Source organism: Diceros bicornis, chromosome 31, assembly GCF_020826845.1.
Source record: "Diceros bicornis minor isolate mBicDic1 chromosome 31, mDicBic1.mat.cur, whole genome shotgun sequence".
In the NCBI taxonomy this organism is placed as follows: Eukaryota; Metazoa; Chordata; class Mammalia; order Perissodactyla; family Rhinocerotidae; genus Diceros; species Diceros bicornis.
The window spans coordinates 32024601-32168779 of NC_080770.1; the positions used below are offsets into that span (position 1 = coordinate 32024601).

The 144179-nt window shown below is 39.9% G+C and overlaps 4 protein-coding genes and 1 long non-coding RNA gene across 6 annotated transcripts; 2 read left to right on the plus strand and 3 right to left on the minus strand.

Moving 5' to 3' along the window:
* Positions 1-2154: 2154 nt before the first annotated feature.
* Positions 2155-63022, minus strand: IFTAP (intraflagellar transport associated protein). Its single transcript, XM_058527133.1, is given in 7 exon segments — positions 2155-2393; positions 10323-10462; positions 20961-21027; positions 22374-22445; positions 23894-24051; positions 49783-49938; positions 62881-63022. Coding segments are annotated over 6 exon segments (735 nt in total). The 5' UTR covers positions 49916-49938; positions 62881-63022; the 3' UTR covers positions 2155-2228.
* Positions 27164-31971, minus strand: LOC131395223 (uncharacterized). The gene is made up of 2 exons (XR_009216305.1): positions 31750-31971; positions 27164-27390 (listed from the first exon to the last, which is right to left on the minus strand). It is a non-coding gene; the product is annotated as an uncharacterized LOC131395223 (long non-coding RNA).
* Positions 63023-69191: 6169 nt separating the features above from the next.
* On the plus strand, positions 69192-70775 carry RAG2 (recombination activating 2). The gene has a single exon (XM_058527656.1). The coding sequence runs from the start codon at positions 69192-69194 to the stop codon at positions 70773-70775; it is 1584 nt and encodes a 527-aa protein (XP_058383639.1).
* Positions 70776-86685: 15910 nt separating this feature from the next.
* RAG1 (recombination activating 1) lies at positions 86686-89816 on the minus strand. The gene has a single exon (XM_058527657.1). The coding sequence runs from the start codon at positions 89806-89808 to the stop codon at positions 86686-86688; it is 3123 nt and encodes a 1040-aa protein (XP_058383640.1). The 5' UTR covers positions 89809-89816.
* Positions 89817-124002: 34186 nt separating this feature from the next.
* On the plus strand, positions 124003-143122 carry TRAF6 (TNF receptor associated factor 6). Of its 2 annotated transcripts, none has more exons than XM_058527134.1 (7): positions 124003-124132; positions 129036-129353; positions 133093-133243; positions 134781-134939; positions 136340-136411; positions 138378-138455; positions 139795-143122. In XM_058527134.1, the coding sequence occupies exons 2-7, from the start codon at positions 129058-129060 to the stop codon at positions 140662-140664; spliced, it is 1626 nt and encodes a 541-aa protein (XP_058383117.1). In that variant the 5' UTR covers positions 124003-124132; positions 129036-129057; the 3' UTR covers positions 140665-143122. The 2 variants fall into 2 exon arrangements, with proteins under 2 accessions (XP_058383117.1, XP_058383118.1); XM_058527135.1 differs by lacking the exon at positions 124003-124132 and adding an exon at positions 124151-124182.
* Positions 143123-144179: the final 1057 nt, after the last annotated feature.

Here is a 144179-nt window from a genome sequence, read left to right on the forward strand (position 1 = left end):
GAGCACACAACTCTACAGATAGAATGCTCTGTGGTAACACTCATCTGCCACCTACCCTGCCTAGTTAATGAAATACTCCACTAAAATGTAATTATTTTTAAATACTTAGAAAGACGGTTTTGTTTCTTCTATTATCAAACTATTTAAGTCCATAAAATGGAGATGTCTTAAAAATGGTGAGGTTTTTTTTTAAAATACCAAAATGCTGTATATATATTGAGTCAAAGGAGTCTCTGGTCTTGTAAACAATTAATTATACCACTGTGTGGTTGTCTCCTCAATAGATTGCATGCTCAAATCTTGTCTTCACCTCACGATTGCTCTCTCATTCCCACATTGCATCCATCAACAGCCTTTGCTAGTTCTACCTCCAAATCTCAAATCAAATCCATGCCCTCCACTTCCACCTACACTGCCTTAAGTCAGGCTCTTGGCATCTCCCAAACAAACTACCCTAACAGCCTCTAGTCCAAACCCCCTACTGATTCTTCCTGACCAACCTCAAACACCATCTCCTCCATGAAGACCCCTCAGCTCGCCAAGACATGATTAGGTAACTCCAACTTGCTTTGCCTCAGTAGCTCTTAGTACACACCCCTCTTACAACACAGATTACCCTCTACTGCAGTGTTGTCAAAGAGAAGTATGCAAGCCATATGTGTAATTTTAAATGTTCTAGTAGCCCCATTTTTAGGTAAAAAGAAATGGGTGCATTTTTTAATAATACATTTTATGTAACCAAATATATCCAAAATATTATCATTTCAACATATATCAATACAAAAACTATAACAAGGTATTCTATAATTTTTTCATATTCTTTGAAATCCAATGTGTATAATGGCACATTATACACATGTGTATAGCATGTGTATAATGTGCATATTTATAGCACATTTTTTATAGCATATTTTTATAGCATATTTTATAGCATATTTTTAATTTAGACACTAAGTTGTCATCAAAAATAATTGATCTGTATTTAGATGTCATAAAATTTACAGTTGAAAAAGTAGACTCATATACCCAAGTTGTTCCAAATGTACTTGAAAGTTTTATAACTGCATCAAATATCAACTTTTTGCTTTAAGTTAAAATAAAATTAAGTAACATTTAAAAATAAGTTCCTCAGTCACATTAGCTACATTGCATGTGCTCAATGGCCACATAAGCTTGTGGCTATTATGTGGGATGGTGCAGCTCTACTGTAATTATCTGTGTATACATCTGTCTTCCCCTCTGAATCAGGCCTAATTCACTTGTGTCCTCCCCATTGCCTAGCATAAGGCTTGGCACGTAAATGGGGTTTTATGAAAGTCTGTTGACTAGGTAAAGAAAAATAGATGTGATAATCACTTGACTCTATCGCAATATTAAATTAAGAGAGTTCTTTTGTCAGGAATATAAATGGCAGTTTTTATGAATACATACACATGCACACACACACTCACACACGCACACAAGCACAGGCCTGTATGAAAACTAATTAAGACTAAGTAATTTGATTTCTTACTGGTTCCTTCAATAATAAAATGACTTCTTCATAATGTGTTCTTACACTCTTAAGTCGTTCTCTCTATTTCTTGCCTTCTCAAATTATATTTTAAGCTTCTGGAGATAGAGAGCATTCCTTGTACCTTGTAACTATCATCACATGTGGCTTAATGGCAATAAGAAAGTACAAGAATTTAATATATCACATACAATCAGCTCTCAGATGCCTTCTTTTTCAGTGAAGCCTTTCCCAATCCACCCCAGAAGCCCGACCTCTCAGCCCTCACATTCATCCACTGTCTCTGGGTAGCTGGGACCAGTGATCTACCCACATCATCTCTTCTTTATGTGCTACAGTGTGTTTTGCATGGGCAATGGTCCTTCCCTCCCCCAAGGAGGCAGGACGATGTTTCCAATCTCAGTTACAATACCCCACATCACCTCGTTGCAGTACTCTCATCAAAACAGACCCTGCTGCAGGTGTTGCTTCCTGCCCCATTTCCCACCTCATCTCTCCCTACCAGCCAGGAGATGCAGCACGACGGGACAGAAGAGAACTCCGTAAGGGTAGAGATTTCTGGTCCTGTTAGTCATACCTCCCTACTTCCAAATAACTCTGATAAATCAATGCACACATAAATTTCCACAAAGGGGATAACGGTAGGTTTATCTTTTATTTTAATGTTGCTTGAATAAGGACAAAATAAAAATAAACACGAAGATGTCTTGGTGATTCAGTCACAGGGCTCCTCTAAGTCCGTGCTGGAGTTCTCTCTCTTTTGCTTGGACAGCTCCTTGATGGCATCTATCTCTGCAGGAGTGAACTTGGGGGTGAGCATCACAGCATCATAATCAAATTCCTCATCAAGAGAGAAGGGCTGGACTTCGTCCCCAAGTATCTATAAAAGGTATCAAAGGAGGAAAATCATATACAATCCTTGTAAATGAAGATAAAATTGAGAACATAAACTCCCTATTAATATTTAATTAAACTTTTTTTAGACTTCAGCACTCTCAGCTGATTAAGCTGTTTTTAAGTAAAGGAATAAATTCAATTATTCAGTTTGACCTAATTTAAGCCTCTTAATATGCCCCATTTGTACCATCCTGCATCTGAATGAATATCATTAACTAATTCTGCCCACGGCAAGAATCAGGAAGTCTCTTTTGCACACATTCATTACATTTTTACCACTTGTAGTGTTAGGGCTAGAGGCATATGAAAAAACCTGGAGTTATATTAAAATGTGAGAAAGTATACCTTAAGATTTTGATCAACCTTAAATACATTTTCACCATTTACTAAAAAAGACTTGTATCAATAAGACATAAGTTTCAAAGATAAAAATACCCTACACTTAATATACTTACTTCTCTAGATAATACCTATAATTCCCGGACCAAGAGCAGTAGGAATTACAGCACACAGGATCACCCTGAAATAAAAAGTCCAGGATTCCTTTCTTCCTACCAAGAATTTTTAAAATATCACAGAATGCATCACAAGTCTGAGTAGCTGTAAAGAGATGTAATAATTTTGTATCTATTTATACTCATCATCTATGAGTTTTAAAGTCCCCCTCAAAAAAGCCTATTTTCCAATAAACAAGAAGAGAATGCCTGAAATCTCATTGTATCACCCGCTACAAAGCCTCCCCAAGAGCAATGCTGTGTGATGGATGAGATCCCAGCCCCTCTCTGTGGCTCTGTCATATGTATGGTGATGCTGAAATAACTGAAAACTGTGGTCTATGCAAGAATGGAAACAATGCCCCGAAGCAATCACCAGCTTTCAATATTCTGGCCTGGAAAACGATCTCATTGAGGGGCCTCTGTCCCTCCGTTCTTGAAAACGGAGCTTATAGCTCAGAAACTATGTGCTGTGCTGTTATTAAAGGTGAAAAAAAAAAAACCATGAAAAGTAAATATCTCTTATCTGCTAAGCAAGTTGCACCTTGCAGTTAGATATGTAGTGTTAATAGCAGACACCCAGCCATTCATCATCCTTTCTTAGTAAAACCAGCAAGAGAACAACTTTCAGAGACCTGTTCATTTCCTCTTTATTAGAAAGCGTGTGCTTTCCTGACAAAGACAGTGATGGGAGCTGCCACTGAGTGAGTTCCCACCGCGCCAGCCCCGGTGCTAGGAACCACGTGGGGAGTAGCAATAATCTTCAAACAACACTGCCAGTGGGCACTGTTACCCCGTCTTATGAAGCTCTGAAAGGTTAAGTACTTGCCCAAAGCTACACAATTAGTAAGAGAGAGAAGCAAGATTTGAATCCAGGGCAATCGGCTTCAGATAAAGCTTCACTTTCTCAACAAAGACAGCAGCAAAAATCAACCTTGAAGTTTTCACAGATGACTCATAACTCTTTGGGAGAAAAGACCTTTCCTGAACAAGCTAAACAGTTCCCATAGCCTATCATAAGAAACGTACTCAAGGCTCCACGTAATACATGACTGTCTTGAAAAGAGCAGCTGTACATGAGGCGAGTTGGTCTGCAGAGTGATTGATCTGTCCATTTTGGTCACTTTCTGAGATTAAATTTATCATTGCCACAGCCAAAGTGACAGTGGGTAATATTGCTTAGACCAGCTCAAATGAAGAAACACATACACAGTGACACAATATGTTTATTTCCTGAAGATTAGCATCCTTGCCATCTCCAACTCTCCTCAGCAGTAAGCAGTGAGGCCGGCAGCCTTGGCCACAACCCTGTCCTGAGCCGATTTTAAGGATCCTGGCCAAGGACGAGGAGGAGCCCCATCTCCCGGTGCATTCAGTCTGATGGGATTCTTGCTGCCCTTCTATGCCCGCTTAGAGGCCTGGCATCCAGGTGTCTATCAAGTTCCAGGCTGCCCGTCCCCATGTGTACCCACTGCACTAGGACTTTAACCCCCGCCCTGAGGCCTCTAAAAACTGCCGGGACCTTACTATAGCCACTCTCACTCGATGCAGCCACTGTACCTTCACCCACCTTCCTCTGAGGCTGGAATGCGGTTTGAAATGAGACGAATTCCTTTGCTGAGCTACAATCCCCGCGATGCCGGGCCTCCTCCTCACATCCCTCTGCACAACACGAACAACCCTCCATTCCCACCCCTCCCCTTGACTTGTTCACTCCATAAACACTTACTGAGCATTTAATATGCTTTAGATACTGGAACGCAGGATGAAAACAGCAAAATCTGTGTCCGTGAGGTTGCACAACTTTAGGGAGCAGACAGGGGTAAACGAATCATTTCAATACGGTGCGCCATGCTCGCCAACAGGGGAATGCAAAAAGGCTACAGGAGCACGGAGGGGAAAGCGGAGAAGCTGCTCTTACTCTCAGTCGAGTATTGCCACCTGCCAGAACATCCTACTCACCTCCCACTCAGCACCCCACCCAAGACCACCCGTGTCAGCAACCCAGCTAAAGCAAGGCCTGTCTGCTGGACTTCTAGACTCTCTGCTGAGGGCTCATGCCCCTGGCCAAGTCAGTCCTCCGAGATATGGCCGAAGCCATCATCCTCACTCCTCTCCCTTCCCCAAGGTCCCAATATCCTTGTGGCCATAATATCCAAGATTCTCGTACTAGAGATGTAGATATTTATCCCTAAATGGAAAAGTCTTACTTTCCTTTAAGGTTTTTTTTCATATACTGAATTTTTCTCTGTTATGGAGCATGATGTCCTTCCTCAGTCATTTGGTATTAACCAAAATAGCAAGGAATAAAGTTTTTAGCTAGTCAATAAATATGATGCCAATACAAGAATTTTTTATTTGTAATATATTATATCAAAATACATTTAAAAATATAAATTTCCTTTAGCCCAGGGCCGTCTTCCTCATCAAAAAAAAAAAAAAAAGAGGAGGATTGGCGGATGTTAGCACAGGGCTGATCTCCTCACAAAAAAAAAAAAAAAAATATATATATATATAAATTTCTTCACTTAGGAACTGAGTTATTAACAGCGGCTATTGTTAGATTAATTCCCCAGGCAATCAGTTAAATGCTGAAATATAAAAGCAAGAAACCAAGAATAGTAATAATTTCATATTTGCAATGCCAAAATATGAAACTCAAGACATTTTAAACCATGTGGGGGTATCACTGTCACCCTCTCCTGCAATGGGGCCAGTACATCCCTGAGTCAAAATGTCAGAGGAATAGCTTCCTGCAGTCATTCAGACATTTTCCATTCTTTCCACAAACACGATGTTGCTATTAAATTCTAGGCTTGTGCTAGATGTTGAGGACACAAAGATGAAGACTTGTGTGAAATCACAGAGAAATGAGATAGACACATAACAAATCGTTATAGTAAAATGTAGTAAGTACAAACGGTATAGTTAGGGGGTGATGGGAACAGAGAAGAGACACCTAACCCAGGCCAGGTTGGAAGGCATTGAGAAGGAATCAGTGAAGGCTTCCTGGAAGAGGAGATATCTAAGTAGAATCTTAAAGGTAATATTAGTTAACAAGGTTGAGGGAAGAGGAGCTTTGCAGACTAGGGGAGTTCTCATAAGCAGGCCATGGAAATAAGACACATAATTTCACACACACGGACCTGCAAGTAGTTCAGTGCTGTCAGAGCACAAAGTGTAAGGCAGAGGGTGGCAAGGGGCAAAGATGGTGCCACATCACGACAGGTCTTATATGCTGTTTACCCTAGAGATGAAGATCAGTCACTGAAGGATTCTTTGAAAACTGGGTTGATACTTGGTCGTCTATGCATTTGAGATAAATTCCTTCATTCATTCAAATTTTCACTGAGCACCTACAATGAGACAGGTGCTAGAGACACAGGTGTGTACAGAAGAGAAGCTGCCCCGCTGTCGTGGATAGTGCATCTAGATGGGCCAGTGTGGAGATTAAACAGAGGGTAGATTTGGAGTCAGCAGACCAGTCAGGAGCTGCTGAAGCTCCTAGTGAGACCAGGGCACTGAGAGCACAGATTTGAAAATATTAGAAAGTAAAATTGGCAGCACTTGATGACAGGTTTGGATGTGGGAAGAGAGGAAGAGCAAGAATGCAGGGGGAGCATGCACGGAGAGGCTCAGTTTTCAACATGTTGATGTGAAAGTGCCTAAACGAACTCAGGTAGAGATGTCAACAGGCAACTGAGTACACAAAGCTGAAGCCCAGACAAACGTCCGAAGCTAGAGACACAGACATGGAGACAGAAGCATAAAACCCTACAGATGAAAATGGATCCAAGTATGTAAGTGGGGAGAGCCAGAGGGTCGGCGTGAGCCCTGAGGAACACAACTCATAAGGGGTGGATGAAGAGAAAACCCCCAGAGAAGGCAGGGAAAGAGCAACCAGAGAAATACACACAGAATCTGAGGACAGCAGTGAAGTGACAACTAGTGGACTACACGTGTCAGGGAGGATCAACGGTGACAAACACAGTAGAGACATCCATTAAAATGAAGACTGAAAAGTGTCCTTTGAGATCAGGCAATTATAAGGCAATGGGTGCCTTTATTCCGAATATGTCCAGACTGAAGCCAAGGACATTTTGCAGTATATTGAATGAGGAATGAGGGGAAAGGAAGCAGAGTCAACTAGCAGAGTCGAGTCTAATGGTTTCTGAAGTCTAGATGAAAGGAGAGGAAAAAGAACAGACAGTAGCCAAAGACGGTCCAAGGTCAAGGAGGGTTGTTTTCTCTTTTGTCTCATTTTGTTCAGGATGGGAGAGACATGAACATGCGCACATGTTGAGGGGGATGAACCAACAGAGAAGAAAAGAGCCGATGACCTAACCATGCTATGATCCCAGGAAGTCACTCCCAGTAGGTAGTGCGGTTTGTGTTTGTTTGCTCATTCACAAGTAACCGCACGTCTACTTACGCACAGCACCGGACTCGGCACCAGTTCTGACTTTTGTGCATTTTAGTTAAGTAAGCTTATGAAGACACACATGAGTGAGTTTAGAGTCTTCTAAGACAAGGGGCACGTGTAATTCACAGTGAAACGAGATGCGCACTGCAGTTCAGAGGACATCACTGTCATCTTCGAAATGACAGCTTTTAAAATAGAGTGAAGTTGCAGTTCTGTTTACATATTTCAGCTGTTGACTCCGGCGGCACACTTGGGGAATTCTCTTCTCTCAAGTTAGGTTCATTTTACGGTTATAAGCTATAAGTCTCCAAGGTTTTTAGATTACAAACTGAAATTCTGTTTATTTCAAAAAGAAGACTTTGTGCAATGGAACACCAAATCCCCTGCTGCGAAACAGAAAACAACTGTGAATTAAGTTATTAACTTGTTATTTTTGCCTAAGGAGCTGAGAGAAATATGTGGATTTCAGGTGTCTAATTTCAAATCTGATTGAAATCTTCTTGTAGCCTCTCAGGGAATAGAATCTGTACACTATTAGAAAACTACTAGTTTCCTTCAAATTGCTCATGTGACTTATTCTAAGAGAGACACTGTTATAGGAGGAATCATTTTCATTCATAGTACCACATAGGCAAATTAAAGAAAACAGAACTAATGCTCAAATCAATAATAGCAGCATTTAGCTCTAGGCTATTTCACAAAGTAATATGGTTAATAAACTGTCTTTATAAGTGAAAAATTTTAGAGTCCCATTATGAATTGGAAAAACAGAAGATCTCCCATTAAAATACTATAAAAGTTTCTTCTGTGATCTCTTTCATGGTTTGCAGGGGGAGAGGAACTCACAATTTTTCATCTTCCTAACATCAATTCTTTTTGCTCTACAAAGCTGTTCAAAACTTTCAAAATTCATCAAAATACAGTAACTAAAGCAAGAAGTTATTCACAAATGGAAAGTGGAAGGTTCTTGGAAAATGTTTGACACTAAGCAGGAAATGCACATGTATAAAACCATGATAAAATTAGGAAAATAATTAAATTGGTCCAATCCATATCAGGAAGTTATCGATTCTTATTAGGCAATTAAGAAGTCAGGACATCTAGGACACATTTTCATCTTTTGAGATTGAAGTCACAGAAAGCAACCATCCTCTCTAGCCCAAAACAGCCCCTTGGCAGGCCCTTACAGAACATATTTGCTGGACACTGATGATTATGTTCTTTTACTGACATTGGGTGCTTTAAAACAAGATTAATACTATTAAACCAAGGCAGAATGGGTGCAGTATTGTGATTCTAGACAGTTCTGAAAAGTTTCTCTAATGAATAGTGGTTAGAAATAAAAATCCCAACCAAGATACTACTCTGGATAGTCAAAAAACTGCAAAAGTTACTCATCTATGTCTCAGGACTTTGCCAACACAAAAACTTCTTCATAACATTTTGATCCCAACACCAAAAAATGTTTGCATTTTTCTGGGAAGAAATTTATATTTCTTTTAAAGATACAATCATATACAGGGTTTTAACTTGCATTTCACTGGCTATATGATAGATTTCAGAAGTCATTCAGTTTTTTTTTAACCCATCAACTAAAACCATTTTATAACAATTTCTATAAGGGCACCATTATAGGTGCCATGATCACTGGCTGTTCTAGTAATTTGTATGGTCACAACTGAAGTCAAGAACATGAATAAGTGTTTAAAAGAAACTGATTCCTGCTAGAAATAACCTTGCAATGTTAGTTTCTTACTACTCAGAGAAAGCAATCTATAATTCAAAAAGCACATTGAAAAGTGGCTGTCTCACCCAGTTTATCTGGTAACCATTTAGAGTTTAATACAAGCCTGCAAGCATCCTAGATATACTTTTGTGATGTCAATGAACAAAATTTCTACAAGAAAGGGGCAATTAAAAATTGAAATATATGGATTATTTCTGATTGAGCGATTGCTTCCATAACAGAATATCTTCAAGTGAGAAGACTAGTATCTGAATGATTAAATAATCAAGAAACACCTTAGGGGTTTTATCAGGATGCAATAATAAAGAGCCCTTAACAACTTCTTGTGCCTGATCCCCTTTTAGAGTGAAAAGGGTGATAAAGGTCACTATCCAGCACCCTCAGCAGCCTCGGTTGGAGCACGTTTGTTAAGTATATGTAGAAGAATGCAGATGACGGCAAAAGATGACCTTCAAGATGTGCATTTGGGAGGGTAAACGTGGCAGAGATTCCATTCTGCCCTGCTTGGGAAGCACACAGCCAGATGACAATGCCCAGCCTCCCTGCTGGCTAGCGAGGAACATGTGACTAAGTGGTTACCGATGGGATGTGAGCAGAAATGAAGAGTCCTGAGTTCTAAGCCTTGGGGGCACACGCAGTCCCCATGCTCTCAGTCCCTGCCCCTCCAGGGAGGACAGTGACCTGACATGGCAATGTCCTAAGGCATAGTGGAGATCCAGAGAGAAGGAGCCTGGGCCCCTGATGACCCCAGGGAACAGAGCCACCTGCTCACTTTAAAGGCTCCACAAACTGTTCCATGAAGAAATACACTTCTATCTCCTTTCAGCCACTGAATCACTCTCAGGATTCTCTACTATAGCAGCCTGGCCTTACCTTAACTAATGCAAGATGTTTAAGACCTTGGAAACAATAATAAAGAGAAAAATGGCCAGTTCAGACTAAAAGCAATAAGAAACTCTCCGTCCTTTCTATTGTGTAGTCCCCAGGTAGCACTGTCCTGTAGCATGGCGTACATCATGAAACAAAAATAGTTTCCACATAAAAACATAATTGGTCTCTGTGTTTAAAAAGAAATATACACATTGGAGGTAGATGGCAATGAGAGGGACCCAATTAAGCAACTTGAATTCTAAATTTTCCCAAATCTGAGAAAAATACAAAGGCACACAGGTATAGTAGCATTTCTCTGCAAGGACAGGTTATAAAATCAAGGCAATTTCGAGAGTGACTGAATTCCCTGTAGAGTACCTCTTCCCTTTGTTTGTCTGCTCCTCTCACGGTGGGCCTCGACTTTACTCCAGGGGTAAGAGGCTGGGCCGCGGAAGGGATGTGAGAGGGAACCCTGGTGCTTACGTCCTGCTCCACTTCTCCCGGAAGCAGCAGCAGATCTGTTGGACACAAAATAGTTCAGTTGATCCTTTCACCAAGTTCACAACTGACCTCAATCATCTAAAGCGTCTAATAGTCAAAAGAAGTAAGCAAATACACTCAAGTCAAGTAGGTCCATGTCACAATGCCTGTCCTCATTTGGGAACTTGACTCAAGAGATTCCCCTTTCTATAAAAGAGAAGCCATTGGTGCACTTATTTTTATTTTATTGTTGCAAAGTTACATTCCATGCAAAGGGTCTGGGAGAAATATTGTTTTGGAAGTAGCTGGATCATGCCTCTCACCCCCAACCCAATTCCTACTTCCACAGGAAAATAAGGCAAGAAGGTGCTACTTTTGCCTCATTTGCCCATCTTTTCCTGAGGGGTGGAGAGAAAGGAAACGGAGTGCTGATTTCATCCTGTGACGATACGGCAATATTTCAAAAAAATATATTAAAAAACAATGATGCCAGGAGGAAAGAATTTTAACTTTCAGACGAAAAATGTTCAGAAATATTCAGAATGCACAGTCTAGTTTTCAACACTTGCAAACAACAACAACGCATTTCCAGTTTGTTTAGCACAATCACAAGAATTCAATAACCAATCTTGGTTTTCTGATTGATCCATTATAAGTGGATATGTCCCCTTATTTTTGCATGGATGACAGAACATGGATGCATCACAGACAACTGATGATCTTCTACAGACTTCTTTAAGGAGGACAAAAAACCAAACAGAAGAACAGCAGGTTTCCTCCTCAGTCCGAGCTTTCAGAGGACCAGAAGAACTGCGGGAGCTAGCCAACAACTTGCAGCTGGCTTGGGATGACGCTGCCTGCTGCTCACTGATGATCCTAATGAAGACACTAATTAAGTTCTCAGTGGAAGTGATTAATTAACAGGCATGCCTTGGCGGTTGCCAATGGCAGCATATATAGGGAGATAATTGAGCAGGTATTGATACTCAAAAACTGAAATTTATTTGAAATACATCTCTCACCACTGCAGATAATCACCATCATAAAAAACATAATTATGAAAGTCTTAAAACTCCAGCAACAGAGACCACAGTCAGACAGCCTAGAAACTGAGAATGTGGGTAGGGGGATGGCGAAGGTAGTTCTACTGAGATTAATTATTGAAATCTTAGAATATGATCTAATTAATTAGCAGAAATAAAAACCACCGTAATAGTCAACACTTACAAGCTGACATTTTATATACATTAACCCAGCTAATCCTCCCAACAGCTCACTTATTTCCTGTTTTACAGGCAATAAGCTCTAAGCAAGGAGGGTAACCTCGCTCAAGGCGCCATAGCTAGAAAGCGGCAGAGCCGGGCAGCCCGTCTGCAGAGCCCACGCTCTTAGCCCATGATGTCACATGTGACCTTCTTTTAAATAAGCATTTTCATTACATAGATTATTTAAATCTATCAGATGATACATCCAAACTCAGGACCAAGAAATGTCACTACTGTGGCACATTAGCCTGGTTAGTAGTGTTAAGTATATTTAAACATTTTATCCCCAGAGAAGTAATATTTTAAAATCAATAAGGTTGAGGGAAAGACTGGCTTTCTAGTGTATCTGTTTATGAGTTCAAAGTCAAACTCCCTCATTGAGCTCCCTGGTGTAACCGCCTAGGACTGTACAAGCCTGGTTAGGGGCCTGCCAACAACAAAGGCAAGAAGGGAAAGGTTCAGGCCTCTTAATGGGAAAACCAATATCTACCAGACCCATTGGCTGCCAGTGCAAACACCAGTTCAAATGTGAAATCAAAATCAATTCTGCTTTCAGGGCTATTTAAAATCTGACACAATATTGTGCATGGAGGAGAACAACTCTGTAATTCCTTTGCTGAAACTCTTCCCCTCCCTAATATATTTGCAAAGAATGTAGGATTTTCAACAAAAATGGTTTCTTTCATAAAAATTCTACTGCCATGGGAACACTTCCTTCAAAACAATAAGACTCTGTATCTTCCACACTTTAAATTCTTGTCGTTTGTTTCTTCAGTGTAAAAGCAAGATGCACAAATGCATATCTATTGGTGCATACCTAACGCAGCACCTTACATATAGTAAATTCTCAAGAAATCCTTGCAGATAGAAGACGAATTTCCTACATCTCAACTTTTAAACTGAACAGCAAATATCAAGATCTACCTACGAACAGGACATTGTGGATGATGTAAAATATGTATAGTCCTTACCCTCAAAAACTAAATTTTGTTTCAGGGATAAGATTTTCCCACATAAAATCAATCAGAGAATAATTAAGAACAAAACTGGGGGCTGGCCCAGTGGCATACCAGTTAAGTGCGCACACTCCACTGCGGTGGCCCGGGGTTCGCAGGTTCGGATCTCGGGCGTGTACCCATGTATCCCTTGTCAAGCCATGCTGTGATGGTATCCCATATAAAGTGGAGGAAGATGGGCACGGATATTAGCCCAGGGCCAGTCTTCTGCAGCAAAAAGGGGAGGATTGGCAACAGATGTTAGCTCAGGGCTAATCTTCCCCACAAAAAAAAAAAAAGAAAGAAAAAAAAGAACCAAACTGAACAGCTTTAACTCTAAAGAGGGCAGATTTATAAAAGAGTAAAACCAATATGGATAGGAATAGTCTGGTAAGACATACGTTATGAAGAAAGCTACCTTATCTTTTAGCCATTTTACAATCATGGGTGGGTTATTTATAAACTCATATTCTGTCAGGGGAGAAAATTACTGTATTCATTGATGGTGGGGAACAGAATTTCTGAAATTCTCTGTAAAACTTTCTAAAACTGAAATGCTTTAAGAGACTTAATCTGTTCTTATTAATTGCTGTTTCTGAGACAACCAAATGATGGTTTTCATCTTAACTAAATACCACCATCATGGCTAATGGGCATTGTAGAGCCAAGGCAATTCTCAAAAATGAATCTTGATGTTGGATGGCAAGACTGGTTGAAAACAGTTCAATCTCTTCTTTCTCAACTACATGATAAGAATTTGCAATATTTATAAACTATGTGTTCATGCCATTTGTCTTTCTGTATTTAGTCAATGATTAGCAAGTCAAAAGCTATAATCACCTAATCTAATTCAACAATAAAAAGTAAACAATCCATTTGACATCTGATAATTTAGATAACAATAATATTTAATCTGCCTGGCATATTTATGAAATTAACTAATCTATTTCTTTGTTGCCATGTAGAAATGGACAAAATTTTCTGAAATTTTGAGCATTCCCTAAGACCAAAAGGATATAGATAAGAAATGCTTTAGTAATCCAGGCCTCTTCTGCACATAGCTTCCACTATGAGAGTCTATCTCAGTGGTTCTCATTCTTAAAATTTTTGAAGACCCTAAAGAGCTTCTGTTTATGTGGGCTATATCAATATTTACCATATTAGAAATTCAAACTGACAAATTTTCAAATATTTATTTATTGAATCCTTACAAATAATGCCATTATATATTAAAATAAATATTTTCTTTTATACTTGGAAGATAGAAAAATCTATCTTTCAAAAACAAAGTAAATAGTGAGAAGAGAAGCATCGTTTTACATTTTTTGAATTTTTTAAATATCTGCCTTAAGAAAAGAAAACTGAATTCTATATTTGCTTCTGCATTCAATTTTTGAAATACGCTATTTCAGTTGAAGTAAATAAAGAAAATCTAGTCTTGCATAGATACGTAGTTGGAAAAAGGAGAAGTCTTTTTATATAATTATGGATATTATTCTTTAATACTATACCAGATCTTAATAAATGACAAAGTTTTAAAAAATAGTTTAAATGTGCAACCCGAAAACATTTCAGTGAATTTTTCATACTGTTACATTAAAATTCATTGGTCTATCTTACCCATTGAATGGATCTTTCTCCTATGCATGATTTTGTAACGTCATAAATTGGTCATTTGGAAAATATTGGTTCACTGTTTTATATAGATCTTCCAAATGTTGACATATTTCATTATACAGTATAAAAATCACATTAGTTAACATCACCAATTTTATCGGAAAAGAATTTAAATATTGGAAAGCTGTCAAGCTCACAGTACTAGATACAAGTTTTCTAAATATCCAATTTTCACTTGATCCGTTGCCAATCTTATCATTGGCAATGAATACCATCAGCTGTTTGTCTTGAAGAGGCAGGCTCACTTTACTCATTTTTGAGAACTATAATTTGTCTGTCAGTCATTCTTGCAGGTAAAAATATTGGCCCATGAAAGAAAGAAAGAAAAAGGTAGTTCAGCATACCACTCAATCACACAAGTGTTTTTCCACGAGATAACTATTATATTGCAGGATGTGGCAAAAGTGCTTTCTGCATACAGTCGTCCCTTGATGTCTGAGGGGATTGGTTCCAGGAGCCCCCACAAGTACCAAAATCTAGGATGCTCAAATCCCTTATATAAAATGGCATGGTATTTGCATACAACCCACCCTGTACACTTTAAATCATCTCTAGATTACTTATAATATCTAATAAATGTAAATGCTATGTAAATAGTCATTGTACTGTACTGTTTAGGGAATAATGACAAGAAAAAAAGACTGTACATGTTCAGTACAGATGCAACCATCATAGGCCTTTTGATCTGCAGTTGGTTGAATCCGTGAATGCAGAACCCGCGGATACAGAGGGCAGACTGTACTTTCTATTTCAGCACACAAAACATTAAAAAAGGTGTACTCAAGTATTAAGATTTAATAAAATTAATAATTTTTACCACTTTATCAAGGGCATTTTCAACAGAAACTGGCATTTGTTTTACCTACAAATTCTTAACAGTGAAGATTACAATGATTACTAGTATAGTTTGGTGCCACTACCTTGATTCACACTAAGTTACAGCATCTTACTCATCATTGCTTTTGCTACATCAGTGCAAACATCAATACATTTGACCTTCAGACCTTGGGACTTCCCAAGGAGTTCCCAGACCATATCCCCAGGGGTCTGCTGGTCTAGCTAATGTCAGTCCAATCCTCCCACCAACACTAGAAAAGCTGGAAAAATTACAAAATCAACTATTTAAAGGCGTTGAAGAGCTACCAGAGCAGCCTAGAACTCGAGGGGCTAAGATCCCAGGCAGAAGGAAAGCACTGAGACCTGAGTCCAAGAGTCTAAGCTGCTGTTCAACTCATGGCATTTCCTGATTTGCAAGCAGAGGTTGAGAAGCTGAGAAGCAAAGAAGAAAGAGGCTGAGAGGCTGAGAAGCTTAGCAGAACTACCAACAGATTTACAGAGCTGTGAAGATAAAAGTTAGAGTTCAGGACCTCCAAGAGGGAGGGGCAGTGATCACCTTGAAAGGCTACACCCTAGAAGTAAGCAAGAACTAGAAGTGGGGCAGCCCTCACAAAACCTGAAACCCAAGCCTAAATCAGCTCCATCCCAGACTGGAGTAAGGTGATCTATTGCTGCTCTAACTGCTAGCAAAATGTTGAAGAAAAGCTTCTCTAGGAGAAGATAACATCATCCAGAGCCTATGTAATATTTTATATACAATGTTCAGCATTCAAACAAAAATTACCAGGTATACAAAGACATCAGATCAAAAGGGAAAATTACTAATATAAGTGGACCCACAGGAGATCTCAGGTATAATCATGAGACATGAACTTTAAAATGTTCCAAAAAATACATTACAAAAATGGAAAATTTCAGCAGAGAACTGAAATCTATAAAAATAGATAATCCATATCTCTTTTAAAAACTAAAATAACTGAAATATTGATGGCTTTAACAGAAGATTAGATACAATTCAAGAAAAGATTAATGAACTAGAATATAGATAGCAGAAAATATTCCAACTGAAGCAAGAAAAGAAATAAAAAAGAGATGGAAAATGCATAAAAGGTATAAGAGATATAGAGGACACAGTGGAAAGGGTCCAGGCACAGGTAATATTTGAAAAGATAACAGCTGAGAATTTCCCAACACTTAGAAGAATGTCTACAAACCCCAAGCAAAATAAATACAAATAAAACAATATCGAGGCATAGTGAATTACTGAAAAACAAAGACAAGGTCAAAAAAGCAGCCAAATGAGGGAAAAATCACATTATCTTCAAAGGAATAACAATCAGATTGATATCTGGTTTTCAACAATTAACACCAGAAAAGAATAGAATAACATCTTTAAAATACTAAAAGAAAATAATTACAAACCTAGAATTCTCAATCCAGCAAAAATAAGGGGCAATGAAATAACACAATAATACTTGATTAGTCCAAAATAGACAAAAAATTAGAGAAAAAAATATATAACTGGCAGGACAAGTAGCAAACAAAATAGTAAGATAATAGATTTAAAGCCAATAAATCACCAACTACGTTAAATGTAAATAGACTAAATCCTCCAATTAAAAGCCAAAATTTTAGGATATATATGTATATGTATGTGTAAACCATATGCTGCTTTCAAGAGACACATTAACTAAAACCTACTTTGAGAAAAAAAATTGCAGAATAAACAGTGGAGTGTAAAAGAGAAAGATTACTGCCCATCCCAGGGGAAGGTAGGGAAGCTCAAGGATGACTTACATCGTGGGTGGGACTGGCATTTGACAGTGATAATAAATCATATCCCTCTACCTCTAAGTACAGAAATAAAGAGAAATATATACAGGAGTCAGAAAGATGAGGATCAAAATATAAGCTTTATAACTAATAAAACTGAATTTGAAAATGGAGCTTGTCCTGCAGGCACATTTGGGCTTCTTATTTATCAAGCTTTCCCACCTTGGGCTATCCCACCTGAGAGCAAGTCCTCACAGCTGACACATAGCCAGCCTGGTACAGGAGAACCGCTTCACACCCCCGAGCCCTTAGAGTAGGGCCGTAGAGAGCAATAGCTCCAGACGTCTGTCCAGAGACGGTTCTCAGCCCCAACTGCACATTCGAATCACCTGGGGAGCTTTAAAAACAGCCGATGCCCAGGACACACACCAGACCACTGAAAAACAACCTCCAAAGGCAGGATCCAGGTATTGGTATTTCTTTTTAAAGCTCCTCAAGTGATTTCAATGTGTCTCTAAGGTTGAAAACCACTGCATAAGGCAGGCCTGGCTCCCGTCTAAAGTGTGTCTATTATAAGAAACGTGGCACAGGCACAGAGAAGAGGACAGATACCTTCCAAACAGCATGAGCCCAAAAGAAGAAACAAAAGGGATGACCTATATGCACAGTTTCTTTTCCCAGTCTCTCCAATTAGATAAAGCCTTCCTTTTCCCTTGGGCAGAAATAGGGGGATTAATTGTGGAAAGGGCAGAACTGCCTTCCCGATTCTGTTCTCTTCTCAGGAATGGAGTGGAAGTTTCAAGACCTTTACACATGCTGTTCCTTATGCTGTTCCTACACTCTCCTACCCACCCCTCACCTTCACCCCACCCCCCTCATCTAGCTAAGGGTTACTCATCCTTTAGATATCAGCCCTCAGATTGCTTCCTCTCATCCCACAAATTTAAGTTCCCCTGCCAACTGGTCTCATGAGATCAGAGCAATTTGTGATCATATATTTGTGATTATCTGCTTAATGTCTGATTCTTCCCAAAAACTATGAATTCCATGAGAACAGGAACTGGATCTGTTTTATTCTTTATATTCCAGGCTCCCGTCACAGTTGTTAAACATATGTTAAATAAGAATCCCAGGCCATTCATAGGCTGCGTAACTCTGCTTAAAGTTCCGGATAAGGAAAGAATTTTTTTAAAAAAAGAAGTGACTGCTGCCTTCACTAGAATTGGGAGTACTGGAGAGCTTGAAAATGAAAGTCAAATAAGGCTGCCAATCTGAGCAGGAATCAGTTGCCCACTCTCATCCAACACAACCAACCACAACCTAAGGATACCCACTGGGCAGGAGACTTGTATGAGACAGTATAATTCTGAGAATTAGACCTCAAAAAAGCCTGGTCAGCCAATGGCACTCAGCCAGAGAACACACTGGGCCAACCGAGGAGGAAAGAAATAAAGAAACCAGAAGATTCTTCCTATGCTAATAGCCTCAGCAGAACTAATACCTATTCTAAATAATAATTTTCTGGATGATAGTCTGGGGCACGACAGTAACCAACCATCAGGTTAACTACCTTATCTCAAACTCAAAGGAGGAAAAGTGTTAACTTGATGTCAAATAAACACAGGGCACCAATCTTGGTGGCCAGCATTACCTCAGACAACGGCTCAACGCCGCTGCTCCTCTGAAAAACTGTCTCCACGGGGGCTGCCCGAGTGATGAGCAAAATCCTGGGCAAGAATCACGTTCCCGCATCTTGGAGAATATTTACGCAAGCGAACAAGGGGAACAAACATAGTGAGTGGAAGGAAAACAATACGAAACTCACTTCCTTGTTGCCCCAGGCAAATCTGCTGCTTAAACAAAAACAACAGAATCTAATCAGTAAACCTCTCAGCTGCCAAAATTACACAAGCAACTTACCTATTTAAAATGTCACATTTCCCATCTGATATAAATATTTGCCTTCTGCTCACATTCCTCAAGTGTAACACAAATTAGGCCCAAACTAAAATTCACCTTGGCACAAACTATTTAATTTTTTTTCCTTTCAAATAACCCAGATTGTGCATTATGAAAACTGTGAAGCCCTGGTGGTCCTTTCGGTAATTGGACTAGATCACTGAAGCCTGGGTTGCTTCTCAGTCTAAGCTTGTCACATTATGTGACACGCGGGAAGGTCGTGACTGGCTCATTCAAGTCCACTGAGACGTGGTTCAGCCACAGCAATCTATACACAAATGCAAGACTGCCTGTCATCTGATTTCTGGAAAAATCATACTAGTGAGATGTTTTTACGCAATTTTTTAAACTAAAGAAACAGATCTAGTAATGAAAAAAAAAATTACTTGAAAAAACATTTAAAGAAAACAATGTGAAAATAATGGAGAAGGTAAAAGGCTAATTTAAAAGATTGATATAACCAAAATCCAATTCGTTGGCTATGTCAGTTTATGTCAGTATACAGACCTACTCATTACTGGCAGAAAGCAAGAAATTTAAACCATTGCAAAAATGCCCAACCCATGGACTGTTGTGCCCACCTATAAAATTAATTTTATATTGCAAATGTCCAACATGCAGACTGGAACCATCTGTCTCCAAGTGTCATCCACAGACGAATTGTATCAGAATCCACTGGGGCAGTAATTAAAAATGCAGATCACTAGGTGCAACTGAAGACCTTCTGAATTAGACTCTATCTGAAATGGGACCCAGGAATCTGCATTTTTAAAAAGCTCCCCCTCCCCAAATCACCCAAAACACTGTGCCTGCTCTACAAACTCAGCTTCCTCATAAGTCCTTACCTATCACTTCTAACCCAATCGGAGCCCCTAAACTGCTCTCACATAGAAATTCAGAGTTGCCTAGGGTACTACATTAAGAGAACCTCTCCCTGGAGCACGTGATTCCTTTAGATCTCTGATCTCATTTGAACCAAGTAAGTAACGAAAAAATCTGCAAAGTCTACTGGTTAATAGAGTCCTGAGAAACAATCCTTTCAATGGAGTTGTGTGATGTTTGGAAGCGGAATAAAAATGTTAATTGCTTCCAATTACCAAAGCCTCTCAAATTCAGTCAACCAGAGAAGCCAGAGCAGGGGCTTACACAGCAATATACAGAAATTCGCCATCCCCAAACCACTACACCCGGTCACTTTAACTCCTGTCTGATTATAAATGAGCCTCCCCACCCCCAACAGTAATGCCCACAGTCCACGTTTACAATCACCTAAACAACACCTAAACGCCAACCACCAAACTCCCATGGAAACTGCCCCTTCCCTAACATTCAACATTGACTTTGAGATATTCTTGCATCAGGAATGAGAGTTGTCAAGACAAATCTAATTTTGAACATATTTCAAAGGGCCTTTGAGCAACAAAGGATACCTATACTTACACAGAATGTTAACCAGGAAAGAAAAAGGCCTCATCTATGTAAATATCAGTGGACTAGCACTAAGTCTCTCCCAGCCCAGCCCACTGGGAAAATGCCCAGAAGAAGCATTTACAATATCTTTAGTATTAAATGTTTGGTTTACACAGTTAATAAATATTTATTAAAGTAAAAATGTGGATCTTATTTTCTCTTTATTTTATGATCAATTCTGATATTTATATGATCAATTGATATTTTTATATCACTCAAAACTCATCTCAATTTACAACATGGTGCTTCTAAGAAATAACGGTTTTACTTAAGTGGCTCTACTTCAGACAATTATCCAAAAATCCATCATCTGGTAAATTGTGGAGAGGAGGAACACCTTTATTTCATTTAAGACCAAAAACTTTACAATCTTCAACAGGCTTTGATTTTTCAGCTGGAATCTTTGTTATTGAAAAAGAAATTACAGGACTCTAGTTTTACCTATCTCAGGGAAAGTGGAGGTAGGGATTGCCAAAAAAAAAAAAGAAAAGCTGTCTAAAGTCTTATTTGTAGTTTCTAGAAAGAGGTCAAGCAATAGAGAAAGGAAACAGAAAGCATACCCATGCTCATCTGGGGCTTAATCTCTCCATCCATGTCCAAATCTTCTAAATCTAGGAAATTGTCAACCTAGAAAAGGGTTAACATAATTTTTATGCATATTAGACCTAGAGAAAAAAATGCAGTGAAGAATCAATGAATCCACTTCCACAACACTCAAGTAAGCAACTGAATCCACTTTTCTCATTAACTTTTGAGTCCCAGCTAAAGGTCCTTGTGTTCACTGCACTTTCCTAGAGACATCTGAAAGACACAGTAAATTTGGAAGTTGGCCCGGATTTTGTAGGCACCACAGTAGGCTCTCTATACTGAAAGGGAAAGAACAGTCTGGGGAGTTTTTGAAAAGGGACTTTGTTCCAGATTCTATCCCAGAATATATACCACCACCAAGACAGTGTAGAACAGTGTCTCTTTTCCTGTTTTTGTTTTATTTTTGCTTCTCAGTCAAATGATGGTGGTGAGTCCGGCTAATATCAAAACAGTGTGCTTTTCACTCTGAAAAGTCAGAGAGAAGAAACTAAAGACAGCTAGAGAGAAAGGTTCATTCAAAACAAAATCATCCTGCCCCAGGTAAATCACAAGAGAGGTGAGCAGGGCAAAAAATCAAGTGTTCTCTCTTTCGAGAAAATAAAACTGGAAATTACTTCAAAGGTAAAAAGCAGAGCAAATGCCCTTTACAGACACAATAGCAGCATTTCAATGGAAAACTATTCCACGTGGAATACTGCTTTCCACTGAAAGCCGACAATGAGACATTTTAGATTAACAACATGGTAACATTTCAGACACGAACTAATTCATCCCCAGTGACTATCAAAGAGTGTAAATAAGAAAATGATTTCACCACTGGCACGGAGGAGACCTAGCAGTGTAAGTCAAGGTATAATGTTGAAATGCCTTTTATGCTCGTGACCTAAAACATGTGCATGAGAAATACTGTAAAATTACAAATTTAGATCTCATAATTGGAATTCAAAACACAGCCTGAGTCTTTCTTTCCCCAGCTCTACTTGCCAGACTGTGGCTCTTACATAGGAATTAACAATGGTAGCATCCATTGCTTGTAAGTACGTAACTGCCGTTATCTCTTGGCATCCACGTGACAACAAAAATTTATTTTCCATATGATGGTTTCAGTGCTAAAACTTGAGAATCTGTTATATTGTCATTTCTCTTAATGGTGAATGTCCAGGAGGACTAGAGTCACATTTCTCTATGGAAGCACCCCTCCCATTTGTTAAGCTTTGAGGAAAAAGATTCAGAACCCAGCCAACCAAGGATAGTTTAAGATACTCAAACACCAATTTAAAAAAAAGTGTAAGGACAAAATCTGCTGACTTCTCCAACTGTGTGTGAGAGACAGAAGTGAGTCCTGTGGGTTCTTTGCCACGGAAGAAAACTGCATCATGCCTTACCTTCACCTTTCCTGCCCAACTCGGATCACTTTGAATGGAACTGCCAACTTTTTGGCCTTCATCCATCACTACCTGAAAAAAACAGTGAGGACATATTGATGGGAAAATGAAGCAACTGGAAAAAAAAGAAGCTGACCTTGTAGCCCTTCAGGCGATAAAACTCCCCTTCCAGTTTTTGTTAACTAGCTCTGTATGATGGAGCAGATTCACTAGGTCATAGCAGTGGTCAAGGAATAGGTCTCAGGAGGTCTGACTTCTCCTTCTGTCCTCTAGACTCACCCACAGTATAGCCCAGAGTAAACTACTTCACCTCAGTTCCCCATGTGTACAACAGGAACACTGCCCTCTCTTCACCCACCTCCCATCCCATTCCAATGAACCTCTGAAGCACAAGTCAGAGAATGCTGATACAACATTTTCAAGTTACTAGGAAACAATACCATTGAACAATTCTTTGCCTCTCACATGCTGGTTAAAGACTCAATAGAAAATATAATTCCAGTTACCAGAGGGGAAGGGGGGAGTGGGGAGGGTGAAAAGGGTGAAAGGGCACATGTGTACAGTGACAGATGGCAATTAGACTTGGGAGGTGAACACGATGTAGTCTACACAGAAATTGAAATATAATGATGTACACCTGAAATTATGTAATGTTATAAACCAACGTTACCTCAATAAAAAGTTAATTTTAAAAAATCCACATTAAAAAAAAGAAAATATAATAAAATATAATTCCAATTGCCAATAATTACCAGTAAAGAGTGAATCCTCTAGGAAAAAAAAAGTTCTTTTCCCATAATTATCTCACTGAAAGCAAGTACTGGAATTAAAGAATTGTAGGCTTCCGCTGTACATACACACATTTTTAACACAGAGATTTTTGTTCCCTTGTATAAAACCCCAATCTCATATACAATTCTGTCCACAATGTCACAGGGAAGACATGAGGAGGTGGAAAGTAGAAACTCAAATGGCTTAAAAAGTAGAATAGCTTCCACTAGGATTCCTTGATAGTTAAAAACCATAGCCAAGGAGAATGTGAATATAGTCTATTAAGTTTTGAAGATTAGGAAGAAGGTATCTAACCTTTATTGACCAAATCTTGGAAAACCCAAGATAACAGATTCTACTTTAAGTCTAAAAGAGTCCAAAAGGACAGGTAAAAGAAACTCCCACTTTACATAGAGAATTATAAAAAAGAACTTTTTTTGTATCAAATAGAGGACAAGTTAAAATACACAAATAATTTCAAGAATTACTGGCAGATCCTTAAGAGGTTTTTTTTAAAAAATTGGGGATGACCAAGTTACCATCATAAATGTTGTCTGTTGAAATCATGAAATGTAATGATGATTCTTCCATAAAGTATCCCAATGGCACTCCTTCTAGAATTAGGAGTCTGAGTTACCGATCCAGTAACTGTCCAATGTTTATTATGTTCTTACAGTCTCTTTTGTGTTTAATTCATGAAAAATGCTTTTTTCTCTCAGACTGTTTCTATAAATGTGCTATGGTGTTACCTGATCCTCTTCTGAACATTATGATGAGGTACGAAGAAAGATAGCTTTGTTTCTAAGATGGTGACCATTTGGTTCATTTTCATGAGGAAATATTACTGAAGTAAATGTGTTTTCTGAAGAATCGGTTCCAAATGCTCCTCTTCGGGTCACATTATCCTCTAAAATGGTAAGTTACATAATATTAGAAAACATCCACCATCCAGTCTACTTTTTGTGTTTATTGAGAATCTTTCTTCCAAACAAAAAAACAAAACACTTTTCAAAGACATCTACAAACTGAACACATGAGGCATTAAACACTCTTAACTTTACAAAGTTATTTCTAAAAATGCATAGAAAGATAACACTATTTCATTCACTATTCAACAAATATTTATTTAAGTGCTTACCATGTACCAGCACTGTTCTCAGCCATTGTTAAAAGGTCAATGAGGGGCCGGCCCGGTGGCGCAAGCGGTTAAGTGCGCGCGCTCCGCTGCGGCGGCCCGGGGTTCGCTGGTTCGGATCCCGGGCGCGCACCGACGCACTGCTTGGTAAGCCATGCTGTGGCGGCGTCCCATATAAAGTGGAGGAAGATAGGCACAGATGTTAGCCCAGGGCCGTCTTCCTCAGCAAAAAAAGAGGAGGATTGGCGGATGTTAGCTCAGGGCTGATCTCCTCACAAAAAAAAAAAAAAAAAAAAAAAAAAAAAAAAAAGGTCAATGAAGTACAGTATTTGCAAGACTCTGAGACATTACCTATATCATTTTTTTCTAAATTTAAGGGTTTTTTTTCCTTTATATGCAAGCAATGTATGGATAATTTTAGAAACTTTGTAAGAGAAAAAAATTAAAATTAGAAAATCACTCATAATCCTACAAGACAGAAAAGCTGCAACAAAATTTTTTCAGTGGCTAGTTTTCTCGTCTTATATCTATGCATCCACATACTTCTAAAAATCAAATGGAACTATACTGTACTTACTGTATTATAACTCAACTTGACAGTAATATTTCTTTCCATATTATTGAATATTCTTCTATATAATTTTAATGGTTATAGAGAATTTCATTGTATATATGTAACATAGTCTATTTAACCAATCACTTACTCGCGACTATTTAAAACTATAAACAATGAATACCTTTGTACTAATTCTGTGCACATTCATGATTATCTCCTTAGGATAAGTAAAGAGTCTAAGATTAATCCTAAATTAAGAGACTGAGAAAATTATGATATCATGATGCCATTTACAGAAATGTGGGGGATAAATTTAGATGAGAGATAATGAATTACGCTTTGGCCATGCTGCATTTGAGGTGCCAGTGGAAGTTGTGAGGGAAATGTCCTAGAAATGTCCCAGAGGCAGCTGCAAATGTAGGCTAAGATGTGGGAGAGATATCACAGCTGTGGGTAAACATCTGGTAGTCAACTACACTGGGGTAATGGTTTAAGCCATAAATTTATTTTTAATATTAGTAGTATTAAAATTAATAATAAGGGTTAACATTTATTGAGTGTCAGACACTCTTTAATGAGCATCTCATAAATCTCATTTAAGCCTCACAACAACCTTAAAGGTAGGTAGTTAGTATCCACATTTTACAGATGAGGAAACCAAGGCCCACAGAGAGATTAAGTAATTTGTTCAAGGTTACACAGCTGGTAAGTAGCAGAGTGGGAATTTGAACCCAGGCCTTCTGACTAAGAACCCATGTGTCTAACCACTGTGCTATGCCACTTAGAATAATATAGCAAATGAAGGGAAAGAGTCCCTAGAGAATAGAAGAATGAAGCAGAAAAAAGAAAAAAAAAACTCCCAGAAAGCAGACAAAGAAGAAAAGTTTACAATAGCACAAGAAGAACCAAGGATGCAGGGTGCATTCTAAAACTATAACTTGCTTGCTGCAAATGACGATAGTAAATACAGGAAGCTATGTTAGTGAGCACTAGAAGAGTGATAAAGAAATTCAAGAGAGGCCAAGTTGCAGAAATCAAAGTATTGTCAGGTTGAGGAAACTTGTTCTATCCCCTTATGATACTCGATCATGAAAAGGTTCCAGAGACATGGGGATTGTTCAATCTGTGAGCTCCTTAGGCAGGTATCTAACTGAAAGGGCGACTAGACAGCTTAACCCAGCAAAGCGGCCATGTTTGTTTCCCTTGAGCTGTTAGTTGCATGGCATCAAAATTGATGAGATTCTTGTTCTAACGATCACAGGCTGGTGCAAGTCCATTTGGAATCCTTCATTTGCTTCTGAATACCCCACCATTGGTGGGATTAAGACTTGTAGGGATATCTATAGATATTAACATTAGCATAGAAACACTATTGGGGAGCAGAGGTAAGGTAACCTAGTCTATAATACATTGTTAATTTTTATTTATTTATTTATTTTTTTCCCCCAAAGCCCCAGTAGGTAGTTGTATGTCATAGCTACTGTCGGGGGAAGAGGGCTAATCTCCCTCTGCCCTTTCCCTTAAGGTTCTTCTGGCTGGCCAAATAATCAACAAGACAGGTTAGCAGGAGAAAATAATACCAAGTTTAATAACATGTATACATGGGAGAAAGCAGGGACACTGCGTTTCTCAACACAATAGCAGAAATTTTCGTCTTAAATACCATGTTTAGCTAATGACAGAGGATGTTGGGGGGGGAGTCAGTTACAGGAGATTACCACTAAAGCACAGTAAACAAGAGTAAGGTTATTATGCAGATTTAAGTCATCACCTTCCACATTGATAAGTCACTAGAAATGAGCTCATCCCCCCTCTTCCCAAGACAGAGAGGGAGATACCTTTACAAATGGAGATTTCCCTTATAAATGTAAATGTTTGTCTGGCAACTCCTCGCAGGGCCATCCAGAGAATGTGGCCAGAGAGACAGAATTTCTGATAAGATGGGCTTGTTGGTGCCTTTCCTATTGTAACATCTATTTTACATTATATTACAGCCATCAGATGGAAGATCTGTTCCAGGAAGGAGCCACCATGTCAAATTCTTTAGGCAGTTAGTGGGGGAGGTCAAACGTCTTTTAGAGAAAACAATCAAGGTAAAGAGATATATTTCAGGGTGGCCAAATTTTGATCTCCCACAGTCCCGCCTTTGAAACTAAAAGTTTCACAGTCCTTTTGAAACTTAAAGAAGTTTCATAGTCCAGAAGCTGTGTTGGTAGATTGTTTCATCTCACTGAACACATTTCTTAGTCCTGATAATAGATCAGTTCAATTAAGTTCCTTTTGGAAGGTAGGTGGTGATGCAGGTGGGCTCTCAAGGTCACGCCTATATTATGGAAGCAAGCAATCAAGTATTTAATAGAAGCATTTCTATGTAAACAAAAGAAAAACAAGGTTAATGGTTGGAGCAAGTTGTAAAGCAGTTTCTGAGTTAGAGGACAGCCAGTTAAGGTTTTATAGGTCAGCGTCAAAGCATCTTTTGCAGTTTAAAATGTCTCAGATGGTGTCGTCAGGTCATCTCAAGTTTATATCAAGTCCATCAGCTTCAGTTTGTAAGGCTTTAGGAAAAAGGGCAGGTTCAGTTTTCAGTGATTTCAAATGAAAATGATGGAAAAAAATCAAAAACGTTAGTTTGGACATCTGTAGCCAGATATTTCAGGAGACTAGAAGAAATCAGGATCCAGTCCAGTCAACAGATATAAAACAAAAACCTCAAAAGACAACAAAACTAGGATCTAATATCCACAAATGTATACTATAGTTTTTACTGAAATATAATTTTTCTCTCTAAAATCACCCTCATTTTTATTAAGATAGCCAAATTAAAACTAACTAGTTTGCAAAATAAGTCTAGATCCAATAGAGTTGGCCCAATTATTTACATAAGTACAGCAAGAATAGCAATTGATCACATAGGCTCTTTTAAATCTGCTTTGCTGGAACTTTTTATAAGGAATCTCAGATTGAACTTGAAAGGTCTCTCGAGGCCAGGAAAGCCAAGCCAAGGATTTTATCATCAGACGTTGCCTGCAATACCTACAGATTTGGGTGAATTCCTCTCTTCCGAGGTTCCCCCAAAATATTTTGAGGTTCCTTGTACCTGCCAGATAAGTGACATTCTTTACTTATCCTGGTAAGTGCTGCTTGGAACATAAAGGTACCAGGCCAATATTTCCACGTGGCTTTATTCCATAAAGTCCAATCTTCATTCCTCAAAAGCTGTATGGTTATATTGCAAATATGATGTTCCAGTCACAACCTTGGTAATAGACCCAGTGTTTCCAATTGTGTCCTGTTATAAGGAGAACAGATTCTTATTGAACTTATGCAAATAACTATATTGCCATGAAAAACAACAATATTTACTCACTAAGAGTTTCCAAATCCTGGAGGGATCAGGTAGAGAGAAAAAGATAAATATTTTAATTTTACTTACAAAAGTATCATTTACCAAATTGCTATATATCATAGCTAGCTCAGGAGAAAAGAGAAAAAGTTTTCCTTAAATCTGAAAAAACAAAACATTAAAAATTCAGCAATACTTCAAATGAAAAATCATAAAAATTATAATCATCCTTATCAGTTGGTTCAGTCCTGTGTAATCCATTCTTGATCCCAATCTTTTTGTTAGCAGCTTCATGAAGTTATCAGTCTCTCCATCAGATTTCTATAATTTTTTACCCAGTTCAGTTTTATGATCAGAAAGTTTGTCAGAAACCTGTACTCCAGTGTAAATGTCAGAGTCCTTTCCATGAATTTTTCTGAGGTCGAAACAATTTGCAAAAGCATTAGAGCAAAGAAATAAGTCTGTAAACAACAAGACCTCAAAATGGCAATTGACAAGGAAATTTGGTTAATTTTGTGACATACAACACTTTAAAATGATAATAACCAGAATTATGACTGATAACCAGGACAGATCATAATTTCAGTAATGTTATACAATTTTAAAACACCTATGTCAATAACATTTGCCCACATAATAGCACCTAAGCAGGCTTATCATCACTGGTCTGACAATGCTTTCCATGTAATTGAACATATTGAATAAGCCTAATAAGTTTAGTATCTTTCCCCTTATAGGAAGAGAGCAAATTTCTTTGAGAAGTTCCAGGGCCCTTTGAAAATTCTCAAAGAAATAAAAGTTAAAAAAAAGACTTTAAGATATGAATTTTGGGGGAGCTTGTCAAAAATATAAACAGTCAAAGCAAACATAGCATTAACAGTCCAAAAAGCCTTAATAGAGAGACTTCAGTCTTTTGAACATAGGAAATTATTTTAACGGTTTTTTTTTTTTAGGTAGACTTACTCAAAGGTAAAGAAAAATCTTTTGTAACCTCTTTATCAAGTTTAAGCAAATTATCCTTTTACGAGAAATTTCAATTTTGCACCAGCTTACTTCTGCTATTAAAACTCATTTACTTAATTAAATTCATTTCAATCTTAGCCAACTTGACCATGCAAAAACTCCTTTTCCAGAATTCCTCTTCCACAAACCTTCTATAACTTTCTTTTTACATGCAGAATTTGTCCCATGTCTTTCTTTTCCCTCCTAGTACTTGAGGACAACTTTATCTTTCTTAATCGACCAAACAAAACATTTCCATTCTTTGTACCTTTATACATCTTACTTTCCTTGCACACAGACATATTTCTGTTAATCTTTTAAGAAAAATTCTTAATTCAATCACATATATTAATTAGAAATTTTAACCTCTAGAAACCTTAATTTCTAAGTAAAAACTAAGTAAACAATTATAAACATCTTTTACATTAGTATCTTGTGGCTTGGAAAATTTATAAACACTTCATAACTTCTAGAAACATGTTACTTTATAGTATAATCTTTTAATAAAACACATGTTTACCAATAGAGCCAAAACATCTTTTAGTTTTCCTGTAATGAAAAGCCAAAAGTAGACAAACGTACATTTAGCAATCAATGTCTAATATCTTATGTTATTTGGAAATGATGATACTCAGTGAATTTTTATCATAAATTTTAGCAAAACTCTAAAGTTTTAAGTCACCAAAAAGAGTTTGGAAGCTGTAACCAACATAACACATAATTATTGCTTAAAGTTCATCTAACATTTATCTTTTTCACAACTATTTACTTGTTTCCAATAATTATTTAGATTGCCTACAAGACTTCATAAGACTTCAGATAAAATTAGCCATCATTTAAATTACTATTTTTGTTAACCAGTTCTGTAATAGAAATAACATCAGGTTTTTTTTTCTTACAAAATTTCATGCAATTTTTATCACTTCTTATACCTTTAAACATAATTATCATTAAGATTTTTATCAATAGGTCTTGGTCTTCTAACTTTGGACAAGAGAAGCATTCCCAGTCAGACATTTTAAAACATACTCAGGCAAAGTTGATGTAACCTCTTTGTATAAAATTAGCTCAAACATTCCAACCTTTATAATCTTATCAACACTTACACTTTTACATGTTTTCAATTTAATTGTAACCTGAGTCAAGGTCTTAAGACTAGTCAAATTTTTTCCCTTCCTTTTTCTGGCCTTAATTCTTAGGTACCAATTAAGCAATTATGTGAGAGCTCTCAAAACATTTTTTTTCCCCAATTTAGAAGTTTTTCCAATTCAAAGGATCCGTCGTCTGGCCATTGACGAGTAGGATCTTCATTTGTATATTTATTCCAATAGTGACTCGAACCAATAAGCCTTTTTAAGGAAAGACCCGGAGGTAACTTTCCACGCTTAGAATAAATCTACCATGGATGCAAGAGGCATCCCTGGTGAGGGCGCAGATGATGTAGCCCCCGTGATCCACAAAATTCACTCCCAAAGATATTCAGAGACAGTAAAGACCTTCATTGCACAGGCGGTAAGGATGTCTCCGGTCTCCCACAATAGTGTGGGACGCCTCCAGTCACAGACCCGCTAATCTGTGACACCGGGCGGGCGATACTGGAATGGGATTTTTCCAGCACTAACAAGCAACGAAGGTTAAGACGACAAAAGCCCTTATGGACTGGGCCCTTTTATGACAAACTCCCCTGAGAACTTGGCACAGCCGGACAAAGAGACAGTTCGGAACCCCAGTCTACTCGACTGGCCACCAAGGTGCACCCCGGTAAATGCACCTTCCGTATGGTGGAGACCAAGGAGAATATTCTCACTGGTCACAAAGCCAAGTTTTCTCAGGACACAGAACAAGACAGAAGGAAAAACCTCATCCGGTTTTTTTTTTTTTCTGTGCACAATGACAGCTTTAGTCACGCCTTAGGTCTCTTGGAGCCAGAATAATACCTGGGGGGGAGGTGCCGCGGGGTTGGGGACTGTGTGCTTTTACAGAGTACCTCGTCGTTGCACGGACATTTTCTTGCAGTTGGCGGGGGACCTGTGTCATCTACCCCGTTCCGTGACCCAACTTATCCTGACACGGGAGTCTTCTGAAAGTGGCGAGCGCCCTAATGGCTCTTAACTGCTCGACCCGCGCCCACTTAAATTTGCGGCCTTTTTGGCTTCCAAGATGCCCTTGGCAATGACATTCACTTCGTGTGCATAATAACCCACAGCAAAGTTTGTAGACGCCGGTCTGGTGAGACCCGCAAACTCACCAGTCTGTGGGGCCGGCCCGGACAGCAGGCTTGTAGGGCCTATGCCTGCGTCCTACCCTATGGTATTTCCTTCTTATGACAAAAGACACAGACAAAAGAGAAAAACAGAGACTATCTCTGGGAGGAAAAGGGATCAAGATCAAAAACCAAGAGTACTCTACCAAATTTAAACCAAGAGTCACTAAAAGCCCAAGAAACTAGTTTCCCAAATATTTTCTCCTGCCAATCTAAATTTAGAAAGAGAAAAAAATTCTCACCATTTCCTTCCGCCGGGCTCCGCAGATAGAGATTCCAGGAGGCTGACGTGGTAAGAAGTCTTACCTTTTGCCGGCTTTCGTCAGGCGTTCCCGTATCTCATCATCTGCAGTAGTCCAGGGAGAAGGCAGGTCTTCCAACCAGAGAAGGCAACTTACCAGCCAGTGCTTCTCCTGGCTGGCTCGCCAAAACTGTCGGGGGAAGAGGGCTAATCTCCCTCTGCCCTTTCCCTTAAGGTTCTTCTGGCTGGCCAAATAATCAACAAGACAGGTTAGCAGGAGAAAATAATACCAAGTTTAATAACATGTATACATGGGAGAAAGCAGGGACACTGCGTTTCTCAACACAATAGCAGAAATTTTCGTCTTAAATACCATGTTTAGCTAATGACAGAGGATGTTGGGGGGGGAGTCAGTTACAGGAGATTACCACTAAAGCACAGTAAACAAGAGTAAGGTTATTATGCAGATTTAAGTCATCACCTTCCACATTGATAAGTCACTAGAAATGAGCTCATCCCCCCTCTTCCCAAGACAGAGAGGGAGATACCTTTACAAATGGAGATTTCCCTTATAAATGTAAATGTTTGTCTGGCAACTCCTCGCAGGGCCATCCAGAGAATGTGGCCAGAGAGACAGAATTTCTGATAAGATGGGCTTGTTGGTGCCTTTCCTATTGTAACATCTATTTTACATTATATTACAGCCATCAGATGGAAGATCTGTTCCAGGAAGGAGCCACCATGTCAAATTCTTTAGGCAGTTAGTGGGGGAGGTCAAACGTCTTTTAGAGAAAACAATCAAGGTAAAGAGATATATTTCAGGGTGGCCAAATTTTGATCTCCCACACTACACATCCTTCTAGTTGCCGTATGTGGGACGCGGCCTCAGCGTGGCCAGAGAAGTGGTGTGTTGGTGCGTGCCCGGGATCCGAACCCGGGCTGCCAGCAGCGGAGCTCGCACACTTAACCACTAAGCCACGGGGCCGGCCCTATAATACATTATTAAGTCAATAAGCCAGAGAGGGAAAATGCAAATATTGAATGCTTCACTTTCTCTTTAAAAGGGTTATATTAGTAATAATACAAGCTCAGGCCAGCTCTCTCTATTGCCTCCTCCACCAGCACCCATGACTCCTAACTAGCTACTACTGGGAGAAGTGAACTGCCTTTTGCCCCAACAAATCCCTAGAAACTCTAATGTGAAGTCACTAGCCTGGCTGCTGTGGGTGTAAAGGCTGGGGGCGGAGTAAGGTGATGGAGGGTGGCCAAGAATACTGCTGGAGCAGCCAGACTATAAAAGATCAGATAAGAGAGGAAGAAATGGTCTTAGGACTTATCCTCCCCAACTTCTTCCTCCTACAGCCTAAATCAGGGTAGCAGGGCAGAGCAAGATAAGCACGGAAATGCTTGGAAACAGGAGTTAACCGAGGAACGAAAGGGTTCCTCAAACTTCATCACAGTTAGAAGCAAGAAGACTCCCTGCGGCTACCTGCCATTCTTCAGTGCCCTGTTCTAATAGGAGGTGCGCTGGAAGAGTTTCAGTTCTCCTTGCTTATCCTCTAAGTCTGCATAACCTAAATCTCATATTTACTAAGAAAATACTATGTACCCAGTGCAACACTATTGTACTAATCCACTGACTTAAATGCTTGAAAAGCACAGTGATGTCTGGGAAGAACACATGTTCTGTCAGGACAAGTTCTATTTGTTCTCATAATCACTCAAGGTACTCCTCGCCATGTCCAATAAAACATCCAGGTTACTTGACAGATAACGAGATGAAACTCCTTCAAAACAAAGAGCAAAATATAATGAAGTCTCAGCCTCCAATGCTGGTGTTGAACTATTGTTGGGGTCTCAGATCTAACAAAAAAATTTCTTTTTCACTCTTAAAACTTCTTTCTGTAAACATAAAGCTTTCATTTTTTTAAATACCAGAAGATTCAGAAAAGAACTTGTTCACTCTCTGGCTGAACTGAACCTACAATTTAAGCCTCCTTCCTAAACCTCGAAAAGTAGTTTCACAAGAATACATACTACATCACTCCAAAGACCCAGAAGTGCTTCTTATAAAGGCTTTCATCACTTTTTTGAAAACAGCAAATAATAAATCTCTTGGCATAATGAGATAGGAAAAAAGTTCTTTTCCAATACGATAATGTCAAAGTGGCAGATGTTGGCACAACCCAAATCCGAAGTGGCCTAAAACCTGATTAGAGAGCCAAACGCTGCTTCCCAGAGTTATCCTGGTGGCAACCCATGCGTGCCACCCAAGTGTTTCGTCTCATCTTCTTCTGTTTCTGTTTTCATCAGAGTCCTTTTCCATCCTTTCATCTGATCCCTAATGTTCCTTGCTTTGAAATAAGCGTGAGACATGATACACTTTAGAAATCTAACGGCAATATTTCAGAGAATAGGTAGGTTACTGAGACCTGAAAGAGCATTTCTTTGGGCATTTCTGAGTCAAAACTTCAATACAGATGAAACAAAGGTTTTTTTCTAAAGGTTTTTAAAGATTTCATTATTGTGAAGCAATGGAATTTCAATTTTCTTTTGATCCCAAACAGACGAGCTTCCAACAGATCTCCCTCACAAGGCCACCAACTATACCCACAGTGTCTAATTTCAGGCCAAAGACAAGGTTACACTCCTTGAAAATGTGGAAACTACTGATGCCTTGATCTAATCTAATACTGACTAATCACATATTGATTATATATCTTCCAGATAAAAGTGATCACTTACAGAAAACGCAATTTTGAAAGAAACTTTTAAAAAATTCAAATTCATCCATACAAAAGCCAGACTGGCGGCCACGTGCTGAGCAGCATTACCACACTTGCAGGCGAGTTTTCACAGATCAACACAACCAACATCAGAATTCACGACCAGACCCTGCCGGCACCTCAGAGCGTCTGCTCTTCTGCGCCGTGGTAAACCATGAGCGTGTTCTCAGTTGCGAAGAGATACTGAATATCTTGCTAGAAGGAAAGAAAAATTCATGAGGGAAGAATTCCGTGCAACCCTGGTAGTTGCAAAAAGCCTTCTGCGAAGAGAATCGGGGATGAGCAATCACGCTTATAACAAGGTTGGGTACTTTCAAAGTCAGGGGGTGATTTTCAATTACACCCCTAGCCTACGGCAATGTTTCTCGGGACAATAATATTTGCTCTTGATTTGTCCGGCCAAGCTGCTTCACTCCACTGCTTCTTGATCACATGCTCCTTCGTATCTGGCCTCCCCTGGAGCGATAGTCATTAGGATTAAATAAGCAATTTAAAAACCAATCAATCATAAATCAGAATAAATCCAAAGAAGCTAAACTCAGCAGACGAATGTTTTGTCTAAATTCCCTTTGCAGTGCTCTGAATTCCAACCGTTTTATGTTCTCCATTTGAGAGGGCACAGGGAGGAGAGGATTACTGCAGCCTGGCCCGTGGAGAATAATTGTGCTTTCCCCGAGGCTGGATGATAATTGACTCATTATTCACAGTCATAGCTCTCAAGCTGCCAAGACACAAATGCACAACGCTGGCCTGCAAAAAAAACGTGTGTCAAAAGCCCAAGATGAGGGACACAATAGCAGTGAGTTGAAATATTTGAAATGTCCAGTGTTAGGCACTTACAGAGAAAAAAAAATGTAAAGAGAGTGTGAAGTTGCTGAAAGTCTATTTTCAGGAAGAAAATCTGAATGGTAGCTGAGTTATGCAACTCATTCAATCCAAAAGTTATATTCTGGGCACCAACTATGTGCAAGTGACAAAGATGGGTAACACCCAGTACCTGCCCTTAAAGAGTTTACAGACTAAGAAGTTAAGCCAGGTGTGTGAACCACCAATAGAGAACACAACTGTGGCAGATGATACAAGGGAGCACAAAGTTAGAGATGGTATAATCACCATTGGTTTGGGAGAATCACAAAGGCTATACGTAGGAAGGGGCGTGTGAGCTGGGCTTTGAAAGCCAGGGACAATTTCAACAGGTGAGCATTGTGAGGAGTTATCCCACAAAGGGAAACTGGCATGAGCAAAGCCCCCAAGGTGGGAAAGCGCAGGGCCTGAGGGAGAATCACCAAGTATTCCAGGTAGAGGGGAGTACCCGTTAGGGACACGTGGAGGGGGTGATATTTGGAGAGCCTGACAAAAGCTCTGTAGTTTACCTGGGCCCTTGGGAGTCACACTCAGAGCTGTGCTCTAAGAAGATGAAATGGATAGAATGGAGCAGGTGGTTCAGATCCTGGAAGTAAAAGTACAAAGCTATGGTAGTAATCCAGGTGAGAAGGAAGCCTCAGTGATGAATTTAAGAAAAGAAAAAAGGGCTCACAAAGTGAGTTCTTTTTGCATTTCTAAAACAGAAGTGAAGACACTATCTCCAAGTGGTTATGTTTTCTCCCTCTAGATATCTCAGAATATTCACCTTATCTTTCCACTGCGATCTGTACTATTAGTTTAATTTGGCACGCCCCTAAGTAACTTTTTTGTTTAAACAATCTCTGTGATGGTGACAGTAGATAATACAGCATGCTTGCAGCCTGTCAAGGGGATTACGCTGTGGTCCAGACAGGCCACACACATCACCCATAAGATAAGCTCACCTTCCCAACCTGTCTAGTCAAGGCCACACGATGGGGGCGGCCCAGAGCGGGAGCAGATGCAGCACACTTGAGCACAGCTTCCCTTGGCTCCCAGAATCCCTAACAGGGTGACAGGTGCTGGTGACACTGTCTACACAAGGTTGAATCTGTTGCATACAAGAAGTTCCTTTCGTCTTGTATCACAGTACTTATCTACTTAAAACTTGCAAGTCTATCTATGTACAAATGATTTATTTTCTTAATAGGAAATATTTACAGACAAACAGGACTGTCCTAGCTCTTGAGTCACATCCAGAGTCACAAGGACTTGTGCTCATCAGTGAAGAGCTCCGAGTAAGGACCTAAGTACCCATGAAGGTGGCTCCGCCTCTCCACAGCCTTACTGAGGTGTAATTTACAAAAATCACTCATTTTAAGTGTACATTTCAATGATTTTTAGTAAATATACAGAGTTGTACAATCACCACCACAATTAAATTTTTAGAGCATTTCCATGCTCTGTGTGTATGTGTATGTGTGTTGGTGCCTCTCTGCATTTTCTAACTCTCCTACCATGAATAAAAAAACAAACTTTTATTTTTAGAGGCGAAAAGCATTTTCTCCAGCCAAGCCTCCTCTAATCCTCAATCTAGGAAGAATAACTATTTGCATCTCCTTCCTTTTTACAAAGTCTTTCCTTGAAATACTAAAGAAAAAAAATGCATATACATACATTTTACATTTACATTTTTCATATTGTAGACTCAAGATTCCTTTAATATTTAACTTTGGTGTCTCTTTTAAATCACAGTTACCCTTATCATAAAACTTTACTCTCTTTCAAAGTACCTTCATGTATGAAACATACAGCAGAAAAGACACCAAAAGCAACATTACTGAATGCATCTTGTTGCTTTTCTTAGAAGCACACGCACAAGATGCCTCCCTCGCCCACGTGGTCTCCCAAGTCTCCAGCACGTGCACTTGCTAACGGCAAATGCTCACAAGGGACACAGTGCTTCTGCAACAACAGAAGTAGCCAGGAGAGTGCCCTGTGATGGAGTAACTTCGGCCTAAACACACATGCACTATAATCCTTCAGACTTGGGGCAGAAGGTATGCTGAACCACAGCCCACCCTAAAGTTCTGTAAGCATTACATCCCAGCCTCTGTATCACACATCGACAAGATCACAGTAAAATTATTCCTGTAACCCATCACATTTTTTCTCTGTCAAAGTGCCTTTTAATTAGTATAAAATGGTGATATTAAACAAAAAGGTATAAAGTAAAATAACTGTTCTTACTCTTTGGGTAGGGGGTGTAGATAATTTCATGAAAGTTATGGACCTTATACCTAGAAAAATGCAATATATACGAAAGCACAGAATTTTGATGAATTCGTACATCTCCCTATACCCTGCCTTGATCTCATTTAGGGCAGACTTCTCAAAGCTGTCTGAAAGTCAAGGTTCCTGGGCTGCACAATAGAACTACTGAATCAGAATTTGGGGATTGATCCCCAAGAATCTGCATTTTAAGAAGCATCTCCCAGTGATCTTTACATATGCTTAAGAGTCCCAAGTAAAGATTCCATGAAGTAGAATCTAAAAATTGAGAATTAAAAAGAAGTATCTGCTACCTTATCTTTGTCAAAGCATATAAATACCTTTGCCTAAAGGTTATGTGTAGACATACTATTTAGTCCATCCACCAGAGGCCAGTGTAGGATTATTCCCTGAATTGTACACTCTTACACTATACAATAGACACTATACGAGACACTCTACAACATATGCTATAGTTGGTTTTAACTATTTCAAGAAATAGAGTGTGGACAACTTACTGTAGACAGTATTTTACATTTTTTATATTGTAGAGTCAAGATTTCTTTAATATTTAACTTTGATGTACCTCTTTTAAATCATAAATAGTCCCCATAATCATAAAACTTTCCACTTAGTAAATCTTTAAAACTTACCAAGTACCTTCATGTATATTTCATCTGATCCTCACCACAACCCTATGAGATGAGCCGAGCAGGCAGAATTATCTCTGATTTACAGACTCAGAGAGAGTAAGTGGTAGGCCTACAGTCTGAAGGAATTAATAAATACCTGGACCAGGTTTTTGGAACCCAAAGCTAGAATAGTGCCCTTTCCCTTACACTGGCCCTGCCCACAACAAAATGAGAAATATAAGGGCATTATACTAAACTCTCCATAAAACTAAATTCCATCAACCTAAAAAACTTCCCTTCACCCTGAGATCACGCCCTTCTACCTGCCTGCACAAAGATGCACCAACTTAAGACAAACTCTTGTACTCACAAAGGCTGGAGTCTCCTTTACAAATAAATGCTTCTTAGGAGTTTTCAAACTTCACAAGGTAGAATACCTCTTCTGCACAAATTTGTAACAATCTAGGACTCTCACCCTGGCATACAGCATCGGGACAAGGCAAGAGCAGACTTCAACTGTACATATCTTTCAGGTTCTCTCAGTTTTTCAGGGTACTCCAGGACATCCCTCATTAAAAAAAAGAAAGCTTGAAGTAGAAGAAGAAAAAACAGTCTGAAAATCCACTGTTCTAATCACTCTCATTGCTCTTTTCTTAACACATATAGAATGTTAATTCCAGGTAAAGCTGAGAGCCCCAAACCAAAGGCAATATCCTGGGCATTGTTTTATCAGCACTATGTAAAGAGTAGTTAGTATTGCCTTACGAATCAACCTCTAACAGTACAGTCTAGAAGCATATAGGTCTTATCCTTCACACATCCAGCACGTTCAGAACACACAGTGCACAGAAATAAAGAAGAACCACACATCACAGTGGGGACTCATTTTGTATTCCCAGATTCTAGCTCAATGCCTAACATACAGCAGGAACACGGTCGGTACCGAAATGACGTCAACATTAGCAAGAAGAACTGGATTAACTCTTTAATTAGGGTCTAAACCCAATACCCAGAAATTAGATGACCGGCTACAAGTCACACAAAGCATAATTTATGGAGAAGGGGAAGAAGAAAATATGGCGCTTGATTCACAATCCCTTTTTTCTAATCAGCAATATTCCTACACTATAACATCCAAAGCAGAGGCGGGCTGAGCCCGGAAAACACGAGACAACGGTGCCATGAGTCCTCCCGGTGCCGACGGGGCTCCAGGCTGCAAGGAGGGGGCCACTGGTGTCACCGGAATCCGTCTCATCTGGAACGAACCCAACTAGGAAAAAAGACACTAAAAGTCTCACGCTAGACAGATTGCGGTTTGATTTTCACGTAAGGAAGATACGACTTTGGTTAAGATACAGTTTCCTGTTTGTATCCCTTTGGGTTTAGCTGACCATTTCAAAGAAAATATTATTGTTCCACGGGTGAAAGAGCATTTTGCTAAAACCATCCAGATGTGAATACGTGCCCCTCCAATTGAATCAAAGGTGGCAGCCTCACGACCATGTCAGTTTCAGGAGGAGTAATTTACTCTTTTCCTCCAGGTATAACAACACATTTAACAACAAGGGTAAAAATAATGTCTCAAGTTAAAGAGAAATGCACACAAACCAAATGTGCACCCACTTAATATTGTTTAAATCGGCTACTTAAACGCTGACAGTGACCATCTTAAAAGTTTATTTGGCTACTAGGAGTTCTCTGGGTTTTGTAAAAGTTCAAGATTCCATTTGCCTTAGAAAGTTCACCTAATTTATATGTACACACAAGATATACTATATGTAATATACATATGTTGAAAAGATATAAAGAGACAAATAAAATTATTCTTTTACTTGAATACAAACCAAATTTAAAAACTTCTTATCTTACTTCACTGAGAAAACATACTAGAAAAGATATTTATTGTAACAAAATACTATGCATTAAAAACACTGCCAAAAATAAATTTAATGATTATAATTCAAAATGTTGTACATACTTAAATACATTTTCTTTCCTTATCCAATTACACCTAAACTACAGCAGACACAGAAAACAAATGATTATCTGTGGACCAAATATTCACGTGTAGAACAAATACGAATTGTAACAACCACAGCTGAAGATTTATGCTGATATATCTCAAACAAAATGGCTCAATCAGCTCAAAATCCATCATAATTTGAGGGGGGGATTTTCTTCTGCAACTGAACCAACAGTTTTGTATGTTTCATAATTTGTCAGCTTGTTCCCTAGGAGCAGTGATTTAGTGATGACAAAAGAGAGAAACAAATGAAAATTGCTTAATTTCAGTTTGCAGATGTCCCCCCAAAGAGAAAGACCAGGTTAATGCTTCTGATGCTGCTTCTTCCTCAGGACTCTGCTATAAATTAGTTCACTTCATTCCACGCTTTTATCCTCCTTCAGCGTTCTGTGTGCTATTTGATGCTATGTCGAGATAAAGAAGTCAGATACAGATAGCTACTGAATTTATGATCAATATCAAACCGTGAACTTTTTTCTTCTCCTTTTATTATTTCCAGCAATACCAAAAAAGATCCACACATACCAATAAAAAGCTTCAAGATAACACCACTTCCTTATTCTCTCCCTTGGGACGCCAGATTAATTAGGTGGGTTTTTAAATTGCCTAGTCGCCTTTATTAGCAAGTCTTCATACGATGCCTTTTACACATTTCTCTTGAGGTAACATCCCAGTGGCCTACGTCTGAAGTTAAAGTAAGTTTATTGCTATCTGCCGTGTTATTTTCAATTGTGCACTTTACTGTTAAGCTCACATTTGCAAAAGTGCTTCCCAAACTGCCTTTTTTTCTTCATGTGGCTAACGAAAAAAAGGAAACAGAGAGACACTGCAAATGGCCTGTGAACTAAAAACACCACTCAATATTCAGCAGGGAATTCAATGACTGATAACAACACGCAGAAAATGTGGCTGAAGGGCCACCTGGAAGCCAAAAGCTGGGCAGTCCGTTTCCAACTTCCTCCGGCAGGCAATCCGTCAGTTGCAAAGGTATCAAAACAACGTCAAGCCCGCTGGTCTCTCACACGCGACCGAAAACCACTGCAAAAGGCGACACAGCAAGGACGATTTTCTGTTGTTGTGTTTTCTTTTACGAGAGAAAGCTGTTTTTATGCTCTACTGAAATTCCTTTCCTGTTCTGAAATTGTAAGAGGGCCAGCTGCTTTCTATATTTTTCTCTGTGGTATTTTTCTACAGCAGATTTTAAATTCATTCTTCAGACTGGGAAAAGACTCTTTGTACTCCTGTGGAAGTTTAAAGACACATTTCTAATGCTCAAATTCAAAATAGCTTTGGGGACCAAAATGATATGTAAGCTTTGGAAATGTGTGGTTTTATGTGCTGTCACCAGTTTCATTTTTAATTACATTTTTTAGAAGTTGTCAAGTGTGAGCGGTGATATTCCTTTGGCTGAAAAGACAACTCAAAATTTATCAGTCCGGGACTGTAAACCAAATCCCAGCCCAAAACTCTAGGCTGCTGACAGAACATACGCTCACTAAGGAAGAAAATGCAAGACTCTTGGAATGAGAAATGGGCAACTCGGAACAAGTCACTCAGCCCCCGTGGGCCTCAGTATCTGCCAGGGAGGATACCTGTGACTCGTCTTGACTCTTTCTCTCCCTCATCCTGTCAGTCACCTGTTACCAAGGGCTGTGATTCCTTCCCTGGTAGCATCTCCTCAGCCCGTTTTGCTTCCCATGTCCTCCTCCACTGTCCTGGTCCACACCTCCCCACATATATTTCTGCTCAGCCTCCTAGCTGGTCTCCCTGACCCCAGCTGTTTCTCTCCTTCTTTGCCTCTACCTTTCAAAATCACTGGCCATGTCTGTGTGTGTGTGTGTGTGTAAATTCCACTATGGCTCTCCAGTTAGCTAGTACGTGAAATCCAAACACGGGCCACCATGACACAGTCTCCTTTGTGGGCTCTTCTTCCCGCGCCTATCCATTCAATGTGGGTGTTCTTTAGGGTTCAGTCTGAGGCCCTCCTGTCTGTCTGTCTGTCATTCTGCATTCTCTTATTTTCTTTTTATTCCATTTATTCAACAAATATTTATGAAGCACCTACTTATTCTACATTACCAGGCATTGCTTTAGGCACTAGAGTAATAATGGCAAGCACACCTGCCCTCCTGGAGCCTACACTCTAGAGAAGACAGAATAATTATATTTGGAGGTAGTGCATCCACTCCTGTGGCTCACATTCTCTGCGTGCCGGTGACTCCAGGTCTTGAGCAGAACTGCCCCATGCTGTAAGGAAGGCAGGAACGCAGAGTGCTTCAGAGCACGGGTTTTGGAGCCACACCGACTAGGCCCCTAATCCACTTCTACCGCTCACTAGTTACCTGACCTTGGGCAAGCCTAGGGCTGCCAGAACAAAATGCCCCAGACGGCTGGCTTAAACAACACAAAGTTATTCTTCTCACAATTCTGGAGGCTACAAGTCTGAGACCAAGGTGTCAGCAGGTTTGGTTTCTCTTGAGGCGTCTCTCCTTGGTTTGCAAATGGCCACATTCTCTCTGTGTCTTCCCAAGGCCTTTTCTCTGTGTGCACACATCCCTGGTGTGTCTCTCTTTTCTTATAAGGATGCCACTCATATTCGGTTAGGACCCCACCCTTATGACTTCATTTAACCTTAACCACCTCTTTAAAGGCCCCACCTCCAAAAATAGTCACACTGGTGGTTAGGGCTTCAACATATAAATTTTGAGGGAACATAATTCAGTCCACGATAGCAAGTTACTTAACCTTAAGCCTTGGTTTCCTCATCTAAGTTGGGAATAATGAAAATAATAAAAATTAAAATGTAAAAAAAATTACTAGGTTATTGTAAGGATTAATTGAGATGATCTAGGTAAACTGCTAAGCATAAGACCTACTACTTAATAAATGCTAGCTGCTTATCAATAATAACATCAGAAGAGTTTTCTTATAATCTCACAATCCCAGATATTTCTGTGGGAGAGGTATGGTGGTACAGAGAAGGGTCAGACGTCTGGAGTTCAAATCCTTGGCTGGACCTCAGGCAAGTTGCTAATCTACAAGTGACGTTCAGTTCTCTGAGCCATAAAAAGGAATAGCAGTAGCTATTTCTTTGCATCATTGTGACAGTGAAATAAGGTACTCAAGACAAATGCTTGGTGAATATATCAACAAATGAATCTAAAGAGCACTGGACTGTCTCTTCCAATTCTACGATTTAAACAGAAACAAACTTTGACCAATTATCTAATATCTTAAAGGAGTATAGATAGTTCTGTTTTAAGGGACTGCATTATCAGAATCTGCAGTCTAAATCGATGGTTCTCAAAATTAGTGGTACAGCAGAATTACCTAGAAAGCCTTATGAATATAAAAATCTTAGACCCGGGGCCAGCCTGGTGGCGTAGCAGTTAAGTTCGAGCGCACCGCTTTGGTGGCCCCGGGTTCGTGGGTTCAGATCCCGGGGGCAGACCAAGGCACCGCTTATCAAGCCATGCTCTCGCAGCGTCCCATATAAAGTAGAGGAAGATGGGCATGGATGTTAGCCCAGGGCCAATCTTCCTCAGCAAAAAAAAGGAGGATTGGCAACAGATGTTAGTTCAGGGCTAATCTTCCTCACACACACAAAAAAATTCCTAGACCCCTCCCTATGTAGCCTCTCATTTAATAAGCCCAGGATAGTGTCTGCAAATCTGTATTTTTATAAAAGTTGGCTATTATAAAATTCTTTCCAATATTCAGCCAAGTTTGAGAACTACTGGTCTATAGCAGCACTGCCCTATAGAAACATAATGTAAGCCACATATGTGATTTTAAATTTTCAAGCAACCACATTTTAAAAAGTTAAAAAAAGCAAAGTTAATTTTAATAAAATGTTTTATTTAAGCCAATTTTCCAAAATATTGTCATTTCAAATGTAGTCGATTTAAAAATATTATTGAGATATTTTACATTCAATTTTTATACCAAGTCTTCAAGATCCTGTGCATATTTTGCACTTAAAGGGTATCTCAATTCAGATGTGAAATTTTCATCAGAAATACTTGATCTGTATTTATATTTCATAAAATTTACATTTGAAAAAATTGTTTCACATTACCAAGTTGTCCCAAACATTTAAAAGTTTTCCAATAACTGAATTGAGTATCAGTATTTTTATTTAAATTTGAATTATTTAAAATTAAAGGAAATTTGGGGCCGGCCCGGTGGCACAAGCGGTTAGGTGCGTGCGCTCCACTGCGGTGGCCTGGGGTTTGCAGGTTCAGATCCCAGGTGCGCACCAACGCTCTGCCTGATGAGCCACGCTGTGGTGGCATCCCATATAAAGTGGAGGAAGATGGGCATGGATGTTAGCCCAGGGCCAGTCTTCCTCAGCAAAAAAAAAAAAAAAAAAAAGAGGAGGATTGGCAGATGTTAGCAAAGGGCTGATCTCCTCACTAAAAAAAAAAAAAAAAAAATGAAATGAAATTTGAAACTCAGTTCCTGGCTAGCACTAGCCACATTTCAAGTGCTCAACTGGCACATGTGGCTCCTGTATGGACAGTGCAGGCCTCATGATCACAAACCACATGGTAGCTGTACATTCCTGAACCATGTGATGGTGGTAGAGCATTGGCACAGCTCCTTAAAGAACTAAATGTGAATAAAGTAAAAAGTATAGGTTAAACTCTCTTATGATTACAAAAGATTATTAAAATCTAAGAAAAATTGAAACCTATTTAGAAGTTTTGAAACTAAGAGTTTGGAACAATCAAAGGCTAGACCACCACCAGTTTCTAAAGCCACAGACACGGCCATCTGTCCTGAACATTCAGACACACAATGTTCTACCTAAGGGTGAATTTAATACAAGTATTAACAGGCATGAAGGGAGAAAGGGAGGTTGAGTTGACAGGAATTTTTTTCAAAAATATGCCGAAGGAACAACAAAATGCTAAAAGCACAACGTATTGCAAGTGAAATGAGAATAGCAAAAAGAAAAGTAGAAACGAAATGACACCTCACAATCAGAAACCAAGTCTTCGATGTAGACATGAGAACACAGGCTCAAGCAGGCAGATGCGGCAGCAACTGGAAAGCTGCTATCAAGTGCTAATCCAGGGACTAGGAGGGTCGCCTGGGAAATGGATCCTAGGTATTTTAAGAATGAAATGAGAGAAGGCAAAACAAAGACATTTGAGAGTTAATAGTAAAATCGCAGTAGATTCATTTCAATTTCCAAACTATTTTAAGCTGAATAGTTGGTAAAATGGGCAACCTAAATGGAAATTCATCATTTAGCCTGAAGCACCAAGTCAGAACAATAATGGAGTGTGTGTGTGTGCGTGTGTGTGTGTGAGAGTCAGAGAGAGAGATAGAGAGAATAAGAAGGAGATATTAAAAATTGGATGTAACTACTGTAACCCCCCAAGATTACTACACGTAACAAAATGGAGCTAAAAAGATTGACCATTAATTTCTGTCACTGGCTTCCTAAATATATAATTTCTGGTGACAGCAATATGAGCAGCTAACTACCACTCTAAAAGGTGGGAGCAAATGCTTTCCAAATCAGATCATGTGGTATCCTGGTATGGAAGGACTTAAAAGAACCTGCCTTTTTCTTTCAGTAGTTGAGAAATAACTCTAAACCTTACTAAAGCAAGGCCACATCTCCATCTCCAAACTTGTTATTTAAAGAATATATATATATTCTATTATATATATATTCTGTATATTCTATCCTATATAAACACTAAAACGAATGGAACCGTAGCCCAAAAGGACCATCATCAATGGAGGCATTTCAACATCTTTCAAATTCGGCTCTTATCTGTCAAAACCTCCTGCACTCCGTTTAATGTCTTAGGACCCAAGGCAAGTTTTGGTCCAGTGGTCATCCCAGACTCCCCTCGGGCATCCTCTCCAATGGGTAGACTTTATTGCCCTCTCCCCATGTATGAGCTGGATGGCCTCCTACGACTCGCATGGAACTCTGTGCTTCTCTCCATTATGGTACTTATCATACGTCAGTGTGATTTCTAGTTTGCTTATTTATCTCTCTCACTGGACTATGAGTGCTTAAGAATACAAACTATATCTTAATTATTTTTGAATCCTCAGCATCTAAAATAATACCTAGACCATAACAAGATACTTAGAGAATTAATGAATGAATACATTAACAGAAAATCAATATAAGTATTCATATCTGTGTTTTTATAACCTAAAAAAAATGATAGAAATATGACAGACAATGAAGAAGCATTTTTTCCTTTAGACAATATTCTAGAAAGTCCTATAAATTAATCATATTCACTTAGAAACTGAAATACCAAAGAATGAAACTTAGCCTCATATCTTTATCCACAATAATGTCAGCAACAAAATAATGTCTTCACCAATAATGAGTAAAACCAAAATCTTCATGCTGATTTTCTAATACAAATATGAAAACTTGGTCTTACTTTCTTGAACCGAAGACACTATTGAGAATTATAGTATATAATTATATAATATATATATTTATTTAATTATAATATTTATATATTTAATTATATATTATATAATTATATAGCAATTATAACTGCTTGTTTAAAACTAATAATTAATGTCTCTTTAAACATTTTGATAGAGTATTGTATTTACTATCAAATATGTACCACTGTTTAAAAAAAAACAGAGCTACTTTAAAAAGAAAACCTGTAAAACATGATCAACATAAATGTGCTGTACTGAGAATTATGCCACAACATTAACAGTTTCCAACTGTTTTCCAAGAGTCTGAAGCAGTACTGTGAATTTCTTTCAATAAGGCTATAGTTTAATTTTTTCCTGGAAAATATTTTTAATAGGGTTACTGACCCTTTTAATACTCTTGGAAAGAAAACAAATCCCATTAGCATTCTGACATATAACCATCATAAAAACAAACAGAACAGTCAATCAGTGGAAACAGCAATGGACTTGAGAAACCAAACTTACTAAAGAAATGTGCGTAAGCATGCATCGTGATAACCGCTTGACCAGCGAGAGGGTCCCACCACGGACCAGCAAACAGCCGACACACAAAGACAAAGGAAGGGCTGGGAAGGGGGGCTCTGAAGAACAGCTTTCATGTCTTCCTTAAAACAGAACTGACCCTTCGCTTGGATCAGCTCTGCGGCTGCCACTCAGCCTGTCCCTGAGTCCTGTGTGGTCTTTCAGAAGGTATTTAAATGTTTCGGAGAAGAAAGGACGCTTACTGATTTAAGATGCAGTTTTGCACTCACAACTCTTTGTGCTTTCAGAGGAATTTTTTCAGGTCATTAGTTTATAATGTGAACTGGCGCCTAGGGATTTTTTTTTTTTTTTTTTTGTGAGGAGATCAGCCCTGAGCTAACATCCGCCAATCCTCCTCTTTTTTTGCTGAGGAAGACGGCCCTGGGCTAACATCTGTGCCTATCTTCCTCCACTTTATATGGGACGCTGCCACAGCATGGCTTACCAAGCAGTGCGTCGGTGCGCGCCCGGGATCCGAACCAGCGAACCCCGAGCCGCCGCAGCGGAGCGCACGCACTTAACCGCTTGCGCCACCGGGCCGGCCCCGCCTAGGGATATTTTGAAAGGAAAAAAAAGCTAGTGTGCTTGGAGATGCAGTTTATGTGACTTGTGTCATCATTTATTTCAGTTCAATTTGGGGCTCAAAACTGAACTCAAAATGTAGTCACCATATCTGCAACAGTTTCTTTCTTGGTATGCAATGATCAAACAGAAATTTGAAAACAGAACAGACCCTTTATCCCAAAAACAAAAACATCATAACCTCCTTAAAATATCAAAGTCCTTGCAAGAAGTTCTTACTCTTCCAGAGTACAAAAATAAAGTCAGCCTTACAAATAATTTCCAAAATAATTTGGATTCTCAAAATGTCACTGGCATACCAAAATGCATTAATTCTGCCTTTTTTCCCTTGTTTCCACATCCCACCCCAGCCATTCATACTGCCATGTTTGGGCCCAGAAAACAGAGACTAAATCATTAGGCTCAGAAAAAGCAAGCATCTTCCTAAACCCAAGTTCATAGACCAAAAGATGATGTGGCCATAATCAAGATTAATTTGATCACATATCATGTAAATATAGATCATTCACAGCCCTACAATTAACTAGATATTTCCTAAATTCTCCATTTCCCTTAAGTGTAAACAAAACCACAGTCCACAGTCTTTAAGTGTAAACAAAACAGATATCAATATTCTAACCATCTGCACAATAACAGAAAGGAGTTAGAATCACTTTTCCTTGTCTTCATTATTACCACCCTTCTTTTACATTTCTTAAGGATACAGGAATCATGTCTTAAATCATGTAGTCAGGGATCTTGAGAGTGTCATGACTTCAGAGATTATGAAACTCCCTGTTCTCAGTCTTGGGTACACACGAGAACCACCACGGGAACTTTTAAAAATACGATTCCTGGGCCCCAGCTAAGAGCTGGAGTGGGCCCTGGTATCAACAAGCTCTAGAGGCTCCTCAGATGAGTCCAGTGTGCAGGCAGGTGGAGAAGCAAGGGTCTCACAAATGTGGCTCAATGATGCAGGAAGGGACCAAGGTTGAGAGCAAGCCAACGGCAATCTGAAGCAGAACCTAGAACAAAGATCACAAACTCAAAAGTGGACAGGAGCCACTCAAGTGAGTGAAGCAGCAAGGTGTACACACATTTTTAGATTGTGTGGGTGCCAGAGAGTGTGACAAGCTAGGGAGCTCACAGGGCTCCTGAGCTCTAGCTGATACTGCCACGAGGGAAAGAATAGACAACAGATTTCTCACCTAATCAAAAAAATACATAAATCAAGCTTTTTATGTAAAATTTCCCAACTTTTAAATGTTGGCTCAATTAAAACAACAACAACGATACTATATGAGGCAAGCAAAACACATCATGAAACACACAACACGAGTTTGGTCTTTAGGCATCAGCTTATCACTTCCAGTCTAAAAGGTTGTCTCCATTCCACAGAAACCAGAGCATCATCATCATTATCACAATAACAACAATAATAATACCTACCTTTCATTAAGTACTTATGTGTTAGCCACTATGCTAAGAGTTTTACGTGGATTATCTCAATTAACCTTCATCAACCTTTTAGGTACTATTATTACTCCCCTTTACTCAATAACACCCACAAAGGTCACACAGCCAGAAAGTGGTGATGCCAGGATCCAAATGTATGCAGTGTAACTCCACAGCCTATACTATGCTATATTTCTTAAGAGTTTTAAAAATGCTTTTCAAAACCTCTACTCTTTGCACTTGCATTTCTTCAAAAATAAAATGAAAGAATTGTACTACATGATTTCTCAGGTCCTTTTTAGTTCTCAAATTCAATAGCTCTGATTCCATAATACAACTCTTGGTTGTATAAAAATGTTGGTTATTTACATATGTCAGTTGTGAATGTCCTGATAAGAGTTATCTGATCAAAGGAATGGAATGAATGAATGCTCATTAAATAGTCTTTCCAAAAAGGCAGCGAAGACATAAAATTGTAATAAAATTCTTTATCTCTACTGCTGTAGAAAGTTTACATCTCCATTTTACCTTTTGAAAGATAAGTAAAAGTGCTCAGAAATTCTTCATATGTTTGCTCATGAGAATTAACAAACTTATCCAAGACTTCTGCAATTAACTCATCTTCATCCATTAGCTCCAATTCTGGTATTTGGGCAGGCATTCCTACTCACGAGGCCACTTGGTCTACGAGACAAAGGAAAACATGAGCTAAAGAGGGTCGCGCAGTTCCAGCCTCCCTGAAAATACTCTAGATGGGGAGGTGGAAGAATTCCAAGGCCCCAAAAGGACAGATCAAGATAGTTACTAGAGCAATAAACTCTAGTTCAAGAGACTGGAGTTTGCTCATATCTTGGCTGCTGAATTGTTAACTATCACAATTTTATTTTTGCTTCAGTTTCCTCATTTCCATCTTGTTAATTCACAGGAATACTGTCACATAATTACACAATTAGAAATTCAAAGTCTTTCAAGGTGAGATGAACTTCAAAGAGTATTTCAACCAACCACGCATCCAATGACAACAACAACATTAACAGCTAATATTTATTAGCTACTTATTTAGCACTTACTACAATACCAGGTGCTGTTCTGAGCACTTGAATGTTAACTTCGTAACAGTCCTAGCACAGGTCACAGAGCCCCTAGGTAGAAGTACGAGTTCCAGGAGTCTGACCCTTGAATGCATGCCCTTAAACACTTCACTGTGCTTCAATCTACCCGCTGCGTGACACTCTGCTCCCCTGTACTATTGTCCTATTGCTGCCAAACAGCTGACTCGTCTGTGCTTTAACACATCCAGAGACTGGGAACTCTGAACATTCCAAAGACGCCTTTGGACAGCTCTATTAAAGACTCCTTCTGAACTTGAGCCTAAATCTGCCCCTATGTACCATACCCCAACTGGTCTCTGAGCCCCTGGGATCATACTGAATAATTTCAGTCCTTCTTGTACATAACATCCTTTCAAATATTTGAACAAGACTATACTGTTCTTTCTCAATCTTCTCATTTCATTCACTTAAATTTCTTCTTCAAAACCTAGCTCAGAATTCAGTTTCTCTCTGAAGATGTTAGCCTTCCATCTCCCATCACCACAGGAAGAGCTAATCCTAATTTCTCTGTGCTGCCTCTGTACTATGTCTACCGTTACACTCATCACATTGTGTTGGAAACAGTTGTAGGCAGTTCTGTGTCCTGTATTAGACTCGGGGCCCATGAAAGGCAGGGTCCATGTCTTTTCATCTTTGTATCCCAAATACAAAGAGTTTTGACAGCTCGGGATATGGTGCAGAGCCAGCAGTCAGATAATATCAAGCTAAAATTACTCATTTGAGCAGGTACTATAGTCAAATACTGCTAGAAGCTGGCTAAACACTCAACTAAACTTGCCCAGTTACTTCCCCTGTGCCTTACACGACATGGCTTCAAGTCCTTTCACTCTCCTGATCAATCTACCTGGAGAAGACTTCACACTGCCTGTACCCCTTTAAAATACGCCATCCAGAAATGAAGACAAGACTCCAGATATGGACTGGATGCGGTGAGAACTGACTGACTCTAAAACTCTAAATATTGCACTCCTACTATCTAGCTGGAGATGACCTTCATGTCGCTGGTGGCCCTTCACGCTGTCATTCATTTAACACACTTGCTAACTAAATGCCTGTCAGCCAAGACACGACGCCTCAATCCTTGCACAGTTTGAACTTTGTTTTTACTTGTGATATTTCATCTTGTCAAATTCCATTCATTCAATATAAAATATAATTCTTACATAGCTTTGAGAAAACTGACTATCTACAGACAGCAGAAGAGTAATTACTGCCTAAGTAGCCAGTGTAATTCATGGAGGATAATAAAGAGGGGGTCTATAATACTGTACAGCAGGAAGACAAAGCACCAAGCTTCTTCTACTTTTCTGAAACAAGAGTAAAAATCTGTTACCTGTTATTAACTTTATTTGCTATTTACCAAAAAGCTCAGAAAAAAACAAAAATGTTTTCATAGGATGGTACCCAAACTCATTTGGTGGCAAGACCTGATCTGAATTAACATGTAAGTATTTATGGCTTTTATTTATTCTACTCAGTATGACTAGTCATATGTTTGCCTGCAGAAATACTAATGGGCTTGCTCTTGAGGTGTTTTCCCAGACCCCACTGGAGATTTTGTGTAATACATGTCATTTGCCCTGATTACCTTTCTAAACTCCAAAAAATTCTGAATTCTGAAACACATCTGATCCCAAGGGTTTTAAATAAGGAGTTGTGAAGCCACCTGTACCTGACAGGATTGCTATGAGGATTAAATGGGACCTCAAGAAATGTTAGCCAGGATGATGACAATGATGATAATGGATCAGTCTTAGTATTCTGTCCTTTGCCTACACAAAGACCTGTTATGACTGTGACCCCTCTTATGTTGAAAGTACTGATGTTACCTAAAGATAAATCAAGATAATCTGTCGTGCATTACCACCCTAGATAAAACTCGGTGTTGTAGAAGAACCGAGTAAAAATAAAAAGTGTAGCTGTGCACCAACTCAAAATGAAAGAAACTGTTTCAAGATATTTGTACCCGAAAATTAGATATAGGAAAAAGCATCAGTTATGGTCTATGTAAATTTACCTGTAACACTGCCAGCCTTCAGCAATCCAAAGTTTAATAAATTATGCTTGCAGTTGCTAGGTAATAAAGAATGATAAATTCAAAGGTGGCCATTATTTCTCTATCAGTAGAACATGTACTTAATTACAAGAATGTCAGTGTCAATCTGCTTTTCCAGAATTGGACCCCAGCAAAATTCCAACACTGTATTATACCAATCTCTTCCTCAAACCATCTCAGGTAATCTACTTCAGTGAGCAAATACCAACAGAAGCAACCAGGTTGTGATTCATATTGCTGTAAATGTCTCCTCGTGGATGCTTTCAGGGTGAGAATAGAAATTCCTTTAAACTGCCTTTCCAATTCTCAAATTGGTATATTTTGAGTACGTAGCCTTAACACCTCTCAGTTTTACTAAAGGCAAATAATTAACAGGCTGTGCACAGCACAAATTCAAAATTCTTCAAGACCTTTAACTTTATTCATGTGGTTATCACAGTACAGAAGAGGTTATATTTTTATTGACTTTTTTAAGACTTTTGGAAAATCCAGTTTCACAAACTCATTATTTGAAGAGTTTAACAAATACCCACTTCAAATGCAGAACTCTCCTTATCTATAAAAACATAAATAATCTAATGTTAAAAGTCCCCAGGGACTGACAGAGCAGATAATCATTTACCAGACAGTCAAGTGGTTTATGCAAATCTTAGTGGTTTTCTAGAAGGAAGCAATGCTTTTTCAGTTACCATTCACGTACATTTGTGTTTTTATCATTAAGTACTTTTCTACAAGGAAAAAGGAGGGGGAGACACTTTCCTGGATAACAAGATTCTTTGTTTTGGTTTGGTTTTTATGTTTTAAAGCTTAGACTTCCACATGAAAGACCCAGAACATGTTGTGATGATAAATACATGTGTATGAATATCTACCAGTAAATCATAAGGAACACTTTCACAATCACAGCCTCCAGGAGTAAACACAGGGAGGATGTATTGCTCTGCTAGATTTCACATGAAGACCACAGGCTTGGTTAGGAACAGGGTTCTGTGGGAGATCAAATTGGCTACCCTGAAATATATCTTTTTACCTTGATTATTTTCTCTGAAAGAAACTTTAACCTTCCCCCAAACTTAAGCCTACAAGTGACAGACTGGGAGGGTTCTTGCTAAGCCCACTCTTTTCAAAGTTCTGTTTACCAAATATTTACATTTGTAAAGGTATCTCCCTCTGTATTGGGAAGAGGGGGTGATGACCTTACCTCTGGAAACTCTTATCAGTATGGAAGAAAAGGACTGAAATCTACATACTCTTGATTACTGTGATTTCTGTCTCTCTGGCCACATTCTCTATAGATGGCCCTGTAAAGAATTGTCTGACAAACATTTACATTTTCTTCTCCGTGTGAATTGTCTTCTTCCCCTCTGAAATCCCAAACCACTACCACCCCCAACATCCTCCTTTGTCTTTAGCTGAAGATGGTATTTAAGATGAGAATGGCCGCTATTGTGTTGAGAAACTCAGTGTCTGTGGTTTCTCCCATGTATACATGTTATTAAACTTGGTGATATTTTCTCCTGCTAACCCGTCTTGTTAAGGATTTGGCCAGCCATAAGAACATTAAGGGACAGGGCAGAGGGGATTCTCCCTCTCCCCACAGTTCTCTTCTTACTTAGTCACTGAGAGAGAGCCAGAGAATCACAGAATCTTCCTGGAGTCCTGCTTTCTACTGTCAAATAATAAAACTAACCACCACCCAAGCCAGTTAGTGTTGTGTGCTCTCTGAAAGGACGTTATTACGAAATACGATATGTGGAATGATCACCATTGATTTAGCACATCTGTGACGTTTGTCTCCAGATCCCTGCTTAACGCAGCTTATTGAAACAAAATGCAACTTTCAGACAAGAGTGGTAAGGAGTGGTAAACCTTAGGAAACAAGTCACCATGAGCTAGTCTCCTCTCAAAATGTGTAACCTGCTTTTTAACAGCGGAAAGTTGTATGTCTGCAAAAAAGGTTTCTTAAAAAACTGTGAGGTTTACCACTGATACTTAAAAATAATAAATAATAAGACATTTTTAAAGAGTTGTGCAGGGGCTAAGAAAGTCCACTTTCTCAAATTTTCATAGTTCTGCTCAACAAGAATCTCCTGCTGTGCTGAAAGGTAAAATGGGATGTTATCAAAATAATTCACCTAGCCTAAGGAAATGAAACCATCAACCTTGGAACTTCACAGGATGGGTCTTGTGGGAGATCAAAATTGGCCATCCTGAAATATATCTCTTTACCTTGATTATTTTCTCTGACAGACATTTGACCTCCCCCAAACTGCCTAAAGGAATTTAACTCTACATGTAGACAGACTGGCAGGATCCTCACTAAGCCCATTCTTTTCAAAGTTCTCTTTACCAAATATTTACATTTGTAAAGGTAGCTCCCTCTCTGTAGTGGGAAGAGGGGCGGATGACCTTATCTGTGAAAACTCTTATCGGGATGGAAGAAGAAGACTTAAATGTACACACTCTTGATTACTATAATTCCTGTCTCTCCAGCCACATTCTCTATAGGCGGCCCTGCAAATCATTGTCTGACAAACATTTACATTTCCCTCTTCATGTAAATTGTCTTCTTCCCCTCTGAAATCCCAAAACACCACCCACCCCCAACATCCTCTTTTGTCTTTAGCTGAAGATGATATTTAAGACGAGAATCTCTGCCATTGTGTTGAGAAACTCAGTGTCCATGGTTTCTCCCATGTATACATGTTATTAAACTTGGTATTATTTTCTCCTGCTAACCTATCTTGTTAATTATTTGGCCAGCCATAAGAACCTTTAGGGAAAGGGCAGAGGGGGATTCTCCCTCTTCCCCCACAGTCTCCTTTTATATTTTAAAAAATGGGCAAATCTCGAAAAGACTAAATTACATTGTAAGGGGACAGATTGATTTATATGATAGAAGGGAGACGGTATGAACTGATTTCTTCTGCCTTGACTGAACTACAACTATTTTGCATCCTATAGTATTTTTTATGTTGTTTAGATCATATTAAGAAGAAAGAAAGAAATCCAATGACAGAAATTGCCACAGATTCTCAGAGTTGAGAAAAACCTGAAGGTCATCTAGTCCAATCATAGAGAATAAATGGATGAATTTGGGAAAGAAACTTCAGGTGAGGTTTTTGTCAACTAATGACTCTATTGAGCAGTATTATGTGGTTCTCATATCATAAACAATAAAGAGATACTCATGACTAGGATTTTTAAGGCATACATGAAGTCAGCAGGAAATGAAGCAAAAAGCAGCAATCTCACTCTGGATGGGTGAATCCATGCCTCCAATTCTGACTACATTCTGAACCCAATAACAAACAAAACACCTTAAGGCAAAGCATATATATATGTAAACACACACATACATTTTATATATATATATATATATACACATTATATATATACATACATGCATGTATAAACACACCGTTGTCTTAGGCACCTGCCAATACAAACAAGAAAACAAAAGAAGAGATAAAAGGAATAAAGACAAAAGCATAAATACAAAACATATCTTACAAAATAGAAAAAAATCTAAACTTTACTGTTTTTTTATCAGAACGAGATAAAAAAATACAATTCTAGCATCAAAGAATACACTGCATTTCAAGTTATAAGCTTCTCCCAACAAGACTTTTCTAACACTTACAAGGCATAGAATTCTCCATTATCACCAAAAAAGTTGACAATACAAACATCTAGACTTCTGTATAAATTCCCCTAGGTACAACCCTCTGCAGTGAATATTAAAGGGAGCATTTGGTGGGAGGTAGGAAAGGCTTGGGATGACTGCTGACTACAAAGCTTTAGAAGAGAGAAGTTGTACTGTCATCTACGCAGAGGTCTTAGAAGTGGGCATGTCTGAGTTATACTTTTTCCTTGACAAAAATCTCCCCTTAAGGAAAAGAGAAAAAGATGACAATTATACTAAAAAAAACTGTATCTAATAAAAAATGTGGGTTCAGTACATGCTTACTATGAACATACATATCACAAATGTTGCCTTAACAGAAACAGATCTAGTCCCTTCCCTAAAGAGGATTATAATCTACATATTCTATACAGCACTCCATTTTTGTAAGCGGAATGACTGTGATGACCCATTTCATGATTATTTTAAAATTAGAAAAATATGGAATTGAGTGAAAGTATCTAACAATGAAGAATGTAATGGGAATAAGGATGATAAAAAACATCTGAAGGCAAAATAGTGGATTTTATAAAGAAAGCAGGAAAAAAATACAGACAATCTTTAGGACATAGGACTAGGCAAAGAGTTATGAGATTTTACACCAAAAGCATGAGCCATAGGAGGAAAAATTGGTAAATTAAACCTCATCACAATTAAAACTTTGCTCTGTGAAACATCCTGTTAAGAAGATGGAAAGAAAAATTATACACTGGGAGAAAATATAAATCACATATCTAACAAAAGACTAGCATACAGAATTATAAAGAACTCTCAAAACTCAACATTTAAGAAAAATTCCATTACAAAAGGAGAAAAGACATGCACAGACATTTCACCAGAGGATATATAAATGGCAAATAATCACATGAAAAGATATTCAATATCATTAGCCATTGGAGAAATGCAAATTAAAACCACAATGAGATACCACTACACACTTACCAGAATGGCTAAAATTAAAAAATTGTGATAATACCAAACACTGGCAAGGATGCAGAGAAACTGGATAACACATATATTGCTGGTGGCAATACAAAATAATTCAGTCACTCTGGAAAAGAGTTTGGCAGTTGCTTTCAAAACTAAAAGTGGACTTACCATACAAACTAACAATTGCACTATTGGGCATTTATCCCAGAGAAATAAAGACTTATTTCCACGCAAGAACTTGTACGTGAAAGTTTATAACAGCTTTACTCATAATAGCTCAAAACTGGAAAATACCCAAATGTGTTTTAACAAGTGAATGGTTAAACAAACTGTGGTACATCCATACCATGGAATACTACTCAGCAAGAAAAAGTAAGAAACTACTGATTCATGCAATAACTTGGATGAACCTCAAAGAAATTACGTTAAGTGAAAAAAGCCAATCTCAAAAGACTACATACATACTGCATGATTCCACTTATTTAACATTTGTGAAATAACATAATTATAGAGATAGAGAACAGATTAATGGTGTCTGGGGTTAGGGAAGGGGAGAATGGATGGGTGTGGATAAAGGGGTAACACGAGTCCTGTAGTGGTGGTACAGCTGAGTATCTTGATTGTGGTGGTGGTGATGCAAAACTACAGACGTGATATAGTTGAGCTACACACACACACACAGCATTGAGTGTAGGTATAACTGTGAAATCTGAATATGCTCTGTGGATGGTACCAATATCAATTTCCCGATTTTTTTGTTGTACTACAGGCATACGAGATGTTAACATTGTGGAGGGCTGGACCAATGTTGCATGGCATCTCCCTGTACATTTCCTTGCAACCTCATGTGAATCTATCCTGTGACTCTACAATTATTTCAAAATTAGAAGTTTAAAAAGCAGGGAAGGGGAGAAGGGGAAGATGGGTAAGCCAATTAAGGCAAAAGAGATTTAGGAAAAGAAAATTATTACTAAAAGTTTACCCAAGAATGTTGGAACCCAGGCGTGTTGTTTTCCCCCTGCAGAAAGCTCTGGGGGATGGGAATAATACTAATCTATAAAATTACATGTTTAAGCAGAAACTTTCCTCTTGAAAAATTTGCTTTCCTTTCCTGCACATCAATCCAAGCTACTGTAATGAGGTTTCTTGAGGCTGTCATTCATTAAACCTCGCTGTTCATCAACAGACAGTACAAAATCAATTTTATTTTCCCAAAATACACTCTTCCTCCAAGCTGTTTAAGTCAATCCAGAAATGTCTGCATTGACTCACTGAGGCAGGTCAACTGAGTATTAGACTGTTTTCAATTACACAGTTACCAATTCCAGTAAACAAAGAAAAATGCAAACGTTAAGCTTTTGAACTTCCTCTCCCTACTCACACCATCATTTTTTTAAAAAGCAGATTACAGGGCCAGCCTGGTGGTGCCGTGGTTAAGTTCGGCGTGCTCTGCTTCAGTGGCCCAGGGTTCGTGGGCTCAGATCCCAGGCGCGGACCTGCACTACTCATTAGCCATGCTGTGGCAGCAACCCACATACAAAGTGGAGGAAGACCAGTACAGATGTTAGCTCAGGGTCAATCTTCCTCACCAAAAAAAAAAGCAGATTACCTGTGGACATAGAATCTGAAGAAAATACCCATAAGGCAGATTTCAGAAAACTCATTGTTTTTGAAATCAGGAACATTACCTTTTTACTACCATTTTTGTTTACTTGCTTTTTTGAAAAATTTAAATTGTGTGTAATTACAGGTAAATACCCTACCTTCACCCCCTAACAAAACTCCTACAAGCACATTAACTGACCTCTAGACTAGTACATTTATCAAGAAAAATGCATAATACACATATTTCAACCATACTCAGAACTGATCTCCTATCCTCAGAAATGGTACCAACTACATCAGTGAGTTACAGACAATAACAGAGAGAGTTTCAGTGAACATTTTCTCGAGGCCCCTGATAAAGCTGTGACTCTGTAAGGCAGTGGAGTTTCTGAGTCAACTTTATAGCTCTATAATCATGTGATAATATTTCAATATAAAAGATTTATTAGCCCAATTGTATTCCCACCTTCACATGGAATGCAATGTCCCATTAATGCTTTTTTTTAATCTGAGTTGCATAACAGCTGTGACACAAAGCATCCACCCTTTACTCAAGTCATCCCCTTCTCTCCCGCCTCCTGAGCCCGTCAGCCACCTGCACAGTGCACACCACTCTGACAACACCAGAAAGCCTGCTTGAAAGCAAAACCTGCATAAATAGTTAGGAGCAGGTGTAGACCAATCGAACTGAATCAACTCTGCTCGCAGGAATGCATTTCGAAGTGTTTCAAAATGCCAGATCTTGCAAATAAAATCGACCTTTTTGCTTGCCATTCTCTTAAAAGAAATAAGATTTTAAAGAAATATTTCTCGGCTATTTTTGATTCTAAATTCCCATGACTGTGGAATAATAAATGGGTTTTAAGAGGTAATACAGTGCATCCCTACCTTCCAATTTCTCTCTGCATTTTATTTGCAATTTTGCCTCAGTGTACACAGCATAACATACACATACACATAAAAATTTCTTTTTGCAACATGGTTTCTATACTCAGGCAGAAATTAAGAGACAAATTCTCTCCTTTCTAAACATAAAATTTTTAAGTGAATTTTTTTTCTAGTACAACATTGTAAAACACCTCTAAAATTTTTCTCCATTTTATTTTACAGCAGAGTCCATCTTAAATCAGAGAACATGGACATAGGAAAATATCAGCCATTCTGATCAAGTGGCCATATTTAATTAATTGCTTTAAATAAAAAAATGGCAAGTCATTTGTGATGTTCTTCTCTTGACAATCCATCACACTAACTGTAGATTGCTTCCTTCTATATATTTCCTTTTGCTTCCTCTTTTCTCCTCTTTGCCAGTTTCAGTTGTGGCTCCTATTGTGGGATTCATTCAACAAGCCAAACATCTCCCTTTCCTATACTATTTACATTATTTCCTTAAAAATCAGCCACTTATTAAAAAAAGTAAAAACTGCCTATGCCTATCCAAATGCTATGAAAAGTTGCCACTGCCCTTATCTCAAACGACCTTATTAACTCATTGAGCAACAATGTAATTTAAGTTGTGTCTCCATTTATAAAATGGGAATGGAAATGCTTGAGAGTGCACTGCATTTCCTGAAAGCCACCGTCATGAGCTTACAGGGGAGTGTTTCAGCCCTGCCTCCCTCAGCCCACCATGTACACACACCCCCGCAGCTGTGTCACTCTTGTCAAGTTATTTAACTTTTCTCCCTTCGGTAGTTTGAATGTAAAAATAAAGGGACTGGACTTGAAGTTGTCTTCCATCTCTGACATTCTATTTTTCTCTAATTATGCTTCCTTTTCATTCAATTACTGTTACAAATTCATTTATCTACCCCGTGGAATAAAAATTATTTTATTCTGCAATTACACTGACTTGTATTCTTTGTCTGCTGTCCTTGCATTTAAGGTAGGAGAAATCAATACATTTCAGTAGGAGCTTGAATTTGATTCTGTCTCAAGGTTTAAGAATGGGCAGAGTAACCTCTAATTGTGATTTCTTGGTGAACTTTTAAGGGTGACTATAGGAAGACTGTGATTCTACAATCAAAAGTTGCTTCATCCTACTATCAAGTACGTTTCTTAAGGGCTGGACCTGTCTGTAATCTTTTTTTCTAATTCTCCACATGACTCTGTACACGATGGACGTTCCACAAGTATTGTTTACTATTTCACATTTGGTTTCTGTGCTGAGGACTTTGGTAGACCAGAGACCTTGACTGACATCAGGTTTAAGGCTCTCCTAATGGCGTGGCAAGGGCTCAGGGTTTTCAAATCCAGTTCCAAACATGTGGCTAATTTCTAGTTTCTTCAGGAAACAACTAACCCACTCAGCAACTAAAGGTTATGCTACAAACTGCCTGTTTTGGGCATTAGTAACATGCAAAGGCTGAAACACTTGCCAAAACCTATCGGTGGTTTCTGTGTTGTGTTCCTTATTTTATATTTACTGTGGAGATATCCAATACTTCAACTTTCTGAGAGCTATCTTTGTTGCTGGAATTTCAAGTACCATAATCATTATTACATAACACCATAAATAAGAGAATCACCCAATACTCTTCTGCAAAGAAAAAATCGTCATGGAAGTAACTAGAAGAGATAATGATGCTTTTTTAAAGGAAGGACCAACATTTCAAATGATGAGAATCAACCAAGCAACAGTTTAAAAAAAAAAAGTCTACCCTGAAAATATATCCTAATATTTTTCAAAGAAATGAAAATAGTCACTTATACAATATATTTAGAGCATCATCATCATTACACAAGATTCGTTGAGTACACTCTTTATACCAGACACTTTACATCCATTAATCCTCACAATAAAGCAGGTATCGTCCACATTTTAGAGATGAGGAAACTGAAACTCAAAAAGGTCATTCAGCCAGTTAGTGGCAGAACAGAGACTCAGATCCAGATCTATCTACCTCGGACCACTGCATTCTATCATCTAAGCCACATGGAAATTGATTAAATGACCAATAATAATGGATGGTCAGATAAACTATGTTACATTTACTTAATGGAATTTTAGGCAACTTATTAAAAATTACAAAGGTGGAAATAAAATACACATTTCATAGTGTATATGAAATAATGTTATATTTAAAAGATAAAACAATTTAAATGCATTCTCATTATAATTATGTAAAAACGTGTATCTATTTGGATAAAAATTAGAATAGAGCACAAAGAAATGAAAAATTTTATGGTTAGGTGACGGGCTTAATGGGTGGTATATATTTTCCTTGATGTAACTGTTTTATGTTTTTTTGTTTTCTTGTGTTTTTTTTTGGTGAGGAAGATTGCCGCTGAGCTAACACCTGTTGCCAATCTTCCTCGTTTTGCTTGAGGAAGATTGGCCCTGAGCTAACATCTGTGCCCATCTTCCTTTACTTTGCATGTGGGACACTGCCACAGCATGCCTTGATGAGTGGTGTGTAGGTCCGTGCCCGGGATCCAAACCAGCGAACCCTCGGCCACCAAAGCCAAGTGCACAAACTTAACCACTACGCAACCAGGCTGGCCCCTTGATGTTAATGAATTGTTTTAAAATTAAGTCAGCTAGTAATCAAGACAGTGTGGTATTGGTGAAACAATAGAAAAACAGATCAATGGAACAGAATAGAGAGCCCAGAAATAGACCCACATAAATACAGTTAACTGATCTTCGACAAAGAAGAAAAGACAATAAAATGAAGCATAGATAGTCTTTTCAACAAATGGTGCTGGAACAACTGGACATCCACATGCAAAAAAATGAATGTATCCACAGACTTTACACCCTTCACAAGAATTAACTCAAAATGGGTGGCAGACCCAAACATAAAATGCAAAACTATAAAGCTCCTAGAAGATAATATCAGAAGAAAACTCAGGTGACCTTGGGTATGGCAACAACTTTTTAGATGCAACACCGAAGGCACAATCCATGAAAGAAATAATTGCTAGGCTAGACTTCATTAAAATTGAAAACTTCTGCTCTATGAAAGACACTGACAAAAGAAAGAAAAGAAAAACCACAGACTTAGAGAAAATATTTGTAAGAGACGCATCTGATAAAGGACTGTTATCCAAAATACACAAAGAACTCTTAAAATTCAGCAATAAGAAAACAAACTGAATTAAAAAACGGGCCAAAGACCTTAACAGACACTTGACTGAAGAAGATATACAGATACCAAAGAAGCACATGAAAAGATGCTCCACATCATATGTCATAAGGCAAATGCACATTAAAACAACAAGATACCACTACATACCTATTACAATGGCCAAAATTTAGAACACTGACAACACCAAATGCTGACGAGGATGTACGGCAACAGGAACTCTCATTCATTGCTGGTGGGAATACAAAATCATACAGCCACTTTAGAAGACGGTTTGACAGTTTCTTACAAAACAGAACATACACTTACCATTTGACCCATCAATCATGCTCCTTGGTATTTACCCAAAGGGGTTGAAAACTTATGTCCACACAAAAACCTGCACGTGGATGTTTATATAAGCTTTGTTCATAATTGCCAAAACCCGGAAGCAGCCAAGATGTCCTTCAATATGAGAATGGATAAATAAACTGTGGTACATCCAGACAAGGGAGTATTATGCAGTGCTAAAGAGAAACGAGTCATGAAGCCTTGAAAATACATGGAAGAAACTTAAATGCATATTACTAAGTGAAAGAAGCCAATCTGAAAAGGCTACATGATATATGATTCCAACTATAGGACATTCTAGAAAAGGCAAAACTATGGACAGTAAAAAGATCAGTGGTTGCCAGGGGTTGGGAGTAGGGAGGGATGAATAGGAGGAGCACAGAATATTTTTAGGGCAGTGAAACTATTCTGTGGGATACATGTCATTATAGACTTGTCCAAACCCACAGACTATATAACACAAAGAGTGAACCCTAATGTGAACTGTGACTTTGCGTAATAATGATGTGTCTATGTAGGTTCATCAATTGTAACAAATGTACCTTTGGTGGGGGATGCTGATAATGGGGGACGCTGTGCACACCTGGGGGCAGGAGGTATATATGGGAAATCTCTGTACGGGAAATCTTCCACTCAATTTTGTAGTGAACCTAAATCTGCTTTAAAAATAAAGTCTATTAAAAAATTAAGTCAACTCCTGCCACCTTTTGTTTATTCTTCCTTTGACTGTGAAACTTTGGGGTGGGAGCAGGGGAGCCTACCAACATAGATTTTAATTCCTAAGACCACTGTGGACTATCTTCCTTGGCTGAGCACGTTAAGATATTATCTCATTTAATCTTCTTGCAACAATCTTTTGAGGTAAATATTTCTATTATCTCCATTTCAGAGATGAGGAAACAGAGGCTTAAGGATTAAGATGACTCCACCTGGGAAACGGCAGAGCTGGCAGAGAAAGCCAGGTTGGCTTGACTCCAAAGCCCATTTTCTCAATCATTCCACTGCACAATATCACACAGCGGCTCCCTGATACAAAGCTGGCGGAAGGCCTCCAATAATTAGAACTCCTTCTGAGCCTTGCATTAAAGAAAACAAGACCCTTAAAGAGCAATTCAAAGTCAAAATAACTGACATTGGTGTTAGTAGTCTCTGCTTTAGAAAAAATAATTTCCCATTTGATTCATAATAGTACTGATTGAATTACAGTAATTATATTCACTTTCATCTGTGTTTTTCTAAAATGTTGTTAATAAAAATATAAATCAGGTTTCAACCAGATTTTTTTTCTGTGTCTTTACAGACAAACAGTACATTGCATTTCCATTGTTCCCCAGTAAGGAAATAGTTAAATCTTGAGGGTACGCCCTGGCAGATATCTCCCTCAACCATCTAAAGAAAAAAAAAAAAGGTCACAGTCAGTTACTCCCTTAGCTCAGTGTTCACTGGAACATCTGTAGCACACACGTACTCTCTACCATCAGCCTTCTGCTTGCCTCGGTCAGAGTGGGCAGTCAGAGAAGCTTCCCCAAGTGCTGACAGTTAATACCCGGTTTAGCGGCAAAGATTCAGAGAGGGGCGAGCAGCCCCTCTGGCCCTCAGGTAGGTCCAATACCTTCATTTCTACCAAAGCTAAAAGACGGGAGCCTAGGTTGGTCAACTTAAGGGAAAGACAATGCCACCCTTCAGCAGCGTGTTAGTTACAGGTGGATTGGGTGTCCAGATGGGGAAGGGATGATGAGAATTTGGAAACTGGGGCTTTCTGGTCTCAGGCTGCTGCAAAGATTTAACTCCTGTGGCATCAGAGCCTACGTATTGATCTTAGTGCATAAACGCCTCTCTGGCATAAGTGTCAGAAGGAAGACCTAATCCTGGTTTTCCTGCCAGCAAAAAATCAAAAAACGTATGACTCCAACCTGATTAACCGTGCAAGGTAGTGTTAACTCATGCACTCAATGACTGTAGGTACCTGAGGTTACCTGCTATTTTGGAGCAGTCAGGAAAACATGGGCAACACGATCAGTAAGATTTAAGGATTCAGAGCACAGTCCCTTTCACTGGGAGGAAAAAGTCAGTTGAGACACAGGAAACTACAAACCCAGACCTCACACTATCCGTCCTCTTTTGATTCTCACTATGCCCTCACTTCACTGTGAATAAAGGAAAATCTCCCTTCAGAGGAACGTTAGCACGGGGTTGGGAAATTGTACAAATTTATTGGTCCTATAGTCCTGTCTTTTAAGAACAATCTTTAATGTATTGACTTTGAAACTTCCTTCAGTTGAAGAATAGTGTCCTCTTTTTTTAAAATCTGCCTGTTTTTATCCAGCCTATTTAAAGAAAAGCACTTCATGGATTATTTTAGCTCGAGTATAACCTTTCAAAAATCTTTTAAAAACCAGGTTGTGACTAATACGGTCACATTAAAACCATGGAAAATATACAAGAGTCTACTCCAGTGAAAACATATTTAAGTCAGTAAAGCAAAATTTAAAAAGTTAAATAAATATGGCAAAATAATGTGAAAACATTTTCAATGTTCCTATTTATTCTTTCAATATATAAGTCATCTAGTCATGGTTTAAAATGGGTAATCTAAAAATTAAATACACAAATACTTGAACTGTGCTACAAGAGGAGTTAATTCATCTTAACAGTAGTAAACTTTACCACTCTTTTTAGGACCCCAAAATTATGAGGTGAGCGAACAGCAGGGCACCAAAGGGAGAACAGGTCAGAAATCTTTAGGGACCCCAACTAAGCTACAAAAATGGGTAGTATTCCTTATGTCTTGCCCAAGAAAAGGGTTCTGTTTAATCTACAATAATCATATTTTCACTTATGAGAAGCCAAAATCCCTATGACAACCTTAAACTGAAGCCAGTGGGCTACAATGGAAACTTTTTTTAAAGCATTTTTTTTAAAGCAAGTGTTCTTGGTGTATGTCACCCCTTGGGGTCTGGAATCCATCACCCTCATATGGCTTCCTTTATGTCCTAACAGTCTTCATAGGAGTTTGAAACAAGCAGGCTTTGGCTTTAGTGCTCCCTCCACCCAAAAGTGGGCAACTCTGACAATCACCGCATGTCATGCTGAATGTAATCGCTTATGGTTTCCATTAACTGAATTGAGGGTCAATATTATTTCCGTTTAGTTCCTACGGAGAGCATTTCCTTAGTTGCACAGATGCCTTCTCTTATGCATACTTGGACAGGCCGTGAATAAAGGAAACGATTGCCCAGGTTATTTCACAAGGAGGGCAAGTTGCTGAACCTACAAACCACCACGGTCTGAGGAAGAGAGAGGCTTGCTTTCATAACATTAGTGATAATCTCTCTCATTCACCATGTCCTCACTTGGCTTCATAACCCAGAAGATGATTATTAAAATATCACACCTTCTGGTCCGGCCTGGTGGGGTAGCGGTTAAGTTCATGCACTACACTTTGGCAGCCCAGGGTTCCCAGGTTCGGATCCTGGGCGTGGAGCAACACACTGCTTGTCAAGCCTTGCTGTGGCAAGCATCCCACATAAAGTAGAGGAAATGGGCACGGATGTTAGCCCAGGGCAAATCTTCCTCACACACAAAAAAATCACACCCTGAGGAATCTCCCAAGTAAACTAAAAATAAGAAGTAGAAGAGGATATTTAGCAATTAATTACATCAGATCTACAGAAGTACTTCAAGGCAAGCCCACCAACACCTCCTCAGATTCTAAATGGTCCACAGAACATTTGCAGGGGGAATAAAAATAAATGACAGTATCAATTAACATGTATTGAATGTTACTATGTGCCAGGCACTGTGCTATGTGATTTACACGTGTTATTCCATTTATTCTTCAAAACAACCCAATGAATAGGTACTAATATTAGCCCCATTTTGCAGATAAGAAAGAACAGAGAGAAAATAACCTGTCCACAGCAACTAAGTTTTAGAGCCCAAATTTGGACTTGGACAATCCAACTTCAGAGTCTGCATATTAAATGAGGGAGTAGAGAAAGGTAACAAGGAGAATGAAATATTTCCTATTTAAATTGAACTCACCACCAGCACCTCCATGGTATATGCTCATCCAATTCTCATTAGTCTAAAAAATTCCCAGTCTACACCCACTGAGCAGATTCCCAGAGCCTAAAGCCCTTCTAATCATCTCCAACATTATAAATATCATCTTCCGTGACTGGCAGGCAATTGTGCATGAACAACCTTACTTTTAATAAGTTCAGACATAATCATCATAACTATATGCAAAGCCCTGTTCTAAGAGCTTTACATGTATTAATTACTAATCATAACTTTCATCAACCTGTGAGGTAGGTACAATTATCTCATTTTACAGATGAGGAAACTGAGGCACAGAGAGGTTAAATTACTTGCCCCAGGTCATGTGGTTAGTAAGTGACGGAACCAGGATTTCATCTAGCCAGTCAGTGGTCCGAGTCCTCTTATCGCTGTTCTATACTGTTTTTGATGCATATTAACAATTTACTCTTAAAAGTCAAGGAATCTGTGCTATTTTGTTTCCTTTAACCTTTGGTGCCTAGGACTTCACTCTCCAACAGGGGGTGTATTTCACATGAAGGCTCGTGACATCTGTCTAAGGTAGGTAATAATAAAATAAAAATGTATCAAGCTTACTTCATCTAGTAAATACCTTTAAAAAAAAAAAACATGATAGTACAAATATTAAATTCTGAGTAATTCCGGCACTTCTTTGCTTAGTGCCTGCTTGCTACAGAATTACTAAAGAATTACTTCAAAATTTTGGGGCCGGAAAGAGAGAGCTGAAGTAACAGCCACTATTTTCCTATCTAAAAAAACGTAGGAAGGGTAGGTGAGAGGGAGGGAGGGAGGGGGAGAGAGAGGTGTTTAGGAACCTTCTCTGCTTCCCTAAAAGAAGCCTAAAAACAGGAGCACGAGCAGTTGAGAAAACAAAGAGCCTTTGGCGTGGCACTCGCTCAAGTCTAACTTCTGCACTTCCATGACTAAATCTCGGCGTGGGCCAAGTCACCATCCGGTCACTTCTCCCCTGCACGGCGGCTAGTCAGATCTTTTGGTTCCGTAAAATAGTCACAGCTTTTGTAACCTCGGTGCCTCCCACCCCGCCCCCAACCCCCTACCCCAGCGACCTCAGGATACTCAGGGGTGCAATTCTGAGTCGAGCCCCAAAGCGTCCAGGCAGGACTCCGCAGCGACAGCTCGGCCGGGGCGTCCCTCCAGGCTGCGGTTTCCAGGCAACCGCGCTCAGGCCAGAGGCAGTTGTGCTTCCGGCAGGGTCACCTGTTTAAGAGTCCCCGGGGAGAGGCACCGGCAACAGCGGGGCAGAGGGTCGCCTGTCGCCCTTTCTGGTGCTGCAGCTTTCCCGTGACCGGTTGTTGGGTCTGAGTCAGCCACTGTCACCTCCCGTTCCCCAATTTTCCGCCTTGGCTCCCACCTAGTCACTTGGCACTTCTGGCGTCTTTATTCAGAGACACATCCTAGGAGTCTCCTGTCTGGGAGCAACTAAGACAAACTATTGTAGCCACAGGGATAGAGAACGGGATTGCCGGGAGATGTAGTTTTTTCTACTGACAAGTGGTGAATCTTTAAAGAAAAGGGACTACAATTCCCAGAAATCTAAGGGAGAAGAGTCCATGTCTAAAACATGTCCCAGCTGCTGGGATTGTAGTAGTCAGGAGGGTGCTGTGGCTCTTTGCTTACCTGGCTTAGTAGATTTTGCTAATCAGGCCCCACTCCAAGCTTGTGGGAGAACATTCTTTTTTTTTTTGAGGAAGATCAGCCCTGAACTAACATCTGCCAATCCTCCTCTTTTTGCTGAGGAAGACTGGCCCTGGGCTAACATCCATGCCCATCTTCCTCCACTTTATATGGGACGCCACCACAGCATGGCTTGACAAGCGGTGTCTCAGTGCACACCTGGGATCCGAACCGGCGAACCCTGGGCTGCCACAGCGGAGCACGCGCACTTAACCGCTTGTGCCACTGGGCCGGCCCGAGAACATTTTTTTTTTAACATACTTTTTACATATGAGAGGATCTAAACACAATGATTTATATGAAGAGATAGAGTAACTCAATTATTTTTTTTTTGTAATTCTTTTAGATAAAAGATCTACTCACCATCAGAAAATATGTCACTACAGATGATAACAGTTGGTAATAACATAGCCTTAATTCAACCAGGCTTCTCACTGATGAACTTTGATGGGCAGGTTTTCTTCTTCGGCCAAAAAGGCTGGCCCAAAAGGTCCTGCCCCACTGGAGTTTTCCATTTCGACATAAAGCATAACCACCTCAAACTGAAGCCTACAGCTTTCTCTAAGGATTCTTGCTACCTTCCTCCTCTTCGCTACCCAGCCACTTGCACATTCAAAGGCAGCTTAGAGTCTGAAAAGCATCAATATATCATCCATGGAGGGAAAACACCAAACAATGAGCTTTCAGATAAGATTTATGTCATGTCTGTCATTTGCAAGAACAACAAAAAAGTTACCTTTCGCTGCACGGAGAGGGACTTGGTAGGAGATGTTCCTGAAGCCAGATATGGTCATTCCATTGATGTGGTGTATAGTCGAGGGAAAAGTATGGGTGTTCTCTTTGGAGGACGGTCATACATTCCTTCTGCCCAAAGAACCACAGAAAAATGGAATAGCGTAGCTGACTGCCTGCCCCGTGTTTTCTTGGTGGATTTTGACTTTGGGTGCTCTACATCGTACATTCTTCCAGAGCTTCAGGATGGGCTATCTTTTCATGTCTCCATTGCCAGAAATGATACCATTTATATTTTAGGAGGACATTCACTTGCCAATAACATCCGCCCTGCCAACCTGTACAGAATAAGGGTTGATCTCCCCCTGGGTAGCCCAGCAGTGAATTGCTCAGTCTTGCCGGGAGGAATCTCTGTCTCGAGCGCAATCCTGACTCAAATAAATGATGATGAATTTGTTATTGTTGGTGGCTATCAGTTTGAAAATCAAAAAAGAATGGTCTGCAACATTGTCTCTTTTGAGGACAACAAGATAGAAATTCGTGAGATGGAGACCCCAGATTGGACCCCAGATATTAAGCACAGCAAGATATGGTTTGGAAGCAACATGGGAAATGGAACCGTTTTCCTCGGCATACCGGGAGACAATAAACAGGCTCTTTCAGAAGCATTCTATTTCTACATGTTGAAATGTGCTGAAGACGATGTGAATGAAGATCAGAAAACATTCACAAACAGTCAGACATCAACAGAAGACCCAGGGGACTCCACTCCCTTTGAAGACTCAGAAGAATTTTGTTTCAGTGCAGAAGCAAATAGTTTTGATGGTGATGATGAATTTGACACCTATAATGAAGATGATGAAGAAGATGAGTCTGAGACGGGCTACTGGATTACATGCTGCCCTACTTGTGATGTAGATATCAACACTTGGGTACCATTCTATTCAACTGAGCTCAACAAACCTGCCATGATCCTCTGCTCTCATGGAGATGGGCACTGGGTCCATGCCCAGTGCATGGATCTGGCAGAACGCACGCTCATCCATCTATCAGAAGGAAGCAACAAGTATTACTGCAATGAGCACGTGGAGATAGCGAGAGCACTGCAAACCCCCAAAAAAGTCCTACCCTTAAAAAAGCCCCCACTGAAACCCCTCCACAAAAAAGGTTCTGGGAAAATTTTGACTCCTGCCAAGAAATCCTTTCTTAGAAGGTTGTTTGATTAGTTTCACAAAAGTCTTTTAGATTCAAGTGCATCAAATTTTTAAATCTATTTTAAAGAATCATGACAATAATAAAAATTATATTCCTATTTTTGTTTATTGAAAATATCTATGTTTTCTTTTAGTTATAATAATTAAGTGCCAGCAAAAGGTACTTATAATACAATGCTAAATATCTGAAAATATTTTACTCACAGGTATCTTAAATGAGAATTTCTGATCTGAGTTTGTTCATTCAAGGAATCTTAAATACAGAAGCAGTAATAATAATAAAGTTATACTTATATCCCTTAGATGATTTTGATAACAAATAAGCTATAGAGTAGTTAAGACAAAATTAAGCCAGTAAAGAAACAAACACCTAAAAGAATTAAATGAATTATTTCATGCAATATAATAATTTGGTGGTTAGCTAAAAGTTAAAACTGAGATCACCTGTATGCACACTAGTGTTCTTTATACACCTCTAAGTTGGCTGCATGATTATGCCCATGAATCGAAGAAGTTCTTTATAGCTTATGTAAGAAGATAGATAGATAGACAGACAGATGATAGATGTATGATAGATAGATAGTCTCCATTGACATGAAGGAAGAGAAAAGGAATTTACATCAAGGTTGTTACATTTTATCAAGTTATCTGCATGCACTTTCTTCAAAGGATCCCCCTACCACATGGTGCAGAGATGATAAATCAAAGCCAGTCACTTAAATCAATTCTTTGAGAGATTTAATTAAAACCCAAGTCCACTTCTACTTAGTGTTCTGAAAAAGGGAAATGAGTGAGCGTACACTAGGAAAGGACCACCAAATCAATCTCGCGGAGAAGAATAGTATTGTTTATTTTTTCCCTGAATAATAAAAGCTTAAAGAATTTCCTAAAGATAACAGGTAGAAGATTTTAAATGAGGAAAAAATAAATTTGTGTGTGTCTGTGTCTAGTTAATATGTGGAGTTTGCTGCCAGTGAAGATTATAAAGCCAGAGATCTTGCTAAGGTTCAATTAGATACTTGCTAGAATAAAAGTTAAAAGGACTGTGAATTTTGAGGCTTTGAGATATCAGTTGATAATTAGATGACCTTAGAAACAAACAAATATCTTCTCTCCTAGAGTATGTTTCTGGAAGGACATTTGGCTTTATCCTCAGAGCTTAAGACATAGCCTCTTATTCATCAGTCTTCACTGAGAATTCACAGTGGTACTGTTGCCAAATTAAAGGGAAACATCAACAATACAGAAGATGAAACTCGGGAACACAAATTCTTCTGCTAACAGTTCCATGACTCAGATACTGAAATTAACTTGAATAGATTAAATCATGTTCACTTTGTTTCAGTAATGTTGCTTAATGAACATTCCTTTTGAACAATTTGCTGTACCATAGCTTTGATTTTTTGTTGTTTCTATCACCTATATAGAACTAATAAAATACTGAAATGTCTTCTGTTTGTATTGATTTACTCCAGTTATGAACATTCATAGTTACCTAATTAAGGGCAAAATTATACTATTTAATTTTCTCAGGATCACTCCACTTTGATTTCTTTTTTTTGTGTGTGAGGAAGATCAGCCCTGAGCTAACATCCATGCTAATCCTCCTCTTTTTGCTGAGGAAGACCAGCTCTGAGCTAACATCTATCGCCAATCCTCCTCCTTCCCCCCACCCCCAAAGCCCCAGTAGATAGTTGTATGTCACAGTTGCACATCCTTGTAGTTGCTGTATGTGGGACACGGCCTCAGCATGGCCGGAGAAGCGGTGCGTCGGTGCCCGCCCGGGATCCGAACCCGGGCCGCCAGCAGCGGAGCGCGCGCACTTAACCGCTAAGCCATGGGGCCGGCCCTGATTTCTTTTTTATCTGTTAGTAGAAAGTGGCATAAGTAAGGGCTGAAATATCCTTCACAGAGTTCAAAAGAGGTATTGCCTCGCGAAGTAGGTACATTCCCTTATCTTGATTTGTCTACAGTGACTGAGTGGCTAAAGAATTATTACCATATGTGTTTTGTAGTCAATGAGATCAAGATATGATAAAATAAGTTATTTAATTCTGAACTCACTTGGTTCTACAGTTAAACTCAGATCTCACCAGCATAGCTATTTTTGGGAGTGTGTGTGTGTGTGTGTTTCAAGAGCAAGTATTTTGGTTTTACTTACCATAAATTTGAGTAAAAATAGGTCTTCTTAAGTCCTCTCACCAACGAGTCCATCAGATGTGACTTTAAGATAATGATGCTTTTTTTGGGGGGGCCGGCCCCGTAGCTTGGCAGTTGGGTGCGCGCACTCCACTACTGGTGCCCTGGGTTCGGACCCTGGGCGTGCACCGACACACCGCTTGTCCAGCCATGCTGAGGCGGCGTCCCACATGCAGCAACTAGAAGGATGTGCAACTGTGATGTACAACTATCTACTGGGGCTTTAGGGAGAAAAAGGGGAAAAAAGGAGGCGGATTGGCAATAGATGTTAGCTCAGAGCCGGTCTTCCTCAGCAAAAAGGGGAGGACTGGCATGGATGTTAGCTCAGGGCTGATCTTCCTCACAAAAAAAAAAGGTAAAGAGGCTTTTTTTCTAATAAGCTTATGCAAACATTCAAATGAACCACATTAGAAGAGGACTCACTGATTCCAATGATATACTGCTTTTGCCTAAGACATTTCTATCACCTTCAAAGCCTATGGTTAATTCCTTTGAAGATATTTGACAGTTGTCCATCTGCCTCCATTAGGGATGGAGTTGGTTCCTGGAAACAGACAAATCTCATCCAAAGCCTAGTACGGTGTAACTCTCAGCATTATATTACGACTTTAGGTCAAAAAGGAAGTCTGAGTACAAGCTAACAAAATGGGGTTTCTGATACGGCTGATAAATAGTTTCTGAAGGTAAGTGCTGAAACTGTTTACACAAGAATAATATCAATAAATAAGTATATGGCTTTCCAAGGTGGCCATTTTAAGGGCCACTCCTCTTCTATAAGTACAAGTGAGAGGGATGTGTTAGGAGAAAGGAAAGCATAATGAAAAAAGAATAGTTAGTGTCAAGGCTCTGGGGTGAGATGAAGCTTGTCATGTTTCGGGAACCGAAAGGAGGTAAGTCTGGTTAAAACAGAGTGAACAAGGGGAGTGTGGAGTGGCATGGGCCTGGAGAGACAAGCAGGGCTGGGGCCCGGTTTTCCTCAGAAAAGTAAAATCACATAATCACATACAACTTCATTCATATCATTTTGACCTGACCCTCCTGCTTAACTCTCTGCTCGACTCCTGCATTCACGCTTTGTGCTCAATCTCCAAAGATGCCGAACTGCTAACATTTCCAGTGAGCACCCCTGGTTGTTTCAGCTCTCAAGGCTTTTGAGCAACCCATTCCTTCTGCAGGGCATACCTTCCTTCTTGCTACTACCCTAGTCCTCTGGCCACTCCTGCCCGCTCTTTACATCCCGCTTCAGACACACTTCCTCCAGGAAGCCTTCTCTTTTTTTATTTTTTATTTTTTTTGTGTGAGGAGGATCAGCCCTGAGCTAACATCTGCCAATCCTCCTCTTTTTGCTGAGGAAAACTGGCCCTGAGCTAACATCCGTGCCCATCTTCCTCCACTGGACGTGGGACGCCGCCACAGCATGGCCCGACAAGCGGTGCATCGGTGCGCGCCCGGGGTCCGAACCCGGGCCGCCAGCAGCAGAGCGCACGCACTTAGCCGCTCCACCACGGGGCTGGCCCCCAGGAAGACTTCTCTGAACCTCACTGCCCCCTGATAGTTGTGGTGCTTACTAATCTCTGCTTTATACACTCAGAAGTACAAGAAATAAAACCGTCTGTATTTTTCTATAACTCAGCTCACATTATACTATGCATGCCTTTTACTATGTGTTGGAAATTTAATTTCAATAAATTTAGAGTTCTTCCTCTTCACCTAACTTTTTATCCATGTTCCAGGGAGAAATATAATGCTGAGTTGTCAGGAGTGGGAGTGGGTGGGGGTGAAGCATCTGGTCCTTAGGGACATCATCCCCTCTCCATATTTTCTGCTGCCACATCCACACCTCTACCTGGCCTGAGGTTTCCAGCTTTGAAGATGATGCCTGAGTTGCACGTCAGCCTTAACCACAAGGCATCATTAGGTCCCACTCTCTCTCAGCTGCTTTCAGGTTCCTAGTGGGCTCCTGAGATGAGGAGGTGATCATTCTGCCCCTTTCTCTTCCAGCGTGGCCACAGTTCTCTCTGCATGACCGTCTAGGACATGTCTATTTCTGTGCCCCTCTTGGGCACATCCTGCTGCTCCTGAACCTTACCGGGTCACAGAACCTCTTCCTGACTGTCTCTGGCTAAACACACCTCACTACCATTTCACCTCTGGATGTCACTGGCTTGCTGGGCTCTCTCAGGAGAGTAAGATGCACATTCTCTCTGTTCCTGACTCTCCCAAACTTATCTGGAGTTTCTATTGTTCTGCCCAACTCCACAGCTCAACCCAGGACATTGGCTACAAGGACCCCTTTTCTCTACGATCCACAGTGTCTGCTCCCTCCAGCTTTTTCTTTTACACCCTCCTGAGAAATCTTTTTCTCGTCATGGAAACAGTTCCTGGTCATGTAAGCATCAAATAAATATTTATTGAATGAATAAATGAGGGTATGATAGCCTGGCTCTTACTCATCAGATATTCTTCAAAACCTAATGCTCATATTTTCAGTTTTCTCCATTCCTCCATGAAGCATAGACTTTTGAAACCCAAAGTCAGGCTAGAAGGAAGAACTGGGAGGAAAACAAATCTAGTACTATCTCATCACAAATCACCCAAAATGTTATTTCAAAGTTTGATAACCCACTTTATCTACCTGGTTCCACATCATTTCAGACTATTTCCAAAAGTTCCCTAAAATTAATTCCCCCAAAACAAACAAAAATTTGCAACAATATTTTTTTTTAAATTGTACCCTTATCTGATTTGTAGGTTGATTGAACAATACCCTGGTGCAGGGATATGTCTTTTTATTCTTTACAATAAAAAAATAAGAGTTGTTTTATATGTAAAACTTGAAAATTTCTCAGAGAATAGATATTAAACATTCTCATCACAAAAAAAAAGTAAATATGTGAGGTGATGGATGTATTAACTAACCTTATTGTAAACCTGGAAAAAATAAAGTAAATTATTAGGATCAAGACAAAAATTTGTCATTAATCCATTATTCTTCGTGGAGGAATCAAAACTTAAAACGCATGTATGATAATAGAGTTTCAATAGAAACAGAAACCAGCCACATACTAAAGTTATTTTTGTTAACTGTCATAGTTTTATTGTGAGAAAATTAATTTTTATTGATCCAAATTAGTGAAATCTTTAAAAAGATTATCTCTAGAGAATATCATTTAAGATGGCAATGTTGTTTTCAGATGGGTTCTGAAATTCAAACTCATTTTGTAGCGGAATTACAGAATAGCATTTTAATTAAATTTGTTTCTCAAAACAAAAAAAAGAATACCATCTCAAACTATTGTCACACTACGCAGAGTTCGTCTTCTCTCCCAGCGCTGCTTCAGCACCTTCTAATGCTTTCCATTGTTGAGTCTAAACCAGTAAAATCCTGGTTGGAAAGTATGCTAAGTGTCCGATTTGTCCAACCAACTGTGAGTTCCCTGAGGACTCAAGCGATGACTTTGTAATTTCTATATACCTGGTACTTAGCATAATACCTAGCATATTGTATGCATTTAAAGTGTTGTTGAACTGAATTGAATTAAATTCTTTGGTGAGTTGCATCTGTATTTCAGTATGGGCAGCCAAAGTGACCTATTCGTTGTCCAATACAATACTGTCTAACATAAACGTATATGTATGTATTTAGAGTAAAATAGAGTGAATGAATTAAATTAACTGAATAAGCAAGAGACATGAGAATAAATGGAACCAACAAACCTCTGAATGGCTACATAGATGAGAATGAGAAAATAAGTATTATTCAGGATAATTAACACTGGCTGCTGTAACAAAAAAATCCCCAACACCAGTAACTTGTCACAATTAAACTTTATTTCTCACTCAGGCAGAGTCCCGTGCAGGTTTTCCTCACCAGGCTCTTCACCTGAGTAGCCCCCCTCCAAGAGGTGTCTCATGGAATCAGGCCTTTTCTATTCCGCAATTCTGCCATCTTTATCTTTATCTTTATTATGAGCCCTCAAGACTTCAGATACAAGGAAAAGAAAGAGCGTGGAGAAGACACACCCACTTGTAAACGTTTCAGCCTGCAAGTGATATGTTATTTCCTCTGACATTCTATTGGAAAAGCTAGTCACGTGGCCCCACCTAGATGCAACAGGGCTGGAAAATATAGTGTAGCTGTGGGCCCAGAAAAGAGAAATGGATGTGGTGAGCACGGAGCCAATATTGCCTTTAATTCATATTTAAACATCCAGATGAAATAGCCCCATTTACCTTGAAGTAGTAAGGAAAGGTATTAACATAGTTCTGTTAAACTAGAAACAAAACTACATGCTCTGCATACTCATTGCCACTGCCCATATTATCTTGTGCTTAGACCATTTAAACAACCTCCTAACTGGTCTCGCTGCCTCCACGATGGCACCCTCCAATCCTCTGACTGTCCTGAAATGACAGCAATCATTCCAAAATAAACATCTGATACTGCATAGATGAAAACTCTCCAGTGATTCCCATCTCCCACGGGAAAATATCCAAATGCCTCAGTATGGTAGGACATGACTAGGCCCATCTCTCCTCTCCCCATACTCCTCTTGGACTTGATTCTCCATCAAAGCTGAACTTCCTCCATCTGGAAAATCCTTTCCCCTGGTAAATAACTACCATCCTTCAAGATTTAGTTTAATCTTGATGTTCTCTGTGAAACCTTCAGCCTAAACAGAGTGGAACACTCACCTTAGCGGCCAGCTATCTGTCTTTGCCCACTGTCTCTCTTTATAGCATTTATCAACTTATACGACATCTATATGCCTCCCTTCTCTATTTGACAATGGGCTCCTTGAAAACAAGAAGCGTTTTTTCTTCAATTTTGTATCCTTAATACCAGGCGTGGTTTCTGTTTCATTATATTTTCTCCATAAATGTTCATTGAATTGAATCAAGTTCACTGTATAAGGACTGAAATGTTCTCATTTCTGCAGTTGTTGTCTCACTATGTTTCCAATCCTTTAATAAATGAAGGATGAGATATGGAAATAAATCTCTTGTGTTCTAAATATTCTGATCAATCAAAATATCTCATCTCACAAAACTTGGAAACCAAAAGTACAGTGAAATCCACAGAAGGAGATGAGGCAAGGTCTTGGGTTAAATTTATTTTCTTTTCTAGTGAAAAGAGTTCACACAGGATTAGAATGGATATCATGGTAAATTTATATAGAATAAGTAGCCATTCTAATCCACAATGACAAGAATTCCAAATTATTTATTGGTTTTTTTTGGTTTTTGTGTGTGTGTGTGTGTGAGGAAGATCAACCCCGAGCTAACATCCATGCCAATCCTCCTCTTTTTTTGCTGAGGAAGGCTGGCCCTGGGCTAACATCCATGCCGATCTTCCTCCACTTTATATGGGACGCCGCCACAACATGGCCTGACAAGCGGTGTGTCAGTGCGCGCCCGGGATCCGAACCCGGGCTGCCAGCACTGGAACACACGCACTTAACCGCTACACTACGGGGCCTGCCCCCCAAATTATTTATATGCCACCAAATTCTACTCTAGCATAGAATATGGCTTTTTGACTTGGAATTTACCATCGATTATGTTGCATTTTCCCACACCTAATTCTGCCAGCAAATGTCGAATACAGCACATTTATTTCTAAGAGAACTAATACCTCATTCTGTCTCCAGATATCAATCTAGTAAATGTGTATTTTTTTAAATCATAATTTGTGAGAATAGGAAGGAAAAGTTATCAATAACATTTCTTTTAAAGGGCTAATTAGTATATATAGCTTAAAGATAAAGATCCTTTGAATCTATAACTTAATTCCACTATTAGCAGGCCTCTTCAAGGTATCCCTCAGTAAGCATTTATTGAAAACCCAAGATCCACACTAAATATTATGGGACCTGATAAAAGAAACATAAAAGATGAGACCCATCTTTAAGGAACTTACAGTCTCATTGTAGAATGGGGCAAGGGGGCAAGGCAAGAGAGTTGTAGAAAATAAAATAATACACTTGGGGCTGGCCTGGTGGTGTACTGGTTAAGTTCGTATGCTTTGCTTCAGCAGCCCAGGGTTCACAGGTTCGGATCCCGGGCACAGACCTACGAACCGCTCATCAAGCCATGCTGTGGCAAGCGTCCCACATAAAGTAAAGGAAGATGGGCACAAATGTTAGCCCAGGCCAAGTCTTCCTCAGTGAAAAGAGGAGGATTGGCAATAGATGTTAGCTCAGAGCTAATCTTCCTCACCAAAAAAAAAAAATAATAATAATAATAATAATACACTTAAAGCAGTTAGTGACAAATTTGAAATTGTGTAGTACAAGCTATCCATAATGCAAACCAGATAGTGATAACTCAAAAGAGGAGGGCTGTGTGCGTGTATGTAAAAGGTGGCTGAATCATCAATTTCAAACCATGAAAAAGTATGAATGTTGTATCATGGAAAGATATCTGGTCTTTGTCCCTTTGTCCCTTTGTGCCTGGCAAAGAGCTCTTAAAACCCTTGCAATTTCCTGAGTGATAAGGGTGATAGGAGCATTTTCTTGTTCTACTGAGGTGACAGGCCCAGGGATAGCTTCAGGATGGGGGCTGGTCACTAGAAAGACCAAGCCCAGATTTAGAAACTTGGAACTTTTAGCCCCACCCCCAGTCAACCTCCTGGGAGAGGAGATGGGCTGGAGATTGAATTCAATCACCAACAGCCAATGATTTAATCAATCATGCCTACTTAATGAACCCTCCATAAAATCCCCTAAGCAAAGAAATGCAAGTCAAAACTACAATGAGATATCATCTCACACCTGTCAGAATGGCTATAATTAACAAGACAAGAAATAATAAGTGTTGGAAAGGATGTGGAGAGAAGGGAACCCTCATATACTGCTGGTGGGAGTGCAAACTGGTGCAGCCACTACGGAAAACAGTATGGAGATTTCTCAAAAAACTAAAAATAGAAATACCATATGATCCAGTTATCCCACTACTGAGTATTTATCCAAAGAACATGAAATCAATAATTCAAAAAGATATATACACCTCTGTGTTCATCACAGCATTATTCACAACAGCTAATACTTTGCAAGTAACCCAAGCGCCCAACAACAAATGAATGGATAAAGAAGAGGCGTTATATATATACACAATGGAATACTACTCAGCCATAAAAAGACAAAATCATGCCATTTGGGACAACATGGATGGACCTTGAGGGTATTATGCTAAGCAAAATGTCAGACAGACAAAGACAAATACCGTATGATTGCACTCATATGTGGAAGATAAACAAACAAACACATAGATAAGGAGAGGAGATTCATGGTTACCAGAAAGGAAGGGAATGGGGGGAGGGCGAAAGGGGCAAAGGGCCACATATGTATGATGACAGACGAAAACTAGACCATTGGCGGTGAACACGACACAGTCTATACAGAAACTGAAATATAGTAACGTACACCTGAAATTTATACAATGTTATAAGCCAATATGACCCCAATAAAATAGTTTTTAAAAAAATCCTAAAGAATGAGGAGCAGAGAGCTTCTGGGCTTGGAGGATGGCATACCCCAATTCCATGGGGACAGAAGCTCCTGCACTCAGGACCCTTCCGGACCTCACCCTATTCATCTTCATCTGGCTGTTCATTTGTATCATTTATAATAAGCTGTTATAATAAACTGTATCCTTTGTAAGAAACCAGTAAATATAAGTAAAGTGGCTTCCTGAGTTCTGTAAGCCATTCCAGCAAATTATCAAACCTACGGCGGGGAGTCGTGGGAAACCCCAAATTTGTAGTCAGCCAGGCAGAAATGTGGGTAGCCTGGGCACCCCAATTGCGGCCAGTGTCTGAAGTAGGGGCAGTCTTGTGGGACTGAGCCCTTAACCCGGGGGCTCTGAGCTAACTTTGGGTAGTTAGAATTGAATTGAATTGTAGGATATGCAGTTGGTAGGAGAACTGGAGAATTGGTTGCTGTGGCAAGAAACCTCTCAATGAACTTCTTGATGACAAAAATGGAAAGATGGCTATGTGAGCACATCTAGACCTTGATCAGACCTCAGTATAAACATACACAGATCTTGGCCTCCAGGTAAGTCAATATGTACTTTGTGAAGGCAGAAATACATCATCACCATCAGGAGGAGGAAAAAGATTATATAAAAGCCGGGCGAAGGGAAATTTCTGTGAGAAAGAAGGAAAAACGTCAGGGGAAGGTGCTGACTGCATGAGAAGATGAGGCTACTGCAGAATCTCCCTTCACCCTTCCTCCCTGGAGTGGACACAATCATGCGAGGGAGTGAGACATGGGAACCAGCAGGCCGTGTGTAACTGACGTCAGAATGTTTGAATTTGCTACTCCGTCATTTAATTATATGTGCATAAACTTTCTCAATCCAGGACAACTCCCCACACACTTAATGCCTTCCAGAAGCTTTTTGCTCGTGTCCCATTCCTGGCTTGGCAAGGATTGCATCAGCTGCCTGCCCCAAACTCTTCAACAGTTTCATCTGCACTTGGGGTAGGATGCAAGGTCTTTCCCCAGTCCATCGAGTCCTGCATCCTGAGGCCTCTGCCTGATTCTGCAGCCTCACACGGCCCCTCCCTCACCTTCTCTCAGTGGGCTCCTGCCACAGGGACCGTCCTTTTGTTCCTAAACGCTGCCAGTTGCTCCCTGAGCCCAGAGTCTTCCCACAGGCTAAGTCTGCGCCAGTCTGTCACCCCTCATGTGCCCTCACCCTGCTCATTCTTCCAGCCTCTGCTTAAAGGTTCCTTCTTCCTAGGCGCTGTCTCTGATTCCCCAGTTTAAATTCCCTCATCCTATTGTACTTTGATTGCACCTAGTACTTCTTTGTAATGTCTACTAGAGTGTGTAGTCATGCATTCATCAGGCTTATTGTTGATGTAATGTCTTACTCCACCTAGCTCTTTGCTAGCGGAAACTCTCTGTGTGGTTCACCACTGTATCTCCAGTGCCAAGCACACACTGCCTGCTCACGGAAGGCATCCTGTAAATATCTGTTTACATATCGGCTGGAGTGGTTAGAAAGGGTGTCAGAATAATGTAGAATTTAACTGAGCCTTAAAAGGTAAGGAGACACTATGTTCTCAAATGCAAGGGCAATATTCAAATACTTGGTCAAACGGTACAAACTTTCAGTTATAAGATGAGTTAAGTTCTGAGGATCTAATGCGCAGCATTAGTGACTATAGTTAATAATACTGGATGGTACACTTGAAATTTGTTAAGAAAGTAAATCTTAAGTGGTCTCACCACACAAAGGAAAAAGGTAACTATGTGAGGTGATGGATGTGTTAACTTGATTGTGGTAAGCGTTTTATAATGTATACGTATATCAAATCATCATGCTGTACACTTTAGATAAATACAATTTTATTTGTCAGGTATACCCCAATAAAGCTGGAAAAAAATAAAACAAGGCAAGGATAACACCAGTCAAAAGAAAAAAATCAAAGAAGATGGTGCTGGAGCAGTCAATCCCCAAGGCCCCTGCTGTGCTGGCAGTTAACCTGTTCCTTGCTGGATGGTGGGTTCCCAGAGGATGGGGTGGGGCTGCCAGAACAGGGAGAGTGCAGGGGCCTTTGGGGCACAGATTTTCCGACAAGTACACACGAATATCAGTATTTTAAAAGCTGGTGTGGTTGCACAGAAGCAGCCAGGCTGAATCTCTGTTATGAGTAGAAGGGAGCTGAGAAGTCTCCAGCAAAGACGGCACTGAGATGCTTGAAAATTCATAGATGATGAGGAATTAACTGAGTAGCAGGAAGATAAAATGGACAGAGCTAGTGGGAGGTTGTGAACATGTGGCTCTTCCATTTTCTGGTTGAGATAAGCTTCAGTGACCTTGTGTGTGACAGGGAGATGACAGTGGTACCCACTCCCCAAGAATCCAATGAGAAAACCGTAGGCAAACTGCTTATCATACTGTTTGGTAAGTGGTAGCCACTATTATTGCTATTATCATGATTACTTTATTATTATCATTATTACTTTATTATTATTATCATTGCTATTATCATGATTACTTTATTATTATTATCATTAGGAAAAGCACTGGACAGAAGGGCTCTAGCTCAGTTCTGCCATTATCTGTGTGGCCCTGGACAAGTCAACCACTCTGACCAAAATTTTGAGTACATGAATATGTGAACTTTCTGGGGAATGGCTCCATATTTTCAAATCCTACATTTTCAAAAAGCTTACGATTTACCTCAAGTATCTGGAACCTAATTGTCTCATCCTATATTAGGATAAATTATACTCATTATCACTATTCTGTTGGCCTTTATTCTAAAGATCACCAAATTTATTTTGCATTTCCCTCAAGAAAAAATGCTACTTTGTATTTTGAATGTTGCACTCAATCTTATTATTTGAACATAAATCACAATACCCACTATTTCCAAATTGTAACTTTTATTTCAAATACTTAAACATACAGTTGTTAATAATAACCATATATTAATAAGGAGTAGAAATGTTAAAATAGATTTAAAAAAGTATTGAAAAAGATACTTCGTTTAATCTGAAAACATTTGACATGGAAATACAGGTCCCCTGCAGCAAATAAATTCATTGCATCCTGGTACCTGAACTTTCCCTAACACAGAAAAAAGAAGGCTCTTGGAAGGCATTAAACAAACTTTACGATTATTTGTAAGAAAATAAAGTGAAGTGCAATTCCACAAAAAGAAAAATCTCACCAAAAATGCTTTCTGAGGTATATTTATGTAGATTACTGTAGTTAAAGAGAAAAAAGAAAATAGGGACAAAATATCCACTCATTGAAAATCTCTTAACATTGAAAGAATAGGTCATCTCACATACAAAACTGAATACACATACATATCTACCATCAAAAATCACTTTGCATCCAAATGATGATTCGTTCCTCCCAGCCACCACCAGCACTTACAAATCCTGCCTCCTGGCTGTGTGGAATCTGAATTCTGTTTGATGTAATGCGAGACCCACATGCTCAACCAAAAAAATCTTTATCTTCATCTATATTTTGTGAAAACAAATTGAGGCAAAACTAAATTCCAATTCACTTGGAAGGAAAAGACATCTTTGCCACCCGCTCCTGTTTCTCCGTGCATGTTTATTAATCCCAAGGCACTTTTTGACCTCACACCGACCATTCATCAATTTTCATCAGCCATTATCACTGGTCCCTGCGGAGCACCTCAGTGAGTCGGCAGGAAAACTCGTAGAATCAGGTTTCACGGGAGAAAAATGCATTGCACTTCTGAAGTCCCAGCCTATAGTTCAAAAAAAAAATGCCCCACTCAGTGTGGTGAATTTCCCTGGAGTATGTGACTGCATTTGCAATAGGCATTGTCAAAAATAAAACTTGAATATAAAACCAGGGTCTAGGATATTGCAATCTCGACAATGAGAGCAAAAGCAACCATAGGCAACATTTCTACATATTGAAATTCCTGCGGCCGGATGTTCGTGGGGTTTATCAAGATGTGATCTGATTAAGGGATTACCAGGAAGGTTGTGCTATAAATCATCCTGTTAGTCGCATGCATTCCAAACAGTTCCTACAATGCTAGAAAAGGGGAATTTAATATTGGAAAGTATTTACAGTGCCACCAATTGAGTAACAGAGTAGAAATGGGAAAAAATCTACAAACCAGCGCCAGCATGCTTCAGGGAGTAGGAGGATTATATGAATTTAGCTGTTTATTAGTACAGAGACATGCTGTATGGATTAAACGAGATGAAGGGAAGGGATGTCTGAGAAGTCCATTGGTTTACAAAATGCAAAACTTAGGTTTTCAAGAAAAAATAAATTTAAAAATATGTATGTTTTTGACAACTAATTACAAATGTCTTTGTAATTTATATATATTCTATATATAAAAAGCAAGAAAAACTGTTGTATTCTTTTAATGGAAGAGACTGGGTTCAACGCCTGCCACGACACCAAATGCAGCCCGTTTAGGATGTCACTGGTGCGAGTCCTGACAAGTGAATTACAAAGCTCTTTGATATACTGCGTATGAAGAGTGGCAATCACAGCCAATAAAATCAAAGAGAGAAAAAAACCTAATATTAACATATCATTATGACTCACTAGCGTATAAAATCCCAGGCCTGCTCTAAGTTGCCAGCAATTGGCAATTCCCAAATTCCTAGGAATGCAGACAACAGTTCCTAATAACCAGAGCCATCAGAGGTGCTGGAGAGTTAGCAGCACCTTATTCTCTCAAAAGGCCCAAAGCACACCGAAAATGACTGAAAAACCCACCCATCCCTGCCCCCAAGAAATGCAATCCCGAGATTATGAACTGTAATGATTAGTTGTGGATCCTAAACAATTTATGATATTGCCTTATAACACAAAAGGTAGTGGTTAATTGTTGTGGTAGAAAGAACATGGAATTTGGAGACAACTGGCCTGAGCTCAAATTGCAGATCAGGTATTTATTATCCCTGTAATTTTGGGCAAATCGTTTAACCCTCCATGAAATGGTGATAATAATAATGTCTATCCCACAGAGTTGTTGTGAGGAAAAGTGAGGCAAAATAAATGTGGAAATATTCCAAACATGGCAAAAAAACACACCACTCTACAAATTCTCTTCCACTGCACTATGAGCAGGTCCACCTAAACTTAACAGGTGGGAAAAGTATAAAAGTTTCCTGCCACACAAATCTGAATACATTGAAAGTAAACTGATCATAATAGAAAAAAATAACAAAAAATTGCAGAGGGAAAGACTTGATGAAATCTGGATTTAGTAAAATCGACCTAGGTTTCATATAGAGAAAATCTGACAGAAATTTTCAGCAAGACGTTAAATCTGTTTTTATACAGTGAGCAAACCTAGATTTTAAAAGCATCTATGGCTTCAAGATTTTGCAGAGAAGCATTTGGAGACTCAAAATTAATTGAAATTAAAAAGTAAAAATAAAAATGATACTTGGCTACTGATAGCTAAGTAAACATGTATTATCAGAAGATTTAATAGCGAACTGTAGTTAACAGTTTTATTCTTCTAACTTCATTATTGAAAAATCCATGATCACAGATGACCTTCTAAACTCTTAAGGTTACAATAGAGACACCATTTAAACCCGGAAAAGGACTGATTTTCCAAAACTTTTTTGGACGTGGGGTATTTCTGCATAAATGTGGCAAATGAGAAAATGCATTCAGAGCACTTTGTAAAGGTCATCATGCCATACAAACGTAAGATATTATTATTAGAGAAATCTGAACAGGTTTTTTAGAATCTTGTACAATAAGCCAAGATAGGTGAAATTTATAAAATAAAGAATTTTACAAAAACAACATAAAAAACATATCTCAATACACACTCTAGTAAATTGAGGGGGAGAAATGGAAACCACAAGACAAACTCCTCTCCTGGCTTCACAGGCTGTTCTTCTTTGACAGCTTGGCTCTGATTTTCACGACACTCAGTCACACTCACACATGCCTTTGCTCATCTCTGGGCCCCAACAGTCACCCCTGATCTGAGTTTATCGAGCTTTCAAATAACTGATTTCTCCTGTTGCTTCTCTGAACTCCCTAAACGGTTCAAGCAATCAGCTCATCAGTCACCCATTCCTGACACGAATTCAGCATCTGTGGCCTCTCCAACCCACCACTGCTTGGGTGGTGAAGCCCCACACACAGGAGCGATGGGTGACAGGAGAAGGTCTCAGTGCCACCCAGAGGAAAACTCATCTGCAAAACCAACTCTTAGTGGCTGCCCTACTTAAAATTCCATTGAATCTTGAGTTTCCAGAGAGTCCTCTGAGCCTAACGGGTCCTCTAAGCTTGCTTGCGAGTTTATGCTAAACCCAGAGTTTTTTAATGCTTTATGAGCATCCATAAACTTCTGCAAGTATTTGGAGGTATACAACCAGTGATGTTTCAAGACATCTTCCATTTCGTAGCACTTGGACTGCCTGGCATTCATTTTCCGGAAGCGTCTGAATAGTTTGTTGCCAGACTCGTTTCCCTCGCTTGCCCATGCCCCAATGGAGCCATCCCTTTCAATAATTTCAGGGACGTGTGCCAGGGTTTTGTGAAAATAATTGGTGATTTTGCCCTCATATCTGTACTTGAACTTGGTAGAGAGGAGCTCGGCAAAACGCTGTGAATTGAAACTATACTGGCAGAGGGATTCTGGGCACTCCTTGGCCGGGCATGATGACCGCCAGACAGGTTTCATCTTCAGGTAGAGGTCCATCAGCTCCCTCAGAGCTTCGTGCCTCTCCTGGGAGGGAATTAATTCACAGACTGCTTCAACAGTCTCTTTGGTCATGAGCTTCCTGGCAAAGTTGCCATTCATCCTCATGATGGGTTTCAGGTTCATCTTCTTCCGGAGATGTTTGTCCAATGTAGCCTGCCATCTTTTCCTTTCCTCTTTGGAGGCATCGGGGTTCTTATACACCTCCCCTATCTCTAGCTGGAAAATCTTGTAGAACTCAGCCGCGTTGCCAATGTCACAGTGGAGTGCGTCTATGGAAGGGACTGTCTCAATGAAGGGTTTGGCCGAGACCCCTTTCACGCGATCTCTCAGTTCTTCCACAGACTCATGGTACGGGTTGGAACGCCAGACCTCATAGCGCTCCAGGTTCTCAGCGTGGCTTCTGGTTATGGAGTGGAAGACAAGATTTTGAGAGGCTTCCAGGCGGGTGGCATCACAAAGGGTACAGATGTAGACTGAGCCAGAAGCCTCAAGGCCTTCCACTTCCCGGACAAGTTTCTCATCATAGCCAGTGCCCCTAAAGATGAACTTGAAAGTGCGGAGGATGCCTCCCATCTCAAGCATTAATTCGCTGTCCTTCATGGCCTCCCTCTCAGCAATGAGAGGGCTCAGGATGGCTGTCAGGGTCTCATGGTCAGACTCATCTGCTAGCATAAGGCACAAGGGCTTGCAACACAGTTCAGAGTTAGGTTTGGCTTCCTCAAACACCTTCACATCCTGTGAGCCACTTGCTATCATAATTTTCATGATTGTGAATGAAAATCGAACTGCCTTTTCCGGAACGGCTGGTCCACTCCCGTGCTTCTCACTCACATCTCCCATTCCATCACAAGACTCCTTCACCACCACAGTGAAGGGGCCATTCAGGTAGTCATCAAGGTCTTGGGCTCTCATGCCTTCCAGGATGTCTTCTTCCATGTCCATCAGAGCAGACACCAAAGCTGAATCATAGCGGAAGCGCTTCGCGATAGTGTCCACCGGGTAATCGTCCACAGAGGAGGACAGTCCAGACAGTCCATCAATAATGCCAACGTCAGTGCTGGAGGACACGTTCTTCAGGGGTGGCTGCCACTCAAAGGGGTGGTAGCCCGGCAGAAGGACCTTCTCAGCACTCCGAAGGGCGTGCAAAGGCTGAAAAATCTGCCTCCCCGTGATGGCTTTCACGGTCCTGTACATTTTGTGGTACTGACTGCAGCTGAGGAAGGTGTTGACGCGGATGGCCAAGCAAACAGCTGGCTGCAGGCCAGAGCCCCGTCCCTGCATGATGGCCTCCAGCTCGTCGGCTTGTCTGTGCTCGTTCCTCGCCCTCAGCACCAGCAGGAACAAGGTCAGGCACACAGACTTCACGTCTCCACCTTCTTCTTTGTCAGCAAAAGCCTTGACTTGCATCTTCAGCTCCCTCAGACGGTGCTTCTGAGCCCTCCGGGTCAGCGACAGGAGATGCTGGCGGGGCCGGCCCCCTTTGTTAATATGCACAAAAGTCTCTTTTGATTCCTTATGGCTTGAGACATGGCGATTATATTTTTCCAAGCTGACCTCCTCATTGCACTCTTCTGCTGGACATTTCACCATCAGGGAATTCAAGATGCTCAGAAAGGACTTCACAGGACTCTCCAGGTCAGTAGGGAAGCAGGGATATTGGCAAGAGGGACAATAGCTGCCCATGACTTTGAGGCATCTGAGGATGCAGATCCTGCAAAATACATGCTTACAGCTGGTCACCACAGGGTCAGCCAGGATGTGTTCACAGATCTGGCAGGAGATGGATTTCACAAAGTGTACCGGGAAGTCCACTGCGAGGAGCTTGGTACTGAGATGTATCTTACTGCAGCTGGTGATCTTCTTCATCACTTCCTTGCCACTGATCCTTGCCTGAGCTCTTCTCTTGCGCTGACGGGCTTGTCTCATTCGGTCAACCACGGTTTTGAGTTTTTTGCTAAGCTGCACATTCGGCTGATGACTCTTCCTCTTGAGTCCCTTGTGGCAGATGTCACAAGATGGTGTGTGTGGGTGCCACTCCATGGTTGCATTCTTTGGGAAGTAAACCTCACATGGGGCACTGCTAAACTTCCTGTGCATGATGTTCCAGCAGTTATGGCAGAACTCAGTGGGGTGGATCGAGTCAACATCTGCCTTCACATCGATCCGGAAAACCTTGGCAATGAGGTCTGGCCAGGAAGTGGCTCTCTTCTCCTTCTTTCGTAAAAGGATTTGGGTTTTACCGTCCACAGGCCCGTGGACTGGATATCTCCTATTGTGCCCATCAGTTTTAAAAGAATTCCCACAGATGCGGCAGAGATGTCGAAGGTTGGCTTGGTGGATGGCTTTCTCTCTTGCTTTCCCATCATCATGGGATTTCTTCAAAAACTTAGGGTGCGGCTTTAATGCTGCTTGAGTCAGGACTGGTTTCTGACCACCAGCCTTGTCCAAGACTGCTGGAGATTGCTCTAGAGAGGGTTTCCCCTCGGAGGAATCCTTCTTTTCCTTTTGAGCTTCTTCGGGTGCCTTTTCAAAGGATCTCACCCTGAAGAGCTTAAATTTCCATTCTGAAAATTTAATGTGTGGATGCTGGATTTCATCTGGGGCAGAATTGAGTCCCAGGGTAGGTGGCAAAGAGACAGCCATGCTGGCTGAGGTATCTGGGAACAAAGAAAACAAGTCAGATTAGGAAAAAATGTCAATATCCCACTGAAACATCTTGGAAGGAATACAAATTAATACATTCAATTATTCATTCATTCATTCATCCAAAAAGTTACTTATGAAACCTCCAGTTTAGTATACTATGTTAGGTGCTGATCATATGGCAGAGAGCAGAGTCATGCCCTGTTCTGACAGTGCTCATGGTTGTTTATACCTTGTATCTTAGTACATGCACCATCATGGTTTGTGTTACATATATATGTAAAATCTTATTCCTTTCCACCAAAACTTTAAGGACAGAGTCTTTGAGTGATTCATCTCTGTCTCCTCAAGGTTCCTAGAATATCTTAGGTGCTCAATAGTTATTTGCTTAGTAAATGCAAGGAAAAACTGGCTACTAAAACCAAAGAAAAGTCATATTTTCTGCATTGTATTAACCTCATTACACTAGCTGGACAATATATTTCTAGCTTTTTAAAGCAGTCTCCCTGGAGGTTGGTTGGTTATTTCTTCTAAACAGGTCATAAAAGGATGATAAAGCTACAAAACCAAAGAAACTAATTACTACTTGAAAGATTGAAGTGAATTTTGAGCTTTATGAATGCAAACTAATAATAAGTATCATGGATAGTAATCATGCTTACAATTTTAATTAGTGAATGCTGCTGTAAGTTAAGGCTGTGTCTCGATTAGAAACGAAAACCACAGAACTCTCTAAACCTGCAACAAACCACAGTGTGCACACACAAAGCTCCGAAGGACTTTTAAGTTGAAAAATTCAAGTAGTTTCAGAAAAAACTCACACAGGTCGTCCTGAAAGTCATGACTGGGCAATGGTCATTAGTGCTATCATTTGTAATAAGAAGAGGTAGGAGTAATATTTTTCTTCTGGTAAAAAAAATTAGCAATTACAGATGCCAGGAAACCCTACCAATCTGGATTGTGGTGTAGATATCAACAGCGCTGTAGGAAAAAATCTGAAAATGCCACTTGAGTCGTCTCTAGACCCAATTATCCCAATCTTTTCAAAATTCTTTAGTACACATAACTGGAAAAAAAGCAATGTATTTTCAACCTATCATCTACATCTCTCAGATTTGCCTGGGTTAATGCTCCTGACTCGTGATTATACCAACTTACACTTTTCTCCTCTCGATTAATTAACTAATCAAATGGATGAGTTTTTGTTTTGTTTTGTTTTTTTGTAGTCATGTGGTAATAGAGACTAATCCTCAGATGAACATGCTTTGGCCAGGAGTGGGATTTGGGGGTGCTGGTGGGGAGAGGGGCAAGGGCTAATTCTGACTGCTGCCAACACAGTTTCTTTTGAAGTTATCCCTTTAAAGGACTGAAATTTGTTCCATCTTATGTGCATTATGCTTCAGAGATTGATGTTTTTCCTAAGAACAAAAAGCCAATTTCCAAGACATGGTTAAAAAGGAAACTTCGTTAGATTGTTTCATTTGCAGGACTGTGTGAGAACTAAACAATTCCAAACCATTTCAAAGTGTTTATTAACCTCAAAAGTATCTCAGCTGTAGCCCAACAAACACCTCAAATTGTCTGTGGTTCAACCATGTTCCTAAATTCTGTCCTGTGTCAGCTGCGAGGACTTTCCATGTCTCCCCTTCTCCACTGGCTTGAACTCATTCTCAATGCCCTCTTCATTCCTTTAGCCTTTCTCTTCCCAGTCTTTTTCTAACACACTTGTTGTCTGGAATTCCAAGATATTTTAAGTTGTTACAAAGAACTGCATGAGCATCTCTGGAACTAATCAAGTTAAATATTGAACTTCACGATGAGTAAGTCAACAAGGTGCGTTTGAAGGATCCCTAGAACTATCTCCCCGCCCCACCCACTCCTCTCCTGCCTCCCACTGGCCTGAATTGTTAAGTTAAAATCTGCCAAGGTACATCTATTTAAATACTCCGTAGGAAGAGTGCCATCACCAAGCAGTTATTAGCCATTGACATCCAAATCAAATTTATTTATCAGATTAATTTCTAATCAACTCAAGTGCTAAAAGTTTATCCAATCTAGAAGCAAGTGGGTGGCAGGGTGGGGGGTTGGGTGGGGGGATGTGTTATTCTTCTTGTTTTTAGGGGCATATATGCCAAGATGCTAGTAGTGTTATCTGTGGAAGCTATAGTTGCTTTATATTTTTTATCCTTACCTGTGATTTTTCACTTTTTCTAAAATAAACGTGTATTACTTTTAGGAAAAGGAACTTTTAAGAACTAGATCTAATAAGATATTTTTAGCTATCTGATTATCTAAGATTAAAAATATTGATGTTACTTAACATTCAAGAAAGTGTGGGAAATGAAGATGTCTTCACAATTCTTGGGAGGAGTATAAATTGGTATAATATTTCTAGTGGACAATTTAGCAATGTCTTTAAAAAGATTAAATATATATTATCTTTGGTGCAACAAATCTGCTTTTAGGAAGTTATTCTATAGAAACATTCCCTGTGGGAATAAACACTCCACAGATTATTCCCACAGTGATGTTTATATGGAGAGATACAGACAGAAAGAGATTTGTTTAAAAAAATTATTCATGACTTTGAAAAATAGGAAACAGCATAAATAATCACCAATAAGGCATTATTAAATAACTTATGGTCCAGATATACAATGGAAAACAACACAGAAATTTTACATTTCTATATGCATCCATGATATGGAAAGATGGCCCCACGACAAAGCAGAGAATAGAACAATAGCAAGTATGGTCGGACCCTATTTATGCCTATTTGCTCATATTTGCATATATCTGAAAGTAGAGAAATTCTGGAAAGACATGCGCTAAAATCTTAACAATGTTTACTCGCTAGAAAATAGAATTAGCACTGGTAAGAAGATCTCTTTAATTTTCTATTTTATTCATTTTTGTATCATTTGTACTATTATACATGCATTATTTTTTAAATTTTGTGATCAACTCATTTTAGGGAAAAATGTTTTAAAGACTAGATTTATATGAACCCATAATCACTTTTCCATATTTCTTCCTAAATTTCCCCCAGAAAAGTTTAAAATCTGGTTAAGCCTCAAATCTCACCACCATCCTTCACTTGGCTTTGTTTTCTGGTAAACATGTAGAAAGGGGACTAAAATAAAGACCTGTAGACAGCGTGGAGTTCAGGTTATGAAAATTATCTTGTAGTCATTTCTTGACACTCAAGAGTCTTGCAAACGCTTGCTCTCCTCCATTCTAACAAAAGGACTCCGCAGTAGACCAGCCTCAGAATCTAAGAGGCAGAGTGGCTGCTGCTGGCTCAGCCCTGTTCCGTCGGGCACTGCCATCTCAGCATTGCCATCACTGCCATCACAGCTGCAGGGCTCCTTCTCTCCACAGGGCACAGATTCATTTTGACAAACTAATCTGGGATTTGCACGGGGCAGAAGCTACAGTTTGTGGTGAGCATATGACCAGTTACAGAGGAGGCTAGGCCACAAAAGCAGCCCTCCCCCACTCCCAGCCCAACCTCCCACCCTACACACAAATACATGCCAGTACTTGGCCCACAATCTCCCCTCTTAACATCTTCAACTTGGTCTATACACAATGTCAGGTGACCACTGTGTGCCCACACGTGAGCCTTCCTTGTCACACCTGTCCTACTCATTCATTCATTCACTCCACAAACACTATTGTCTACTATTTGCCAAACATCATCATCAAAAAGTTGACAGCATCAAAAGCCTTTTGATGAGTCTCAGGTAGCACAAAATGACCCCAAGATTCTTGCCTTTCCTCCAGGCAACTGCTTGCTTGAACCACTCTTAGAAAGAGAAATGCACAGTCACAACCCTGGTCAGGAATCCTGGCTCAAGAACAACCTCAAAGCAGGGTTTCCACAGCGGAAATTCTCAAAATTAGTACATATCAGAATCACTAGGGAGCTTGTATTTAAAAAAATGATGCAGATTGTCAGGTCTCAGAGAGTCTAATTTGGTTTGTCTGGGTTGGAGTCCAGAAACTGTGTTTTTTAACAAGCGCTCCAGTGATCCCGATACACATGGCCCACAGGTCACACTTTGAGAAGTACTGGTCTCCTGCTCAGTCCCATCTAGTTCAGGAGATTCCTGGTGACACTTGGCAATACCTGGAAACTACACATTTCCTCCCACCCCGGAATTTGTTTGCTCCTAATTCTTTTTCTTGGCTGGACCAGCACAGTATTTCTTTCCAAGAGTCACACCTTCCTTCTGGTGATTTATTTACTCATTCATTCAAGGAGCACTCCAAAAAAACCTTTCCTCAGCCTACAACATTTATTTACAGTAATTCAGATATTTTGCATCTTCTCTATGAACCTACAGTGTCTTCCTAAACTTGGCCTCTTGTTCCTTTGCTATTTTCATACATTAGAAAGAAAAACGAAATTGATGTCAGCTTCCTTCGCTCCCTCCCCTCAGCCCCTGCAAGGAAAAAAGCCCAAGTACTTCTGATTAGAAACATAAAAATGTAATAAATATTGTGGCTCAAGGCGTGAAAAGTACGCGTGTTACCTGGCTCAGCAGACTGCCTGGGAAAAGTGTTGGGATGGCTGTAATTCGGTTGATATTTGCTTGATACCAAAGAGAAGACAAAGTGTGTCCTCCTCTCCCTCCTTGCTCTCTTGTCCCTCAGAGCAGAGAGCTGTATTATTTATCAGCCTCTACTGTCCTTCCCAGCCTCCCCCACCACGGAGTGCTAACCACAAACGATGGCAGCCAATCACAGGCCAGGAGCCCCCAGCTCCAGCTGGCACCTGGCTCTTCAGGAAGCTTAGCTGGGGGGGCCTGAGTGTAGAATCATGCTGGAGCATTGCCAAAGCTGCCAGTTCACTCCCCAAGACTGTTCAGTTGGAAATGATCTTGTCAACATAAGCTCTGGTTTCTGCCGAGGTTCTATAGCTCGGTGCCTCAGTTTCCTCATCTGTAAGATAGAAATACTAAAAGTATACACCTCAAAGAGTCAATGAGGTTATGCAGTGAGAGTTAGTATAGGAAAATAGTTGGAACAGGGTCTGCCCCTAGTAGATACTCATCAAACACTAACTATACGATAATTTTTTGTTGTTGTTTTGAAATGGTATCCAAACCACCCCAGAATCCTTCTACCTGGTCAAATACCAGTCAGGGAAGGTTGTGCTCCTGCAATAACACTGAGTTTAAACACTACTAGGGTTTGGAAGTCAACAGACCTGGGTTTACGTCTTGCCTCAGGTCTTTGATGCATTACTTAAACTTTATAAGCCTCAATCTCGTCACCTACAATGTAGGATTGATTATATTAGCCCCTAGTTATTGACAGCAATAAGCCAGGCTTCTAAGTGCTTTATATATCATTTAATAGTCACAACAACCCTATGCATTTGATGTTCTTATCTCTAAAGAGCAGAAACAAAAGTCTAGAGCAATGGAGACCGTGCCCATGGCCACAAAGCCACTACACAGTGAAGGTGGGGTGGGATCCAAGATCCGCCTTCTTAACCACTCCACTATACTGTAAAAGGAGGGTGTTGGAAGCCACCTTGTAGCAATAGTGTGAGGATGACTCAAAAATAAACTTCTGTATACCTAGCACCATCTCTGTGTCAAATCCCCTTCATAATTCTTAGACCAGCGTTATCCCCAAAGTACCCCTGTGTTCAGCTAATATGTGAGGGATTGCCTTGCTTTCACTTGATCCTCAGCCAAACTGTCAGAGGCAGGTGCAAGGATTTCTCTGTGCTGGGCTGCCCTTATTAGACGCTCCTCTATATCCCCACTGTTTTGCACTTGGCCCTGTTCAACCACACAGCAGTCCTAGGGACACAGCTTCTGCTCAGTAAGCTAAAGACAGAGCAGAGCCATGACCATAATATTGGGAAAGAAGGGAACTGGCCTGCGGCTTCTAGGAGTTTCAGTGCGTCTATGCCTGAGGGGATGGAGCCTTCACCTGAGGTTCACGTGACATTGTGAGACTGGGAAGGTGGGAACAGAATGTTTCCTGAAGACAGAGCCCGTGTTCAAATCAGCAGGAAGCAGGGAATCCAGGATGCCTTGATGTCCTCTTCATACAGTGGGGTCAAGTAGGGAGGAGACACAACATGGCTGACATGGAAGAAGATCCCTTCCCATCCATCCTCGCGTGCTCCAAACCCTGTGTCTACACTGGACTCACAGAAAGAGAAGGAAAGGGCCAGATGTTCTTGCTTCACCTAGAAGGAAAGAGGGAAACAATAATATCTCATAGAATTGCAACAAAGCAGCAAGTCCCAGCTTCAAGGCTCAGGCTCCAGTTCCATACACTCACTTAGAAGTTAAGTGAAACTAGGGTGACCTGCTGTTCCACTTAGCCAAGACTTTCCCGGGGTTAGCCAGGAAAGTCAAAGGCAAACAGCGTCAGTTGGTCACCCTTCAACCCCAAACAGAGCTGGGAAATTTCTCTGAGCTCAAAAATTCATAAATGGAATCCTTCTCAATTTTTCTTGGGGAAGTTAGATGTTCCAAGAAACTCTTCAAAGAGCATGCACCAGGCAGTGGGAGGAGCAGGGGCGTGAGAGTTAGACTGGATAATAAGAGAGCTTTCTCCTTTTTTTTTTACCATATTTCCCATAGATTTTTGTATGGTTCAATTTTTTTGTGTGTGTGTGAGGAAGACTGGCCCTGGGCTAACATCCATGCCCATCCTCCGCCACTCCACATGGGACGCTGCCACAGCATGGCTTGACAAGCAGCGCGTCAGTGTGCACCTGGGATCCGAACCGGTGAACCCCAGGCCGCCACAGCAGAGCGTGCACACACAACTGCTTGTGCCACCGGGCCGGCCCCTGTACTGTTCAATTTTTTATGGGTCATGTAGTACTTTTATAAATAGAAAAAAAACACAAGATTTACAAATAAATAAAAGTATTAATAATGAATTTAAATTGAGAAAATAAAATATTGGGTGCATATTAAGATACACTCATAATTTTTTTTAATAAAAGTCTGGATTTGTATTCATTAGATTCTTCAAGGGCAGAATTTCCATCATTTTCTTGTTCTTCCTCATTATACCTCTGGGCCTCTTTTTCCCATCCATGTTGAAGTCGTGTTGCTGTCACCTGTCCCCTGCTGAGAGATGAAATCTCCACTTCATGAGGAAAAACAAGCTGAGCAATGGACCCTTGTCCCTTTTCCTGGCCACTAAAATTCCACCCACTATGCTTGTTTCAAAATCTTTTGCAAGTGACAAACTCCACCTGGAGCAAACTTTGACTTCCATCATAAAACAGCAAAGTCAGGGCTGCCTAGGATTCCACATTGTTCCAAGAAAATTAAAAATAAAACACTAATGCTGACAGATCTTGGCCAAATTTAGCAAATGGAAAAGAACAAAAAGGGCAAACCAGAGTTTGGAAGACTCGATGCCAGATTCCAGCCTTGAGCACAGCCCTCCCAGCTGAGTGATTAGCTGTGGTTAATCCTGGAAGTGCCAGCAGGCCCGGCACTGGCCCAGCTCCCTCTGGGCACGTGCACCCCACTGTCCTTCCCTTCACCTGCCTCTCCATCCAAGCCCCAAACCTTCCTTACCAGGTTCCCAGACTTATTCCCCTTGGCTCCCTGCAGGCCCTTTTAAGAGAACTTTTCAAATTCAATTTCTTCCCAGACAGCCATGAGCTCAGTTGCTGATATCAATCAAAATCTGCTCCTGTAGCCGTGGTCGGAGTGCGTGAACACTGCGTTTTGTGGTCTTATCATAATCCAGCAGATGCTGTTTACTGACATTATGATTACATATACAAGCGTGTATCTGTATATCCCCAATGAGCAAAACTCTTGTCTTCTAACACCACCAAATTGAACGGCAGAACTAGAAGGGAACATAGAGGTTATCTGACCCAACGGATGCATCTTATAGGTGAAAAACAGTCCCCAAGGGGCAAACTGTCCTGTTCAATGTCACAGGAGCGAATTAGTAGCAGAAATAGCATTAGAAACCCGGCCTCCCGGGTCCCAAGACAAGATTCTTTCTCTTACACTGAAAAGGGAGCTTCCGTCCCTCTCTCACTCCCATGCCACCTTGCTTCTCTTAGCCTGGAAAGGAACTCGAGTCCGCAACGAAGCAGAACATTAACAGGCCATTCATTGCTAGATGAGAGCCTCCAGTGATAATGCACACTTCCCACGGCTCTGGTAGGAGAGCCAGCATCCCTACGCGCTCATTTCTCCCCCACTTCCCCAGTCTTGAAATTGCTTTCTAATTAACTCAATGTGGATTATTTCTGTTAGTAAATTTTCTAATGCTTTATTAATTGCTCTAAACGTCAGCTGCAGCTCATTTCCCACAAATTCAGGGGTGCTGCAGAGGGCTTTCTGATGTGAGGCTGTTTTCTAAACAACTAGTGCCATCGTGTGGGCAAAAAAGTCTATACCATTGAGCTATCAGAAAAAGCCATCAGAAGTCTCAAGAAGTTGCTGAATCCATGAACAGGTTCAGAAGGAGTCACAAGTTTGGTTCTCTTCTCTCCTCCTCTTATCTCAACTTCTATCCTCCCTCCCCATCCCCTCCACCATCTCCTACCTCTGTAGGAATCCCCCATAACTCCTACAGACTAAGATACAACACCAAAAGTTTAGGTGGTCAAAGAAAATTGCTTAAGACCCCACACATAGTTAACTCCAGTCTTCCGCTAAAGTTAAGGCTCCAACACGGAACTCTGGTCTCATATTTTGCTATTGCTAACTGGTCCTAGAAAATATGTAACAAATGCCTTCTCCTCACTCCTCAGACGTGTGAAGACATGAGAACCATGTCTTCATGGGAGTCTGGAGAACTGAGAAGTGAGGTCCAGTGTTCAGGACTCTACTAGATGTCCTTTCTAACTTGAAGATGCCTGCCCATCTCCAAACCCTGACATAAAAAAGCATCTCTTTGCCTCCTTGTCCTATCTAGCTGGATAGGATCTAAGAATGAGTTCAAACATCTGTGAAGGATGAATTTGATCTAAATTTCTCAGGGCTAGAATTCAGGCTTCGGAACTGAGCGTCCTCAAGCGTCGAGTAATCATAATGGCCTGAGATGACCAATTGCAGGACAGCAAATAGATGTCTTCATGAAAATCCAAACTGGGTGACTGTCCCAAGCTCTACAAATTAGGGGATCCCAAAATTTCACAATAATTTTTGAAGGTTGAGAAGGAGATAGTTTTGAAACAAAAGGCTTTAATTTTAATTTAATTTACTTTAACTATGTTTTTATCAATAGTTTATCTAGTTAAATTATCATCTAATTTAACTATGTTTTTATCAATGTGGCTTAATTTTCTATATAATGAGAACAGTTGCTAAGTTTTTAATAAATTTGGATTAAAAACTGTATTCCTTTTCAACTTATGAATAGTGGTCTGGAGAGAGATAGAAAGCTAGAATCAACTTCTAATTATGTTTGTGCAAAAATCTGCCATTGAATTGTCTGTAACATGTTTCTCAAAAAAAATAGTTCATAATTTACCATGTGATTTAAATGTTTCTGTTGTTATAAATTTTTCTTGGGACATTCCTCCCACTCAAACAAAGAGTACAATTTCCAAATGCATATAAAATCTATCTTTACCATTATCTTTAGACGGTTTTATCGTTAGAAAAATATCTCTTTATTTCCACATCTGGGGATGGCCACTAGCAGTAATGATTTACTTAGCATTTCATTAAATAAATTTCTATAAAGACCAATCTGGATTCTACTGATTCCTGTCTACATGGCAGTTTTAAAAAGTAACTTTGCTTTGTCACAAATAAGGGGAGACCAGTTGCGTTGAGCTGTAGTTGAGATTTGCCATTCTTTGTAATACTTGTCTCAAAGAAGAATTTGCCTTCATTCTCCTCAGGCCTCCCTCAATATCTCCAGTGCTCCCCACCCAAAAAAGTAAAATCACCCACCATAGCAAAAACTCATAATTATCTTTCTTTTCTTTTTTGCAGCCTGAGATTTAGCGGCCAGTTTTCCCGCAGCTGAGGGATGGGTGCACTCGCCAGTGGAAGTTACCAGGGGCAGATCAGAAGTGAATTTGCTGCAGAAACAGTGATTCTCCATCAGATAGGAAAAGACAGAAAAGTGTATGTTTTATGGACCCAACCCTAAAGCTGGCCCTCCTCACATCATTAAGGGGTTGTCCCAGCTTGTCAGGGTCCTGTCAACATCCTGAATCTTTTCAGCTGCAACATCACCTAAGTAACCAGATTTACACTGGGTCAGTAGGTTGAGAGGCAGTTAAAAGGGGAATGTTCACTATAAGCTTATTTATTATTCTGTCTCTTACTCATTTATTCGAATGATAAAATCATATACTCTCAGTATTTAAGTCATGTATTTAATTTGCATGTATTACATGTATTATACCAGAAAAAAAGGTCCTCGGCAACATGACAGACATCATGAATAGTCCTCAGGCCCCCCTAGCGTTCTCTGTGGCTTCTCTGTTTCTCATTGTCCTCAGACCGTTACATAGAGACTCCATGTAAGATACCAGGACTCAACTTCAGGTTCAGCGGCATTTTGGCCACTTGGACACATAAGTCCTTTTCTTCGACAAAGCAATTTCTCCTTGGTAATAATCGATAACAATATAGTATAGTGTTGAAATAATTTGTGGTTCATGACTATTGATCTCAAGGTGGGTATTCTGGGCTGAATTGTGTCCCCCCAAATCCACATGTTGAAACGCTAACCACCAGTACCTCAGAATGTGACTGTATTTGGAGACAGAGCCTTTAAAGAAGTGATTAACTTAAAATGAGGTCATTAAAATGGGCCCTAATCCAGTCTGACTGATGTCCTCATGAGAAGAGGAAATTTGGACACTCTGAGAGATGCAAGAGCTGTGCAAGCAGAGGAAAGACCACGTGAGGACACAGCAAGAAAGCTGTCGACAAGCCACGGAGAGAGGCCTCAGAAGAGACCGAATGAAGAGATTTCTAGCCTCCAGACCTGTGAGAAAATTAATTACTGTTTGTAAGCCACCCTGTCTGTGGTATGCTGTTATGACAGACCCAGCTGACTGATACAGTGGGAATCAAATCTTTCACCTTGGATACCTCCTTCATCCACCCACCCAAAGAGGAAGAAGCTCTTTAGATGGTCAAGACTGAGGCACTCATTGGGCCTCAGTCTTAATGAGCAAGTATGGCTATTACAGTAATTATTATCTATATTGTCTTGGGCTGTGGTATGGGTACTCCAGGCTTTGAAGTGACGTAAACCTGGGTTTCCATTCTAGCTCCACCTCTTCAGGCTGTGTGACCTTGGGCACATTACTTAACCTCTCTGACTCCATTTCCCCATTTGAAAGTGAGAGTAATATATATACCTGGTAAAGTACTTAGGAGAATTAAATGAGTTAATGCAGGTAAGGTGCTTAGCACACTGTTAAACACCAGGTTGCCTCGAGAGCTCCCCATCCTCTCCCAAAACCCATTCCTCTCACAATCTTTTTCATCTTGTTTAAAGGCAACTCGGGCCCAGCCTGCTGGTGCAAGCGGTTAAGTGCACGCGCACGCTGCGCTGCAGCGGCCCGGGGTTCACCGGTTCGGATCCCAGGCGCGCACCAACACACTGCTTGTCAAGCCATGCTGTGGCGGCATCCCATATAAAGTGGAGGAAGATGGACACGGATGTTAGCCCAGGGCCAGTCTTCCTCAGCAAAAAGAGGAGGATTGGCAGATGTTAGCACAGGGCTGATCTCCTCACCAAAAAAATAAATAAATAAAGGCAACTCCCCACTTCAAGGCAAACTCTTAAAATCATCCTTCATTTATCTCTTTCTCTAAGTCCTCACATCCAATCAGTCAACAAATTCTAATCTTGTTAAAATTACAAGTTAGGGGGCCAGCCGGAAGGCGGAGTGGTTGAGTTCGCACACTCTGCTTCGGTGGCCCGGGGTTCACAGGTTTGGATCCCAGGCACGGACCACACACTGCTCATCAAGCCATGCAGTGGCAGCGTCCCACATATGAAAAATACAGGAAGATGGGCACAGATGTTAGCTCTGGGACAATCTGCCTCAGCAAAAAAAAAAAAAAAAGACAAGTCAGATCACTTTACTTTTCTGATCAAAACCCTCCTGTGGTTCCCCATCCTGGTTACAGTAAAAGTCGAAGGCCTCACAAGGACCAACAAGGAGCATTACTTATACCACCTCTTCCAACATCCCCCTCCCCACTTCACTACAGCCACACTGGCCTTCCTGCTGGTCCTCAAAAAGTCCATATAGGCTTCCACTTGCTATTTTCTCTGCCTCAAATATTACGTTAGACACTGCTGTATTAGAAAGGGTTCTCCAGAGAAACAGAACCAGTAGGAGATATCTCTATTCTAGACATCTAGGAGAGACATTTATTATAAGGAATTAGCTTATGTGACTACGGAGACTGAGAGGTCTCATGACCTGCCATCTGGAAGGTGGAGACCGGGGTATCCAGTGGTGTAAATCCTAGGCTGAGAGCAGAAGACTGGTGTCCCAGCTCTGCAGTTAAGCAGAGCGAGAGAGCAAACTCTCCTTTCCTCCACCTCTTTGTTCTATTCAGGCCTTCAACAGACTGGATGATGCCAACACACACTGGGGAGGGCCATGTGCTTTACGTAGTCTACTGATTCAAATGCTAATCTCATTCAGAAACATCATCACAGACACACCTAGAAATAACGCTTAGCCAAATATCTGGGCACCCTGTGATCCAGCCAAGTTGACATATAAAATTAACTATCACAACTGCCTCTGACCTCTAGAAACGTACAGTCTAATGTGGAATTAAGACAAACATGGAGCGGTTGGTAGAGTGGAGAGAGAAAGTGAGATTGTGAATCCAGAGTCGAGAAATATGAGATGCACTTTCTGCTCTGTCATTACGTAGCTCTGTGACCTTGAGCCACTCACGTAACCACCCTTGAGTGGTGATTTTCTCAGTTTAGCCTTCGGTAGAAATGGGTAACACCTACTTTCCAGAATCTGTATGAGGATTAAATAATTAAAGGAAAATGCCTGGCCCAGAGTCTGACCCTTGATAAGCATTTAATAAATACTAGGTGCTACATGGCGGTAATGGAGAAGTATCCACCCCTAAAAATTTTGAATTAAGTTTGCCTTCTTAGAGTTATACTGTAAAATCAACCCAGAAGAGATCAGAACAGAGAAATGAAAAGTCATAATAAGAAGACAAAATACAATGATTTCTAGGCTTAGCAAAACTTGAAGATAGATATTAAAATATGAAAAGAATATATTAACTAAAGTGAGGAGGTTGGTCATTGTTATGAAGTGAATTCTATCTATCAAAATTGATATGTTGAATTCCTAATGCCCAGAACCTCAGAATGTGACTGTATTTGGACATAGCGTCTTTAAAGAGATAATTAAGTTAAAATAAGGTTATTAAGGTGGGCCCTAATCCGTTAGGACTGATGTTCTTGTACGAATAGGAGGTTAGGACACAGACACCCACAGAGGGAAGACCATGTGAACACGTGGGGGAAGATAGTCCTCTACAAGCCGAGGAGAGAGGAAACCAACCTGCTGAAGAAACAAAGCATACACACACCTTGATCTCTGACTTCTAGCCTCTGGAATTGCGAGAAAATAAACTTCTGTTGTTGAGGGCACTCAGTCTGTACTACTTTGTTATGGCAGCCCTCCCAGATTAACACAGTCATTAATAGACACTTAGAGAAGTGAGGTCAGCAAGACCTACAGATATACACATACATTCACCAAAGAAAGGGAGCTGTCAACCAAAAAATTGTCACTTGCCTATCACTGGGTCGTGTACAGCTTGAAGAACACCTCAAGATGTCACTGCCTGAAATCATTATACTTTTGAATCATCCAGCTAAATCTTTTTGCTCTGGTTGCATATTCACGAAGCAGCATACTGATTATAATTTGATTTTCTATAAGAAATTTGATATTGGTTATTTTTCCAGCTGTCCGACACTTTCGCCAGCTGAGGCCCCATTCACAGCGAATTTGACGTGGCTGGCAGTCTTGTGGCCCTGTCTCCCTCACTGAGCTAAGGCCAGCCATCAAAGTTTCCCAGTTCCTTAGACACAGTGATTGGCTGGGTGAGTCACATGACCCAAGTAATCAGACGCCTTCTGGGAGATTGACATGAACAATGGAGAAAGAGGGATGCTTTCTTCTCTCCAGGGTTGTGTACTCAAAAGACCTCATAAGCCTGTAGCTGTCAAAGGCCATCATGCTACCTTATGATAAAACCTATCTGAGAATGAAGCCCAAAGAGGCAAGAGAAAGAGAGAGGCAGTGGGAAAGAACTGATGATAGCTTTTAAACTCCTGGATCCAACTATGCCTGAAATAAGCTTCAACCTCACAGGCTTCTCAGTTATAAAAGCCAAGAAATTCTGTTTTCTGCTTCAGCTAGGTTGAATTTGAATTTCGGTCCCTCAAAACCACAATAAGTCCTGACTGACATATGCACAGATCTTTCCTTCTGCCGATGTGAATCTTCCTTAGAAACCTTGGCTTCCTAGAATTGGGGTATCATCATAGGTAAAAATTCAATTCAAGCAGTAGAATGTTTGGAACTTCAGAGCCTCTCTTGATACTGCAGACAAAATGAAAACTGCCAAATTTCCTAAGTTATAAATTTCTTTCTTTTTTTTTTTTTTGGCATCTTTTGATCAGGTGTACAACTATTACTAGGAAAGCCCAAAAATTTTTTTTGTCTATAATGTTCATTGCAGCACTATTTGTTGTAAATAGCTGAAAATAGTGTAAACGTCCATCAACAGAAGAGCAGAGACTGAAAGAAGTCCAAATTGGTCCAAGCTGCATGGACAGCAGTTTGGCAATAATTGTCAAAATTACTTATGCACCATATTCATCTGCTAGGGCTGCCATAACAAGATGCCACAGACTGGGTTGTTGATGGAAGTTTATTTCTCACAGTTCTGGAGACTGGAAGTCCAGGATCCAGGTGCCGGCAAGGTTGGTGTCTCATGAGGCCTCTCTCCTTGGCTTGCAGACGGCCAGCTTCTCCGTGTCCTCACATGGCCTTTCCTCTGTGTGTGCACTCCTGGTCTCTCTTATTATTGTTATTAGGATCATAAAAAATAATAAGGAAGTTATGTATTTATATGGAATAATCTTCAAAAGTCACTGAAAAAGCAGGGTACAGAACGAAGTACAGGCTAACATTTAGGTAAAAAGAGAGGGAAAATATATAAATACCTATTTTCCTTGTATGTATAGGGAATATCTCTGGAAAGATGCAGAAGAATCTAGTAACACTGCCTGCCTTCAGAAAGGAGAACTGTACTGGAGAGACACTGTTACATTCCTTTAGTACCTTTTGAATTTTGGGAGGTTCTAGGGCAGAATTAGTTCCTTGCTTCTTCCAGCCTCTAGAGTGGCATTCCTTGCATTCCCTCAGAGTGGCTACATCACTCCAGTCTCTGCCTCAGTGGTCACATTGTCTTCTCCTCTGCTGACAGAGTCAAACATCCCTCTGCCCTTCTCCTATGAGGACACTGTCATTGCATCTAGGGCCCATCTGCATATCCAGGATGATCTCCCCATCTCAAAATCCTTAACTTAATCACATCTGCAAAGTCTTTGCCATGTAAGTAACATTTATAGGGATTAGAACCCCATCTCTCTGGGGGCCATTATTCAGCCTATTCTGGACCTACCCTAAAAGGATGGCTAAAGGAAGTTTACTGGTTCACTAACTGTGGCAAACATATCCTGCTAGTGTAACAGAGGAACCCAGGTGAGAGATACACGAGAACTCTCTGTACCGTCTTCTCAATTTTTTCCATGCCTTTTAATGCCACAGAGACCACATTCCCAGATACTAATATTCCTTCTCCTGGCACCATCCTTCTCTTTGCCTTCTGGCGAGCAGTGGAAGGGTGGCTGGTCGGAGACCTTCTCTGTGTGTCAGGCATTGCCAATGTGAAGGTCCATACAGATGCCAAGCTCTGGTTACTTCTAGGGAAGCCTCTCCTTCCTCTGGGGCATCCTGATCACAGCAGACGCCACCAGTCAATTATCCTGATTATCCCAACTCAGCCTGTCAAGGAAACACTACAAAAGAGGCCTCAGTTTCTTCACTGGTAGAAGGAAAGGGGGGGCGGGGTCCAGTATCTTCTTAATTTGACTCTGTACCACCTTCACAATTGTTGCCTTACCCAAATATCACCTGCACTATTATTTGTTTAATATTCATCTTTAAAGGAAGTCACTTTGCTTACTTTAATTTACTTAAAGAAGGACCTTTATGTCATCAAACGGTTGTAGCAGAAATACAATGTAGGAGGGAAAATGCTCTCTCTGTTCGAAAGGAAGGTTAGTGAGTGTAAAGGTCTACCAGCACCAAATAGATACTTGCTCCTCCCCCAAATCAAAAGGATTGAAAGAAAATTGGAAAAGCAATTCAGTGTTAATGTGCACCCAGTATTAACATGTCTCCACCTAAAATCATCATAGGTACTACCTAAAATCATTTCATATACCACAATGACACTTTGTAAAACACCAAGATTGTGACGTCTAAGAATCCTCCCCACTCTAAGCTGCGCCTGGTGTATGTTACAAATTATTCCACACCTGTCACTGATCAGCTGACTGCGGAAGGCAATCCAGAATATGCCCAGTAGGTGGCAGGATTGAGACAAGCGCTGCAGATGCAAGACCTCTCTTAAAATAGCTTCCCTTGTTTACAGCCAGCCCAGCTCTCCCTCCTCACCTGCTGTCTGTCTACATCTGCCTCTAGGTCTCTGAGGAAAACAACAGACCAGCACATCACCTCATGTGGAAACCAGAACTGGGGGCTCCAAAATACTCACGTTTGTCAGGAGATGGCCCAGCCCCCCTGCCCTCACTCCTCGCGGAATCTGAATTCACCATCTAAGCCCAGGAAACAGAAATGATCAAGAAGATCTCTGTGCCCTGGATCCATTTGAGGTTTAAAGCAATCAACCAACCCTCCAGCATTTTTAAGCAGAAGCATTGTCTAGACAGGAATTACAGAACATAACCTGCTGCTTGCAAGCTGCAGGTTAATTGGGCAGATGATTTAAAGCTGTTGCTATTAATGAATGGAATGAGATAGGACATAACTGCTAAGTTACATGCTAGAGACCATAAGAGATGTGAAGTTTCAGAGGATATTAAGGGAAGGCCAGTGGACTTTCTTTCCCAATGCCCCATCAAAATGTCTATAAAAACATCCAAAATGAAAGAAAATTTCAGTAGTACCAGATATTAGTGATAAAAATTAGACATATGCCAGGATCCCCAGAAGGAGTCCCTATGAATCAGCAGAATGATGGGTATATAGGGTCTGTATTCATCTGCTCAGGTTGTCATGACAAAATACCACAGATTGGTTTAAACAATAGAAATTTATTTCTGACAGTTCTGGAGGCTGGAAGTCCAAGATCAAGGTGTCAGCAGGATTGGTTTCTCCTGAAGCCTCTCTCCTTGGCTTGCAGATGGTGCCTTCTTTTTTTCTTTTTTTTTGTGAGGAAGATCAGCCCTGAGCTAACATCCATGCTAATCCTTCTCTTTTTGCTGAGGAAGACCGGCTCTGAGCTAACATCTATTGCCAATCCTCCTCCTTTTTTTCCCCCCAAAGCCCCAGTAGATAGTTGTATGTCATAGTTGCACATCCTTCTAGTTGCTGTATGTGGGATGCGGCCTCAGCATGGCCCGAGAAGCAGTGCGTCGGTGCGTGCCCAGGATCCGAACCTGGGCCTCCAGTAGCAGAGTGCGAGCAATTAACCGCTAAGCCATGGGGCCAGCCCCAAATGGCGCCTTCTTGCTGTGTCCTCACATGGTCTTTCCTCTGTGCTTACGCATCCCTGCTGTCTCTTTCTCTTCTTATAAGGACACTACATCTATTGGATTAGGGCTCACTCATATGATCTCATTTAACCTTAATTACCTCTTTAAAGCCTCCATCTCCAAACACAGTCACATTGAGGGTTAGGGCTTCAACATATAAATTTGGGGGGGACACAGTTCAGACCATAACAGGGTCCCAATCCATTCTTCAGTTTTTGCAGAGAAAATAGACTGGAAGAAAAACAGGAAAGAAAAGGGGAGCAGGGAGAGGGAAGGGGAGGGAGAAAATATAAAGCCCTTTGGGGACTGAATTAAGGCCGCCTTCTTGACCCACAGTACAGCCCCAGGGGTACCTTCCAACTTGGAGATGGGGAGTGAGGCTGCCCTGATGAAGGGGGTTACCCTAAGCAGAAAGACTTTGGAGCCTGGAGCAGAACAGAGAATCTGCCTCAGATAGCAGTTGATGCAAGTATCTGGGAAGCCAATCACAAAGGCAAGAATAAAAATCCATTTTCGGCAAGCAGCACTAACCAGGAAATAAGGCAGAGGGGAAAGGTTAAAGAACCCCTCAAAAAGCCTCTCCTAAAAACTCCTTTTTGTGTCTTTGCAACTGCAACTTTAAGTGCATGTAAAATTTAGCCTCAGTTCAATGACCACTTATTTGTTTTACCATATGAAAAAAAATGTTATGAAACTAAAAAAGTCCTGCAAAATATATAATAAGCCAGGAGCCTGTCCCTATTTGCCTTCTTATTCTGTCAAATAAGAATCTGTTGGGTCAAGTAAGAACAATTTCAATGTGAGTCTCTTTGCATTTGCATTGAAAAATTTTACCTTTGGAAAGAAAGCTCGCATTGTTTTTCCTATACATGGTAGGTCCAGCCTTAAACTCAAGCAGAAACTGCAGGTAGCCCCTGGAAAGAAAGATGTGAGGGTTCCGATTGAAATAGACGTAAGTATTCTTCAACACCAGCTCCACATAGAATTCTCCTCTTTCAAGGATGAATAATAGAACAAAATCAATATGATTTCTATGAAGAAATTCTACACACAAAGAAAAAACTTTCTTAATGACATAATTCAGTGGAAAAAGCTTTTTCTGAAACAGAAGAAAAATGAGAAAATATTTATTTGCTCTTGGTCCTTTAACTCGTGCCTCTACTGAGCAAGTAGGGGCCTTGATGAGAAGATGAGCCAAGAGAAGAAGGAAGTGCAGTGAAACTAACACCCAGGGAGAAGACATAAAATAAATACACTGGATGCTATAAAAGACAAATTTGCAACTTGGTGAAACAGAAGACACACTGGAGAAACGCTCTCGGATCACTTAGGAAATGACTGAAGAGATGAAAGTAATGAGAGAAAAAGATAGGCGCAGATACTATAGGATGAATGAAATGGTGAAATTAAACCCAAAGAATGGTGAGTGATCCCTCGAGGATAATTGAATCCTGTCAAATCAAATGGAATAACAGCATTATTCAAGATATAATTGAAGTCAATTTTCGGGTGCTACACAAAGCTTTAGCCATATTCTGATAAAGGTAATGAACAGAGATCTCTTCCAAGCATAGGCTATTGAAATTTTAAAGTTTAAAGTTTAAAGAATAAGAAATAATCTTGAAAATATCCATTCATGGAAAAAAAGTTACCTTTGAAGAATAAAAATTAAGAAGTATGATCAATATAACATGACCTTCATTACACTAGTTCATGCTTTTTCTTTGATTTCTACTATGGTTAAGATAACTATTGCTGCTCTACACTGGTTTGTTCTTTTCTTTTAATTTACTGTAGATAGATGATAGGTAGATAGATGATAGATAATCTCCATTCTTTTACCTATCTATGCTATTTTTTCATTTTAATTTGTTTTTCTCTTAAATGTACTATGAAATACATTACACATACAGAAGAGTACATATAAACATCTAGGTACAAATCTCTTCCCCTTGAATTCAGATAGAACCTGTGACTTGATCTAAGCAAGGGAATATGGCAAAGGTGATAATCCTGCCTTTGACTATGCTACATCATACAAGACCCTGCTTAGTAGCCAGGAGAGAGAGACTTTTCTCCCTTACTGGCTTGAAGAAGTAAGCTTCCACATTGTGAGAGTGCCACCTGATAGGGAAGGGCTGGCAGCCTCTTGTAGAACTGAAAGCAGGCCCCCAGCCAACAGCCAGCAAGAAAACAAAGATCTCAGACCTATTACCTCAAGGAAATCTGAAGCAGATTTCTCCCCAGTTGAGCCTCTGATGAAATTGCAGCCCAGTGAAACTCTGAGCAGAGGACCAGCTAAGCCTTGCCTGGCTTCCTGGCCCACAGAAACTGTGAGATAACACAACAGCCAATTCATGGAAGCAACAAATGGCCCGTATGATAGACCTTGATGAATTCCAAGATAATACAGTTATATGAAACATAACCTCCAATCAAAATGTGATATAATGCAGTCGTTAATAACAAAGGCAAAGAGAAAATCTTGACGACTTGAAAATTTCAATACATCCATCAATGAATAAATGGGTTTAAAATGTGATATATGCATACAACAGGGAATTATTCAGCCTTAAAAAGGAAGGAAATTCTGACATATGCTACAACGTGGGTGCGTTTTGAGGATGTTCTGCTAACTGAAATAAGCCAGACAAAAAAGACAAATGCTGTGTGATTCCACTTCTATGAGGTACTTAGAATAGTTAAAGTCATAGAGACAGAAAGTTTAGTGGTGGTTGCCACAGGCTGGGGGGAGGGGGGCAGTGGGGAGTTGTTGAACAGGGACAGAGTTTCAGTTTGGGAAGATGAAAAAGTTCTAGGAATGGATGGTGATAGTTTCACAACAATGTTAATGTACTTAATGCCACTGAACTGTACACTTAAAAACGGTTAAGATGGTAAACATATGTTAAAAATTATGTGATGGGATGGAGGTGTTAGCTAACGTTATGGTGGTAACCATTTTGCAATATATGTATGTATCAAACGAACATGTTGTACACCTTAAACTTACACAATGTTATCTGTCAATTATATCTCAATAAAGCTCAAAAAAAATTAAAAATTAAAATAATTTTTTAAAAAACTGTGAGATAAATGGATGTTGTTTTAAACTGTTAAGTATGTGATACTTTATTAAGCACCACAGGAAACTAATAAAGCTTTCTATTCATTTGTTAAAAAAATTATGTTCAGTCTGATGAATGCTTTTATTTATTTATTTTTTTATAATTTTATTTATTTTTCCCCCCAAAACCCCAGTAGATAGTTGTATGTCATAGCTGCACATCCTTCTAGTTGCTGTATGTGGGACTCAGCCTCAGCATGGACGGAGAAGCAGTGCGTCAGTGCACACCCGGGGTCCGAACCCGGGCCGCAAGCAGCGGAGCGCGCGCACTTAACCGCTAAGCCACAGGGCCGGCCCTGATGAATGCTTTTAAAGTGAATACCCATAGAACTGCTATTCAAATCAAGAAATAGTATATCGCCAGCCAGCACCTTAAATGTCTTTATGTATCCCTTCTCACTCATACCCTAGAGCAAACACTTTCTGGTTTTATTTTATATTTTTACTATCTGGGAATACATCCCTAAGTGCACGTTTTTGAAATTTGTGTAAATAAAATAGTAATAAATATATTTTTTTCTGTCTGATATTTTTTATTCAATATGATGTTTGAAGATTCAGTCCATTTGTTGTGTCTGGCTCACCTTCAGTCAATTTCATTGTTGTAAAGTCTTCTATCGTATGACTATACCAGAATTTACTTAAGCATTCTACTGTTGATGGCCATTTGAGTTGTTTCTAGTTTTGACTAACGGTATTTCATTTGAACTGGGTGTTTGTAAGTAGTGTTTAACTGGGTTTAGTATTTTAATCCAATCCTTCCCTTTTAATAGGTGAGTTTCATCCACTCATATATCTTATGACAAATGATACACTTGTTCCTGCTTTGGTTATCTTGGTTTCCCTAAGATGTGAAAGACAAGCTCCCCTTTACTATTAACTCTATATCAGAATAAGAGAACTTGATAGGTATCCAACTTAGTCTGGCAGATCTGAACTAGATGAATGCCTAATAAGGACCAGAAATTAAATTGTACATAATCCAAAATGATGAACTAACAATAATTATCTTTCATGTATTAATGACATAGCATTGAGATATTTAAAAATATAAAAAAAGGATAAATGGATGGAAACTCACCTGGAACAGGATATTTAGCACACTACTCTATGATAAATTATATGTGCGTGTGTACTTCAAGAATTCATATATTCTAATTCAAACTTACATATAGATATATCTCAAACTTGACATACAATTTAAAAATGTCCACAACTTCTTTTTCAAGCATCCATGGAATATTTACAAAAATTGCCCATATGATAGACCTTGATGAAGTCCAAGACAACGCAATTATATGAAACATAACCTCCAATCAAAATGTAATATAATGCAGTCATTAATAACAAAGACAGGGCTAGCCCTGTGGCTTAGCAGTTAAGCGCACGCGCTCCGCTCCTGGCGGCCCGGGGTTCGGATCCCGGGTGTGCACCGACGCACTGCTTCTCTGGCCATGCTGAGGCCGCGTCCCACGTACAGCAACTAGAAGGATGTGCAGCTATGACATACAACTATCTACTGGGGCTTTGGGGGGAAAAAATAAATAAATAAAATTATTATTATTATTTTTTTTGTGAGGGAGATCAGCCCTGAGCTAACATCCGTGCTAATCCTCCTCTTTTTGCTGAGGAAGACTGGCTCTGAGCTAACATCTATTGCCAATCCTCCTCCTTTTTTTTTTTCCTTCCCCAAAGCCCCAGTAGATAGTTGTATGTCATAGTTGCACATCCTTCTAGTTGCTGTATGTGGGAGGCTGCCTCAGCATGGCCGGAGAAGCGGTGCATCGGTGTGCACCCGGGATCCGAACCCGGGCCGCTAGTAGGGGAGCGCGTGCACTTAACCGCTAAGCCACCAGACCGGCCCTAAAATTATTTTTAAAAAAATAACAAAGGCAAAGAGAAAATCTCAATGACTTGAAAATTTTAATACATAACTTTAAATGGCTATTAAATCAAAGAAGAAAGTAGAACTACAATTTTGGACTATTTACAGAATAATAAACATGAGACCACCACATGTTAAAACTGGTAGGATACACCCAAAGCCCTACTCAAAAGTAAATTTATAGGTCTAAATGTATTTGTGATGTTGTGATATAATAAGAAATATGTATTTGATCTTTATCCATGTTCTGTTAGATTTTCACCTAAGTTTTTCAATTTTTTGAGCTATTGTAAATGATATTATATTTTTAATTCCAGTGTGCATATGCTCATTGCTAGTATAATGAAATGCAATTGATTTTTTTAATGATTATCTTATATCCTAGGATCTTGCTGACTCATTTTTTTGATTTTAGAAATTTGTGTGAGTGTGTATCCTGTAAGATTTTCTACTTAGACAATCATATCATCTGCAAGTGGGGACAGTTTTATTTCGTTTTTTGTGATTTGTATGACTTCTATTTCTTTTTCTTGCCTTATTGCATTGGCTAGAACTCCCAGCACTGTGTTATATAAGAGCAGTGACATTGGACATCTTTGCCTTGTTACCAGTCTTAGGGGAAAAGCATTCAGTCTTTCACCATTAAGTATAATGTTAGCTGTAGGTTTCTTGTAAGCGGTCTTTATCAAGTTGAGAAAGTTCAAAATGCTGGTGAAAGAAATAATAGAAGATCTAAATAAATTGAGACATACCATGTTCATTAATTGAAAGACTCAACATAATAAAGATGTCAATTTTCCCCCAAATTGAAACATATATTTAACATAATTCCTATCAAAATCCCAGCAAGAATTTTTGCAGATAGTCAACATTATTCTAAAATCTATGTGGAAAGACAAAAGAACTAGAATAGCTAAAACAACTTTTTAAAAGAAATCTAAAGTAGAAGCACTTCATCTATTTGATTTCAAGACCTTATATAGCTACAGTAATTAAGACTTTGTGGTATTGGTGGCAGGATAGACATGAAGATCAATGGAACAGAACGGAGGAACCAAAAATAGACCTACATGAAGATATCCAATCGACTTTTTACAAAGGTGCAATAACAACTCAATGGAGGAAAGATAGCCTTTTAAACAAGTGGTGCTAGAATAATTGGACATCCAAAGGCTAAAAAACGAAGAAGCAAAAAAAGGAGGGAGGGAGGGAAGGAGGAAGCTGATCTAGTCTCACATCTTATACAAAAACTAACTTGAATCACAGTAAAAAGACTAACAATCCAATTAGAAAATAGGCAAAAGACATGAAGAGACATTTTGCCAAAGAGAATATACAGGCAGCAAATAAGCACATGAAAAGATGTTGCACACCATGAGCCACTAGGGAAATGCAAGTCAAAACCACAGTGAGTCATCACTACTCATCTATCAGAATGGCTAATGTAAACGTGAATCACACATACATTGCTGGTGAGAATGTATAATGGTACTGCCACTCTGGAAGACTATTTGGCAGTTTCTCAAAAAGCTAAAGTGTAAATACCATATGACTCAGCTATTGCACTCCTGGACATTTGACCCAGAGAAATGAAAGTTTATGTTCACACAAAAACCTGTGCAGGAATGTTCATAGCCAATTTCATTCCAAAAGTTTACATGTTATATGATTCCATTCATGTAACATTCCTGAAATGGTAAAATTATAGAAATGAAGAACGGAGCAGTGGTTTTCAGGGTTTAAGGGCAGTAGAGGCAGGAGGGAAGCGGATGTGGCTGTAAAAGGGCAACATGATGGACCCTTGTAGTGATGGAAACATTCAGTATCCTGACTGGATCAATCTCAAGCTGTTGTGATATTGTGCTACAGTTTTGCAAGATGTTACCATTGGTGGAAACTGGGTGAAGGTTAAATGGGATTTCTCTGTATTATATTTTACAATTGCATGTGAATCTACAATTATCTCAAAATTAAAGTTTAATTTTTTTAAAGAAAGATTATAAAATGACAAGCAAGTGCAATTGCAAACTTGGATTGGATCTTGGATGAAAAACTGAACCAAAGAAACGACTCTAAAGGATTATTTTGAGGTACAATTGGAGAAATTTAAATATGGATGTATACTGGATAATATTCATTGCATAGGTTAAAGTTTTGAGTGTGATGGTAGTGTTGTAGTTACATAGGAGACGATATAACTGTCCTTGTTCTTAGTATACCAAACTATTTAGGGATAACAACAATGTCTGCGCCTAACTCTCAAGTAATTCAGAAAAAAAACCTCTCAAATGATTCAGAGAGAGAGACAGGGAGGGAGGGAAGGAGGGAGAGAGAGCATCAATGTGGAACATTTCTGAATAGCGGATAGGCAAGACTTTCTGAAGAATGCTGATGAGGAAAACAGCCTCCATAATCAATGATTATGAACTTTGTCTCATAATAGGAATGTTTAACGTCTTGCTTGTCCTGACATACACAGTGACTCCTTTTGTACTCTCTTAGATAAATGTTATAAACTGTTTATAAATCTGAAATGTTTTACTGACTAGATACTGTAACCTCTTTCAAACGCATGTTATCAGTACATTTAATAGCCTTTTTCAAGTTTGCGAAATAATGGCTGCAAAGTCTACCTTCCCCTCCTGACTGAATGTGCTGGGGTGTCATCTTCCCCATTGGAATGTCAGCAAGAACATAAAGCAATTCTTAGAGGTGGCTTTAGGCTATACTCATGTCAAAAGTACATTTGTGACATTGTTGAATACAGGGATTGTGCTACTGTGGTCCCTACAAGCACTCCTGCCTTCCCAAATGTGGTTATATAAATAGCAAGACTTTGTTTTTAAATTTTAAGTGGGTCGTATTTTTTTTTCCATCACGGTGGTTACTTCAGGAAAGTAGAACTGAGTTTCAAAAATGTCAGGAGAAAACTTTTGCCTTTTATTTTTTATCCTTCTGTAACATGACTATTTTACATTGTATGTGAATTTTAATTTCCTTTAAAAAAATTATTGGTGTGTGTGTGTTCATTTGTTTTTTAAAATAATATTCGATCCTAGAATCCTAGGGAGAATGACTAAGATACACACCAAGAACCGAATGGTACACAAATTGACAGTCTTTCTGGGAAGTCATTTGTAACAGAAGCCATGAATATCCACAGCCTTTCACCTACCAATTTCCATTGAAGGAATCCATACTAAAGTCATAATTTAAAATGTGGACAAAGATTCATGCACAAAAGTTCATTGACACCTTATAAAAGCAAATACATTAGAAATAACCTTGGAGAAATAGTTAATTTGTTATAGGCATAGCCATATAGACAGGAAACTGTACATTCTTTAATGCTAATTTGAGGTATTTTAATTACATAAGAAATGCTTGATATAAAAAGTGAAATAAACATAAACTATTTTAAGAACAATGGAACTAAAGCTGATGAATCCAGTTTCTAGTTGTGTTCCAACTTCTAATACTTTATTTCCTCTCGGAATGTGATATTTGGCACTTTCCCAATTTAGTTCTGAGGGATTTCATATCAGAAAACATGCCTCTACGGTCATGGCTAAAATTATCTCTTATTCATTGATTTCTGGAATTTATCTTTTATATCCCTTGTTCACTGGTATAGAAAACAAAAAATGTAAATGACTCTTAATAAATGCCTTAAGAACAATTTACCACCACCCTCAAAATACCACTTTGGAAATCTTCCAACGTACACGTGTCAAATCTTCAAAAATCATTATTAATTTAACATTATTATATATTATATCCTGTTATGAGAGGTTCGGGGATTCGATCAGAGACGTAAAAGAAACTTTCCACTCCAAACAAATGGACTGAAGGTATATTTTATTATACAGAGGATAGTAAAGGCGATAGTCCACAAACAGATCCGAATAGGTCAAATAATAAGAGGGAAAAAACACCAGCTCGACTGGAAAGGGAAAACATCCACATCAGCTGAGATAGCAGCAGATCCGAATAGGTCATATAATAAGAGGGAAGAACATCAGATGGATCGGAAAGGGAAACACCAGATCGACTGAAGGGAAATGATGCAAATCAACCGGAAAGAGAAACACCAGGTTGACCGAAAAGAGAACACATCAGATCAATTACTTCACAATAAATCAATTACTCACAACACCCACACCCCACTGCCGGGAGAGCCCTGTCAATCGACACGGCTGGGCAAGGATCACACGTCCTGGGCAAGGCGTCCCTTCCACAGGTGGAACTCTCACCGGGTCTCAGTCTCCAGCAGTTTATATAAGCAGTTACAGAGTTTGCAGAGCAAGCATCTAGTGTTCCCAGGCACAAATGGTTATCAGTGGCGTAACATGCACTGAGCCCCTTGGCTAACATCCCAGCCCAGTAACTGTGTATGTGCATTGTTCTCTTTGGTTATCGTCTTAGCCCGGCACAGATGGCCAGTCCATCCCATGCTACGATGCTCCAAGAGCCTTGAAATGTTACAACTTGCAACTCTCTCTGTGGGAGAAGGGCCGGTTCCCACCACGCAGAAAGCAGCTTTTATATTTCTTTTTGTGCTGGTGGCTGTAGGTCAATGGAGCAGCCAAACACGGCTGTACTCATGTCAAGACATATCCCCTACAGAATCTCCTTCAGAAAGGCAATAGAGTATTAGCCATCATTTAGAACATGAAAATTACTTTGATACAAGGAAGTGGTCAGTCTCATGTTACTCATTAAAGCAATGTTCTACCTAGAAAACTCATAAGAAGTCTGTTCCGTTCTGACAGAAATAAGTTCAATTTGAGATTGAGAATTATTTTTTTCTTAACAATCACAAGGTATTAACAACAGCACCATAGGAAAAAGGCCAACATAGCCAGTCTTCAGAGGAACCTGGAATTTGTCCTACCATATGTGATAAAAACCTAAAAGGTGTGATAGCATTAACGAAACACACACACACCTTCCCTTCTCTCTTACAGTAAAGCAGTTTTTTTTACTTAATTTTGTTATTGCAATAAATTTCATTGTAGGCTGTTTCCAGTCTATACAAGAATGTATATTCTCCCCAAAGCATTTTTATTTAGTTGTTTGGAACAAAATACACATTCTCCATAAAAACAGTGTTATAAATTGGGACTAGTTCTACCCTACAAAACACTGTTTGACTCATATTGTGTCTGAAATACGTTTGCAATGAAAAGATACAATTACTGAAAATAATACTGTTGCATAAAAGACATTATTTCCACTACATTGTGGACAATTCAAGGAAACTAATGATTATTTATTAAATCGCCTTTCTGGGAAATTATATTATAAATTCTAATCAGGAACACTGGAAAGATACCTCCTGTTCTTCCCATCAAGCAAGCTCAAGTTCAGGACACTTCCTCTTTCCTGCCTCAGATACTCTGCTTTCCACAGCTGCTAGCAGGACGTACAGAAATCTAGTGTTTGAACTGAGAACCTTCCTAAACAATAAGCTTCCATTTGTTCCAGAATATGGGTAAGCCAAAAGCTTAAATATACATTTTTTGTTTTGTGTTAAAGTGCCATGATTAAGGTTTTTTATAAGGATTCCAATGTCCTGAAAGATTCAAAACTGTCCCATTCAAGAGATCAAACATCAAACGTGCAAAAATCTGAGTGAGTGGGGCCGGCCCAGTGGCAGCATAGTGGTTAAGTTCATGTGCTCTGCTTTGGCAGCCCAGTGGCCAGGAGTTTGCAGGGTCGGACCCTGGCATGAACCTATGCACCGTTTATCAAGCCATGCTGTGGCAGGCCTTCCACATATAAAGCAGAGGAAGATGGGCACACATATTAGCCCAGGGCCAATCTTCCTCAGGAAAAAGAAGAAGACTGGCAACGGAGGTTAGCTCAGGGTTAATCTTCCTCACCAAAAAAAAAAAAAAAATCTGACTGAGCAATTTATTCTATAAGCAAACGTTGCAAAGAAGCAGAGTTAAGCTGGAACGTTGTATTGTTAAAGTATAATATTAATTTACAAAGTTAAACACAAGACTGCCATAGAAATATAGAACAAACACATTCTAAGATTTTATTTTTTTATTTATTTTTTGTGAGGAAGATCAGCCCTGAGCTAACATCCATGCTAATCCTCCTCTTTATGCTGAGGAAGACCAGCTCTGAGCTAACATCTATTGCCAATCTTCCTCCTTTTTTTTTTTTTCCCCAAAGCCCCAGTAGATGATTGTATGTCATAGTTGCGCATCCTTCTAGTTGCTGTATGTGGGACGCGGCCTCAGCATGGCTGGTGAAGCAGTGCTTCTGTGCGCACCTGGGATCCAAACCCGGGCCGCCAGTAGCGGAGCGCGAGCAGTTAACCGCTAAGCCATGGGCTGGCCCCCAAGATTTTATTCAACCCATTAATTAGAGAAGGAATTAGTAAGACGATAAAGCTGGTTCAAAGGAGAATTGGAGAAACAGAGATTCTATACAGTCAGTCAAAGGATTGCTGAAATGAATTTACCTGTTTAATATATACAAAACTGGTTAATATCTTGTGGTGCATTAACGTCTGGGGTTATATTTTTTACTGGACAGAAATTTATAAGTTACTGTATAACTTTAATCTCTGGTCTCTAATCAAATAGTAAATAGCAAAGTCATACACAGGCAAATTCTCAAACAAAATTAAATAATTGTTAGGTGAACGTGTTAGACAATGACACTGAAAAGACATGTAGCCTTCCTCTTGCTTTATTCAAGTTTTGGATAACTTTTCTTTACAGTAATTTTTAAAAATGTGTTCAGAAGAGAATGTACCAAGAGAAGTAATAAGGTATTATTTTCCTTGGTGAATTAACCTGACCCTTCGCTCCGTCAGTCCAAAAACTGGTTTTATCCACCTTGTGTGCCTTTACACTAACTCGGCTCACAGGAAACAAATAAACAAATTAGACAAAATCAATTCGCTTACATTAAAAATATAACTCATAAGTGGATCAGATACTTACATCCTACAGCCGGTACATGCTTTCCCTCAAGGAAAGCAGTAAATGGGGTCAACTTATCATCTCAACATTGCTTGATGAGCAGTGGTGAAACTAGGAAAAAACTTGTTCCAATGCAGTGGAAATGCGCCCACCCTCCCGGTTCTCCCAAGTGAAGAAAAAAAAAGATCCCCTCCTTCCTCCAAGAGCAGGAAAAATGAGTGCGGCCACAAAAAATCTAGGTTTTGGGAAGAGAGTGGAAAAGGGACGGCAAGTATTTTTACACCTTGCTAGTAGACAGGCTTTACCAAAGAAAACTCATTGCCATAGACAATATTGGGAACTTCCCTAGATTCCAAGGTGGGTTCCAAAACTAAGCTCTGCCTCCTAGAGGCTCGGAGTCTGCTCTCAGCCTGGACAGTGAACTGAGCCAAGGGCACAGCCCCAAAGCCTGTTCTTACACATTGTCTGTCTGCAGTCTCCCCAGGAGTCTGCCCATGCACACCCACATTCACCTTCCCTCTCTGCCCCCACCCCTGCACTCCTGCCTCATCACCTACTCTCTCCTCTGCTCTGAGAACTTTCGCTTGTTTTGATGGAGTGGGGTGAGAGGAGGGGGGAGAAATGGAGGGGGCGACTCTGAAACTTACTGTACTTGGAGTATATTCCAAGGCCAGAATCTTCCATTGGGTAACATTCCTTCATGTGCTCCTTTGGCTTCATTGAGCTGCTGTTAGTGATCGTGACAGCACTCAATAAGTAATTGCTTTTACAACTCATAAATTAATGACATCAAGCCATCTCCAAAACTCCTGCTTTTGAAAATAGACAGCTAGGGGGAGATTCTTATCCAGGCCACTTCCTCTCCCAAACAGAACGTACGTGGGAAATGCCGCACTGGATCTCTCTGACCTTTTTCTAGGTTCCATCATATCTAGTTCCTCTTCTGATGGACTCGGTCTTTCTTGGTCTGTAATTTTATCAAAGGTTAACATTTACTTTCTTGCTCTTCCTGATTCTGGTGTGAGAAGGATTCTGACTCTAAGGTGCTTTTGTAAGATGATATATTCCATTGCATACTTTTAGGTTGGCATCCAAAAATTTTTTATAAGTTCAAATAATTGCAAAGGATGTAATTATACCACAATGTATATTTTACACATGCCTTACATATTTTTTAACAAAACTTTGGAGCTTCACATATAGCTCATTCAATTCTCATTCAATTTATGGGGAAAATCCACTATGTAACTAATTAACAAAGCCAGTCCTCATTGACAAACCAATTCAATGAATCAGATTCATTTTCAACAAAATAAATTTAATAATATGCATCATGAAAACCATCTCATTTGAGAATTTTAATTCTAAAATAGACATATTTTAGCTGGGTGGATAAACAAATGGATGGATGTTGAGAAGGAAGGAAGGAAGGAAGGAAGGAAGGAAGGAAGGAAGGAAGGAAGGAAGGAAGGAAGGAAGGAAGGAAGGAAAGAAGGAAGGAAAGAAGGAAGGAAGGAAGAGAGAAAGATGGATGGGAGAAATGATAGAGCACTGAGGTTTGTCTTGACTTTGTTTTCTGAGTGAAATAAGATGCAGTCACTTAGAATATTTCTTACTGAATCTGTCCTTGTTCTCCAAGAAATTTTCCCTTAGCAGCTATGAATTCTTGAATTGGTTCCTTTGGAACCCTGGAGACAACCTCACCTAGGAAGTCACATTCTGTCATTTTCACAGTATCCTATTGGTTACACTGCACTCATTGTGAAAGGGGACCACACAGGGCATACATACCATCTTCAAGGCTGACTGCCACATACACATATGGCTGTTCAATAAATATGTTTTGAACTAATGAGTTGTGTTTTAATTTTATAATTTAACTCTTAGAGAGCCATCTTATTTCTAAATGTTTGGAGAAAAATCTCTCACTCTCCTAACCCCCTCTGGGGCAGCCTATGAGGTGTATCCTATTTCATTTTTTCAAATAGAATGTGAAACAGCAATCCAGGAATATATGGTGATGATATTTTCGCACAGTTTGACTTACTTATATAAGGACAACTGGGCAAAGTACTTTAAATTACCAGCATTTCAGAAAACCTAGGCACTGTGGTTGCTGTACATATCAGGTAACTCTACTAACCAGAATATTCAGTTCCTTCCATCTGTATGGGACTTCCTAGTTTGCAAAGTATTTTCACATATACGATCTCATTTGAACTTGTAACGACTCTGAAAAGAAGACAGGGTGGATTTTATTCCAACTTTATAGATGAGGACTCCTGACCAGGTCCCAATTTTAATAAGAGGCAGAGCCAGGAGAAAAACTTCATTTTTCCAATTCCTAGTCCAGTAAGGGTATGAACCATCAGAAAAGACTTCAAGGAGGAACTGCGCATAGGATAGGCTGGGTTATGCTGCAGAAAAGACAACCCCATCTCAATGGCTTAACACAACAGAGATTGTCTCCTGCTCATGTAAGTCCAGTGCAGCTGGGTTGACTTTCCAAGACAACCACCCTCTATACAGCAGTTTAGTGATCCATCCTCTTATAGGTGCCCCATGATCTTCTTGGTTGCCACACAGTGAAGAGGATCTTGCAACGAAAATCAAGTGCTTTGGCCCAGAAATGACATGCATCCCCTCCCCTCACAGCCTGTGGGCCAGCCATCTGGCCCTGCCTGACTGCACGGGGACAGGGAAGTGTGAGTTTCTTGTGTGCTCAGGGCATGAGTGAGCACTAAAAACTCTCACCATATATAAGATAGTGAAGAAGAAATAGGGCTTGTAGAAGTGGGAGAAGGCTCCTCGAGGACACTTATAAAAATGGTGTCAAGAAACACACGCAGAACACCTAGCCTATTTGAAAGCCCCATGTCGGGTTCTCTCACATACATTTTTATTAGTTGATCCTGACAACAGCCCAGAAGGTAGACATTAGCCCCTTTTTTATGGTTTAGGGAACTGAAGCTCATGGAGGTTACATAACTTGCCCCTGAGCATACTAATAAGTGGAGGGAAGTCTAAGTCCCTAGCTCTTCCTTTTCTCCATCTCTCACTTTCACTTAATGATCTATTTTCAATCCCATAAGGGATTTATTTTTATAAGGCCAAGTGGACCACTGGGGATGGATACACAGGGGCTGGAAATTCTACTGGCAACGTTTCATTTCTTGAGCTGGATGGTGAACACATAGATGTGTGTGTATAAATCTTTATACTTTTTGTGTCTTAAATATTTCAAAATACATTTAAAAAAAGAAAGGAAGATAGAGTCTGAGAAGCAGTGACAGATTCTTATCTTGAAAACATAAGAATTTTCTATGAATATTGGCAGCCAGAAAGTGGGACATATAGTATTAACATTTATTGAACACATACTATGTCCTAGACAGTTTTAAATAATTTATTTACATGTACTAACTTAACTCCTATCTCACCCTTCCAATAACCCTATGAGGTAGGTACTATTATTATCCCCATTTTAATATGAGATGAAAAACCTGAAGAAAGTCAGATTAAGTAAATTATCTAAAGTCATATAATTTATAAAGAGGGAAAAACTAGATTTGAATGAAGCACTCTGGTTTCAAGATAGATACACATAAAAACCACCACCCTATAATACCTTTCCTAAGAGGTGAACAATGAGTCAATGAGTAATTTGCAGAGGTAGGTGAAAATCTTTCGTGTATCTCCTGCAAAATGCCTGTTACATTCCTTAGCAGTTTGCATCCAGTTAAACAGGGAATTCAAAATAGCTTTCTCATGACATTGACAGAAAAAGGGATGGTGTAGCTGGCAGCAGTTTCAAAGAAATGTTTAATATACGGACTTGACTCCCTAGGAGTGGTTGAGGGGAAGGACCAGCTGATATTAGAGGGTTCTACCTATCACGGAAACTTCCTTGGCAAGGAGGGTAGAGTTGGGGAGGGATTTAGGAATTCCCGAAGGTAAGTGATCTAGCCCAGCTGGGGTTTTCTCCTGCTTGGATAGCGAAGCTATAAAAACACCGTTTGGGATTACTGCTAAGGCTGCTCATCAGATCACAGTCACTCTGGGACAGATCTTCTCGTCGCCACGGTTCTTATCTCAGCACACACACGCACACACTCCAGTTCAGGACCGCGGTGCAAAGAATTCCCAGGTGGGATGCCCACCGGAGCGGGAGAGAAGCCCAGCCAGAGCACTCTGGATTGACAGCAGGACCTGCCCGCGCCTGCGCCGTAGCCCGCGCGCCGGTGGAGGACCGCCGCCAGGGGGCGCCCAGGCGCTGCGCGGCCGCTCCGTCTCCTCCTCCGCTCGCTCCACGCCCCTCGCTCCCCGGGCGAGCAGAGAAGGCGGAAGTGGGGCGGCCGCGGCGGGGCTCGGGCTCCGGGCGGCCCGGGGACGGGGCGGCGGCGGCCTTGGGGCCGGGATTGGCGTCCAGGCCGCCTCGGCTCGGAGGGCGGTGCCCGTCGTCTCCCCGCGCCTTGGCTGAGCGCGGTCGTGCGCCGGGTGGAGTCGGCGGCCCAGCGGACGAGAGCGGTGAGTCTCCTTCGGACGTCTCCCGGCGGCCGCGGCCTCTCTCCCTGCAGGTGGGGACGGCGCCCCCTGTCCCCTCTCTTCCCGCGGGTTGGGTGGGGACGGCGCCCCCTGACCCCTCTCTTCCCGCGGGTTGGGTGGGGACGCCGCCCCCTGTCCCCTCTCTTCCCGCGGGTTGGGTGGGGACGGCGCCCCCTGACCCCTCTCTTCCCACGGGTTGGGTGGGGACGGCGCCCCCTGACCCCTCTCTTCCCGCGGGTTGGGTGGGGACGCCGCCCCCTGTCCCCTCTCTTCCCACGGGTTGGGTGGGGACGTCGCCCCCGGTTCCCTCTCTTCCCACAGGTGGGGACGCCGCCCCCCGACCCCTTGCCTCTGCTCCCCGGCCCGGGGGGACTTCTCCCCGCTCGCTCCGTTCCCCGGCGGGGTCCCGAGCCAGCTCCCCCAGCTTGCCTCCCTGCACCCCGCGCATTCCCTTCCCAGAAAAGGAAATCGCCTCCTCGATTTTCCCGTCGCTTGGAGCTTGAAAAAAAATCCCTTCTAAGTTCCCACCGCCTCCCTCTGTCACTGTCATGGGAGAGCTATTTTTGGGTTCCCTGTTGAACTCGATAGAGGTCCCAGGCAGCGAGCTTAAAAAAAAAAGGTTCAGATGACACGAATGTTTCCTCCCCCGCCCCTGCACTCGGCAGTTGTAGCGATTGTTCCAGACGCTGGGTTGATAAAGCTGTTCCTAGTATTTGGCTTTAGGGGAACTCCAGCTGAGAGTTAGGACTGTCTTGAATGTGAACAGAAAGCACCTAAAGTGGGAGCAGCCTGAACCTATAGCGTTTGCGTGCTGTCTGTTGTTTCTCGGGAGAGTAAGTTATTGAATGTCTTGCTCCACAGGCACAGAAAGGAGAAAAACTTGTAAAATCTGAGTGTGGCCTTGTGAACCTGGCCCCTGGCGTTGTGTCCGTTCCCCTGTGATTACTAGGGAAGGTGGAAGGGACTTTTCTGGTTTGGAGGCTGAGGGTGGGGTGAGGACAGTGTGGCCTCTTCCGTGACTCAGGAAGGAATGTGCTTCAGGCGCTTGTTGCACACGCCAGGGTCAGTTTCAGCCTGCAGGCCCGGTGTGCATCACAATACTTCACAATCGTAACTTTGTCTTTGGATGAATTTGGATATGTGATGAATTTGGATATGTGATGCTGATAAATTTTTGGCCACTGGATTTTGAAAGAAGTTGTTCAAATCCTTGCCTCCTGGAGGAGAACGAATATTGCCTGGGAAGGGGACTGCCCCTCCAGTTTGTATTCAGAATTGACCGTAGCAGTTGACTGTTGTGCAGCACTTCTTCGCTGGTGCAGCACGTTTGCAGGCCTTTGCATTTCAGGAATAGATTTTAAGGAGTTGGTAAATAATTCCTGGTCTAAAGCTAGTAGCAAATTAAAGGTAACTCCTGAGTATTTTGTTTTACTTTATATGAGTTGTATGTTTAGCCACGAATGAATTTCTGTTGGCTTAAAATTCACCAAGACATAACTTGTTGATTTCTTTAGCTTGGAATATTTCTCTCATTAGCATATGTTGGTCTTAGAGGGACAAACTTTTATGCATCACCGTATTCCCCCTTCCCCAAGACACATAACAGTGTACTGTTTGGATTATAGGTGTATACCCAGTAACTAAGAGGTGGATTTAAGCCATGGGTTATCACACAGCCATTTTCAATATTTCTTGTGGTCAAAATAAGTTGGCAGCGGCTACATCCCACAATATGTAATTAAGGTGGTGCTTACTATACTAGAGTCACAACTGTGAAAAGAGAATGGCGGTCATGAAGTTCTTAACCTACAAGGTAAGGGACGGTTTGAACTTTGTTCGATCCCTGCTATGAATTCATAGAGAAAGCCACATAGATTCTGAGTGTTAGAGTAGAAAAGAAAAGAAGCTGTGAGAGATCTCTGTTCTGCGGGGGGGATATAGTAGCGTTTGCCTGTTTTGGCGTAAAGGCAAGCTGGCTTTGCAGCGTCTCGTGAAATGGACGCCTGTGGCACCGGCTGAGGCTCGAAAGAACCCTGACAGAGCGCGCTGTTTGCTGTGCGGCGCCAGACCATCTTCTCTTCACTTCGATAGGTGAAGCACTTGTTGTTCTTCTCTTGATGTTAATGAGAATAGCTGTAATTTTCCCTTGCAGTTAGGAAAGTGATTTTCGCCTAAGTCATCAAGTCATCAACAGTCCCTAAAAGTAAAAGGAAAAATGTCTTAACTTGCCAAAAAGAAAGAGTCAACATAAAAATACTGAATCACACTCAAAATGCTGTTTTAGCTTAATTTTCCCTTTGCGGTATAGTTACATGGGACCATATACTGTAGACAGAGAGTGACTGTCTGGAAAAGTTTCTTTGGAGGATGTAAAGCTTCTGTATTACTTCTTAAAACAGGAAAAGTAATGTGAAAATGGAAGACATCTAGGTTTTTAAGAGTGCTCACTGTCATGTTTTACACTGCATTCCTGCAGTGGAATTCCTTTTAAGGCATTGTGACTGATCAGACAGGTTTTCTTAGTAACACATTTATTATAAAAGATCTCTTTAATTCTCAAGATCTTCATGTCTTTGGAACTGGGCTGCAAGAGGGCAGTATAGAGACTATCCAATAAATTGCATTTTAAATGGACATTTGGGTAGGAAAAGTAGACTAGTAACTTTTGCTTTTGTCTTGTGGCTACCACTTTGTTATATGCTGTACAACCAAATAACAGATATTAATTTATCAAAAGTGATTTTACTTTAAAAAAATAAAATGGGTAAAGATTCAAGAGAGAAAGATACCTAGAGTTGTCAAGGGTATATAAAATGGACTCTCTCATACTTAACTTTGCCTGTGGGAATTAGAAAGCCTTTGATACATATTGGATAACTAGCATTATCTATCAGAAACCTTAAAAAGTTACATACCCTTTGACCTAACAATTCTACTTCTAGGAAATTTATCTAAGGAAGTAATTGGATGCAAAAATGTGTATGGGAAGAAAAATAACAAAAGGCTGTAAACCCTAGTGTAGCATAACAGTGTCATCTCAGATTTGGAGAGTGTACCGAGGCCCCATCCCCCATCTTGGAGCGCAGGTATAATGTCCAGTTCTGCTGTTGGCCACTGTCTTGCCATCCCTTCCTTCCTCTCAGCCTGTACGGAGTCTTCTCTGGGGATCCACATTAGCTAAAACAAGGCTTTGGGAGCTGTTTTTATCTTTTCAGAAATACTGTTTCAAAAGTAAAAAAGTAAAACAAAATGCTGGTTTTTCCTCACTGATTCTTTTAAATTTTATCCATCCAGCATAATAATGCTGGACAGCTCATGTTTAATAGAAGCTGTGGTCAGCACCTTAGTCTAGTAATAAAACTAAAGGGAAAGAAATTTTAAATGCAGCTTCATAGACAAATTGGTCAGAACACAAAGAGACAAGCAGTACAAAGTACACAGGCTATGGAGGCGGGTAGACTTGGGTTGTGATCCCAACTCTGTTACTTATTAGTTGGGTAATCTGGGCAAGTTGCTTAATCTTTTTAAGCTCCATGGTTTCCACTTTGATAAAGGGGGACAATAAAATCATTAAATAAAATTACTAGATAGAGCTGCGCATAGTAATAACTCACTTCCAGGCACAGTTCTAAGTGCTTTGCACACAACACATTTAATCCTCTCAGTAGTTCTGAGGTGGTTTTGTTGTTATCTGCATTTACAGACGAGGAAATTGAAGCACAGAAAGGTTATATAACTTGCACAGGTCATACCCCAAGTAATGGAGAAAAGAGTTAAACCCAGATCTTTCGATTCCAGCGCCTAAGCTCTTCACTACTTCACGGTACTGCCTCTCCAGCCAGAACAGTGCCTCATCCTTGGAAGAAAACAGTGTCTGTAGTGGTAAAAAGACAGAGGATTACTGTCCTAACCCACTGTCTGCCATGGTGACCACTAGGATTTTTATATAAAAATGAGACAGGCAGGGGGATAATTGTCTACCATATTGACTAGAGGCTTACATTCTGTTTCTAGAACTGCATCTGGCACATATTAGGAATTTTCCTCAGGTGTAATTATCTACAACAGAGACCTGGTTACATGGGCTGTGAGTTGCTGGTAGACGTTAGCTTCTCGCTCGTAAATAACATAATGACTTACAATTTGAAGGCTTCCCACCTACCCGTGAAAGCAGTAGTTTTCCATAGGCAAACGAAACCTCACTTGTTTTTCCGGTCATTAATAATGAAGCATAGTCACTTGACTTGGCTAAAGGTAGAAGTACATACAAATAAACTTTATCAGTTCCATTCTTTCTATGTAGGAGACATCCCCACACTGAACATTTGGAAGTATTTATAGAATTTTAGATCTAGAAGAGGAAACCAAGATCCAAATGGTTAAATTGCCCCAAATCTCACATCTCATAGTTGCACATGGTCCTCTGAGCCCTTGTGTGTCGCTCTTCCCTGCACTGCCTGCTGGCGGCACTATCCAGGATACTTGAAGGAACTGCAGCAGCGTAATTAAGTTCTTAAGCAGATGCTTAATGAACACCTGTAATGTGAAAGATCTTGTGTTAAGTACTGAGGATATGAAAATTAAATTCTTGACTTCAGTCACAGGAAACAGACATTTAAACAGATACTTATGATATAGCTAAGTATTACAATTGAGGTACTTTTCTTCTTTTAACCTTTTATTTTATCTTTCTACTGGATCATGAACTCCTTAACTTATAAAATAGTAGTCATGAAACAAAGCTCAAAAAACTGGAAGTTTTCTGAAGATAATATTAACACAGCTAGTGTATGTCAACTAAAAGGTGACTTGCATTGATAAGCTGTGATACCTGTGTGCGTGTGTGTTTATTATGTTAAGGCAATGTTTCTTGCTGTTCCTACAGAGCAGTCGATAAACACGTTACTATGAGTCTGCTACACTGTGAAAACAGCTGTGGATCCAGCCAGTCTGAAAGTGACTGCTGTGCGGCTATGGCCAGCTCCTGTTGCGCTGCAGCAAAAGATGACAGTGTGAGCGGGACTGCCAGCACGGGGCATCTCTCCAGCTCTTTCATGGAAGAGATCCAGGGGTACGATGTGGAGTTTGACCCACCCCTGGAAAGCAAGTATGAGTGCCCCATCTGCTTGATGGCATTACGGGAAGCAGTGCAAACACCATGTGGCCATAGGTTCTGCAAAGCTTGCATCATCAAGTCAATAAGGTACGAGAGCATAAGAAAGAACCATGTCCTGTAATGGAACGAAGTACAGAGAGCATTATTGTGGAGAACACAGGGCATCCCGAGTCTTATACATAAAAACTACTTGGGGAGAAAGGACATTGGAAGAAAATTGAGAAATTTATGTTCTTATCCCAGTTCCTACAGTGGCATGAAAGATAATTTCTATCTCCTCCCTCTTCTGACTCTCAGACATATAAATAAGTAAATAAGTAGCTGCTTTTACTTAACGCAGTTCTCTTGCTGTTGCAGACTAGAGTGTGTCTCTATGCTTTAAGAAAATAATATAAAATAAATGTACCTTAAATGATGATGCTACTAGAATACGATAATCTCAACCATACAAAGAATGGTGATCTAAGTGATCAGTTATTCTGATTTTTAGCCACGTTAAATTCTGTTACGTGATGTCTATGGACAACTGTAAAATAACCTGCATTTTTAAAGAAAGTATTAATTGATGGTTCTACCTTCCTAATATATCCAAAATTCAGTCCCTCCTCACTGCCTCCACTGCTACCACCCTGATGTGAATCACCCTTAGCTCTCCCACAGGCCTCCCTGTTTCTGCCCTTGCCTTCTTCCAGGCTGTTCTCATAGAGCAGTGGAGTGAGCCTGGTAAAATAAGTAAGACGTGTCGTCTCTGCTCAGAGCACCGCAGCAGGTCATGTGGGAGTAGCAGCCAGAGTCCTTGTAAGGCCCTGTATGTTAGGTCCATAAGCTGTTTTCTGACCTCCTCTCTACAACTCTCCTTCCTCCACTGATTCACCCTGCTGTTCCTTGAGCATGTCAAGCATGCTTCTGCCTTGGGGAGTTGGCTGTTCTCTCTGCTTGGAACACTCTTACTTCAGCTAACTGCTTAGCTGACACCCTTTCCTCCCTCCACTGTGGCTCAGATCTCACCTCATAGCTACGCCGGCCACCCTCTTTACACCACAGCATGCCTCCCCCACCTCCCGCCACACTCCAGTCTCCCTTACCTACCTTTCCTGTTTTCTTTAGCACTTTTCACCTTCACAAGTTCCAGATAACTTGTGTGTTTATTGTCTGCTTGCCCAACTGGAAATAAGCTTGAGAGCAGGGGTTGAGATCTGTTTTATTTCTTGATGTTTCCTAAGTGCCAGGAACAGTCCTGACACACAGTAGGTGCTCAATAAATTATGGTTGCTTTAACTGAATGAAGGAAGGTGTGGAATTTCCACCAATGATTCAAATTCATCTCCTAAGAAATAGATACATTTTACTGGAATTCAGAAGTAGATGGGAATATTTTTAGGTGACTGAGGAGTTCTATACAGAAAAAAAATTGGAAGAAGTGGGGAGATTTTATGTTCTTCAGTAGCTAAGCATCTAGTTATATTGGTGAAATCATTTTCAAGTAGATTAGCTGGCTATTTACTAGTCTTTTAAATTTCTCTTTAACTTTTATGTTCACGTTTTTCCTTTCTTTTTTTTTCTTTTGGCATCCTTGTGTCTAGTTTTAGTATCAGGGTAATGCTGGCCTCGTAAAATGAGTTTGGAGTTATTCCTTCCTCTTCTGTTTTCTGGAAGAGTTTGAGAAGGATTGTATTAATTCTTTAAATGTTTGGTGGAATTTGCCAGTGAAGATGCCTCGTCCTGAATATTTGTTTGTTGAGGTTTTTGATTACTGATTCACTCTCCTTACTAACTGGTCTGTTCACATTTGCTTCATGATTCAGTCTTGGTAGGTCGTATGTTTCTAGGAATTTGTCCATTTCTTCTAGGTTGTCAAATTTGTTGGCATATAATTGTTCATAGTAGCATCTTATGATCCTTTGTATTTCTGTGGTATCAATTGTAATATCTCCTCTTTCATTTCTGATTTTGAGTCCTCTCTCTCCTTGTGAGTCTAGCTAAACTTTTCTGTAAAATTTGCATTTAGGGTAACCACATCCATGCTTGGGACTTGGCTTAATTTAAATTACAAGGGAGCATATGTCTTGTTTCCATTTTTCAGAAAAACGTGTTACCCAGTGTTGAACTGGCAAGATCAATTTAGGGTAGGTTTTCTCAACCTGTTCACTATTGGTGTTTTGAGCCAGATAACTCTTTGTTGTGGGAGAATGTCCTGCATGTTATAGGATGATTTAACAGCATCCCTGGATGCTGTAATATCCCCCCTTCCCCAATTGTGAGACCCAGAGTGTCTCCAGACATTGCCAAATGTTCCAGGGGAAAAATTGCCCCGGTTGAGACCACTGGTTTAGGGTATACATAAGAGCACTGTTAAAGGCTCAACTTTCTTCCTGTTTATAATGATTTTGATTTACATTGTATTTCAGTAAAAATAGTACCATATTATGGATGGTTGATTTTCCTGTAGGTAGAGATGTACAGTATTTTCCCAAGTGTCACTGATTCCCAGGAAGAGAGCTAATCTTTAGCAGTTTTTTAATTGCAAGATATTCATGAAAGTAGCGGGACAGTGGCCTGGAAAGGAAGTAAAACCCACAAAGGAAGTCTGAGGCTTTTTTTTTTCCCCTATCTCCCTCTAAGCTAGAAATGATCACTTAATTTAACACTAAATGTTCTTAAAGGAACAGCTCTGAAATTTCTCATCTGTTATAGTCATTCAGAGAATCAAAATGCATCTCAATCCAATTCCATTTTCTTTTGGAGTCATTGCTAATGCTGTGGATAATGGTTTCCAGTGTACTTTGTGAGGTTCTTTTTATTTTCTCTTAGACATCCATCACCTAGGTTTTGAGTATATATTTCAATACATTTGTTTATGGCTTTCTGTGCTTCTCAGAAAATATTTGACAGTGTAATAATAACATTATGTAGTCTGAGAGAGGTCCCATAAAGATTGATTATCTCTCTCTTCTTTATTAGTTCTAAGGCATTTGATGGCAGATCTCATTTTTCAGCACTTTTTACCTACGGCAGCGATAACATCGTTGGTTTACAAGTAGGAGGTGCGCAGTAATGTTCAAGTGATTATTAGTGCTCCTGTAGCCGACCTGACCTGCCACATTTTGTGAGTGAAGATTGAGACGTCCCCAAAATTAAAGGAGAATGACAGACACCCCAGCTTCCTGGGGATGATTTTTCCTGTCATAAGGTGGAATAAACCACTGGGAAGTAGGACATAGAGCTCCTCTAACTCCCTACTACAGTTGCACACTAGACATAAAATTAAAAGGAAACCTTCTGTTGCCCATGAGCCAGAGTGTTATGATGACTGTTCAGAGTAAACCTTAAAATGTGGCCTTGTAGGGGAACTGCTAATTGGTTTAATTTTTCCTTATGACTGAGCACTACGCCGTAGACTTGTTATTAGTGTTATGAGCAGCATATTTAGTTCCATCTCACTAGTATGTTGTATAGCTGCTCACAGAACAGAGGCCTGCCCAACTGCCCAAGTTCCCATCCTTAACTTTCACTTCATTTTATGCCAATCAAAATACGATTCTATTCAATTCATTTTGCAGTTGGAATCTATCCCACGATCTAAAATCCCGTAGTTTTTTATAGGTAACTAGTATGGTGCTAGTTGTATTCATTTCGTAAAAGAATAGTTCATAAACTGTCCATTAAAAGGACAGGTTATTTTGGTGATATTATGCCATATAATGTGTTAAATTATTTTCTATAGGAAATAATAAATGGAGAATTTATATGTGGTGAATTGAAGTTGTTTGTATTTTCTAATGTGAATGTTTAAATCTACTAAATGTGTGTATCTTATTTGTTCTAGGGATGCAGGTCACAAATGTCCAGTTGACAATGAAATACTGCTGGAAAATCAGTTATTTCCTGACAATTTTGCAAAGCGAGAGATTCTTTCTCTGATGGTGAAGTGTCCAAATGGAGGTTGTTTGCACAAGATGGAACTGAGGCATCTTGAGGTATCAAAGTTGTTTTCTAGCTGCAAGCATATATGCGAGGCAGTACCTGAGAATAGGGACTTTGCTGTGTCCATCTGTGTTTTGCTGGTACTTAGCATGTAATAATTGATTAGTAAATTCTTGCTGAATTAATACCAACCCTTTCATTATTGAATATAAATATATAGTAATCCCCCCCTTATCTGCGGTTTCACTTTCCATAGTTTCAGTTACCTGCAGTCAGCTGTGGTCCAAAAATATTAAATGGAAAATGCTGGAAATAAGCAGTTCATAAGTTTTAAATTGCGTGCTGTTCTCAATAGCATGATGAAATTTTGGGCCATCCTGCGCGGGGTGTGAATCATCCCTTTGCCCAGCATGTCCACACTGTATATGCTTACCTGCCTGTTAGTCACTTAGTAGCCATCTGGGTTATCAAATCGACTGTTGCGGTATCACAGTGCTTGTGCTTAAGTCACCCTTATTTTACTTAATGATGGCCCCAAAGCTCAAGAGTAGTGATGCTGGCAATTCAGGTATGCCAGGAAGCCTTAAAGTGCTTCCTTTAAGTGAAAAGGTGAGAGTTCTCAACTTAATATGAAAAGGAAAAAAAAATCGTATGCTGAGGTTGCTAAAATCTACAGTAACTTTTATTACAATATGTTGTTACAGTTTGTTCTATTTTATTATTAGTTATTGTTGTTAATCTTCTACTGTGCCTAATTTATAAAGTATGTGTAGGAAGGAACATAGTATATATAGTGTTCATCCCTGGTGTCAGGCATCCACTGGGGGTCTTGGAACTTATCCCCTGCAGATAAGGGGGCTATTGTAAGTAGAAACCAGACATTTCTTATTCCATTCTACTCTGGCTTTGTCCCAGTGATAATAAAAAAGAAATCAGTATTCTTCTACAAGTTTTTTGGGTGAACATTATCTGCAGTAAAACTGAAGAGCATTTTAAATACAAGTGTCCCATTTTAATCCCATAGCTTCATTTCTCTCATTTTGAAATAAGCAACAAGTCCCATGTAGCCATCATACTTTTTCTTTGTTTTTCTAAATTGTGCATTGTATTATGAACTAAATAGAGTCCTCCTATAGCTTGAGATTAACTGAAGCAATCAGATAAAATAATTTGCTTTTAAATTAAATCAATTCTTAGGTTGGTGGTTTTACAAGAAATTAAATATTGTCTATGTTCTATTTGAAATTAAATGTTTAAAACATATTTGCAACTTATCCCCTTAGTTCCTTTTGAAGGAGTGGCCCTTTTGACAGTACAAAATTGATATTCAGAAAATCTAACTTCTTTCCAACTCTCCTCCTTAATTGGATACATGAACTTGAAAATTCAGTCTTCATGTAAACTTGCAATTCACAACCATTATTTGAAAAAATTCATTAAGGCCTTCATATTGTGGTTCTGTGGTATGTACTAGAAAAGTAGTTTCAGTAGCCAATTTCATACAAGAAAACAGTATATGCTTAGAATAGATTATATTGAGATTTTTTAAGGATTGGCGAATACTAATTGATTATTTTTTCCTTATTATAGGATCATCAAGCACATTGTGAGTTTGCTCTTATGAATTGTCCCCAATGCCAACGTCCCTTCCAAAAATGCCAACTTAATATTCACATTCTCAAGGAGTGTCCGAGGAGACAGGTTTCTTGTGTAAACTGTGCTGTATCGATGGCATTTGAAGATAAAGAGGCATGTACTAACTTGGATTTGTTAATTCCACTACTAAAAAAGTGTTTTTTTAATGTACATTTGAGGGGTTAGCGGTAGATGAGGATGTTAGTCCAATTCTGAGTCTGTATTATCAATTGCAGAAAGATTGATTTTTAAAAAAAAAAGTTCAATAAACCATTTTAGTAACTAGTGTAGGGTTTATATTTGCATGTCTTTCTTAGAAAACATTGTTTATACTCCTTGCCACTGTAGTAGATCTGCAGGTAACAAAAGCTACAGGAAAGACATGCTGATCTGCTTTCCTATGTGATGTTTTAATGACCAGTCTTGGATGAGAGACAAACAAGTAGAATGAATGATTACTGCATAAGACTTACACTTTTCTCTTTGAAACAGAGAATGGGTTGTTGAAACTTTTATGGACAATAAATTAAATCACACAAAATGTATTCCTTTGGTGATTATTCATAGAGCTATACACATACAATGAATACGCTTTTCTGTACTTATGTTATACTTCAATTAAAACGTTTATCTTTAAAAATAAATGTCGTGGCACCTGACGGCATCATGTTGCTAGAGCAGTTTTTCCATTCAGAATCTGAGATGTAGAGAGGTTAAGTAATTTTATATTAATATTGTCAGTGGCAAAGCTAGCGCTGAGATCCTAGTCCTAGATTTGTCCTATGTCCTCTTTACTAAAATAACCTGCATGTAATTTTTCTTTTATAGTTAAGACACTTCCTTAAATTTTATTTCTCATAAATTCATCTTGATAATTTTCCCTACTTTCTTATGAGATCAAGCGTATTATACTCATTAAGTTGATGAAATATTCAAAACAAGTCAACTAACTTGCTAAAAATGGAGAGGAGTCTGAGGCATAATTAGAGCAAATTGACATCTTCCTAAACCTCAGTGAATTAAATGGACTTAACCTGGGGGGTCTGTTACTTCTTAAATTCCTTGTATTCTAGAAAACAAGGCTCGCCCTTCCGGGGCCTGTGAGAACCTGAGCACCAAGCTTCCTGCCCTAACAATGCTTCTGTTCTCTAACCCTCCTGATAGGAGTGTTAATGAAATCATCCTGATGCTGCTGGGAATTTTTGGAAGAGTTCCTTTGGAGAATATAGTGTTGGTAAATGATGTCCAAACTAGTCACAGATGCTCTGCCTCAGGTTAAAAGAAGTGATTTAAAAGAGTCTCTTTTGTGTGCGACCATATTCTTTTAAAGAGCTGGAAGGAGAGATGAATCTCATTATTACACTGGGAAAGGGAGAGAAAGTAACCTTTTTGTTTTACACACATCGATGTCCTTAATTTGTTCACAGTGAAAAAAATATTTTTTATAAAAATAGGTTGTTTTTACTTTTTCCTATTTTCTCATGCTTTTCTTATATTTTTCTAATAAAATTTAGATCCATGACCAGAACTGTCCTTTGGCTAATGTCATCTGTGAATACTGCAATACCGTGCTCATCAGAGAACAGGTATCATGATTCCGTTTCATAAATTAATATTTCCATAAATTAAAGAAATGAGTTAGGTTTTTAATTGAAAATTTAAATCAGTAAGCCAAAATGAATACAGGTTGAAGAAGTATTAGAACTCTGAACATTTTTCATATAAATTAATATAATAAATACTTTAATAAGAAAAAAATAGCCCTCTCTGAGTACTTAAAATTTGTAAGTCACTAACATAATATCCATGTTTATGTATATTCATTAAAGTTCCAAACAAAACCAGGTAATTTTAAGATAAAAATAATCAAAAATCCCCATTTAAAGAAAAAAAAACTTTAAGAAATAGGTATTTACACACTGTGAAATAAGGGTCTTAGGTATCCAGAGACCAGGTGAGAGAGAGAGAATAATGAAATCAAAGAAAGTAAGTCTGTTCAGTAGCAGGACATTATTTGTAGCCACAGCCCCTGGGATGTATTGGGAGATTTTAAGATTTCCGGGATCTGTAGCCCCTCTGTTTGGTTGTCCTTAGACCACTGGTGGAGCACCATCAGAAGTAGGAGTTATAATAGAAAACTTACATTTTTATTATTAATAGAGAAAGGAAAATTCCATCTGATTGCTATCTTCTGACATTTGGGGAGTTTACCCACAAAATGTGAATATTAGTCACTAAATATTTATATACCCGTGAAATCTGCAAACCCAGAGATCATAAATTGATTACCTTACTAAGTAGAAGCAAGCAAAACCTGTCATTCGACTAAACTTTTCCATTTGTCTGTTAACAGAGTCCTTTAGTTTTTTTTCCAACAAAGCTTTAATTTGAAGGTGTTAAACTTCTTTTTGCTTATGAAGTCTCACCTCCCTGGTTTTCCTTTTTGCTCTATTTTGATATTTAAAGGAAACCATGCAACACATCTAAAACCCAGCAAAAATAAAACTTAATGTAGGAAAAAACCCTAGGTTTTGACCCTGGATGTGCCACTGACTTGCCCATTGATCTCTGGCGAGAAAGTTGACATTCTAGATCGGGGATCAGCAAACCAGCCTGCCAGCCAAATCTGGCCTGTTTTTGTAAATAAGTTTTATTGGAACACAGCCATGCCCATGTATTTATGTGTTGTACGTGGCTGGTTTTGTACCACAAGGGTTGAGTGAGTACTTGGGACAGAGACCGTAGGGCCTACAAAGCTGAAAATATTTACCATCTGACCCTTTACAAAAAATTTTGCTGATCAATCTTCTGGAGTATGTGAAACAAAGGGTTGGATTAAATGGTCTCTAATGTCGTTTCTGCTTAAAATATAACTATAATCAAATTAAATTTCTAAAGAAAATTTAGTACCACTTTCAAAGAATACGATTCTGTGTAATGGATCTTACCTTAAAGAATGTGCTTTAGAGTCCCTAAATCAAAGGCTGAGACTTTCTTTAGAACTTGTAATAATGTGCTTAAAATACCTTCTAACATCTGAGCCAAAACATTGTAGCCAAAACATGCCCAGGTTAACAAAAAGTAAGACGATTTATGAAAGGCAGTCATGAGGGAAGTACTGAATGCAGGCTGTGGCTTTAATGTATGCAATGGACTGTCCCTGTTAAATGGCCTTGACCCCAGTGAGCATCTTGGTTGAGTTTGCAGTTGTGGTTGACATCAGAAAGTGCTTTTTCTTTACAGTGCCAGTAGAGGGTGCCAGTTCCCAGCAATAGGAACAAATTTATTTTCTTGAATTCTGAGTGATTTGGGGGGATGGTATGCAATGTTGGTATTTCCTCTCTCTGTGACTTTTAGAAGTAAATAGTACTTTAATCTTTGTGAGCTACACGGTTTCTGTTGCACCTACTCTGCCACTGTGACGCAGAAGCAGCCATAGACAGTACATGATTTTGTTTAGATGAAATGTAAATCTTCATTTCAAGTGTGATCTCATCAAACTAGAATATGATATTCAGAGAATCATTTTTCAGCTTTTGTTTTGGTTTTCAGATGCCTAATCACTATGATCTAGACTGCCCTACAGCCCCAATTCCATGCACATTCAGTACTTTCGGTTGCCATGAAAAGGTAAGGTGTTTTTTTTTTCTTTCAATTCTTAAATGTAGATCAAGGAAATTCAGTCATATATTGTAGTGGAGAATACCAGTGGGAATGGAGATGGTTGACACGCATCGTATATGTGGTTTTAAGCTCTGAAGAGAAATTGGGACTCAGAATATGGATTTGCGTAAGTAGTTTGTGATGATAATGGAAGGTGTGATTGAGATCATATAGAGAAGTGTGTACAGGCAAGAGAAGTAGACCACGAAAGGAGCCATGAACGAACAGTCTTAGAAATTAATGAAACAAGCAAGAAGAAAGTATTGTTATGATCTCCAAAATTAGTTTCAAGACTAGAGATCAGTTGTGTGAAATGTCTGAGATAGATCATTATTTATGATTAGTCGTTCTTTCTGGAGAGTGAGGTTACACTTTTGCTTTTCCATTATGCTTTTTTAATCTGACTTTTTTTATAATATGCATGCATTTAATAATTTAATAAATGAACAAATAGTATATAGTATGAATACATTTTGTGAGAAAATTCTCTATTGTTTGTATGCTTAGAAGAAAAAGACTTGAAGGAAATGTATCAAAATGTTAATGGTAGTTAGCTGAGATAATAGGTAACATTTTCTTTTTGATCATCTATACTTTCTCTTTTTCTCTAATGTACATGAATTACCCTTACAGTAAAAATTGTTATATCATGAATATTTTTTTCATATAATAATTAGAATGTTCCCGATGACCTTAGAAGAGTATAAGACAGGAAAGATTCCATTTTCCAATCGATTTGTAAAATGAGGAATTGGGAACAGTGCAGGTGGACTACTCTTAGTTATAAAAGGAAGAGGGAGAAAATGGTATTAGCTAGAGGGAGAGACAGATCAATAGAGAGGTTTGCCTCTTTTTTTTAATGAGAAAGACTTTAATAATTATATACTGAGGGGCAGAGTTGGGGGGTGGAGAGAATGTTTGAAGAGAAAGGGGATAACTGAGCAGAACCTCTGAGGTGCTGAAAAGGGTGGGTGCCAGTCAGAGCCCGGTGCAGCATTAATGTTGGACAGGAGGAAAGTCATCTCTGAGTCAGAAGAGAAGGATGGGTGTAGATACTTTTATAGGTGGGAGGGAGATTTATCTGCGTGAAAGCTGAGAGAGTATTCTGCAGATAGCCTCAGTTTTTCAGTAAATTATGAGGCAAGATCATCTCATTGGATTGAGAATCTGATGAAGACAAAGCAGGTTGTAGGGGATTGAGGGAAGTGGTAACGTTACTTAAAAACCTTTTATGTGACTTGGCTAGGTCCCTTTCCTAGGCCTCACAGTATCTATTCCCAACCTGAGGCTTGTTCATGATTTTTAGATGCAGAGGAATCACTTGGCCCGCCACCTACAAGAGAATACCCAGTCGCACATGAGAATGTTGGCCCAGGCCGTTCAAAGTTTAAGCCTTGCTGTAGCTCCCGTACCTCAACGCGATATGCTTCCATATGAATCTCCCTCTCTTCCCCGGGTTTCCTCTGGGTGTCACCCAGAGGTCCAGAATTTCCAAGAAACCATTCAACAGTTAGAGGGTCGCCTTGTAAGACAAGACCATCAAATCCGGGAGCTGACTGCGAAAATGGAAACTCAGAGCAATTATGTAAGTGAGCTCAAACGAACTATTCGAACCCTTGAGGACAAAGTTGCTGAAATAGAAGCACAGCAATGCAATGGGATTTACATCTGGAAGATTGGCAACTTTGGCATGCACTTGAAATCTCAAGAAGAGGAGAAACCAGTTGTCATTCATAGCCCTGGATTCTACACAGGCAAACCTGGCTACAAACTTTGCATGCGCCTGCACCTCCAGTTACCAACCGCTCAGCGCTGTGCAAACTATATATCCCTCTTTGTCCACACGATGCAAGGAGAGTATGACAGCCACCTCCCTTGGCCCTTCCAGGGTACAATACGCCTTACAATTCTTGATCAATCTGAAGCACCTGTAAGACAGAACCATGAAGAGATAATGGATGCCAAACCAGAGCTGCTTGCCTTCCAGAGACCCACAATCCCACGGAACCCAAAAGGTTTTGGCTATGTGACTTTTATGCACCTAGAAGCCCTAAGACAAAGAACCTTCATTAAAGATGATACTTTATTAGTACGCTGTGAGGTCTCTACCCGCTTCGACATGGGTAGTCTTCGGAGGGAAGGTTTTCAGCCACGAAGTACTGATACAGGGGTATAGCATCCCCTCATTTGTTTAAAAAAAAAAATCCATCTGGAGAAAACTGCCTTTCCTTGCCCTGTTCTCAATAATAATATGCACACAGTGAAAGCAGTGGGAGAGATGTAATACCCACCCGTGAATGTGGTTAGAGAGGTTACTTCCCACTTCTTCCTGTTACAGATATCTGAAGCAGTTTTTTCTTGGGAATATACATGCGTTTTCAAACTTGTTGCAACTGAAGTGCCTGTGGCATATTGCAGCAGCTGTTTGTCGATTCGTATACCTCTTTGTTGTACTTTCAGGGCCTTTTGCTCAAGTGTGTTTTAATGTCAAAAAGCCCAGAGTTGGAATAGTAAAGCTCAAACCTTTTAACAATAATGGACGTTCAGACTTCAGCTTATGTTATAGTATTACCTGTAATGTGTTAAATTTGAGAATCACTACTGCCCCCTGCTGGTGCCAGCAAGAAGAGTTATTACTCTAGAGTTGAGTTCTCATTTTATTTGACCTCCTGTAGATTTCAGAGGATTTGAACCTTAATCCATGAAAAGCTTAAGTTCTCATTTACCCCTTTTTTCCCCCCAGTGTGTTTACTAAACATATTCAGGGACTAGTTTAAACCCTAAATATAACCTTACTTATTTAGTGTGAACATGTTGTCTGTTGAATAATTCTTTATAAGTGTTTCATTCTACCTTACATATTTCTTTGAGGCTACAAAGTAGCATCTTCATCAGAGTTGAGAATGCTGAGAACCAGATGGCTACCAACTGCTCATGTTATGCTGTAAATCCCTTTTTGTCTGTTCAATGCAGAGTGAATTCCACAGCCCTGCCTATGTTCCCTGTTGCTTAATGGTTGTAGGACAAGGAGATGCACACACATAATCACTGACATAAAAGTTAAAAATGATTCAGTCAACCAATATAGCATCTCATTGGTGGTGACAAAGGCTATTTGAGCCAGAAATTTTCAGCTCTTGAATAGCCTCTGGTGTTTAGTTCAATTAAATAGAAAAAAATTGATTTCCTAAAAGCAGAATTTTTTAATACTTGGGAAATCATTGGCCATGCTTGAGAGGCACCAAACTAGGTTGGAAGTCATGTGATCATATTGGGACTTGCTTGAATAGGTTGCTTTAGTCCAACAATTCATACCTGAGGAGGATCATGTGGAATGTATTGAAGTGGCCAAATGTTCATAATAGGGAGAGGATTTTTGTGTCATTATATATCCGTTGAGGGTCTGTAGATAATAAATATTATGGTGAAATCGAAGGGAGTTTCTCAGGGAGTCCCACAACTAGTATAGGCTCTTATAAAGAATCTAAGAGGACCCATGCACCATGCTGTTTACACAAGATTGTTTGAAGTTGTCTAGACATGAGAGATGGGGCTTTATCTCCAGAGAGGCCAGATCAGCCCCCTGACCAGCGTTTAAGAGCAGCCTTCATTTGAAGAGGAGGCCAGCAGACTTAGCCTGTGGAGAAGAATGGTTTCGGTTCCAGGCAGATTCAGCAAGTGTCACTTTGAGCTTTCCCCTTACTTTTCTCTCTACCCTCCACCCCACCCCACGTTTAGGCTCCTGCTCTGGTGGGTTTGTCACCCAGAGATCCGCTCCCCGGCGCCACCGTCAGGACCACCTGCTCATCAGCAATCTTTGTCCCTTAGCTACTGTGCCTTCCAGCCAGCTCCGGTGGATCGTGGCAGCACCACCCTCGAGGTGGGAACCCTGCACCGCTGTTCAGTCTCCTGTGATTGTTGTTCAGTGAATAAATATTTGTCAGTTCCATTTAAAAAGCAAATGGTAGTTATTTTTTTCTTGTTGCATAGAAAAAGCCTGAAGGAAATATACTAAACTATTTTTGATGACTTATTTTCTTCTTTGTGCTCTTTTATATGTTGTACATTTTCTACTATAAACGTGTACTTTTATCAGAGAAATTAAATGTTGCCACAAAACATTCAACCCCACCAAAAAAGGAAATGATATTTAAAAGCTTCCTGGTCAAATGTCTATTAAAAGCATGGCCATGCATTAGGTATTGAGGTGAGTCATTTCCTGCTTTGGTTGTGTTATTTTTTTCTATTAACTCAGGAGTCCTAATCCAAACAAAAGCAGTGTTTTGCCTAACTTCAGCTTCCCTGAGCTGCAGGTTTCCCATCTGTAAAAGAAGGAGGGGAATAGATGTTTCTCAGGTCCACTCCGACAATAAAATTCTGTTTTAAGAATTAAGTTCTAACCAGCAGACTGTTGATAATACTTAGAAAAAGATTTTGCCAGGAGAAAATTGCTTTAACTTATTTTTTGTTGACAATACTGTACTTCAATTTAGTGTCCATCAACTGGGTCTCATCTTAATTTTAATAAGCAATTTTTTTAACCCCCAATATTTGTCATTTTGTAGTAAACCAGCCACTTATTTTATGCTGGTCATTCATGTGAATATAGAATAAAAGTAATGGTCAAACTGTCATTCCAAATAGAAACTTTTGTTAAGACTTCAACTCAGAACCAAGTCTTACCTGGAAAGCTGGTCTCTTCCTTATATTTTGCAAATCTCCTGCCCCACTCTGAAACATGCAAGTTGCACCCAGTTGGCCTACAGGTATTTGGGCCATGTATTTATATTTTATTAACCTTTTAACATATTTATCTTTTGACATCATTCTTGGACATTGCTAACTTAAAAATAAAGTCGCCTCTTTTCCCAAAGATGTCCAACCCAGTGCTGGATGGAACTTGCTGCAAGTCATACATTTTGCTATTGGAAAACCAGTCAGAGTGTCAATTTGTAATTTGATAGTTTTTTTACCGTCTTCTGGCTGTTGCGGCAATGACATTTTCTGGCTATACTACAACATGATTCATCTTTTATTTGGGGAATCAAAATAGAATAGAAAAAGTGAAATAGAATGAAAGGTGAGTTTTTCCCCTAATGATATAGAGATGTTGGATGATCTCTAGCAATTAGTTTTGTGCAGATATAAAGTTGTCCTCTATTACTGTTTTTATATCAGTATGTCTTAGATAAACTAAGAGCATGTTTATGAATTATGCATGCAGTTAGAGTACATTCTTAAAGAGGAGCAGTGGCTTGTCATTCCTTTCTCCAGGGAATCCTCAAGTTTCTGGTGACCAGAAAACATTTTTAATTATTAGAGAGGTTTTCCTAATTTAAGACTTGGAAGTACTTTTCCTTTATTCAGTTACTGCCGCTCTTTTCTTGGCTTGCCTCAGTTAAATTCTACTCTTGTTTTATATGAAGTACCATTAGGAGTTTTTGTGATGCCTAGTTCCACAGAACCTAAGCAGTGTAGTGCCGTAAGGAAATGAAAAAGGGACAGTAAATAGTCATTTGTATTTTTCTTTTGAAATACTTTTTTTTTAATTTCCAGGTTCACCTGATAAGCTGTAGTCATTTCCACAGTTGTTGTGGTGTCTGTAGAATGGAGTTGGCACTTCCAAATTCCCAGTAACCAGAAAGATGATCTGATGAAATCAAATTAGATGGGTCTCTGCAGATCGTAACA

Coding starts and splice junctions, on each gene's coding strand:
- RAG1 (XM_058527657.1), bottom strand. CDS start 89,808: ATGGCTGTCTCTTTGCCACCTACCCTGGGACTCAATTCTGCCCCAGAT.
- RAG2 (XM_058527656.1), top strand. CDS start 69,192: ATGTCACTACAGATGATAACAGTTGGTAATAACATAGCCTTAATTCAA.
- TRAF6 (XM_058527134.1), top strand. CDS start 129,058: ATGAGTCTGCTACACTGTGAAAACAGCTGTGGATCCAGCCAGTCTGAA. Junction 129,354..133,092: donor TGCATCATCAAGTCAATAAG/GTACGAGAGCAT, acceptor TATTTGTTCTAG/GGATGCAGGTCACAAATGTC. Junction 136,412..138,377: donor CCGTGCTCATCAGAGAACAG/GTATCATGATTC, acceptor TTTGGTTTTCAG/ATGCCTAATCACTATGATCT.